The sequence below is a fragment of the Staurois parvus genome, unplaced genomic scaffold, assembly GCF_062004578.1.
Source record: "Staurois parvus isolate SC_StPar_1 unplaced genomic scaffold, SC_StPar_1.0 ptg000166l, whole genome shotgun sequence".
NCBI lineage: Eukaryota > Metazoa > Chordata > Amphibia > Anura > Ranidae > Staurois > Staurois parvus.
In genome coordinates this window covers 6,560,368-6,704,182 of record NW_028317962.1, presented here as the reverse complement: position 1 = coordinate 6,704,182, position 143,815 = coordinate 6,560,368, and the positions used below count along the sequence as shown (strand labels likewise).

At 43.2% G+C, this 143,815-nt stretch overlaps 5 protein-coding genes, 1 long non-coding RNA gene and 8 other non-coding genes across 17 annotated transcripts in view; 3 read left to right on the top strand and 11 right to left on the bottom strand.

Moving 5' to 3' along the window:
• SERPINC1 (serpin family C member 1) overlaps positions 1–3,816 on the top strand; it is a 19,345-nt gene extending 15,529 nt beyond the window's left edge. For both annotated transcript variants that reach the window (XM_089676342.1, XM_089676343.1), the window contains exons 6-7: positions 857–921; positions 2,147–3,816. In XM_089676342.1, the coding sequence (XP_089532468.1) occupies positions 857–921; positions 2,147–2,323 (242 nt within the window). In that variant the 3' untranslated portion in view covers positions 2,324–3,816. The remainder of the gene's footprint in view (positions 1–856; positions 922–2,146) is intronic.
• A 24,580-nt stretch (positions 3,817–28,396) lies between these two features.
• ZBTB37 (zinc finger and BTB domain containing 37) lies at positions 28,397–61,593 on the bottom strand. Its single transcript, XM_089676341.1, has 4 exons — positions 61,523–61,593; positions 43,614–44,569; positions 35,045–35,144; positions 28,397–33,019 (listed from the first exon to the last, which is right to left on the bottom strand). Exons 2-4 carry the CDS (start codon positions 44,540–44,542, stop codon positions 32,492–32,494), a joined length of 1,557 nt encoding a protein of 518 aa, XP_089532467.1. The 5' UTR covers positions 44,543–44,569; positions 61,523–61,593; the 3' UTR covers positions 28,397–32,491.
• Positions 61,594–69,580: 7,987 nt separating this feature from the next.
• On the top strand, positions 69,581–90,997 carry DONSON (DNA replication fork stabilization factor DONSON). The gene is made up of 10 exons (XM_089676340.1): positions 69,581–69,974; positions 74,056–74,127; positions 75,254–75,454; positions 77,646–77,824; positions 79,736–79,914; positions 82,705–82,816; positions 85,077–85,175; positions 86,477–86,675; positions 87,186–87,392; positions 88,707–90,997. The coding sequence occupies exons 1-10, from the start codon at positions 69,660–69,662 to the stop codon at positions 88,842–88,844; spliced, it is 1,701 nt and encodes a 566-aa protein (XP_089532466.1). The 5' UTR covers positions 69,581–69,659; the 3' UTR covers positions 88,845–90,997.
• A 15,165-nt stretch (positions 90,998–106,162) lies between these two features.
• On the bottom strand, positions 106,163–117,460 carry LOC149462814 (uncharacterized). Of its 3 annotated transcripts, none has more exons than XR_016312577.1 (15): positions 117,386–117,460; positions 114,886–114,921; positions 113,717–113,753; positions 113,457–113,506; positions 112,114–112,149; positions 111,790–111,834; positions 111,153–111,171; positions 110,782–110,805; positions 109,855–109,893; positions 108,986–109,148; positions 108,136–108,177; positions 107,920–107,967; positions 107,231–107,277; positions 106,520–106,564; positions 106,163–106,323 (listed from the first exon to the last, which is right to left on the bottom strand). It is a non-coding gene; the product is annotated as an uncharacterized LOC149462814 (long non-coding RNA). The 3 variants fall into 3 exon arrangements; XR_016312576.1 differs by having other exon boundaries at positions 108,140–108,177; XR_016312578.1 differs by lacking the exons at positions 113,717–113,753; positions 114,886–114,921; positions 117,386–117,460 and having other exon boundaries at positions 108,140–108,177; positions 111,153–111,182; positions 113,457–113,512.
• LOC149462822 (small nucleolar RNA snR60/Z15/Z230/Z193/J17) lies at positions 108,034–108,109 on the bottom strand. The gene has a single exon (XR_016312582.1). It is a non-coding gene; the product is annotated as a small nucleolar RNA snR60/Z15/Z230/Z193/J17 (small nucleolar RNA).
• On the bottom strand, positions 108,841–108,915 carry LOC149462821 (small nucleolar RNA snR60/Z15/Z230/Z193/J17). The gene has a single exon (XR_016312584.1). It is a non-coding gene; the product is annotated as a small nucleolar RNA snR60/Z15/Z230/Z193/J17 (small nucleolar RNA).
• LOC149462820 (small nucleolar RNA SNORD75) lies at positions 109,738–109,802 on the bottom strand. The gene has a single exon (XR_016312586.1). It is a non-coding gene; the product is annotated as a small nucleolar RNA SNORD75 (small nucleolar RNA).
• LOC149462819 (small nucleolar RNA SNORD47) lies at positions 111,023–111,097 on the bottom strand. The gene has a single exon (XR_016312588.1). It is a non-coding gene; the product is annotated as a small nucleolar RNA SNORD47 (small nucleolar RNA).
• Positions 111,261–111,324, bottom strand: LOC149462818 (small nucleolar RNA SNORD78). Its single transcript, XR_016312587.1, has one exon. It is a non-coding gene; the product is annotated as a small nucleolar RNA SNORD78 (small nucleolar RNA).
• LOC149462817 (small nucleolar RNA snR60/Z15/Z230/Z193/J17) lies at positions 112,208–112,290 on the bottom strand. Its single transcript, XR_016312583.1, has one exon. It is a non-coding gene; the product is annotated as a small nucleolar RNA snR60/Z15/Z230/Z193/J17 (small nucleolar RNA).
• LOC149462816 (small nucleolar RNA SNORD79) lies at positions 113,572–113,651 on the bottom strand. The gene has a single exon (XR_016312580.1). It is a non-coding gene; the product is annotated as a small nucleolar RNA SNORD79 (small nucleolar RNA).
• On the bottom strand, positions 117,135–117,214 carry LOC149462815 (small nucleolar RNA SNORD74). The gene has a single exon (XR_016312581.1). It is a non-coding gene; the product is annotated as a small nucleolar RNA SNORD74 (small nucleolar RNA).
• Positions 117,461–123,692: 6,232 nt separating the features above from the next.
• MRPS14 (mitochondrial ribosomal protein S14) lies at positions 123,693–129,645 on the bottom strand. The gene is made up of 3 exons (XM_089676339.1): positions 129,488–129,645; positions 126,888–127,055; positions 123,693–124,026 (listed from the first exon to the last, which is right to left on the bottom strand). The coding sequence occupies exons 1-3, from the start codon at positions 129,530–129,532 to the stop codon at positions 123,844–123,846; spliced, it is 396 nt and encodes a 131-aa protein (XP_089532465.1). The 5' UTR covers positions 129,533–129,645; the 3' UTR covers positions 123,693–123,843.
• Positions 129,646–129,795: 150 nt separating this feature from the next.
• CACYBP (calcyclin binding protein) lies at positions 129,796–142,883 on the top strand. Its single transcript, XM_089676338.1, has 6 exons — positions 129,796–129,976; positions 134,293–134,503; positions 135,755–135,851; positions 136,994–137,093; positions 137,809–137,903; positions 142,068–142,883. The coding sequence occupies exons 1-6, from the start codon at positions 129,956–129,958 to the stop codon at positions 142,222–142,224; spliced, it is 681 nt and encodes a 226-aa protein (XP_089532464.1). The 5' UTR covers positions 129,796–129,955; the 3' UTR covers positions 142,225–142,883.
• Positions 142,884–143,815: the final 932 nt, after the last annotated feature.

Sequence of the window (143,815 nt, the reverse complement as noted above, 5' to 3'; positions counted from 1 at the left end):
TTTGGTAGCCCAGTCCAGCCTTGTGTAGGTCTACATTCTTGTCCCTGACATCCTTGGACAGCTCTTTGGTCTTTGCCATGGTGGAGAGTTTGGAATCTGATTGTTTGATTGCTCCTGTTGACAGGTGTCTTTTAGACAGGTAACAAAATGAGATTAGCAGCACTCCCTTTAAGAGTCTGCTTCTAATCTCAGCTTGTTACCTGTATGAAAGACATCTGGTAGCCAGAAATCCTGCTGAATGATAAGGGATCAAATACTTATTTCCCTCATAAACATGCAAATCAGTGCATCATTTGTTAGACATGTATTTCTTTAGAATTTTCTGTTGCTATTCTGTCTCTCAATGTTACACTACACCTACAATTCGATTTTTAGACTGATTTCTTTGTGAGTGGGCAAACATTCAAAATCAGCAGGGGATCAAATACTTCTTCCCTTTACTGTATGTGGCTAATGCTGCTACATGCTACATGATATTACAGCACACACAGCAGCCATATTGTTTAGTAAAGGAAATAATTTCTTTGGATCAGCTTGACCCAAACAAACTATTTAAAGTACCTTGCAACTTGGAATTCTGCTTTCATTTTTCTAACCCAGATTCCACAGTCTTAATTTACTTTCTAGTTAATGATGGTGGGAGTTATCTTGCCATTTTCTTTTTCACATCATTTGAGTAACAAGGATTCTAATTACACAGTTTGATATGGAGTGTGAGGTATGCCCTGTATATGATAGTTCTATATGCAATATGATGGTAAAAACAAAAAAAAAACCAGAGTGACTAGCAGAAATAATTGTTAAAATTGTTAGAATGACGGGATTATAATATTTTCTTTTTATTTTACTCTGGCAGGAATTGTTGCTGGTGGAAGATCAGATTTATATGTATCAGATGCATACCATAAAGCATTTCTTGATGTAAGCGCTTATTACTTTAAACACAAAACCATATGCAAACCTTTGGGCATTTCCAAATTAAATAACAAATTGTGCTGCGCTCCAATAAACTAAATACAAATAAATACATATATATATGTCTTCAAAGTTCATATAAATCTTCCAAAAATCTACTCAAATGTCAATGTCCCGTCTGTGATCTTTGCAATAGTGTACAAGACAACTGTAACTCAGTTCACCTCTGGTGTATTTGCATGTCAATCACTCATGCACCTTCACCAGTTGTGCTCTCACCTTGTATATATGACCAAACCATTAATTGAGGTCATATAAAACTTTTGTCCCTTGTATGGACTGACTGTAGATGGGATTATTATCCTAAGGGTCTGGATTCCTTTCACTTCTCAATTGATCCATCTCCACTGGTTCAGATGCCATAAGAAATAATCAGAACATAGTGCTTTATCCTTTATAAAAGCATTTATTTATAAGCTGTATTCCACTCACATGTGGTTAGATGTTAATACGCTTCCTATAGTCAAAGTGCTTCAAGTACCGCTAGCAGTTCTTTCATGCAATCCTGCCGGTACCTCTCTCACTTTTCCCATTGAGCGTTGCAAATTCAGAGCCCCTCCCCTACGCGTTACGCCATCAGGTCACGTGGCTAACCCCATCCCCGCAATGTCCCAGAAGATTACGGGGAGGGAGGGGGTAGGAAAACTTCCGCTTCCGATTGCCTAGGTCATTGCAATGGATATGGGAGTGGGTACCTGTCAATTTTGGGTACCCGCTCCCCAAAGATGCCAATCCTTATTAGGGAGCGGGGGACCAGTCTTTAAAGAAGAACTTCCCCTTTTGGGTGGAGCTCTGCTTTAACCAGCACTGTGAACTTCCTCGATACCATTTTGGCAGGTGATAGGGATGTCCAATATTTGGCCTCATTTGCATACTGGCTATGAGGGTGTTCAGGCATAGAAAAATTTACAGTGTATGTGTGTGTGTGTGTATATATATATATATATATATATATATATATATGTAATTGTACCTGGGCATTAAAATAAATGTGGTAGAGCTATAAATTCCGTCCTCCCCCAGAAGAGCCCTTTTGCTGTGTATGTCCAACACTGTCTGCTATACTGTAAAATCTTATCATTTTAGGCCCATTCCATGTTGCTTCCATAATTTCAGGATTACCCATTACCTCTGTAGTTTTGTTTACGAAGGCATATCTTTCATTATCCAGGTCAATGAGGAAGGCAGTGAAGCGGCAGCCTCGTCAGCTGTGGTTGTAACAGGACGCTCGTTCCCACCGAAACGGATAATTTTCAAAGCCAACAGGCCCTTCTTGGTGTTCATTCGAGAAGTCGCAATCAACGCTATTATATTCATGGGTCGGGTATCTAGTCCTGACAGTAACTAACGCTGAATTACAATCATCATGGGATGCACTTGGAAATTCTGCTCTCTTGTCATTATTTAAGGCAAACTATTCATGTTTTTAATTCATGATTTGTATTAAAGGAAACCTGTCATGAAAGAAATATAAGTTGTAATTAGTGAGCGGTAAATTTGAATCTGTTTGCTTGGCTGTCATGCTGGCTCTCTGGTTTCATGACTTTCTGGGGGAGATTCACTGAGGCTAAGTTCACACTAGCCCGCACTCTGCGGGTTGGTTTCGCTTCTCTTGCAAGACATGGGGTGCCATTCATTCTCATCCTGCAGCACGATTGCGGGTGCAGGAACCACATGGTCAAAAAGACCATGTGGTTTCTGTGCGCAAGCGTTTCGCAAAAGGTGCACACACTTTTTCCTTGCATGCACAGCAGCCCATTCAAATGTCAGCAATGGCATTCCACAAATTTCTCTCATGAAAGATGAACTCCAGCAAATGTTTTCCCTTAAGTTCAGAAGGAATGGGCATTAGTTTAATCCTTTTTTTGTCTTTTTTTTTTTTTTGCTGTTGGCAGTCCAGTTGCTTAAATTTACCTTCACGTCCTTTATTAACAGGTAGGGAGCAACATGTTTGCACTAGGGACTCAAACAGCACTTTTAGTAACACAATCAATGGTTGGAACCTCTGTCGTGTTTTTTTTTTTTTTTGCTGAATTGGAGTGGTGGTGCATCGGACCCAAAGCTTGGTGGAAGTTTTGCTTAAATTTAATCGTGTGATAGTGTAGCAGCTGTCTATTGCCCAATGAAGCCCCATTAGGGTTCTTGGGAGCCTCAGCTTGAATAGACAGGATGAGCATGCCATTGGTTCAGATAGGAATCTTTATCTGTCACAATAAAATGGTCTATAAAGAGTTGACAGCTAACGCGTTTCGAGGAGTCATATACAATCTCCCTTTGCCATGGCATGGATTTATTGTACAGACACAATCTGGACAATTTATTTCAGGTACTTATATAGCACCGCCAATTTACGCAGCGCTTTACATATATATATTGTACATTCACATCAGTCCCTAACCCTCAAGGGGTGTACAATCTAAGGTCCCTAACTGACATTCATACGTACACCTAGACAGTTGGTTAATCCTGGATTTTAATTCCTTATAGACTAATTTTAAGGTTGCTCAATAACCCCTAACTTGAACCCCTGAGTTTGATGTTACAATCCTGCACAATAAACTTAAATCTGGATTAATTGGGATTTGTGTATAATCTGCAAAACACATTAGGGGGGATTTACTAAAACTGGAGAACATAGAATCTGGAGCAAATGTGCATAGTAAACTATCAGCTTCTAACCTCAGCTTGTTCAGTTAAGCTTTGGCAGTAAAACCTGGAAACTTAATTGGTTTCTATGCCGAACTGCACCAGATTTTGCACTCTCCAGTTTTAGTAAATAACCCCCATTGGCAGTTGATAGTCCCTTTTATTGTAACAAATAAAACCTAAAGTCTGAATCAATCCTTGTATCCCTTCCCCAATTTATTTTGGCAAGCGCTCCACTCTTCACTTGTAACAGTTCTCTCAATGTACTCACCATTCTATTATTGTGTTATTTCTTCATGAAATCTATCATAATGAAAATGTAGTAATTCATAGTCTGCAAACTGCGACCTGGGGGCAAAATGCGGCCCTTTGGTTGCCTTTATCTGGCCCTTTGGGCACTATTCCATCCACTGACTCCAGCAATGGGACATAATTCCTCCCAATGACCCCAACAATGGGGGACTGTTTCTCCTACTGACACTAATAATGGGGCAACATTTCTCCCAATGACACCAACTACGGGGTAATTATCCTCCCACTGACACCAATGATGGGGCACTACTACCGAAGATGGAGCCTTGTTTACTCCCACTGATGCCAATAAATCTTCTTCTCCCACTTGCCAGAGTCCGACCCCTAAAGTCTGAAGGACCGCAATCCGACCGTTTGTTTAAAAAGTTTGGAGATCCCTGATCTAGGGGCATAGCCTGGTAGTTAGAACTGAAGGATGATAAAACATCTTACGATGGATTTATGTTATATACAACCTCAGTTAAAATGTTCAAATATGTATCTGGCTTTACCAAATAAAATGTAATATTAAAAACCTCATGCTTTACCTGTGAGAATCATACACAACTGTTGGCACATATTGTGTGTGTATATAACACTTTGTGTGGGTCTAAAGTGGTACATGTATTTTAAAATTTTATGATGGGAATTTCCATTCCTGGTTTGCTTCTGTTCTGAAATCTATATCCAAGGGCCTGCTGTAGGGCTGGGTTGGGGATCACAACTGTACAGTAGTGTATGATCTGTGCTTCTTTAGCTAAAGTAGATGGCAGCGGAGACATCAGGGGTCTAATAGACCCCTGATCTCTCAATAAGGTGAACCTGTTATTACAGTGCTATTACATAGGGAGGTATTGCCCAACCTCACTATGTGATTGCAATAGAGTTGAGTGCAGAAAAATAAACAAACCCCCCACAAAAATAAATTCCCCCACCCCTATGTACAAACACATAAGAACACACATGCATTGGGCATGTGCACCGCAATAAGATTAACAGAATTTTTACTGAAAATTTGCATTTGATAAACGTGTGTGCTAATATGTGAAATTGCTGCTACCACCAGTGATCAGTGGCTTTCCGGGGTCTTTATTTTCAGAAAATATTTAATGTTTGGGAGGTTAAGTAATCTTTAGGCTTAAAATATACATTTTACCGTGTGCAAAACCTGAAAAAAAATGGACCTGGTAGCAGAGTGTTTAAGCTGTATATGTATTATGGAACTTTAAGGATTTTTACTGATGGCATCAACAACTTGTATTCTGACATCACATATTCTGGATGTGTAAAGGTTTCTTTTTTTCTTCATCTTTTACATTTAGCTTGACCTAAATACAATAGCAACACCCCAATCTGAATAGTTTCAATTTAGAAAAGTTAGTCATGTGTGACAATGGCAGTAATCTGCTGGCCAACCTTCACCTGGGAAAAAAATTACACATGTAACTGGCCTGGCACATGTCAGCCCCCTCCCCATCCTCCTTTGCCTCTTTCTACCTCTCAGGAGAAGGCCTCTTGGCTGCCAATATTTATTGTGAGTCTGTGCTAAGGAAAATACTTAGGACAGGTTGAGCGTTCTCATTAACATACAAGCCCAGCTTCTAGTTTACAACTGATACCAAGATCTGCCAGCATAGTACAGCCAGGGTTAAATATGGCGAACACAGCTCCCCAGTCCCTAATAAAAGAGAGTTAAGTAAGTGCTGAGAAGCATAGGAAATACTTACGGTATGTATTGTAACAAGAGATACAAGTAACAATTCTAGAGACTGCAAGAGGAAACTAGTAAATTCCTTCTAGTGTTCTCTAGAATTGTTACATTGTATCTATTAGTACCAGACATATGTATTTCCTATGCTCCTCAGCTTCCTCTAGTGGCCATAATGCAGTATATTATTAGTGCCCATAGTAAAAGCTTTTTTGTTCAGAAGAGAAAATAGTCTAAACATTTGTTTTTGCCCAATTTGCACATAATGAATGTACATGCAGATTCTCTGGGCCAAAGGCTATGCATTTTTTTTTATAACTAGACCCATATGTATCTCTGAGATGAAACACTTTTTCAGAAAGATCATGCTGGTATCCAGAACAGCATATTTGGGCAAATATATGTGCACAGGCTAGCTAGTATCCGCAAATGTGTGCATGTACACGTGTGAGAGAGGGTCACCTGTCACTAATGCTGGAGCCAAATGGGCTATTTAAACTGATCAGCTGCACATTACCCGTGCTTTCTTCACCACAGCATTATCTGGGACTTCCTGTTACCAAGCCAGCGTGCCTTGACCTGTTCCTGATATCCACCTGTACCAACCTGGCTTGTCTACAGACTATGCTTCTGCCAGCTCCTTCTGTCCCTGACCTGCTCATCTGTCACAGACTCCAGCTTGGACCCTGACCATGCTATGGCCTACGTTATTGTACTTTATCCGATTGCCAGTTGCTGACCAGTCTTACCTGACTTCACACCATTCCTACGTTTCTGTAACATGGTAATAATCACCAGCCTGCAATCTCCCCGACAGCACTCCTGCCCCAGGTCCCAGCACTCCTGCCTCAGGTCCCAGCACTCCTGCCCCAGGTCACAGCACTCCTGCCTCAGGTCACAGCACTCCTGCCCCAGGTCACAGCACTCCTGCCCCAGTTCACAGCACTCCTGCCTCAGGTCCCAGCACTCCTGCCCCAGGTCCCAGCACTCCTGCCCCAGGTCCCAGCACTCCTGCCCCAGGTCCCAGCACTCCTGCCCCAGTTAAAAGCACTCCTGCCCCAGTTCACAGCACTCCTGCCCCAGGTCCCAGCACTCCTGCCCCAGTTCACAGCACTCCTGCCCCAGGTCCCAGCCTACGCCCCAGGTCACAGCACTCCTGCCTCAGGTCACAGCCTACGCCCCAGGTCACAGCACTCCTGCCCCAGGTCACAGCCTACGCCCCAGGTCACAGCACTCCTGCCCCAGGTCACAGCACTCCTGCCCCAGTTCACAGCACTCCTGCCCCAGGTCCCAGCCTACGCCCCAGGTCACAGCACTCCTGCCTCAGGTCACAGCCTACGCCCCAGGTCACAGCACTCCTGCCTCAGGTCACAGCCTACGCCCCAGGTCACAGCACTCCCGTCCCAGGTCCTAGCCTATGTCCCAGGTCACAGCACTCCTGCCCCAGGTCCTAGCCTACTACCTGTCTGCTAATATTGTGGTTGGTGCTCGCTGCTGCCTGTTGTTCACTTGTCCACTTCAAGTCTGGACACTTTCACCCCTTCCTGTCCAGGCCAATTTTCAGCTTTCAGTGCTATCACTATGCAACACTGTACTCATATGATAACACTTTATTTTGGTGGTATTTATTCACCACGGGGATTTGTATTTTTTTGCTATACAAATGAAAAAGTCCAAACATTTTGAAAAAAAAGTGTTTTTCTTATAAAATTTTGCAAACAATCTTTCTTCATAAATCTTGGCCAAAATGTATTCAGCTATCTTTTTAGTAAAAAAAATAACCCAAATTAGTTCATAACCAAAAATAATTTTTTTTGTAACATACTGTCACCCTAGCAGTACAGTATCACCATAGTGACACTGTACTACTTGTGGGGGGTGATGAAGATTTTTTTTCTCTTTTTACACTGATTGCTTTTACACCCATAAAGGCTGTAAAAGCAATAATTTCTCCTCTCTGGCTGCATTCTTGCAGCCATTGAGAAATACTGTGAGAACTGTGATTGGTCACAGCTTGTCACATGGTACAAGGATGTTGTGAATGGCCTTGTACCATGTAACCTCTGTGATCATTCACAGATTTCAATAGTAAGCAATGATGTCAAGAAGTGACATCTTGTTTACTACTATTCATGTGCTCACTGATTGGCCAATCAGTGATCACATGATCGGGACCTCACACGAGTCCCATACAGTGATCGATGTTCGGACACGGTGGGCACTGGATCGCAGTGCCGCGCACTCCAAGGAAGCGTGCACAAGCAGTGAATGTGGGGACCGTTTATAAATGGCAACCCGCTTTGGCACTGCTCCCATCCTGCCATTTATGTACATGGGCCGGACGGGAGGTGGTTAAGGGTTAAAGCTCTGATATTTTTGCAAAATTGGGTATATGGGGATACGGCGGGGGTTGCAGTGCACTTGGGATGTTTTGGGTGCCCAGTTGGTTTACTTTTTTTTTTTTTATCTACAAAGTGAGGTACTGCAAAAAAAAAAGAAAAAAAGTCAGCCCTTGAGAAGACATTAGCAACAACTATCCTTAGTAGTGTTGCATACAATTTTGGGTGGCTGCTAGTAATTGATGGTGGTAATATTTGGCGCAGGCATTTTTGCTTTAACATTAGCAGGATTCCCCCATCAACACAGTCACTATCAGTCAGAATCAAGCACATTTCTTTTCTTCCAACCATGGTGGAAGGAAAAATTGCATAATCTATCCGCTGGTATAGTTTTGGGCCCAGGCTGCTACCTCTCTGATCAGCGGCTTCCCATATCCAGAAGGACGAGGTATTTCTCTTTGCTCCAGGTGGTCTAACCAGAGTGACAGATCGAGTAAAAGGAAGCTGAATATTTGGGCAGAGGACATATTTAAGGGATTCTGTTGCTTTGACCTGCATGCTAAAACACAGGATGAATTAAAATTCTCCATCAGGCCCCTTATGTCTCTTTACATGTGATACTCAATGTATATTGTTATCATTTACAAGAGTTACTATATGTGATGTAAAAACCAAACACAGCAGATAAACTTGCACTCACATATTTTTTATTAATCTTCTTGTGCCAATTTCACCCCTGTGAGACACCTGGATACAAAGTTCCAAAATAAATGATAAGGATAGTAAAGATATAGTCTTCTCCTGGTCTAAATGGATACTGAACTCGAAAAAAAACAAAACAAAAAAAAAAACAAATCTCCCCATTAAACTTGCTCAGTATCCATGATGCTTGGAGAAGATTACATGAAAGCATACATTTCACAGTTGTATAGGATTTCAGAAGTCCGATAAAAACCGTGTTCATTATAAATAAGTGATAATGTGGATGAAAGGATTCTTATAAAACATTCTCTTTTACTCAAACACAAAAGCTTCAGTCAGGCAAATAAAATATAATTTAAGCATTCTTATGCGGCGATATATATGACGTCCTGAATAAATTATTTGCATTGTCCAGACTTTTCCTTAGCATGCAATGTCAATATAAAGGAACAATAAAGGTATTTGCTATAGCCTGGTGCAGGGCGACCCTCTGTTATTGGAGCCTGTACATCAGACAGCACAGAATACAGTATGAATGCAGAGACTGATCAGGAAAATGTCCCATAAGGTCAAGCTAAAAAATCAGAGGTTTGAGTCTATGAACTGTGTAGTAGTGCCAATACTTGTTATAGATTTGGGTATCAAATTGTTGTTGAAGTAGAACTATAAAAACTTTTTTTTTCTCATTTTGGAGAGAGCATGGGAGGGTTCGCCATCTGTGACCCATTGGGGAGATTTCCTTTCAATTCCTGCCCCATAGCCAAACAGGAAGTGAGAGGAAATCCCTGCAAAGTAAGGGAATTCCTTGGGAACTAGTGTCCCCATTGGAAGATTTTGCCATTACTTTTCTGGGTACAACCAAAATTTGGGATTTTCTTCTACTTTTGTGTTCAATAATGGTAAACAGGACAAACAGAGAGGGTGAATCTCCCTAACGGGGGCACAGACAGCAACAGAAACTGACAAGCGTTTTAATCCCTCTCCACTCTATCCAAAACTGAAAAAAAAGTTTTGCCTTTAGTTATACTTTAAATAAAGCAATTTACCTCCTTATGTAATTTTAGTGTAGGATGCATCAAACCGGTGGCAGATATGGTAAGGGATTAAAGCTTCCGGAGTGCATGCACTGTTTTAAAGCTGAAGTCTGGTCAGTTTACAAAAATAACGTGGCTGACTACCTCCCCTGGAATCTATGGCCTCTAATGCTCATTTAATCTGGGGGGGGAATGCAACTGAAAGGAATAATTATCGTATTCTTTGGTTCTGTGGCAGTTGGCACTCTTTTTGTTCATTACATCACCTGCAACACTGCACAAGCTATGTGAAGAAGTCTATGGAGGGGTGACCACACGACCAGAGAAGGGGATTGACTTCACAGGACTGGTTGTCAATATCGGAACCAGCAGAAAAGAGGCCTACAGGACCAAGGAATAAGGTAAGTAATACCCCCTTGTATCAAAATAGCAAATGGGAGAGAGGGTTGTGTGATTTGTTTGTAAACTAACCAGAGTTCATCATTAAAGTAGATCTCCACCCAATCAGTAAAATTTCAAAAATGACCTTTCAAAGGTTTTTTTTTTAATTCCCAAAGCTATTTTCCAATCTGCAAGGTTCCAAAAGAGTACCTGCTCATCCTGCCATGAAGGTCCTTGTTCAGAAAATTCCTGATATGGGATGACAAATTATTCCCAATTGTACTCCTGCCTTGTCAGCATCACATGGAGACTACAGGCAGACGTGTGCACACACACTGTATGGGCATGGTCCACCTTTGTCAGCAGAAAGCCGGGCCAAGGAAATTATGTGCAACCAAAGCCAGTGATGAATGTAGACAGGCAAGCTGGAGGAGAGCAGCAGCGCTAAGATGCAGATCAGCATGAAAAGTTTTTCATTGAAAAAAAAAAAAAAAAGATCTATATATCTATACACACTATCTCTCTCTCTCTATATATATATATATATATATATATATATATACACACACACACGGGGTGTGTGTGTATATATATATATACACACACATATATATAAACACATGCATACATACACTGTGTGTGTATGTGTATATATATATATATATATTTTTTTTCACACAATATATATATGCATACATTCACAAACCAACTGTTTAGCATAGACCGCACTTTGCAAACGAAATGTCATCCAGTTAGGCTGGCCATTAATGGATTTTTTATTCTTTTTTTAGCCACTGGGCTGAACAAAAGGAATGGTTTCCTAGATCTATGAGGTGGACAAAGCAATCATCCCTGCTGAGACACTGAATTCCGACAGTGGGACTCTGACACTGAACAGTGGCTGCAGCCTCTGAGAAAAGATTTGCAACTGGGATCGGTGACACATGTATGAAAATTTGGTCAGTTCCTGCTGAATCGGCCAAACTTCAATCCATATATGGAGAGCTTTGAGGTTTCAATCTACTTTACAGCCTCCACCAGTCAGGTCATTCGCCAATCACGAGAGGAAGGTATGATAACTTCATCAGTCAACATTATACTGTATTCAATGCTAACTCATTGGCCAGTCCAATTACTTGATAAGCTTTCACCCCATCACCAGGAAAAGAAGAAACGTAATGAGAGAGCTCTGTAATTAGTATAAACTGTCCCTTGTTAAAATAAAAAAATCACACCAGTAACAGTCGGCAAGCTTGCCAGAGTTTGCGTTCTGCAATGGCACACATATATGACCAGTTTAGAGATTTTGCATACATTATAGTCAAGGAAATAAAAGAAAATGAGTAAAGGTTCAAAGCTGTTAAAACAAGTGTCATACAGATATTGCCATACTTCTATATATATATATGGCTCGATCTGGTGTTGATCCTCATCCATTCTATTCTCCCAAACAGTTATAAAATTTCACATCTTCACTGTATAGGATATGACTGGGGTGCCGGCTCTAAACTCAGTGTTTGTAAAATACTTAAACCTGAACTATATTGTGAGGAGAGGTAAAGACTGGATCCAGTGTATTCTGGCAAATGGAGTGGAGTTTTCTTCCACTCCACAATGAAATGTATCTGGATTATCACATGTCACAGTGGCTAAATTCACAGACTTCAAATGCTACAAGTTTTGATAGATGAAAAGCAACCAAGACACCCCAAGAATCCCCATAAAGTTTTCTGCTATGTCTATACCTTCACCCCTACCAGTACCTGATTACAATGCAGGGAAGATCAAATCAGATCTTGTTAAATGGGAATGTCTCAATTCACTCCCTATCGCTTCAGTCAACCAAGTGCAATTCCCTACCCTGATGCAGGCTATACACCCTTCAATCTGAATGTGCAATCTCTGATCGCCTTTAGATCCACCAACATTTTGAGGAAGCCCTACTTAAACAATTCATTCAATTTGCATCTATTCTCTGTTGGTAGATCTACAGGTTGTTTCATCACCTTGCATGGCGTAAGGCCAACTATCTCCTCTCTGTTACTGTAATGAGATCATCATATCCTTACTACAAACCAATCACAAAACAGTCAGAGAAGGGAAGACCTTTGCCAGTTTTATTAAGTAACTGATGGAAGCAAGTGACATCTGCAGATGGGTGGAGAAATTATTTAATGAAGAAAACCACCTTCTTCAGCACAAGAAAATGCTTTTATTTAAAGTGTTTAAAATGGCTGAAGACTATTTACCTTCGTGCATTCTATGTATGAAGGTAAAAAACCTTCACCATGCAGTTGCCCCCCAGTCCCCCCCTAATACTTACCTGAGTCTGATCTTGATTCAGCAATGTGCACTAGAGCAGCTGCTGTCCCAGCTCTCTGCCTCCTCAATGGCTTAGAGACAGCAGAGGGAGCCATTGGCTCACGCTGCTGTCAATCACAGCTAGTGAGGAGGGGGTGGGCCCCACTGTCTGTGTACATGGACACAGCCCATGAAGTTCAGGAGCGCTCCACGAGTACCTCCCCAAACTGCTTGCTGGGGGTGTGTTACTCGTAGGGGGAGGAGCCAGGAACGCTGGCCGGGGACCCGAGGAGGATCAGGACTGCTCTGTACAAAACTACTGCACATAGCTGGTGAGTATAACCTGTTTTTTTTTTCTAACAACAAAGATAAATTGAGCCTTTACGAAGTAGAACCTTACTAGAACATAAAGGAAGATGGCCAGCACTTTTAAACTTCTTAGAAGTAAAGTTCCAGCTAAAAACAGGAATCATTACACAGTACCTGTTAAAACTTTTGTTAGCTGGAGAAACTCTCTTCTGTGTGCAAATCTGGTTCAGTATTCACTTTGTTACTAATGATTTCATTTCCCCAACTTTGGTCCACTTATTCCTGCCTGTCCAATACGAGGCCCAGAGGCGCACTCTCGCTGGAGAAGAGGAAATGAGATTTCTGTTTTTGGCATAAGATATGCTTTAAAATGTCTGGCAAGTCAGATAAAGAACCATATATGCATTTTCAATTTTTGTGCAAAAAACAATGAGGATAGTCACAGTTAGGGATGGACCGAAATTTTGGCTGCCGAAACACATCGGCCGAAAATAGCCCTATCGGCATTTTGCCAATAGATAAAATGTAGCCGATAAAGGGGACTGTGTGTACTGCAGATGTGAGGGGTGGGAGGGCGCAGGAGAGGAGCAGTTTATACAGTGAATGTAATTACTGGCTTTTTTTCCCCTTCACTATAGTTCAGAGAATGAGCTGTCACTTTCCCTGGAGCTAAAGGAAACAAAGGGGTGGGGTCACTGGGAATTTCACTGGATGACCCCGCCCTTTGTTTCCTTTAGCCCACCAAGAATGACAGCTCCTTCTCTGAGCTATAGTGAAGAAAATAAAGCTGGCGATTGCATTTAAAAACAATGCTGTTTTTTAAATGTAATTACCGGCTTTTTTTCTTCTGCTCCTCTCCTGCCCCCCTCCTTGCACACACTGCCCCCCACCCCCTATAAAGAGGACCTGTCACTTATATGCTATTACACAGGGAACTATTGGTCCCCTATGTGATAGCAAGAAAATCATAAGTAAAAAAATAAATAAAAATATACATTAAAGTAGAAAAAAAATAAAAACAAAATTGGAGTCTCCCCACCCTAACATACACAGACATTTCTGTTTCGGTGTGGTTTTCGGCCACGTGCATTCTGAATTTTTGGTATTGGTTTCGGCACCAGAATTTTCATTTTGGTGTATCACTAGTCACAGTACAGCAAGCAACTTTCACATAGGTGATTTCTGATTGGATCCCAGGGATATTGTACACCCTCACTGCCCTTTGTGTTGCTGAATAATGCTGGCCACGCATGCCTAAAATTATATCTGCTGAATTTGCCAAAAGTCAAGCTGCTGGTGACCAACCTGCTTGGTAAACTTTGACTGAAAAATCAAAGGAGCCGGGTGCAAAACTGTCAGTCCAATTAGATGCAGTCACTGTTTGGGTGTGCAGGAAGCCATGGTTGCCAGGTCTGTCTGGCAGTGTAGATTCCTCCACCCCTACTGCTTAGTGTGGATGGGGGAATCATTGAACTTCTCTTAGTAAACACATTGGGCTGAAAGAGAGAAATCTAAACATGTATGGCTAGTAAAAACTGGAAGCTGCACAAGCCAGGAAACTGAATTCTGCAGCATCTGAGAGTCACAGGCCACCGAATCCTGATACAATGTGATGGAATGATGAAGGAGGCACTTGTCTTTGGGGACCATGTATTACTAATTATGCAGATAGTTGTGGTAACTCATTACACTTTTAAACCAAAAAAAGAACTAAAATCATCGATACAATCACTAAAGGGGTTTGGAGGCTCCTGTTATTGGATCAGAAACTATAGCAAATCACACAGCTTTTGGTGCACTTTGAACATGTGCCCCCACCCAGAAAAAAAAAAAACGCCACTCACAGCTGGTTCTGATTCAGTGTCTCCGACCATAATATTGGTTAGTGAGGCCATCCATTACTGTGATGGGCCAATAATGAGAGGAGGTGGGAGGGAGCACACTAGAGCTCATGACCATGGCTGTTCTCTGCTGGTTTCATTGCACAGTAATTTGGGTTTTGGGGGTTCCGTGGCACTTGGCGGGCATCTTTAATTGCCAGATTACTTTGTTTTGAGTCCACAGGTTTGCCTCAAAGACCAATACAAGGTGAAACTGAGCTTTAATTAAAGGGCTCTACTCTGGAGATTTCCCCTTGCTACTTGTTCAAGTGAAAACGATTTCTCCTGCGCTCTGGGACCCAGGCCGGTGGTGAGTAGGTGGAATTAGGTAGAGTTAGAATTAAAAACTCCAGAGAAGCAACCACCGGAGTATCCAAGGTCGTGCAGCTCCAAACCAAGACTGGGGAAGCCCGAACAAACTGCGAAGTGAAACAACAAGAAGCGCACCAACCTTGTGCATTACCTCAATAACCAAAATTTATTAAATGAAGGAAAGGTACTCACAAACAGCGAATAAAAACAGGCATGTAAGTCCACCCAGGGACTTCAAAGGTAAGAGGCCAGCGCGAATCCCATCATGGGTGTAGGTACTCAGTCCAGCTGACGCGTTTCGAAGGTCATGCCTTGAGCTCTGAGGAAGAAGGCATGACCTTCGAAACGCGTCAGCTGGACTGAGTACCTACACCCATGATGGGATTCGCGCTGGCCTCTTACCTTTGAAGTCCCTGGGTGGACTTACATGCCTGTTTTTATTCGCTGTTTGGGAGCTCTGAGGAAGAAGGCATGACCTTCGAAACGCGTCAGCTGGACTGAGTACCTACACCCATGATGGGATTCGCGCTGGCCTCTTACCTTTGAAGTCCCTTGGTGGACTTACATGCCTGTTTTTATTCGCTGTTTGTGAGTACCTTTCCTTCATTTAATAAATTTTGGTTATTGAGGTAATGCACAAGGTTGGTGCGCTTCTTGTTGTTTCACTTCGCAACTTGTTCAAGTGACACCCTAGGTGTCACTGGGGAAGTAAGAGGAAGAGGTTCTTGGCTTTCAACACCCATATTAACATTTAAAAATAACAAAAAAAAAAAGTTTTCTCTGGGTTAGGAATTTAGAACTGAAGCCAAAAAACAGGACATTTAGTGTGATTTTATAACTTCCTGCTCCTCAGCACTGGACCTAAAGGATTATTAAAGCGGTAGTGAACCCATTCGAAAAAAAGGGAATAACATAATGTGCTGATATGCATTTCATACTAGCGCATTATGAAGTACTTACCTTAGAATGAAGCCCTCCAGAGGCACACTGTACCCGCTGATAGGTCTTCACCCGGTCTTCTTAAATGGCTGAACCACCAATGACGTCACTTCTGTACATGAGTGCAGGCGTTTTGGGCACGGCACATAGCTCTGAAGGAATGGCATGGGTATGCCGTTCCTTCAGAACGCATGCGCTTGTGATGTCACCAGCTCTGTAGAATATCTCCTAATTGGTGAACATTTAGGAGATATTCATTTTACCTACAGCTAAGCGTTATTATAATCTTACTTGTAGGTAAAAATAGAAAACGCGCGTTTACCATCACTTTGAGCCAGATAAGTCAACATTCTAAAGAATTCACATGAAAAACATGTTTTTCCCCATTCACTCTTTAGAAATGTACATATATAACCCTGGGAAGTACCCCGAGGCTAGTTCACACTACTACAATGTGATTTTGAGCCAATTTCAGTGCAACTTTGTTGTGTTTTGGATTTGCTTTTCATACTTTTAAGGCCAAACTGTTCTGTGGATCACACCGCAGTAGTATGGAGCCTTAGCCAAAGTCGCACCACATGGAGTCGCAGCAAGGGACAGCATTGAAAACAAAGTGATTTCCCTTGTCATGTGATTCTGAAATCGCACTACTGTGAACTAGGCCTGATTCTAAACCTGCAAACCTTCTTTTTATTTTTTTGCCAGGCTTTCCTACACTTTAACTGTCTTGTTACAATGCGCTGCTGGTAGTTTCTGTACATTCCACATCCATCCTTACTAAACAGAATAATTCAGCCCTGGTTCACACTGATGCGGTGTGGAATTTGCAGCGTTTTCTGTGCGAATTCCGCACCGCATCAGAATCGCACCCCGTTCACGTTAACCTTTGCAGATGTGTATGCTAAGTTAACAACACTCTGAAAGCGGTCCGCAAAACGTAGTGTGAAGTGCAGAATCGGAACTCGCTTAGGTGTGAATACCCATGCGATCAAATTCTAGTGTGGAAGCAAAAAAGGGCCCTGCACCTATTTGGTGTGGTGCGATTAGAGCCATACAAAATGTATGGCTCCAATCGCACCGCACACAAATTGCATGTGATTTGCACAGGAATACAGTGTGGTTCCTGTGCGAATCACGTGATATACCGCACTGTATATATGTGAACACAGGCTTAAAGGGGCAGTCCACGCTTTATATAAAAAAAAAACGTAAATGCAGCATAGATCTAACGGTCAATGTGTATTTACTATTTCTTTGCAAGGGAGCCTGTGAAGCATTGAACCCACTATCCATGGCAGAATGCACCCACTATCCATGGCAGAATGCACAGGCGCTTGTAATGTTTTCCACCAGCCCCACCCTCTCCACCCATGGAGGTACATACCTGGGCTGGAGGAAGTGCGGTTGGACTACACAGGAATGAGGGAGGAGGAAATCACTGGCGATGCTCTGCACAGACATTCTGCCACAGTGGCATATGGGACTTGCAGTAATTCACTGGGAGTGATGCCAGTGAATGGATGACGTGGCTGTGCATGGCTCTGCATGAATTAAAAAACTAATGTTTCTGAAAAATGAATTCAGTGCAGGAAAAGCGTGGAAGGAGCATTTCAAGGATTATGTATGCAACCATGCTTCACGTTACACCCTAAATATGGCTGTAACATGAAACATGGTCTAAAACCTGGACTTAGCCTTTAAGGTCTTTCAGACCAGTGACACCGATGTGGCTGTATCTGTATATCTTTACCAAAAAAAGAGAAACAGGCTAGCAATAGCAGTTTCTGTACTCCTCCCCCCATGACTGGTTACCTATAAAGACATGGCTGCTTTTACCATTGGGCCATGCTCTTCTGTCAGGCTGAGTATGTGCCACAATCAACCATAAGGCTAGGTTCACATATGTCCGGGTGGTGCCTCTGCGGATCCGCACGAAAATCCGTGCAGCCGCACCACCCACACAGAGGAATGCGGACCCACGGGCGGTGCCATTCTAATAGCATGCTGCTTCCACTGGAAAACGCAACCGTATTGGGAACCGAAGTTCCCGTGCAGGTTGCGTTTTCAGAAGAAGTGCTGGGACTTCTCTGCGTATCACTGGGCACGGGAGTCCATTCAAATAAATGGGCTCTTGTGCCCGCGCAAAACGTGGCCCGCGTGGCCTCATACATGTGAGGGGTAATAAGGGACTGACAACAGGCTACCGTGTGTTTGCAGTGCTTCATGATTATGTGCAATTGATCACGTATCAGGTTATAATTCTTTTATCATCAGTAATAGGTGATCTACAGTTCTGTAGGGACCCAGTCCTCTTCCATAATTCACTCCATTGAGTACAAAACTGAAATAAACTTCTCTCCATCTTTCTAAATAAATCTTTTGAATTTTTTACACAAACTTTCTCAAGAATTCACCAATTAAAACTCAGTAAGATGTATACTGTTTAAAATGACCTACAGATAATGCTTGTAAATGAGATCCTCTCCTGTGCCTGCAAGCACATGTTTGAAAGGGATTTGGCAGTTATTAAAGAGAATCCATGTGAATTGGATGTGAACTACATGTGAAAATGTAATTCAACTGAAATAAAGCCAGCACCATTCACACTAGCGTTTTTAAAATCGTGGGTGGAATCAAGACGATTCTGCCCGCAATTTGAAAACACGCTGTAAAAGTGTGAAAACGCTAGATCAGTTACCATTCATCTCAATGGCACCTGAAAATGCAGGGTGGTTTTGCCACGAATGCAGCATGGTTTTCCACGCTGCAAACGCACCGCGAACTTGCAAACAATATTGTGGGAAGTGCAATGGGAAGAAAGGGGATTTAAAGTGTTACGAAACCCAGGACCCTGCATTCACTATATCTGGTCTCCCACAATACAGAGAACATGCAATTATTTTAGTAAATATAAACTGCTAAATACCTTTTCTCATCAGCAGTTAGAGCAGTCTTGTGACTTCTATCAGTGTCCAGCAGAGCACTGGTTACAGCTTGTAGGAGGAGTTTTCATTCTGATCTAGGAGGATGCAAAACCCCTGTCCCTTTGTCTGGACAGTGCTGACTGGCCCTGTGCTGGTCACATGCACTCTCCCAAGAAAAAAAAAAAAAAAATCTCTCTAGCAATACACACCAAACTGAGAATGTGCAGAGTATCTCCACACCATATGCTTTATCAGGAGATAAGGGGAACACTGGAAGAAAGGGAGGTTCAGAGAAGTCAGATCAAACAGCCTTTTTACACAATGCAGAGGATTAACCCCTTAGGTTCCACAGTGAGTATAACAAGCATGCTTCACTGCATATACAGACTGATTTTACTGTTGTGGGTTTAGTAACACTTTAAGTGACTTTGAACATGGCATGGTTGTTGATGCCATTGGGGCTGGTCTGAGTATTTAAAAAAATGCTGATCTACTGGAATTTTCATTCACAACCAGAGAATGGTCCAAAAAAAAGAAAATATCCAGTGAGCGGCAGTTGTGTGGATGAATATGTCTTGTTGATGTCAGAGGAGAATGGGCAGACTGGTTGCTGCAACATTCAGATGGTAGGATCAGAATTTGGCTAAAACAACATGAAAGCATGGATCCATCCTGCCTTGTATCAATGGTTCTGGCTGGTGGTGTAATGGTGTGGGGGAGATTTTCTGGGCACTAGCAAGGTGTACCTAATAAAGTAGCTGGTGAGTGTATATTGCAACTCTTTCATGTGATGGCTGTGTTAGTTTTCTCTTTTCATGATTTCTTTTCCTATATCTCACCTGATAATCCTACAAATAACACACTTCCTGTCCCTTCATGGCTACACTACTTTCTCCATTGCCGTATAGAAGGAGCCATGGTGGTCACGCAGGCTAGACTTCAAACACTCATCTCCATTACATGGTGGAATGATGGGATTAATAGTCTGCACAATAAAGATTAAGGTTCTGTGTGCTTTCATTGAATCACACCACAATATCCAAGAGCTGGGAAGCTGAAACATATTGTGATATATTAAAGCTGAACCCAGTTATGGATTTTATTGCATAGTTACATTGCAGCAGCTTGGACCACTGTAAGTATACATATACCATACCTGAGGGACCACTGTAGAAGCAAAGAATCTCTAGCATTCACTTCTGTCTTTCAGGTGCTACACCAAGGGGGTCCGCAGGGGAAGGGGGGGGGGGGTGTCAGCAGTTCAACCAGCAAGGGAGAATGTCATCAGCACACCGAGGATCACCAATATGGGGCCAAACGTTTTAATGAACGATCACATAGTTACAGCAAGGCAACGTGTCGGAGTCTCACAGGACCCCTTCACCACGCATGTGACGATGAACAGGTCCTGTGACACTCTGAAACGTTGCCTTTCTGTAACTATGTGATCGTTCATTAAATCTTTTGGCCCCATATTGGTGATTGTCGGTGTGCTGGTGACATTCTCCCTTGCTGATTCTGTTCGGTTCCAGCCGACAGTCGCTGCAGCACCCACTTATACACACAGCCTTTTTAAAGCTGGAACATGTGCGTTTGGATTGTACACTAACAGTTCAACCAGGGCACCATTCACAGAACGCCTTGCATTTTTCTCAATGAATGCAAAGCTTTCTCTGATTGGACAAGTTGGGGAGGAAGGGCTGTGATGCCACAAGCTCCACCCAATCCAATCAGAGAACACCTTGATTTTACAGAGAAAAATACAAGACAGACATTCTGCAAATGGTGCCCATACACTCCGTGGTTACAGGCTTGTGGCCGCTCGGAGACCCGGAGGACAATGGCAACCACTGTGCAGAAGTGGTGACTACTACAGTGATTGTCCACTTCCAGGTATGGAATATGTGCCAATGTAGCTATGCAATAAAATCCATACCAGAAATTCAGCGTTAAATGTTTTTTGGGGGTTTAGATGGTATTTAAATTTAAAGTACAGTAATAATAAGTGCCAAAAAGACATTTAAATCCCTGCAGTTGTAATGTTACATTACTGCAATCATCCGGAACCCATACAGAGTAACTCCTTAAAGGGAAAATATAGAATTCTAGTAAGAAAATACTTCATTTATCTCTATTGCACTGTTTACCTTATAGTCCTTTTAGATGCAATATTTGTTTTATATCCTTGCTAGTCCATATTTGTGTTATGGCCTTAAAGCCCCACTCTGGGATAAAACTAACTAATCGCTGAATAAAAAACCAAAAACGTTGTGCTTTCTAAAAGCCCTTTCTACTTAACCGTACTGGCAGTCATGTGACGATCAAGTCTTCTCCACTTTTTTCTGCTTACTTCCTGCTTTGGGTCCTTCGGGTGAGTGTCCACGTCAGTGCCTGCCTGACATGTAGACCGCTAATTGGATGGGCTGCAATGGAGTTCTCTAAGAAAATGACATCATCAGAGGGGGGCAGCAGGGGACTGGCAAACTCACGGGAAACATCGCAGGGCTGGATTAGTGGTCTACCCCACCCAGAAACAGCAACGGTGTGGGACCTGGAAGGAGGAACTAGGTGAGTATATTTTTCTTTATAAGGTAAGAGGGGAAAGAAGGCTATCAGTATGGGTAAAGGGGGGTAGGAAGGAGGGCTAGGAAAAAGTTTTTGGAGGCTTTAAATATAGAGATTTATGAAATAACAACAAAAAGGAGCTCTGTATTTGACTCAGCCTCATTTATGTTCCTGGTGAAGAAGCACTAAAATAAAAAGTCAGCTACATGGGGAGTGCATGGTTTTGAATCAGGCAGCCGACTCATAGCCTTGCATTGTGAGAAGGATCAGTAAAGCATAACTATTATGTAGTGCTACAAAGCAGGGTCTGTGCACATAATGAGCAAATCTGCCTGGCTCTCTGTACATATATATTTAAAAACTGTACACAGGAACATTTATTTTCCAATAAAACGCTGGTTGCGTTATTTACACAAAACTGGTCTTTCTTACATGTATATAGTATTTAAAAAAATTATAAATAAAGACTATGCATTCCCTTTAAGGAGACCAGCTTGGTTTTAAAGTGCTACTGAATTAAAAAAAAAAATGGTTATTTCTGTTTTACAAACCAGCATTGTTGTAAGAGAGACATAAAAAAAGTTAATTTCCGAAATGGCTACGGTGGAAAACATCTGTGCTTTCCATACTCTGCGTGAAAGATGAAAATCCCTCTAATTATGCTCAGGGGGAGGCCTTGCCCTTCACCTGTCACCAATAAGCTGGCTCAGAGCAGCTCTGACCCTGGTTCACATCTGTGAGGGTGGTGCCACTGCGGATCCGCATGAAAATCCGTGCAGCCGCACCACCCGCACAGAGAAATGCGGACCCGCAGGCGAGTGCCATTAGTTCTAATGGCACACCGCCTGCACTGGAAAATGAAACCGTACTGGGAACCGAGGTTCCTGTGCGGGCTTGTGTTCTCCAAAGAAATGCAGGGACTTCTTCCCTGCATGTCACGGGCACGGGAGTCCATTCAAATGAATGGGCTCTCGTGCCCATGCAAAAAGCGGCCCGCACGGCCGAAAAATGTGAACCACGGGTGAAGAAAATGAAACTCAATTTTAATAAGTTCCCTATAAAAAACATCAGGCCGCTTAAAGTGCTTTACTAATTCAGATCTTCTGCACAGCAAATGTTTGGCTGGTGTCTACAGGTGAAACTCGAAAAATTAGAATATCGTGCAAAAGTTCACTTATTTCAGTAATGCAACTTAAAAGGTGAAACTAATATATGAGATAGACTCATTACATGCAAAGCAAGATAGTTCAAGCCGTGATTTGTCATAATTGTGATGATTATGGCTTACAGCTCATGAAAACCCCAAATCCACAATCTCCGAAAATTAGAATGTTACATGCAATCAATAAAACAAGGATTGTACATAGAACAATATCGGACCTCTGAAAAGTATAAGCATGCATATGTACTCAGTACTTGGTTTGGGCCCCTTTTGCAGCAATTACTGCCTCAATGCAGCGTGGCATGGAAGCTATCACCCTGTGGCACTGCTGAGGTGTTATGGAAGACTAGGATGCTTCAATAGCGGCCTTCAGCTCTTCTGCATTGTTCGGTCTCATGTCTCTCATCTTTCTCTTGGCAATGCCCCATAGATTCTCCCATAGGTTCAGGTCAGGAGAGTTTGCTGGGCATTCAAGCACAGTAATCCCACGGTCATTGAACCAGGTTTTGGTGCTTTTGGCAGTGTGGGCAGGTGCCAAGTCCTGCTGGAAAATGAAGTCAGCATCCCCATAAAGCTTGTCTGTGGAAGGAAGCATAAAGTGCTCCAAAATCTCCTGGTAGATGGCTGCGTTGACCCTGGACTTAATGAAGCACAGTGGACCAACACCAGCAGATGACATGGCTCCCCAAATCAACACAGACTGTGGAAACTTCACACTAGACTTCAAGCATCTTGCAGTGTGTGCCTCTCCATTCTTCCTCCATACTCGGGGTCCTTGGTTTCCAAATGAGATGCAAAAGTTGCTCTCATCAGAAAAGAGGACTTTGGACCACTGAGCAACAGACCAGGTCTGTTTTTCTTTAGCACAGGTAAGACGCTTCTGACGTTGTTTGTTGTTCAGGAGCGGCTTGACAAGAGGAATACGACATTTGAAGCCCATGTCCAGGATCCGTCTGTGTGTGGTGGCTCTTGATGCACTGACTCCAGCCTCAGTCCACTCCTTGTGAAAGTCCCCAACACTTTTGAATGGCCTTTTCCTGACAATCCTCTCCAGGCTGCGGTCATCCCTGCTGCTTGTGCACCTTTTTCTTCCACACTTTTCCCTTCCACATAACTTTCTATTAATGTGCTTTGATACAGCACTTTGGGAACATCCAACTTCTTACCTTTTGAGGCTTTCCTTCCTTATGGAGGGTGTCAATGATGGTTTTCTGCACAACTGTCAGGTCAGCAGTCTTTCCCATGATTGTGATTCCTACTGAATCAGACTGAGAGACCATTTAAAGGCTCAGGAACCCTTTGCAGGTGTTATGGCTTAATTAGCTGATTAGAGTGGGACACTTTGAGCCGAGAATATTGCACCTTTTCACAATATTCTAATTTTCGGAGATTGTGGATTTGGGGTTTTCATGAGCTGTAAGCCATAATCATCACAATTATGACAAATCAGGGCTTGAACTATCTTGCTTTGCATGTAATGAGTCTATATCATATATTAGTTTCACCTTTTAAGTGCATTACTGAAATAAATGAACTTTTGCACGATATTCTAATTTTTTGAGTTTTACCTGTAGTAGTGACAACCACCAATGCATGATGCTTTTCACTTCATAGAGCAGCTGCTTTTGTCTGCGTCAGCTTGTTCAGGTTCTGCTTGTAGCACTAGTGCATATTCTACCTGATAAAATCAAAAGTGGATTGTAGTGAGCGCTCTTATATAAATACAGCAGCTAGAACACCTAAGGCAACCACAATGCCTTTAAATGCAAAATATAAACGTAAGTAGTATGGTGCAGCGCTTAGAACAAAATAGAACCAAATATGATAATACAGTAAAAAACAGCAAGGTGGCCGCAAATAAGTCAATAAAATATCCGTAGTGCTCTCTAAAGCGATGAAATAATCAGAGCTTGTCTGCCTCAAATGATAGAAGTGCGCACTCACCAGAAACGCATGGGTTATGCGCATTTAGGAATAATCATCCTAGATGTTAGATCCAAGACCAGGTGGTAGGCATCCTTTTCATAGTGGGTCATCCAGAGCTCCAATCCATGTCCAGTGATCCCTTTAAGGTCAGCCAGGTGGTCCTCTATGGTGGTAATGGTCCCTCCTCTAGATGGTACAGGCACCTTCTCTGTGGAGGTAATAGCTCCACACAGGAGCCCCAAAAAGAGGTGCCAAAGATAGTGTAGTATGTTCCCAAAAAAGTATTTATTGATAGAGTAAAAACAGGGTAGTATGCATATCACAGAAAACTGAGTAGCAGTGAGAATAGCAATACTGACCCTAACAAAGATGGCCGCCTGTACAGCCTCCCCTCTGATGATGTGCCTATAGCACGAAAGGCCTAAGGAGGAGCTGTGCAGAGCGTGACGTCATCTCACCGCCGGAGCCACGAGGAGGCCCGGCGGCCATCTTTGTTAGGGTCAGTATTGCTATTCTCACTGCTACTCAGTTTTCTGTGATATGCATACTACCCTGTTTTTACTCTATCAATAAATACTTTTTTGGGAACATACTACACTATCTTTGGCACCTCTTTTTGGGGCTCCTGTGTGGAGCTATTACCTCCACAGAGAAGGTGCCTGTACCATCTAGAGGAGGGACCATTACCACCATAGAGGACCACCTGGCTGACCTTAAAGGGATCACTGGACCTGGATTGGAGCTCTGGATGACCCACTATGAAAAGGATGCCTACCACCTGGTCTTGGATCTAACATCTAGGATGATTATTCCTAAATGCGCATAACCCATGCGTTTCTGGTGAGTGCGCACTTCTATCATTTGAGGCAGACAAGCTCTGATTATTTCATCGCTTTAGAGAGCACTACGGATATTTTATTGACTTTTATTTGCGGCCACCTTGCTGTTTTTTACTGTATTATCATATTTGGTTCTATTTTGTTCTAAGCGCTGCACCATACTACTTACGTTTATATTTTGCATATTCTACCTGATACCCTCCAAGCATTGCAAATGGTAAATGGAACTTGGTGCAAACAAGACAAAAGCTAGCCATAGAAGGCTCAAATTTTGAGCAGTGGGTGGCCCTGCAAGCATCACCTGACTTGACAAAAGTCCAGGTGGAAAATTGTGGACTGAAAAATGACTGCGTGCTATCAGATGCGGCCCCTGTTCAGGTATTCGAGCAACCACAAGTATCAAGGCTGCTGAACACAATAGCCAGAGGTGGAAATTCCTCTATCCACACTGTTAGCATGGATGGGGGGATTGATTGATTTTCTCTCGCTCAGCCTGTGTATGGCGAGCTTAAAGATGCACAAAAAACATACTTGTACACATTTCCTAAATTACATTATCAGATGTATTCTCATCAAATGCCATTATCGTCCAAAAAAGACCACAAACAACCCCCCTGCAATCTAAACATACCTTCATGCTCTTAGACCCCGCAATGGGTAGATATGCTTCTTAGGTGAAGAAATCGAAAGACGCACACAGACTCCATATATACCCCTCCACAAGCACCTCTTTAACAAGTTGCTCATTTCACAAAAACAAAACCTAGTTAGGTCATGAATCATTAAAGTGGAATTTCATCCTAACACTAATTATGTTAAAAATGTGTCCTTCCCCTCCTGCAACCTATTCTGCCTACACGGTTCAAAAAAGATCTGTATACTTACCTTTATTTAGTCCGGTCATGTGATGTCCTGTGTCAGTGACCGGCAGCTGCAGGGTACAGGAGGGAGCGCTAGACAATGGCTGGGAATTCAAAGGGGTTGTGATGTCACTCATAGGCTTCCATATCCCAGCTGTTGTTGGCGCTCCCTCTTCTCCCCTGCAGCCAGCACTCAGTAACACAAGAGCTGGCCATCTCAGTGGATTGCTTCAAAAGGGGCCTGGATTCTTTCTCAGATACACAGACTATAACTGGATATAACATTTATAGGTAAAGTTGATCCAGGGAATATCCGACTGCCTCTCGGGGGATCAGGGAGGCATTCTTTTCCCTGCAGGAGCAAATTGGATCATGTTTTGCTGGGTTTTTTATGCCTTCCTCTGGACCAACTGTGGGTTTATGATTTTAACTGTTTTTTTTTTTTAATGGTTAAACTGGATGAACTTTTGACTTTTTTCAGCCAGACTATGTAACTATATTTCAGTGATTGTGCATCAAATAATAGGATTATTTGCTTACTGTAAAAAAAAAAAAAAAAAAAAAAAAAAAAAAATTCTTGGAGTACAATAAGGGACATAGGATGTATTAATGTGGGTACATCGGGTTATACTGCTGCCTTTAGGAGACTGAACATTATAAAAAAATTTTTTTTTTTAATGGTTGAACTGGATGGACTTTTTTCAGCCAGACTAACTATGTAACATGACCGAACTAGACATATATCTTTTTAACACAGGATAGGGGAGGGAACATTTTTATGCACAGCTAATGCTAGGCTGGAAATCTACTTTAACCCTATGTTGTACTGTGACTAGGGTCATTTTCTTTTTTTGGAATTGTCAATACAAGCTCTCCACATTTTAGCAATATTATCCGCCCTTGTGTTTTGACTGTTAAGCATCAAGCAGACAAAAAAATGAGATGGCATGCCTTAATGTGGAGGAAAACAAGAGCTTGATGGTAAGTTTCCTTTAGAAGAGAAACATTCCTTTAAGTTAAAGTCCAGTCCAATACTATTTAAACTTAAACCGGCTCTCAGCACCATTTTAAGCCTACCCTTAAAGGAAAGATGTCAATACTTACCTATTCTGAGGATGGTACAGTCACATGATTGGCTCCCAGCGCCAGATTCAGTAAAGAGGAGGGGCAACCGACAACACAAGCCCCATAGTACGCCTATAGGTGATGTCGGCTTCTCTCCTCTTCACAAAAGCCAGCCGCTGGGGCGATCATGTGACTGGACTGGAATGCTTTTAGTATAGGTAATTATAAGCATCTTTTTCTTTACTGGGTATTTAGCATAGGGCTTAGAATGGGGGTGGGAGCAGGTTTAAGCTCAGAATTTGATTGGATTTCTACTTTAAGTAGATAAATATTGTACAGAACTCAAGAGTGTCTGTCACCTAAACCCAACAGAGACGACCGCGATAGCACAGCTTGTTTAAAGGTTTTCTGCTCCATCTGCAGATCTGTCTTGCTTCCTCTCTCTTGAAAGAAGGCTAAGTCCCTCTTATCAACCATGTTCATAGTATTGCACTCAGTTTCCTTTGCCACAGGGTGACCACAGCCAAGCTAAATGCTGGATGGGTTCGGTGAAGCTACAGGGAGCAGATCTGATCCATCTCCCTTGAACACCAATAGATGCACTCTATGAAGACTTCACCGAACCTAAAGAGCAGGCATGGGTGTGTATTAAAGCCCAACTCCAGGCACAAAAAAAAGAATACTGCAATGGCATTTTTCTATGTTGTGCCATAGCTGGGCTTGAAAGGAACCCTGTAGTCAGTTGTAAGAATATGCAAGAGCAGTTCCCCGTAAAAGAAGATTTATATGTATTCCTTTAGCACTCTCTTGAAGAGCTTCGGGGGGACCCTTCCACCAAACACTTCTGTATGTGTTGTATGGCCTGTTCCCTGCTGGATGCTGTGGTTCCTGCCAACCCCTATGTCACTGGTGTTCTAGGTGGTCAGCAGGAGGAACCCCGGCACCCAGCAGGGGCACACTATCCAACAAATCTGGACTTTTATATCTCTTTGCTGTATATTCTTAAACCTGATCACAGGGTTGCCTTAAGATGAGGGAGGGTTTTGACAGCTATTGTCAAGAGATGACTTACATATATTTCAACAGACACCTTAGCTGCTGACAAAAACTAACCTAGATATGAAGGGCAGAACCCTTTAAATGAGCAACAGAAATATGTTCAACAGTGAAAAAATATATGCAGAAAATGCATAATGAATATTTAAATTAACACAATTTTCTTTGATAAGTGTAAACAGTTAACCTCCAAGGAAACCATTTTAATGACAATAAAAACTCAGGTGAGGAGTCCTTCAAAATCATTTTAGTATTTTAAAGAACTGCTTGAAGATTGTATCTGTGGAGTGGGTGCAAGTATGGACTGTAAGTTTCACCTATCTCCATATTGCCATGTGGCTTTGACAATCCCTGCATTTCCTTTGACTAGGTGCTGGCACATGGGAAACCCATGGGGGGCAACCAAATGAGCTTCGTTAGTCTGAGGTGAAGGTCCTGGAAGTTTTTCAGGTCTTTCAAACATCTAATTGGTGATAATGGTATGGAAGCGAGTGTCCTTTACATATCACACTCAACTTTCCCAGCACCATCATTACAGACATAGTGAACCAGCCCTTTAAGTTCTGTCAAAGGGCCAATACGTTTTTCATATACTGTATATACTAAAAGCCCTTTAGAATACAAAACCAACTCCCATTTTCATTCCTCTGAAAAAGAAAAACAATAGTAATAAAATAATTAAAACAAAATGGTGCTCTATAACATACGGAAAACTACATGTTGCTGGTAGAAAAAAAAAAAAAAAATAAATAAATATAAGAAATACTGTTGTATGGCCCTCATATGCCAGGAAACCTCCTGCGTGTGCCCCTGGCAGATAAGAAGCTCACTGAAAATAACGTATCATGAACTTCAGGTGTGTTAAAGCATATTCTCTAGTCAGTTTGCAAACTTGTGTTGCAATAAGGTAGATAAAGTGAAGCAGATCTCCCTTGTTCATGAAAACAAAAGGTGCGGAAGAAGCAAAGGGGAGACTTTTAGCTGTAGTCTCTTATAAATAACAATTAATATATATAAAAAAAAAAAAAATCAGGCTATTTAAACACGAGAATAATTAAAGGATCCATCCCGTGTTACTGGGAAAGCCTCTGAAATATGTATGAGAGCTAGCTTAGTGCGTCCTAACTTATAGCAAGCAACTCTCTCTTTAGAAATTCACAAAGCAGGCAGCTGGCAAACAACACCAAGAAAAAAAAAAATAACCTTTCTTATGTAAGAAATACGCAGGTATGTACAGGGGCATCTTCAAGGAAATCTTAGCCGAAAATTATTTAATTTTGGGTGGACTCCTGCAAGTTTCATCATCCTGCTGATGTGCTGAAATTCCTGGGAACCCTGGGAAGAAGAAAAACCCAGGAAGGTGACAAACATGGCAATAGGGTGGAACCAGAAGCTCAGGGTTTGGGGTCCCTGAGAGTTTTAAGCAGCAGCTCCATGCAAATAGAAAAATGAGTGAATCTCTAATGCTAAAAGTGAAAAAACTCACTCAAAGTCATGTTAAAAAAGATTTCCGGGCAGTTTTTGTTTTCTGTTGCACTGCATGGGTTAACTGCTCGTTTTGTCCAGGGGCACAAGGAAAAGCTATAATTACCCAATCCTTCGATTCTCCGGAAAGCAGCGCTCCCCCATGTCCAACGGTGGACTGTTCCTGCAGTCCTCACATCCAGAGCCAGTCTATGGGCATGACATTAGTCCATGCACAAGACCGCTAGCATGTAGCGGGGGGTGGTATGTGTTGGAGCAACGGGGACCGGTCTTGTGCTCAGAGGATTGGCGGATTAGGTTATGTGCTGGCGCAACGGGGACCGGTCTTGCGCTCAGAGGATTGGCGGATTAGGTTATGTGTTGGAGCAACGGGGACCGGTCTTGTGCTCAGAGGATTGGCGGATTAGGTTATGTGTTGGAGCAACGGGGACCGGTCTTGCGCTCAGAGGATTGGTGGATTAGGTAATGTGTTGGAGCAACGGGGACCGGTCTTACTCTCAGAGGATTGGTGGATTAGGTTATGTGTTGGAGCAACGGGGACCGGTCTTGCGCTCAGAGGATTGGCGAATTAGGTTATGTGTTGGAGCAACGGGGACCGGTCTTACTCTCAGAGGATTGGTGGATTAGGTTATGTGTTGGAGCAACGGGGACCGGTCTTGCGCTCAGAGGATTGCTGGATTAGGTTATGTGTTGGAGCAACGGGGACCGGTCTTACTCTCAGAGGATTGGTGGATTAGGTTATGTGTTGGAGCAACGGGGACCGGTCTTGCGCTCAGAGGATTGCTGGATTAGGTTATGTGTTGGAGCAACGGGGACCGGTCTTGTGCTCAGAGGATTGCTGGATTAGGTTATGTGTTGGAGCAACGGGGACCGGTCTTGTGCTCAGAGGATTGCTGGATTAGGTTATGTGTTGGAGCAACGGGGACCGGTCTTGCGCTCAGAGGATTGGCGGATTAGGTTATGTGTTGGAGCAACGGGGACCGGTCTTGCGCTCAGAGGATTGGCGGATTAGGTTATGTGTTGGAGCAATGGGGACCGGTCTTGCGCTCAGAGGATTGCTGGATTAGGTAAGTATTTCTCCGCTCTCCTCACCCCTAGACAAAAACAAGAAGTTAACCCATGAAGTGCGAGGCCCACTGTGTGGGAAAATATATATTTTGCCTGGAGCTCTTCTTTCATTTATCATCAATCTGGGTGCTTGCAGCCAGACTAAGCATGATTTTCACACTGCTTTTACTTGGGCCCACAGTCTCTAGACACATGATTCTGAGTTTGTGCATCTTCCCTCTCATGCTTCAATATGTGGGTTCAAATTTAAAGTAGTGCTGGAACCACAACAAACACACTTGTCTACATTTTCTTAGGCTCATTCAAGGCCATTAGAAAAATAAGGATATTGCCAACCATGAAAATTTAGTCAAAAGGGCAACAATCAGCAGATGATTCTAGGGTGAATATTAGTAATAATCTGCAGGAATTGTGTCCCATGCCTGTTTTTAGATTTGAATGGAGTGTACCTTTAAAGTGTTACTAAACTCAGGACCCTGCATTCATCTCCCACAGTACACACAACAGGGAAGTGCAATTATTTTAGTAAATATAAACTGCAAAATACCTTTTCTCATCAGCAGTTAGAGCAGTTTTGTGACTTCAGCAGAGCACTGGTTAAAGCTTGTAGGAGGAGTTTTCTTTCTGCTCTAGGAAGATGCAAAACCCCTCACCCTCTGTCTGGACGGTGCTAATTGGCCCTGTGCTGATCACATGCACACTCCCAAGAAGAAAAAAAACTTCTCTAGCAATAAACACTAAACTGAGCATGTGCATGTGGCTCCGGGTTCAGTCTGTCTTATCAGGTGGACATTTGAACAAGAGGAGGGGCAGAGAAAACAGCATCAAATGGCCTTTGTACACAATGCAGAGGATTAACCCCTTAAGTTCCACAGTGAGTATAACAAGCATGCTTTACTGCATATACAGAACGATTTTACTGCTGTGGGTTTAGTAACACTTTAAGAAGCAAGAAAGATGATCTAACTCTTCCAAGTCCACCTAAAATTCCATAATAAATCACACAAGGAGTTGTTTTTTAAGCCTCAGAGATGCCCCTAATTCACTGTTTGAACAATGACAGGAACAACTGTGATGTCTAAAAGGTTACTTATTGCAGTGCCGCCCCATTCAATCAAATAAAAATGTAAAATATACCTTTCATACAGGTATGGAAGAGACCCTGACTCTGCTACAGAAGTATCTTTGAGCACCCTATTAACACACCTATGACAGCACCATCAAACTTCTATGCAGGCCAAGACCAAAAATACACTGTCTGCCAAAAACATTTCAAAAGAAAGTTTCAAAGATTCTGCAACACCTATGGCAGCTCCTGGAGAACCCCATTGCACTGTAACTGAATACACAGCTTTCTGTATTACTGTATATGCTCAGAGGTCCATCAGATTCTAAGTGTACTTGAAAAAGATTAAAAGGATATATTCACGTTAAAAAACAAAAAAAAAAACAGTAGCTCTTTTTCTTCATACAGTTGCTGTTGCTTTTTGAAGTCAAGAGAAAAGATGAACATAGGAAGCTAACACATGGTTATTTTTCTGGATTTTGGCAATAAAAATCTCAAACTTCCCATCATTCCATTTGCTCTGATTCGGCATTCTGAGTGCCCAACCTTGACTTGGAGAAAAGTAGAAGGGAAGGAAAACATGGTTAAAATCTGTTGAGGTAAAAGGGGAGGATATTAGTCTCTTTGCGTCCTCCTGTAATATATATTTTCTGGTGTTTTAGTCTGGCCCGGTGGTGGACACTGAACCATGGGCAGTTTCCCCGCCATACGTCATGTCAGATGTTGCTGAGGGCCCTACTCCACCAGCTTCATCGTGAGGGGGTGATTCCTCACCAGCTGGACCTCGCGAAGTGACAACAGTGGTGGTCTCAGGAGAAATACTGTGAGGACCCTCGAGAGGAATACAGCCAGGGTGGTTCTTCCGAAAGTGCTGATTGAGGATGGCCTGGAAAGGGAAACTTTTCCCACACACATGGCAGTGAAAGGGCTTGTTGCCTGTATGTTTGCGAATATGGTACTCCAGCTGATCCTTGCGGGTATACTTCTTCCCACACATCCGACACACGAATGGAGTGATTCCCATGTGGAGTCGCATGTGCCGATCTAGGCTGCCCTTTTGATTGAAAGATTTGGCGCAATAGATGCAGGTTAGTCGTGGGTTATAACGGAACCATCGCTCTGACACCTCCTGTTCACGAAGATATTCTACGTAACCACTCACCCCAATAACACCTGTTTCTTCCCCCTTAATTAAAAAAAAAAAGAAAAGAAAAGATAAGTTCAAAACACTACTTGCAAGAACCTGAAAACATGTCCCTTTGAGTACATTTGAGCTTAATAGATAACAAATTGCAAAGATCAGTGTTGCACATACAACGCTAGCAATGCTGATCATTTGTCAATTGCTACGGTGTACTTCACATACCGGCTCAATATTATTAAAGCCCAACAGAACATCAGCTAAATACATTCCAGGTGCATCAAAATGAAAAGTCTATCAGACTTATGCAGGCCATAGACGGTTCATTAATCGGCCGATTTTCGCACTGTTAGTGGGGCAATGGCATCGGCCGATTTTCGTGGTTCCTCCTCATTTCTTTTATCGGTCATGATGGAAAATTTGCGAAAAACGGCCGATTTTCGCAATCATTGGTGGCAACAGAACGACCGATGTTTCGTTTTTCGGACGAAGAATCGGCCGATAAACGAACCGTCTATGGCTTGCGTTAGCATCCAATGGTTTACAGTAGAATCGGTCTGATTTGCAGCACTGCCTTCTAGGACTGCCAGTTTGAGTTCAGATTCGCAGGGGACTACATGAAGCTAAAATGAAATCTCAAGACATCTAAACTAGTTTAGTAAAACTTTAATTTAATTATTCTAGATTAACACTAGGGATGCACTGAAATATCGGTGGCTGAAACGTTTTGGCAGAAAACACACCTTTCGGCAGTCAGCCAACATGAAAAAAAAAAGAACCGATACAGGTGCTGAAAAAAAACCCCACCCATTGCCGCTGCCGCCTGCTGCTCGGTAATTCTCAGCCTTACCTGAGAAACCATCGAACGATCCCAGCGCTAGGCATAGAGATGAGTGAAGGAAAGATGGCCTCCACTCATCTCTATGCCCTTGGAAGCCCGGAGCGATGTCACTTCCGGTTCCGGCCATTTTTTTTTTCCTTAAAGCACTAGATCAATGCTTTTTTTTCCTGATCCAATGCTTTACATTGCAGAGGAGAGATATGGGGTCTTATCTTATTGACCCCATATCTCTCCATAAAGAGGACCTGTAACTAATTATTTCTATCACAAGGGATGCATACATTTCTTGTGATAAGAATAAAAGTGATTACATTTTTAAAAAAAAAAAGAAGAAGTTTAAAGTGCCCCTGTCCATCCGTGCTCACACGTAGTGGTGAACACATACGTAGGCCATGTCCACATATGTAAATGGTGTTCAAACCACACATGTGAGGTATCGCCACAAACAAAAAATATATATTCATTTTTAAAAACTACGCATTTCGGTTTTCAGCCAAGTGCATTTTGAATTTTGATTTGACCAGAACTTTCATTTCGGTGCACCACTAATTAATACAATACTGAATTAAACAGTGGTGTCAGTTCTGTAAAGGCAGCTGCTTGCTCTATAGAGGACAACTACCCCAGGAGTATAAGTAAGCCTAAGTTGGCAAGCTTTTTGAAAAACGTAAGCTGGCCAAAAACGATTTGAATCTCACGCCAGTTCAGCGGGGACAATCAACTTAAGTACAATCAGCCTGTCAAATTTTACATGTGATTACTGCTAGTGGCTATTATAGCCGCTATAAGTGATCACTGCTTTAGTCTCCCGACGGGATAACACAATGGCTCCGCGGGAAGGATTCCCCCATTAACAATGACTTTGGATAGGGGAATCGAGCGATTTTCTGTCCTGCAACCCTTGGCTGCAGGAAAAATAATCACTCCGTGTATGGGCGGCTTTTGTAGTGCAAATGTTTATGTAAATTTCATCTCTTGCCATAATTTCAGATAAAGAATCACGGCTTTGCTTCATGTCTCTACCACAATCTATTTCAGCTTCTGAAGACTTCAGAAAGATGAAAAAACTGAGACTAGCATGCAAACACTCAGCATATGGGTTTTTATAACCCTTTATGCATGACAGATCCTGAGAGGGAACCAGCGTGAATGCTGTGTGGGTGAGATGGAAATGTGAAACAAAACAAAATTACATCATTTTAGCATGTGATTTTTAGCCTATCACTAACCTGGGAGCTGTGCTGCTTTGGTTCCTCCAACCGCCGAGGAGACTCACTCTTTGCTCTGTGCCTCTCTGGCATGGCACCCACGCTGCCAGATGGACTGAATCTTGTCAAAAAAGGGAAATCAACAGCATTGGATAGGGTCATGAGGAAACATTTAACTTGAACATATCTAAAACATTTCCTTCCAAGATACACACACATGCCCTACACTGTTTAAGGCTTCGTTTAGACTTGCGGTTCAGACACGCATTTTTTCCACCTGTCAACTGCCCCCCCTTTAGCTGCGGATAGGGGTGTTTGCATGCTGCAGCTGCAAAGCTTCTCTTTGCGCCCATGGCAAAGCTCCCCCACCATGTAAAGATTGGCGGGCGGCAAAACCAACCGAACGGTACACAGTCAAGCAAATAGAGAAGCACCGCAAACGTGTTTGTCAGCAAAAATGGGGTTACAACAGGTGGTGAGGAGGGATCACATTGCTTCCTCACTGCCTGTCTGTATCCTCTAAAGCAGTGTATCTCAACCTTTTTCCATTCAAGGCACCCTTTGAAATCATGTACAATCTCAAGGCACCCCATTCTAAAATAATAAATGAATAATTTTACACAATGCAGTGTCATCAACATACGCAGGACACCCGAAATTAGCGACTTATTCTTACAAAGCAAATACACCTTTACAAGCTAGTATTGACTAGTAATCCAGTGTTTCTCCTTTCCCCCTTAGTTTCTCCCCCTCAATCAGCCAATGTGACCTCAATTCTGACAGGCAAACAAGGACATCCTCAGATGTCTGAGGTCCTCCTTATAAACCTATAACATCACAGGTTTTTAGGAAGCCAGCAGCTCGCCCACACAGTGCCCCTGGTTGTAACACTGCACAATTAAAACCCATTGCTTTGTGTAACAAAAAAAAGGCAGGCTCAATCCACTTTTTTTTGGGCAAAATTTTGGCATTTTGCCAAGGCACCCCTGAAGAACCCAGAAGGCACCCTAGTTGAAAAAGGCTGCTCCAAAGCACAATCTGAACACAATTTGGGCTTCAGAGGAAAGGGAGATTAGTTGCACATCCAAATGTACCCTAATGGTATGGAAAATTCTATAATGATTATCCAGTATAGGATTGTATTGAAGGAAACACCCCCAAACATTAACATTATAATGACCCAAGATTATTAAATATGTTAATAAATGTATTCACACAACTTTTACCCAGGACCCACACACTCTTCGGGATGAATTCTATTATAAAAATGCTTGAACATTTACAAACAGAGCCCTTAGTGTTTAAGCCGGAACATGTGAATTAGGAACTAGTTAGGATAATTGTAGCTGTATTAGTACACTTAGAACACACACGGACATACATACATACATATATATACATACACACATATATATATATATATATATATATATATATATATATTCACACACAGACAGTGCTCAGCATACATGAGTACACCCCTTTTAAAAAGTAGGATTTTAATCAATATCTCAGTGAGCACAAGAACAATTTCCAAAATTTTGATAAAACTGAGTTTTATAGAACATTCACTACATGAAGGAAAGGTTAATAACTTAGATTACAAATCATCAGTTTTACTCAAACTAGTTGATGAAAAAATGAATACACCCCACAACACAAACTACTCCATCTAGTATTTTGTATGACCTCCATGATTTGTAAGGACAGCACCAAGTCTTCTAGGCATGGAATGTTCAAGTTGGCGACATATAGATTGTAAGCTCTAATGAGCAGGGCCCCCTGTTTCCTGTTGTACTTAATTGTATTGTAACTGTAATATCTACCTTCATTTTGTAAAGCGCTGCACAAACTGTTGGCGCTATATAAATTCTGAATAATAATATCTTTTTCCACTCTTCAAGGACAACCTCTTTTAGATGCTGGATGGAGAGTGGTGCTCAATTTGTCTCTTCAGAATTCCCCATAGGTGTTCAATTTGGTTCAGATCAGGAGACATACTTGGCCACTGAATTACTTTCACTCTATTCTTTTTCAGAAATGCAACAGTGGCCTTGTGTGTGTTTTGGATCATTGTCATGTTGGAAAAGTGCACGACGACCAAGGGCACAAAGTAATGGTAGCATCTTCTCTTTCAATATTGTAATGGCAACACTGGGTGCAATAACTAAAAGCAAGTACCATACACACACACAATTGACAGGTAGTCACACACAGGTACTTTGAACCAGCATTTACACCATTACATATTCTACGCATGTGAAAGACTACTCTACCCAATGAACACCTGCCCTGGCACATCATAGCATTCACCCGACACGCCAAGAAATAACAGAATCCAACTGCAATATTCTTGTACTGTCAAAACCTCCACTTTTTTTATCACACGACACACAGGAGGATATATCTTATAGTCATCACAATCTGCAGAATAACACACACCAGTAAGAGTGTGAGCATTACAGCATGAAATAGACACATTATTTGACAGAGTCACAGCATAGAATTAATACATTACCAAAGCTATGTGAAGGCAGGAAGGAACAGATCCCATCGGAACCATACTGCACAGGGGGTCATGGGGAAGCCGTAAATGCGACCAATCAATGAGCCCATATAGCCATAGCAAGAGCCCCAGCATCAGAGCGTCCCGTCACTAGGAGGCTCCCAATCGATCCCTTTTAAACTCCCGGCTTTTAAACCATTTTCCTGGCAGCTTTCCCGAAGTGGGCGGGTGCCACACCCACTCTGGGAAGAGCTAGCAGAAAGATTCCGTGAAGATAACAGAGTCACGCCCAGCCACCATATTGAATCATCGTTATCTAAAAAGTCACACTTTTGCTTCAGATCAGCTTCTTATCTACCCTAAACTTAAAGATTTCTAACTTCTCAAGCAAGTAGACATCTTTAAACAGGTTCTTATCATCTAATGTGACATTACTAAATGTCATAAACACGTTCAATCTCACAAACAAGTTTTCATCTTGCTATAAGCAGTCTAATGTCTTGTGACTCTGTTCCTTTAGCTTAGAGAAATGACATCAGTCATTTTTCAAGTTCCTGGCATTTGAGCAACAATGCTTTATTGTAAAATTACCCAAGAAACAAAGGGTTCAAGGCCTACACATTTCACAGGCATTACAAATATAGAGCAGTAAATCTGTGAATTCATGATACCATCAATGAAATTCAGCTCCCCGACATCAGCACTCATGCAGCCCCACCGAAGGACATTGCCACAGCCACGTTTAACTGTAGGGACCATGCATTTTTCTTTGTACTCCTCACCTTTGCGATGCCATACAGTTTTGAAGCAGCCATCAGTTCCAAAAACATTTATCTTGGTTTTATCACTTCAGAGTACAGAGTCCCAGTAGTCGTCTTCTTTTTTCAGCATGGGCCCTGGCAAATTCTAGGATGGCTTTTTTGTGCATGGGTTTTAGGAGAGGTTTCCTTCCTGGACAACACCCATGCATGCCATTCCTCTGCAAAGTACGCCGTATTGTGTCACAGGAAACAGTCACCCCAGTTTGGCTATCTACTTCTTTAGCTAACTGCAGTGAACTTGCATGGCGAATTTCTTCAACCCTTCTCATCACAAGACGCTCCTGTCGAGATGTTAACTTCCGTGGATGGCCTGGACGTCTCTGTGAGATGGTTTCAGTTTCATCTTTATTACAATTTTATATAACTTTTGCTACAGTATTCTGACTGATATGTAAATCTTTGCTAATCTTCTTGTAGCCTTTATCTTTCTTGTGTAAAGAAATAATTTTCTCTTTCTCCAGGCCTTGTGACATTTCTCTTCCATGTGGTGCCATTGCTGACAGCATGAAATGGGAAGGGGTTTTCTTTGTTAAGTAACGCACTTTTATAGTCAACTGGCTGCTGGGCACCTGTTTAATGAATAATTATACTCACCTGTAGCGGAATTCTTGTTAATTATGCTTTTTTCTAAAATTTAGCTTTGCTTCTAAGACCTTCATTGGGGTGTATTCATTCTTGCAACAAGGTCTTGAATGAATGTATTAGGAAAAATATACTTTTTTGTGTGTGCAAATTAACAAAACTTGCTGGCAATCTATGTCATTTGTGGGAGTATGTTGTAGTCTAGTGTCCCATGGAAAATGTTGATTCTGAATTGAAAGTAAAGATTTTCTGGTAAATCTGTTGGGGCGTACTCATTTATGCTGAACACTGTGTATATATATATATATATGTGTATATATATATATATATATATATATATATTCACCACATGGTCGGTAACAACCCATTTACTGAGAAAAATGGTGATGTGTTCAATACTTACAGTGGATATAAAAAGTTTACACACCCCTGTTAAAATGTCAGGTTTCTGTGATGTAAAAAAATGAGACAAAAGATAAATTAGTTCAGAACTTTTTCTATCTATAATGTGACCTATAAACTGTACAACTCAGTTGAACAACAAACTGAAATCTTTTAGGTGGAGGGAAGTAAAATAAACTAAAATAATATGGTTGCATAAGTGTGCACACCCTTAAACTAATACTTTGTTGAAGCACCTTTTGATTTTATTACAGCACTCAGTCTTTTTGGGTATGAGTCTATCAGCATGGCACATTTGCCCACTCTTCCTTGAAAAAACACTCCAAATCTGTCAGATTCCGAGGGCATCTCCTGTGCGCAGCCCTCTTCAGAACACCCCACAGATTTTCGATCAGATTCGGGTCTGGGCTCTGGCTAGGCCATTCCAAAACTCTAATCTTCTTCTGGTGAAGCCATTCCTTTGTTGATTTGGATGTATGCTTTGGGTCGTTGTCATGCTGAAAGATTCATGTTCAGCTTTCTAGCAGAAGCCTGAGGGTTTTGTGCCAATATTGGAACTGTTCATATTTCTCTCTACCTTGACTAAGGCCCCAGTTCCAGCTGAAGAAAAACAGCCCCAAAGCATGATGCTGCCACCACCATGCTTCACTGTGGGTATGGTGTTCTTTTGGTGATGTGCAGTGTTGTTTTTGCGCCAAACATATCTTTTGGAATTATGGCCAAAAAGTTCAACCTTGGTTTCATCAGACCATAACACATTTTCCCACATGCTTTTGGGAGACTTCAGATGTGTTTCTGCAAAATTTAGCCAGACTTGGATGTTTTTCTTCATAAGAAAAGGCTTCTGTCTTGCCACTCTACCCCATAGCCCAGACATATGAAGAATACAGGAGATTGTTGTCAGATGTGCCACACAGCCAGTCACAATGTTGCTGTAGGCCTCTTGGCAGCCTCCCAGAACAGTTTTCTTCTCATCTTTTCATCAATTTTGGAGGGATGTCCAGTTCTTGGTAATGTCATTGTGACTGTCTTCACTGTGTTCCATGGTATATCTAATGCCTTGGAAATTCTTTTGTACCCTTCTCCTGACTGATACCTTTTAAAATTGAGATACCTCTGATGCTTTGGAAGCTCTCTGCGGACTATGGCTTTTGCTGTAGGATGCGACTAAGAAAATGTCAGGAAAGACCTACTAGAACAGTTGAACTTTATTTGGGGTTAATCAGAGGCACTTTAAATGATGGCAGGAGTGTACTGACTCCTATTTAACATGATTTTGAATGTGATTGCTTAATTCTGAACACAGCTACATCCCCAGTTATAAAAGGGTGTGCACACTTATGCAACCACGGTTTTATGTTTCTCCCCCCCCCCCCAAAAAAAGATTTCAGTTTGTTTTTCAATTGAGTTGTACAGTTTATAGGTTACATTAAAGGTGGAAATGTTCTGAAATTATTTATCTTTGTCTCATTTTTTTACATCACAGAAACCTGACATTTTAAAAGGGGTGTGTAGACATTTTATATCCTCTGTATTTTACCCACTGTGTGTGTATACAGTTAATTTTTCAGTAGAAGCTATATGGGGTCTACCCCATTATTCTCAGTCTAAGCAATCACTGACATAAAGCATCTCCTCAGCCAATCGTTTATTGGCGTATGTAAGCAGGGAGTGTATTTTAATGCTGTTCAGTAACTAAGCTATGATTAAGATTGCTTAGGCTGAAACGTGAAAGTCATTTTTATTGTTTGGACAAGATGAGTTTTCAATAAAACATTGGCGGAGGAGACACTCTGTGCTGGTGATTACTCTGCTATTATTGAAGTCCTGTGAAGGAGGATCTGGATTGCGTAAAGCAATAGAAGAGTGTGTGGGTGAGGTGCAGCGGTATGTCAGTGATCTAGTACTTCTACACAAAGGTTTTAAGAAATAAATCTGCAATAGAGATTGTTGTCTTGCATATTTTTTATTACCTATTTGCTAAACCTTTGTGTATCTTTAGTGATTGGACTAAGACGAACAGGGTAGACCTCCAAAAGCTTCTCCTGAAAAATTAACTGTTAAGAGCAAATAATAAAAGAATCTCAGACAGTATTTAACTGCATTATCACCTGGCAAATCTTACACACATATCTTATCAAATCCTGTCATTCACATTTATCCACAATTAAAGTTTGAGCAAAATATGATAAAAAAACAGAACATGTACAGTAATACAAATCAAAAGTGGCGACATACAACCACGGTGCCTTTGAACAGTCTCAGTCATTTAGGTCATTGCGTAGCTAGCAGCAGTTAAGCATTAGACTGGATATGTTCTGTAATTTTGAAGACACTTTATAGCTTATATAAACCATTTCTTTAAGTCTGAGTGTCAGGATGTGTGTTACTGGCCGGATCACCAGGTGAAAAAGGAAAAAAACTTTAATAAAAGAAAACACAGACCCCACATTTAAAGACTGATGAGCTGCAACATATAGGCTTTACATACACTGAACATTTTTACAATCTCTCCTAGACACCTTTCCTCCTGACAGCATTGTTTTGGAAGAAAAAACAATTGGTGCTTGTAAATGCGTTTAATGTGTTTAGGCAGGTCAAGCGGTTGGGCATCAATTCAGTAATAATTTATCATGATAAAATATATAACTGAAATGTGCGCTGCCAAAAATTATATATAGCCAAAATTGTGTCACGCTGCTGCAAACACCAAATGTGTGTTCCTCACATCAACCAAAGTAAATAAAGGTGTTGCACTTCTAAATTATACAACAAATAAACTCTATAAACAAATAAACAAATTAAATAGATGAGATTCTTATATCAATTATTGTGCAAATTATAATCCCCTTGTTTTTTTAAAGCATATATACAATTCTTGTGCAAATTGTAAACCACAATCCCTTTTAAGTATATGAGCAATAAAGTCTTTCAACCACACATAAACAGTTCCAAAAAATCTCAAATGTTCTTGATATAGATTTAAGTGTACTCCTGTTGGTAAATGACTCCCACAATCCAGTGTGCACCACCAATAGTGAGGAATAGGTTGAGGTGGACATTCACATTGATGCCTTGACCTACAAACTACAATAGATCAAGGTGCACGTTTGTTACTCTCTCTCCCTGGGTAGGTTCAGGTTCTTTCCCTAGTGACCTAGTGACGATACGCGTAGGGAGGAGCCAGATGACAGGAGTCAGCAGTGAGACTGGCTGCTGAATACGAGCTGTGAGCTGTACCTCATGTGAGTGCAATTCTAATAAATATCTTGATTTTAAATTGCTACACTATGGTGGCCTTTCTATGATTCCATATGTAGATCGGAGCAGTGCCATAGCGGTACTGAACTGTAGGAACCCAGGTTGGATTCGGAAAGGGATGGAACCTGAACCTACCCAGGGAGAAAGAGTAACAAACGTGCACTTTGACTTATAATTTGTAGGTCAAGGCATCAAGGTGAGAGTCCACATAGTCCTCACTTGTGATGGTGTACACTGGATTGGAAGCAGCACTGGGATTGCGGGAGTAATTCACCCACAGGAGTGCACTTAAATCTATATCAAGAAGATCTGAGATTTTTTGGAACTGTTTATATGTGTGTTTGAAAGACTTATAAAGGCTCATATATTTAAAAGGGATTGTGGTTTACAATTTTTTAATATATGTTTTAAAAGGAAAGGGGGATTATAATTTGCACAAGAATTGATATAAGAATCTCATCTATTTAATTAGTTTATAGAGTTTATTTGTTGTATAATTTAGCAGCGCAACACCTTTAATTATTTATTCTGGCCAGTGAATGCACCTAGCATTAACACGCATTTAGACGCATTAATATGGGTCAACAGTTTTTTTCTTGTTGCCAAAACATCACTGCTCCTGGATATGCTGGCAGTGTTTTTTTTTTTCCTGCCTCTTAACGCCCTTGCTTCTAAACGCCAATGTGTGCATGGACACATAGGCTAAAATGCAGGGGTGTGTATAGCCAGAAGAAAAACAAAAACTGCCAGACGCCATTAAGAGCAGCGTCAAAAAAGTCCTGTGTGCATAAGGCCAAAAATAGTTTTTGGGTTAAATACTACTTTAAGGTGATTGTGCTGCCTATGTGGATATAACTGTTGGGGTGTCTTCATGATGCTCATTAGAACTGATGAAGTGGCTTGGTGATGATGTTCAGTTGAACATGACAGACCACTACTATGGTTATTCATATACAAACACAGTAGATTTTCGCTTACATATTATTTATTGCTTTGAGGTCAAGTGATCACCACTTACCTGTCTACTTCACTGCTGGTTGGCCTAGATACTTTGGAACCAGAGGAAGCCAAACTGAAGCTCTCCTGTCCGGTAGCACTGTGCCCTGTCGTATCGATGACCATTGCAGTGACTTCCTCTGCACTGCTTCCATCCTCGCCCGATGGCTGGTTCTCTGGACCCAACCACTCATCCAAGTTCTCCGTCTTGATACGAAGGGCTCCCATCACCCTGACATCATCATCACTCCGTTCTCCTCGGTCTGCTGACCCTGTTTCCACATACCATTGTCCTGCTCTGTTAATTCGAAGAATGGGCTCCCTGCTCTCCACATCTGATCCTTGCTCCACCATCTGAGGACTTGTGGACTCCTCAGCTGGGCTCAGCTCTCTAATGTCTAGTACAGTGCTTACCTGGCCCCTCCTGTTCCCTGAGGACCTTGGAGTGCTGTGCCGCGGACTCAAGGATCGAGTCAAACTCTGGCTGACACGGTGTGAATCCTGCACCCTCTCTTGATGTTTAGGCCTGGTCTGACTTAGTTCTTCCTCTGATTCAGGTGAACTGATCTTTAAGTGGATGCCTTCAAGGATTTGTGTGCACTTGTCGATAATATGCTGCATTTGCAAGAAGCTGGCGGCTGTCAGATAGCTGATGATGTCAGCAAGCTGTAGGCAAATACGTCCTGTATAGCAGAAGGAGAGAAGCTGCTCGAAGACCCCGGGATTTTTGATAACCGATAAAGACACCGCGCTCATCTCGTTCAGGGACATGTGATCTCGAAAATAAGGTGAACTTGCAGCTAGCACCACTTTGTGTGCCCGAAACGACTGGCCCTGCACATTGACCACAATGTCACACAGGCGGCCTTGCATCCGTAGCTGGTTGAGGTGACTCAAGACAGAGTTGCTGAACTCTGGGATCTCCAGCTGAATGTTGCCTCCTTTGTCCATGGCTGCCCCTTGCGTAGACACTCAACCCTGCAAAGAGCAGCAAAATGGTTCTTCAATAAAACATCACTTGACACATTCTAAATTATATTGTGCAGTTATTACTTCTTCAAACAATATTTAGGCCCCATACACAGGATGTTTTCCTAAGCTTTTCCCCCTGGCAGCAGTGTTTTGACAGAAAAAATGCCCGACGCTTGTAAAAGTGGGTAACACGTTTAGCTGTTACATAGTTAGTCTGGCTGAAAAAAGACAAAAGTCCATCCAGTTGAACCATTAAAAAAAAAAAAGTTATAATCCTATACCCACAGTTGATCCAGAGGAAGGCAAAAAAACCCAGCAAAGCATGATCCAATTTGCTCCTGCAGAGGAAAAAAATCCTTCCTGATCCCGAGAGGCAATCGGATGTTCCCTGGATCAACTTACCTATAGATGTTAGTATCCAGTTATATTCTGTGTATCTAAGAAACAATCCAGGCCTTTTTTAAAGCAATCCCCTGAGCTGGCCACAACCAACTCTTGAGGGAGTCTATTCCACATTTTCACAGCTCTCACTGTGAAGAAACCTTTCTGTGTTTGGAGATTAAATTTCTTTTCTTCCAGACATAAAGGGGTTTATTTACTAAAGCTGGAGAGTCCAAAATCAGACTCCCTTCTGCATAGAAACCAATCAGCTTCCAGGTTTCATTGCCAAATCTTCATTGAACAAGCTGAGGTTAGAAGCTGATTGGTTTCTATGCAGAAGGGAGTCTGATTTTGGACTCTCCAGCTTTAGTAAATAAACCCCAAAGAGTGCCCCCTTGTCCTCTGTGATGACCTCAGGGTGAATAACTCTACACCGAGTTCACTATATGAACCACTGATGTATTTATACATGGAGATCATATCCCCCCTTATGTATTATACATGGAGATCATATCCACCCTTATGTATTATACATGGAGATCATATCCCCCCTTAATCTCCTCTTCTCAAGAGAGAATAAATTCAGTTCCTCTAATCTTTCCTCATAGCTGATCTCCTCCATGCCTCTTATCAGTTTGGTTGCCCTTCTCCAGTTCCCCAACGTTCTTTTTGTGAATTGGTGCCCAAAACTGAACTGCATATTCCAGATGAGGTCTTACTATTCCAGATGAGGTCTTACTAATGATTTGTACCGGGGTAATATGATATCTCTCTCTCTGGAGTCTATACCTCTTTTAATACAAGATTTTGCTCTCTTTAGAAACCGCAGCTTGGCATTGCATGCCATTATTAAGCTTGTGATCTACCAGAACTCCCAGATCCTTCTCCACCATTGATTCCCCCAGTTGTACCCCCCCCCCTAGTATGAATGACGCATGCAAGATTTTGGGCCTTAATTCAGTTTATTGGCCAGAATAAATAACTCATTCTGGTTATTGAAATGAATTAATGCTCAAGTGCTAAATGCGCATAGCATTAAAGCGTGTTTAGAAGTGTTAAGCATTTTTTCTGCCAAAACTCTGGAAGCACTGGCAGTGGGTTTTTTTTCCCTGCTTCTAAACTCCTCTAAATGTTTGTGTGCATGGACCCACATGCGAATGTACATGGTTTCACTGGCCATCTTCTCTCCCTGGTCCGCCAGCATCTTCAGAGTGGGCACCCAGCTGTGACAGCTTGCGGCTTCACAGCCGGGTGCCCACTGCGCATGCACGAGAAGCGCTGCGCTTTGTGAATGGTCCCGTAGTCTTCTGGGACCTGTCCCGTGTCCCAGAAGATTACGGGGGGGGGGTGTCGGGGAGGACAACTTCTGCTTACGTTTGGAAGTTGTCCTCCCCCTCCCACAGTGCTATTGTGTTCTGCCAGCAGGGTGCTTTCCCTGCCGACTGAACACAATGATTACCACTAGTGGCTATAGCCGCCAGCAGTAATAGCCTGCAAAAAATCCAACAGGTTGGTTTTACTGAAGTCAATCGATGGATTGATTGGTCGGCCCAGAATGATGTCACTCCCACTCGTGCTCGAGTGCAATCATCCTGGCACAGTAACAGTGTGTTGGAAAGTAAACTGAGCTGCACATGCGCCAAGGGTTGCAAATAGGCAGGCAAGTATACTTTATTACAAAAGGGATATTGCATGTCTCTTCTCCAACAATAAGCCTGCCTGTTCACAATTTTTAACATTTTTGCATTTGTTCTGCCTTAAAGTGGAACTAAAGTGATTGATTTAACAGTTTCTTAACTACTTGATGACCGGCATCTTAAACTGCTTTCCTGTTCAGCCCATTGTTTCAGTTTTCAGCACTGTAATTCTTTGGATGACAATTTGTCATTCAACACCATACCCAGTTACATTCAAAGTGTGCTGTGAATGGTAAATGTTCTCTCAACCAAACTGTCAAGCCATCAAATGACTGGTGTCAAAGCTGATCACATGTGCAGCACTATGGCAGCTTCCTTGGCTGTAAAGGATAGGAGGGTTTAGTATTGCTTTTAAAGTGGCGCTCCACCCAGAAGGGGAAGTTCCGCTTTAAGCCTTCGTCCCCCGCTCCCCATTAAGGATTGGCACCGTTGGGGAGCGGGTACATGAATTTGACAGGAACCCCCTCCCACTTCCGCTGCGATCACCTAGATCAGGGGTAGGCAACCTGTGGCTCTCTAGCTGTTGTGGAACTACATTTCCCATGAGGCATTGCAAAGATTACAAAACTGACAATTACAGCTATGACTTGCAGAGGCATGATGGAATTTGTAGTCCTGCGGCTCTCAGGTTGCCTACCCCTGGCCTCCCCGTAGTCTGGGACATGTGGCAGGTCCCAGAAGACTATGGGGCCATTCACAAAGTGCAGCGCTACTCATGCATGCGCAGTGGGCACCCGGGAGTGAAGCCGCAAGCTGTCACAGCCGGGTGCCCACATTGAAGATGCCGCCACCAGGGAGAGAAGACAGCCGGTGAAACCAGCTGTGGTGAGGACAACACTGCACCGAGGGACAGGTGTCTGTATTTTAAAAGTCAGCAGCTAGTTTTTGTAGCTGCTGACTTTTTTTTTTTTCAGGTGGAATTCCGCTTTAACAAAAAATGGCCGCTTGGACGCTTAACGACCAATCAGAAAACTAGATGACAGAACTACAGTAAAGTGATATGGGATAGGTTGGTATAGCATGTTTCCCTCTGTGCAGCATCATTACCTTCTGCATTTTTGTACTGATTAATGCCTCATACACACGTTTAGAATATTGGAGGAATGTTTGTACGTTTTTTTGCATGCTAGTCTCATATCGAATGTAAAGAGATTACTAATATTACAAAAATTCTTGTACGACAGAAAGAAAATTCGGAAGTCAAGTGTAGCATTTTCGAATGAAAACTGTACTGATTAACCGAAAATCGTACGAGAAAACTTTTTGTGCTTTTCCCTTCACATTTAGATTCAGATTATCATACGATTGCTTCAAAAGTGGCATTTTTCGTACGATTTTCTGATCGTGTGTGCGGGGCTTTAGACTGCTAATGTTACCGATATACCATGTAAAACAATTTCAATCCATTAACCATGAGGAACTCCAGTTACTGATCTCTTATCTCTCGAGATAATTGCATGCATAGAATTACCAAACCAAACAGGATCAGCAGTCAGAAATTAAAGGCACTGAAAAAAGGCAATGAACCAGCTCTGAATACTTTCATTGCAAAAGATGTCAAGTCAGCCAAAATGTCGGCTCATGCAGATTGCCGTCAAAGACAATAATGCATATAAATAGGATTTCCCAAAGTGCAACTGTGCTTCACGCCTTTAATACTGTGAAGATGAAAGTAATTTACAGAAAGATGTTCGCTATTTGCATAGGACGGTTTTTTTGGTTATACGGTTTTATGCTTTTACAGCAAATCTGCAAATGAATGTAAATGTTCAGCTGTTTCTCTCTACAAAAATCGTATAGATAAATCTAAGCTGGATTGAGTATAGTAAGCAGTACAAAAGTGCAGATGGCCATGTATGATGTGACATGAGATAAAATGAATAAAGGGGCCATTGATAATACTAGGACAAGCAAAGATGGAAATTTCTGTGCCATGCATTTGTTTTCACAAAAAGCGTTCTATAGTACAAAACACCTTTGGAGCCCTCTCAGAATTAAAAGAGAAGAACGGCCAAAGCTCTTTTGGCTTTTTTTTCTTGTGGGTCATAGGAGTGCACTTGGAGTGTTACTAAACCCAGGACCCTGCTTTCTCTATACCTGATCTCCCACAGTGCACGGAAATGCAATTATTTTAGTAAATATAAACTGCTAAATACCTTTTCTCATCTGCAGTTAGAGCAGTCTTGTGACTTCTCTCAGTGTCCAGCAGAGCACTGGTTAAAGCTTGTAGGAGGAGTTTGCATTTTGCTCTAGGAGGATGCAGAATCCCTGATCCTCTGTCTGTCTGCACAGAGCCGATTGGCCCTGTGCTGATCACATGCACTCTCCCAAGAAAAAAAAAAACTCTCTAGCAATACATACCAATCTGAACATGTGCAGTGACTCCACATGATATGTCTTATCAGGAGATAAGAGGGGGACACTGGAAGAAGGGGAGGATCAGAGAAATCAGGATCAAACATCCTTTTTACATAATGCGGATAATTAACCCCTTAGGTTCCACAGGGAGTAGAACAAGCATGCTTTACTGCATATACTATTATTATTATACAGGATTTATATAGCGCCAACAGTTTGCTCAGCGCTTTACAATATAACGGGAGACAATACAGTTCAATACAAGAGGGTTAGGAGGGCCCTGCTCCTTGGAGCTTACAATCTAAGAGGAAAGCATATACAGACTGATTTTACTGTTGTGGGTTTAGTAACACTTTAATTTTTTCCTCCTGTGACCTAGGGGGTAATGCCCCCTATCAGCTGGCATCGCAAAGCTGCACCAGGCTATTGAAGGATCACAACAATATTGTCAGGATCTACCAGGCTGCCTGATTGACAGCTGGCATCACCTAGCTCAGAGCCAACTGCATCTGTCCCCTCCTCAGCCCAGTGCAGCAGAAGCAGAGTGGAGAGCAGTGACAGACAGTCACTGCTCTCTGCTCAGAGCGGACCAAGAACTGCACAATCAGCAGTCATGCAATCACTTAGTTCTTGGTCTTAGAGCTGATGTGGGACTGATGCTGCAGCATGGAAGTACAGTACTGTGCAAAAGTTTTAGGCAGGTGTGAAGAAATGCTGTAAAATAAAAATGCTTTCAAAAATATATATTTTAATTCTGTGGTAGGCAACCTTAAAGAGGTGGAGATCTACATACCTGAACAACATGGGAGAAGTCAAAGATCACTAGGCACAGTTTTCTAATTCCCATACTACCGTGTTGCAGTTGTGTGCATTGCATGGCAATCATGTGTTTGAATCAGGTGGTGAGGAGGGAACATATTGCCACCTCACCACTTGTCAAACACACTCGGATCGCTTTTCAGAGAAGCAGAAGTGCCTGCCGCTCTTGTGAATGAGCCCTTAGTTGCATTGGGCATCGGCACCCTTAGGGCCCGTTCACATGTAAAGTTGTGGGGTGGTAAAACCCTGCGGTTGCTGCCCTCAATTCCTACCTTCTTTAGCTGCTGAGGCATCAGCCAAAGGTGTACACATGCCACAGCAGGAATTAAACCCCCTGCTGCTTTTGGTGGGTGCTACCACCTGCCAGTCGTGACCCTTTCAAGTAAATGGGGCCACTCTGCAAGCGCCCCACAACTGCATTCTTCTGCAGGGTCCAAGGGGTTAAAGCGGGTGATGAGGAAGCAACACAATGCTGTCTGCTTTAACACCTTGATTGCTGAACTGCACAAGGTTGCAGGGCACTTGTATAGTGGCCTCTTTCACTTGAATGGGTCATGCTTAGCAGATGCTATACCCACCAACCATGACAGGGCGTATAAAGCCTTTCCTGTGGGTTTGCTGCACTTAGCCATAGACTTCTATTATATCCTGCAGATGTGGCGCATTTGCTGAAAGCGCACAAAAACTCCTGCATTCAGAAGTTTTTGTGAGCTGTCAGAAAGTGCACCAAACCCACAGGATATAATAGAAGTCTACGGCTAAGTGCAGCAAACCCACAGGAAAGCTGCAGGTACACTGCACTGAACCCGTGGTGTGGGTAAACCGCAGCAGATCAGTGTGAAAGCAGCCGTATACTACTATGCCCAGTGTATTGCTTCACACTGACCTGAATATCTCTTCTTTCCTGCTCCTGGCAGCGCCCTGGAGTCCGCTAGCTGGGATAAGAGGTGGAGTGCAGTTGGTGTCACTCAGCGTAGGACAGGACCCGGCACTACAGAGGAGGCATTGACTTATTCAGCTCTTGCTCCATAGTCCCTCTGCATTGCACCTCTGTTTGATGCTCTAGGATGGTCAGCAAGCCCAAACCGTGATCTACCAGTCTCTTGGCCGCAATCTACAGGTTTCTGACCCGTTTTAATTAATATTTATTTTATTTACAAAGTGCAAAGTAAGCAAACAGAAGTAAAATCTAAATTAAACCAAATCAGTATTTGGTGTGACTACCCTTAAGCCCCGTACACACAATGAGAATATCGGACAAACGATCGCCCGTTTTTTTTCGCCTGCTAGTCTGACATCGAAAGTGAAAAGGTTAAAGATATGAAAATTCTATGAAAGAACAGAATTTCGAAAATGATGTCATGTATTGTATTGTATTTTCAGACGACTACTGTACTGATTAAACAAAAATCATACGATCTGGTATCATATGAGAACATTTTTTGTGCTTGTCCCTTCGGATATTGTCACACATATTGTCGTGATCAGCTCTCGAAAGCAGCGTACTAATGATCCGATTATCGAACGATCGGTTCTCCTACGAAAATTTTCATACAATATTCTTATAGTGTGTACGGGGCATTAGGCTTTGGACAGCATTTGGATCACCCTTCAGACCACATTGGACAGGTGCTGAGGAGACGTATTGCCTCCTTACTGCCACCTTTAACCCCGCACTATCACGCCACAACCATGTGCACTGCATGCGGTTGCAGAGCAGCAATATTAACTTGAATGGGTCTTGTTCAATGGAAGTATCATTTCTGCCATAGCTCAGAAGCACAGCATTGCGGATCTGGCATTATTGAAAAAATATTGGATATTTTTGGAAGGGGGGGCTGTCAGGTAGGCTGTACGGGGCCCCTTGATTTCTAAGAGCAGCCCTGCCACCCACCATACTATGGTTGTATGTGATTCCCCCGGTACAATTAGCCGTTTGCTTGCAGTTCAGCTTTCAGAGTGCATAATGGAAGTAAACAATATGATCAGGGTGGTTTCCCCTGTTGTTGTTTACAAGGCTGTAAAGAGGCCTCTGAGTCGGTAGATTTTAAACACTCCTGGAAACCCCCCTTGAAATGTACCTAAAATACACAAAAATATACGTGTTAGCCACGTAAGCAGCGCCAACATCAGCCATACGTACATACATACAAAGCTCTGATTACATCTGTTCCCCTAATACGATTGGATGATTCACAATCTTCGATGCCGCCTCGCTGAAAGGGTTTTTCTACCTCTCTTCAAAATTCTGTCTTTCTAGTGATCACAGCAGCTAATGAAATCTGTAGTAAAGTCCCAGGAAAGTACCTGAATTTTTATCATTTGCTATATGTAAATATTTGCAATGGTGAACAAAGCAGCCCCCCATCAAGGGTTAACAGCACATTAAGTCTAAGGCACGGGTGTCAAACTGGCGGCCCTCCAGCTGTTGCCAAACTACAAGTCCCATGAGGCATTGCAAGATTGACAGTTACAAGCATGTCTCCCAAAGGTAGAGGCATGATGGGAGTTGTAGTTTCACAACAGCTGGAGGGTCGCCAGTTTGACACCCCTGGTCTAGGGGTAGAGGAATAAGCTGCAAGGGCTCATGTACACTGCAGCTAATAAACTCACATTTAGGAGCTTTTCTGCATTTTTTTTCAGCAGCCCCTGAACTCTCCTAATGTTTTCCTATGTGTCCATGTACACTATGTCGTTTATAGGCAGTTGAGTTTACAGTCTTTTTTTGAACGCAGAAAACTTGCGTTCAAGGAGTAGATTTTATCAGCGATAAAACCAAACGCTTGTACGTTTATAAGCATTTGTGCTTGAAACTCTTCCATTTCCAGATGCTGTCCAGAGCCTTTTTTCTTCATGAAAAATGCATGCAAAGCATTTTCCCGGTACTCAAATGGACCCGGTACACCATACTTTGAGGTTTCGCATGAAAGAAAATCTGTTAGACACTGCTGCAATCATTTCTGCACAGAAATGAGCCGGAACACATCCAAACACCACAAAAAAAAAAAAGAAGAAGACAGCTAATCTCAACACATACTGCTCTCTCTCTGCTTCTGCTCTCTATTTCTCTCAAAATATCTGAAATAGTGAATTTTTTACTGTTTTTCAGTTCATTCTGGGCATTTTGGAAGGTCTCCTGAGGTTATCTTTAAAAAACGCTTCTAAACGAAAACGCACATAAATGCGGTATGCAAACAAGACTAAACAGACTTTTTTTTAACCTACCGTATTTTCCGGCGTATAAGACGACTTTTTGAAAATCTTCTCAAAAGTCGGGGGTCGTCTTATACGCCGGTATACGGCATACTGACACTTTTTAGTGGGGCGGCGCGGTGCCGCGGCCCCCCCCCCTTCCAACGGAAGGGACACTAAGTACAGGGGTGGGCAGGGGCTGTTTCTTAAAACATATAAATAAGCGAGCGCCTTCCAAATAGCAGCAGCTGTACACCAAAGGCACCATATAAGACCTTCCAATACACAGTAATATACAAAAAGGTGCAGCGCTAAAACACAAATAGACAAACGTGTATGTACATGTACAAACTCATGCAAAGATATAAAGTGACACTGTGCATTCGGATATATGCCACTGTATTGTGGCTAATGGGACGTGAGGAAGAATTGTTATATCCAAAGGTAAGTCCAACGTGAAGATGTGAACAAGATCTCAGCCGATCTATGGCTTTCCAAACGACACAGACTGTGTGCACGGTGAAACAATGAGGGTACAGATTACGCACTCACCAGATGCGCAACCTTTGTGCGCTTTTATATAACATGGAGACTTCCAATATCTCATCAGAGGTCTGGTCAAATCTGGTCAGGTCCCCTTCTTTATCCCACGCCTTGCACTCGGCCTTCTCCTTAGGTGGTCACCACTCTACAAATGTACCTGGCTCCCACAGGAGCTCAGAAAAAACAGAGGAGGCCAGTAGTGCAATATGTTTTAGGATATGTTTATTCCCACACACAGACAGATACTGATTAGGTACAATGTATGGAATAAATAGAAGTTGAAGTACTGACCCGATGTAAAAGTTGCCGCCGGGACCCCTCGTGGTGCCGGCGGTGTTAGCGTCAAACGGCTGCAGCCTGACCCTGCCTCCGGTCCCACGACGATCCAGTCCAGGAAGCGCGGCTGCTGCTTCAGTTCGGCCACTGGATGTTCGCGCGGCTGCTCGGCTCCGCCTCCTCACCGGTGATTGGCCGCCAGAACTGTAGCTCAGGAAAGGCACACAGGCGGCCAATCACCGGCGAGGGGGCGGAGCCGAGCGGCCCCGCGAAAATCGAGTGCGGGAGCAGCAGGTAAGTGTTCAGTGTAGAGGTGCTGCTGCAACCACATATGCTGGCTGCAGCAGCACCATACTAGAACAGGGTCAGCAAGTGTAATTGGTGTCAGTGGGAGGAATAGTGCCCCATCATTGGTGTCACTGACACCAATGATGGAGCACTATTCCTCCCACTGACACCAATGATGGGGCACTATTCCTCCCACTGACACCAACGATGGAGCACTATTCCTCCCCCCCCACTGACACCAACAATGGGGCACTATCCCCCCCCCCCCACTGACACCAATGATGGGGCACTATTCCACCCCCCACTGACACCAATGATGGGGCACTATTCCACCCCCCACTGACACCAATGATGGGACACCATTCCTCCCACTGACACCAATGATGGGGCACTATTCCCCCCACTGATATTAATGATGGGGCACTTTTCCCGCCACTGATATCAATGATGGGGCACTATTCCTCCCACTGATATCAATGATGGGGCACTTTTCCCGCCACTGATATCAATGATGGGGCACTATTCCTCCCACTGATATCAATGATGGGGCACTATTCCTCCCACTGATACCAATGATGGGCACTATTCCTGCCACTGATACCAATGATGGGGCACTATTCCCCCCACTAATACCAATGATGGGGCACTATTCCCCCCACTAATACCAATGATGGGGCACTATTCCCCCCACTAATACCAATGATGGGGCACTATTATTCCCACTGACACCGATGATGGGGCACTATTCCTCCCACTGGTGTGCATTGGAAGAGGGGTAGTCTTATACGGCGAGTATAGCCCAAACACTACATTTTAGCAGGAAAAGTAGGGGGTCGTCTTATACGCCGGCAAATACAGTACATTTTCCAGCAGTTTCCATCATTCAGAAGTGTCCCGTGTATATGCAGCCTAATACTTCCCTTTCTCCTCACTCCAGCGCTCTCCTCTTCTCTCCGATGCTTGGACTGCAGGCAGGTCTTCATTGTCCTGTACTGTACATGATGATGACAGTATGAGATTGCTGGCTTCAAGGAGCTAGTCGCAGGGCAGCATAAGCCGGAGCGAGGCATAAGGAGAGTATTACAGCTTCTACCCCTAGACCTAAGAAGAATTACACTCTTGCTGTACGGGGGGGGGGGGGGGGGGGGGGGGGGGGGGGAGATGGGTGTCCCACCACAAGGGTGGTAAAAATCCCAGTTCAGCTTTAACCACTTGCCTATCAGGCCAGTTCTGACATTTCTCTCCTACGTGTAAAAATCATCATTTTTGTTGCTAGAAAATTATTTAGAACCCCCAAACATTATATATTTATTAAATCAGAGGCCACGGAGAATAAAATGGTAGGTGTTGCAATTTTGTATGTCACAGTGCTTTTTTTCTTTAATGCAAATTTTTTTGGAAGAATTACACTTTGATGAATTTTAGTGCACACAAGCACAATATAATACCCAATTTTTTTGTAAAGTATAAAATATCATGTTACGCAGAGTAAATAAATACAGAATATGTCACACTTTAAAATTGCGTATGCCTTGGCAATTGCGCCAAATTACAGCACCTAAAAATCAAGACGCTTTAAAAGCCATTAAAGGTTACCAGTTTAGATACATTTGAGCTCTGATGCCAGAATTATTGCTCTTGCTCTGATGTTTGTGATGACACCTCACATGTAGGGTGCAGACACCATTTACATGTGCAAGCAGGACTTGCATATGTGTTTACATTTGAGGGTCAGTGGCAGGAAGGAGGGGGGGGGGGCTTATATTAAGAAAAAATTATAATAATTATTTTTTTTGTACATGGTCTCTTTAATTTTGTTTTTTGATCACTTTTACTGCTATCACCAGAGATGGACAACATCCCTGGTGATAGCTGGAGCTGGAGCAGTGACAGGTCCCAGACCTCAGATCTCTCCTCTGCCTGTAATCTGATCAAACCAAGATCTTACTCAAGCCAGTAATGACTTGTTTACATCCTGGCGAAATCGGAAGTGACAAAATACTTGTCGCTTGCAGTTTCTTACACCATAGAGATGACCGGGGGTGTTCGATCCTAGCTCATCTCTTTGCATGAAAAAGCGATCCAGTGGCAATATAGCCGCTAGGATCACTTTTACATTCGCATCTTGCGAAAAAAAAAAAACATACTGGAATGAGGTCTGTAGCTGCAGGCATCATTCCAGTAATATCACTGAAAGTCCACAACATCGTACGATGTCCTACGGGCAGAAAGTGGTTAAGTAAGGAAATGCCAAACCCCTGACAACTTTTTATTTATTGTTTTTCTCGCTGTTGCAGATTTTCACTTCCTGTCTGGTAAAATATTCCCTCCAATACAGAAAGTAAGGGGAAATCTCTCTAATGGAGCTCTGGACAGCAGGAAAACCTATCAGAAGTTTTAACCCTTCCTTATTATATCCAACACTAAAGAAAAAAGCTTAGGCATATAGATACACATTAATTAGCAAAACATGCTATATCTAACCTGTACCAGCAACCATAAAGAACTACAAGGTTCAGCACTCAGAGACGTCTTCAATGGTGGAAGGGTAAAAGGGTGTCCTACTGCATTCCATGACATAGATCACACAGCGAGACAATGGGTTGCTGAATCACAGCAGTCTGTGTGCTATGACCATACTAAACCCTTGTGTATAAAGTGGGAGCCCGTGATCCCAGCAAGGCTCAGGGCCCATGTTCCCTTGCAATGCTCAGAAAAGATGAGACACATATGAGCCATCACTTGCATCGAATAGACTGTATTGGGCTTACCAGAATATCAGTAACAGCTACCCAAAAATCAACAATAGTTGTACGGCTAATGACTATACCCCTGCTGCACAGCATCCTTGGCTGCTAGAATGCAAATGGCTATCTGTACCATAAAAACCAATGAAGTTGTGCAACAGGGGTTGCCTATGTCCTAGCAACAAAGGACACTTTGCTGCAGGAGCCACCTGTGTCCTAGCAACAAAGGATGTTCTGCTGCAGGGGCCACCTGTATCCTAGCAACAAAGGTCACTCTGCTGCAGGAGCCACCTGTGTCCTAGCAACAAAGGATGTTCTGCTGCAGGGGCCACCTGTGTCCTAGCAACAAAGGATGTTCTGCTGCAGGGGCCACCTGTGTCCTAGCAACAAAGGATGTTCTGCTGCAGGGGCCACCTGTACCTGTATCCTAGCAAAAAAGGAAGCTCTGCTGCAGGGGCCACCTGTGTCCTAGCAGCAAAGGATGTTCTGCCGCAGGGGCCACCTGTGTCCTAGCAAAAAAGGAAGCTCTGCTGCAGGGGCCACCTGTATCCTAGCAGCAAAGGATGTTCTGCCGCAGGGGCCACCTGTGTCCTAGCAACAAAGGATGTTCTGCTGCAGAGGCCACCTGTGTCCTAGCAACAAAGGACGTGCTGCTGCAGGGGTCACCTCTGTCCTAGCAACAAAGGATGCACTGCTGCAGGGGTCACCTCTGTCCTAGTAACAAAGGATGTGCTGGGAGGCACAGGGGTTGGAGCATGGAATCATAGTGCGGCACAAGGGCTGGAGGATGGATCCATAGTGCACACTGAAAGGCACAGGGGTTGGAGGATGGAACCATTGTGTGTACTGGGAGGCACAGGGGTTGGAGGATGGAACCATAGTGAGCATTGGCAGGCACAGGAGTTGGGAGGATGGAACCATGGTGCGGCACAAGGGCTGGAGGATGGAACCATAGTGCACACTGGGAGGCACAGGGGTTGGAGGATGGAACCATAGTGCACACTGGGAGACACAGGGGTTGAAGGATGGAACCATTGTGTGCACTGGGAGGCACAGGGGAGGGAGGATGGAATGAGCATTGGGAGGCACAGGGGTTGGAGGATAGAACCATAGTGTGCACTGGGAGGCACAGGGGTTGGAGGATGGAACCATAGTGAGCATTGGGAGGCACAGGGTTTGGAGGATGGAATGAACATTGGGAGGCACAGGGGTTGGAGGATGGAACCATAGTGCACACTGGGAGGCACAGGAGTTGGAGGATGGAACCATAGTGAGCATTGGGAGGCACAGGGTTTGGAGGATGGAATGAGCATTGGGAGGCACAGGGGTTGGAGGATGGAACCATAGTGAGCATTGGGAGGCACAGGGGTTGGAGGATGGAACCATAGTGCGCACTGGGAGGCATAGGGGTTGGAGGATGGAACCATAGTGCGCACTGGGAGGCGCAGCGGTTGGAGGATGGAACCATAGTGCGTACTGGGAGGCACAGGTGTTGGAGGATGGAATGAGCATTGGGAGGCACAGGGGTAGGAGGATGGAACCATAGTGAGCATTGGGGGACACAGGGGTTGGAGGATGGAACCATGGTGCGCACTGGGAGGCACAGGGGTTGAAGGATAGAATCATAGTTCGCATTGGGGGGCACAGGGGTTGGAGGATGGAACCATAGTGAGCATTGGGGGACACAGGGGTTGGAGGATGGAACCATGGTGCGCACTGGGAGGCACAGGGGTTGAAGGATAGAATCATAGTGCGCATTGGGGGGCATAGGGGTTGGAGGATGGAACCATATTGCACATTGGGAGGCACAGGGGTTGGTGGATGGAACCATAGTGCGCACTGGGAGGCACAGGTGTTGGAGGATGGAACCATAGTGCTCACTGGGAGGCACAGGGGTTGGAGGATGGAACCATAGTACAAACTGGGAGGCACAGGGTTTGGAGGAAGGAACCATAGTGCGCACTGGGAGGCACAGGTGTTGGAGGATGGAATGAGCATTGGGAGGCACAGGAGTAGGAGGATGGAACCATAGTGAGCATTGAGGGACACAGGGGTTGGAGGATTGAACCATGGTGCGCACTGGGAGGCACAGGGGTTGGATGATGGAACCATAGTGTGCACTGGGAGGCACGGGTGTTGAAGGATAGAATCATAGTGCGCATTGGGGGGCACAGGGGTTGGAAGATGGAACCATATTGCACATTGGGAGGCACAGGGGTTGGTGGATGGAACCATAGTGCGCACTGGGAGGCACAGGTGTTGGAGGATGGAACCATAGTGCGCACTGGGAGGCAAAGGGGTTGGAGGATGGAACCATAGTGCGCACTGGGAGGCACAGGGGTTGGAGGATGGAACCATAGTGTGCACTGGGAGGCACAGGGGTTGGAGGATGGAACCATAGTGAGCATTGGGAGGCACAGGGGTTGGAGGATGGAACCATAGTGTGCACTGGGAGGCACAGGGGTTGGAGGATGGAACCATTGTGAGCATTGGGAGGCACAGGGGTTGGAGGATGGAACCATAGTGTGCACTGGGAGGCACGGGGGCTGAAGGAGGGAACCAAAGTCCACATGACATATTGCCTCCTCACCGCCTATTGAACACCTCTGAAAAGCAGTCGGAGTGTGGATAGCTTTTTAGAGCAGTGGCAACGTCTTCCTTACTTGTGAACGTGCCTTTAGGGTTCTTTTAGACGGATGTTACGCTTACCACCCTCTACAAGCCAGGTTCACTTTTCAGAGGGAGGTATAGCAGTATCTGACAGGTGTTCAGGAGGTGCTACTATCACCTCCTGCCACTTGTTGCCTTTTTTTTTTTTTCACTTGCCGAATGGCAATTTTACATTGCAGAACCGACACAACTGCCAGCTGAGTATTTGGTTCATGGTTGCAGTGACAGTGCGTGAGGAGAACAGAGCCGGTAAGGGGCATTTCCCAGAGGTGGACATCTACACTGGTAATCAGGGCAATGATCATCAGTGCTACCCCATCAGTGATGCCTGTCAATGCCCATCAGTGCCGCCTTTCAGTGCCCATCAGTGCCGCCTTTCAGCGCCCATCAGTGATGCCTGTCAATGCCCATCAGTGCCGCCTTTCAGCGCCCATCAGTGATGCCTGTCAATGCCCATCAGTGCCGCCTTTCAGTGCCCATCAGTGATGCCTGTCAATGCCACCTATCAGTGCCGCCTCATCAGCGTACATCAGTGAAGGAGACAAAATTACTTATTTCACAATTTTATAACAGAAACTAAAAAAAACTTTTTTTTTCAAAAACTTTTTTTTTTCATTTGTTTAGCAAGAAATAAAAATACCCGGTAGTGATTAAATACCACCAAAAGGAAAGCTCTATGTGTCTCAAAAAATGACAAAGATGTTGTTTGGGTACAGTGTTGCATGACCGCGCAATAGTCATTCAAAGTGCAACAGCGCTGAAAGCTGAAACTTGGCCTGGGCAGGAAGGGGGTGAAAGTGCCCGGCAGGCAAGTGGTTAAAGAGGAACTTTAGGCCAAAATGTAAAAATGGGCGGATGGGCTGGAGACATGCTTTGCGCCTTCTGCACCCGTCACTCACCTGCCTGGCGGCCCCAGTGCAGGGGGTTGCACACGCACAACTCACTTAATACTAAACCCGACTGAATTCCCGCACATGCATGGGAGTGACATCATCCCTGCCCGGTGATCCAGACCTGGAAGCCGCCCCCCCTGACAATGTCAGAGGCTGGACAGAGATCTGGGACGTCGCATCACTTTGATTGGGGGGGGGAGGGGGTATAGTTCCACTTTAAGCTGAACTCCAATGAGCTGCAGGCCATGTCATTCCCCCCTCACTGGTCACATGATCCATGGGGGGCAGAAAATGACGCGGCACACTGGAGTAAAATAAGCGCCGGCGAGTTCAGCAGGGGACTAGTTTGTAGTCCGCCTGAGTTCCTGTCTACTTATCACACTGTTTACTTTTTTATTTTAACTTTATTGAATCCTTACAAAACCACCCTGTATACAGATCCATGCAGGCGACGCATGGCTGGGGAGCTGCGCCGTGTATGAATACATCCTGTCCCCATATTTATACAGTGCTGCGTTATGATATGAAAAGAACAGAATAGATCACCATTGGTTTCTAGGTTCCCTGGTGGTGATGTACAGAGACAGGGTGTGAATGGGCCCTTCCAGTGTCGCTGTCACCCTCCAATCCCAGCCACCTCCCCTACTCTCATGCAGATGAGAAGGGAGGTGATTGTAGTCCAGATCAGCCTATGGTGACAACATTGCTCCTCCATACACACAGTGCTGTGAGTGTTGTCACCCCCAAACCGGAAGTGTTTGACTGGCAGGATCAACAGGGTAATGAAAACAAACACAGCCCCCTTATCGATGGGCTGGAGATCTGCACATGTCCTGCCCCCCCCATGTCAGTCCATCACAGCCATGTCCCCCCTCCCCGGACACAGCACCTTCCATGTCCCCCGGGGCTCTGCACTCTCTGATCTCAGGTGACCCCGGAGGGAGGGGGGTGTTTTCGGGCCAGTGAAGGTGGCAGTGGGCGGGCTGATAGCTAGTTGGCCCCACCCACTGTCGGGAGAACAGGGCTGTGCGCCGCCAAGCCGCGCCCCACCCCCCACCTATTATCCCCTCCTCCCCCACAGAGAATTGCACCTACCTCCGGGGGCGCGGACGGGCCGGGACGGGGCCGCCGCCGGAACACAGCGCTCCGGAAGTGCTATGTCAAAATACCTTCACTCTCCTGCCTCGGTCACCCGGAAGTGATCCGCCCCCTTCCCTGGCATGCGGGGGGCGGAGCCGGGGCGCCATCTTGGGTGGGGAAGGCCGGGTTGGGGTGAGGTGGTCGGTGTAATGCGAGATATAACGTTTGCTGTTGGATCTCTGGGGCCCCTGGACTGGCCCTTGTGATACAAAGAGCGTTCTGTAATGACGTCCATTGCTCACTGACAGGAGCCCAGAGCCTCATTCACACCTGCGTGTGGTGGGAACGCTTCTTTGTGTGTTTGGCCCCGTTCACACGCGAGCATTTTGTAGTTCAAAGCTCAAAAAGGCTTAACAAGCAAAAACCTATTTTCACTCGTCCTTGTCCGAGCGTCCTGCCCTCAAAAATCACTTTAATGCAGAATTCATTTTTGTCCCATTAGACTTCGATGGAAACGCCTGAAAATCGCAACACCATCTTTTTTCACGCGTCTTGTGTGTTTTCTGCTCAGACAGATCTCCGACCATTTTTCGGCAGCACTGCACACCTTTTAGTTGAAAAACGCATGAAAAAATTACAAAAAAAAACCAAAACGTGCGATTCTCCAAAAAACATTTGGAAAAAACCTCTTGAAAATGTGACGCTTAGATGTGAGTGGAATCTTGGGCCTCGCGGACGCTGAATTAACCACTTGTCCTCCAGAGGATTTCCCCCCTTCCTGACCGGGCCATTCTTTGTGATGCGGCGCTGCAGTACTTTAACTGACAATTGCGCGGTCATGCAACGCTGCACCCAAATGAAATTTATGTCCTTTCTTTCCCACGAATAGAGATTTCTTTCTTTGGTATTTGATCACCTGTGCGTGTTTTAATTTTTTTGCGCTATAAAAAAAAAAACCAGACACTAGAGAAAAAAAACTATTTTTTACTTTTTGCTATTAAACGTCCAGTAAAAAAAAATCTAAATTTCCTCATAAATTTAGACCAAAATGTATTCTGCTCCATGTCTTTGCTAAAAAAAAATCTCAATACGTGTAAATTAATTGGTTTACGTGAAAGTTATAGCGTTTCCAAATGGCGGTGTAGATACTGGAATTTTCTTTTCTTGTAATGGCGGCGATCAGCGACTTATAGCGGGACTGCAGCGGGCATTCTGACTCTGGGGGGAACTGACTTGGTGTCACTGACATCCCCAGTGACACCAATACAGTGATGAGTGCTAATATAAAGCACTGACACTGGACTAATGGCACTGGGCATGAAGGGGTTAACATCGGGGATGATCAAAGGGCTAACTGTGTGCTGTTTCACTACTTGGGCTGTGTGCGTTTCACTGTAAGCACACTTTGTATGGCTGTGCTATGCAGAACCATACAAAGCAGTGTGCAGGAGCTGACGGGAGAGATCTGTCCTGTTTACATGCATGTCTCTCCCCCATTGGTAATACTTGGCGATCACCAGCTGGAGCCTGGTGATTGACAGCCGAGGCCGCGAATGGCGGCACAGGTAGGGTGTGCGCACCCCCTACCCAGAAATGCGAAATCACGTATCCATACATGATTTTACACACCCGTGCTGCCCTGTAGCAGTATTTCTGCTTTAGGGCATCAGGAAAGTGTTTAAATAAACGCTCCTAGAGGAGTCTAGTGTTTTGTCTGTGGAAGCAACTAATGTTATCCTATGTGTCCATGCACATTAGGTTGTTTAAAGGCGTTATTTAACCACTTGCCCTCCAGGGAAATTACCCCCTGTGACGGGCACGGCGTCAGACCCCAGACCTTCTCACCAAACTCGTGACCGAAGGGCTAGCCAATCTAAAACTGCGCTGTCACGTGTGTAACAATGCCACACCCAGCTTCACCCTGCACACCGATGTTCCAGCTAATCGGACCATGGATCGATGTACCGGCAGCCTGAATGCGATTGTTACTGGGTCAGGTTAATTACGCAATTAACCCTTCACACTGCCACTACCTCCTTTTTATACAGAGAAAGAGGAAACTCAGCAATACACTAAGATGATTGGTTAACCGTCAGTATCCCGCTATCTCTACAGACCGGTTATACAGAGGGTTAAATACTCATAGTAGCGTTCTTCAGCGGCAGGGACTCGTAAGTTACATTCAGGAGCTATAGAAACAGTTCAACACTTTTAGAAAGTAAGATTTATTACCAAAAGGTCGAAAGGGTGCAGTAAAAATATTTACAGAAAGAAGATTAACATATATATATATATATATATACAGAGCACAGCAAACAGATAACAGAAAGAAGCTTAGGTAAATAAGTACTGGCCAAATAAATGCCAGGGGTTAAGCAGTTTCAAGTCTGATGAGCTAAAAAAGGGATTTCTGGTCTGGCACTGGGTTTCGTTGTTGCCGCGAGATTCTCCTTTGCTTTCTGTCTGATAGATGTTATATTGAGGACGGTCCTCACTTCTCTGACTACACACAAAAACTAACAGCTTCTTTTTCTACACATCAACTAGTATCTTCACTACTTTATTTGGCAGAGGAATTGTTAGGCAGGGCTCAGCATCATACGCTGCTTGCATTCCTGAGGGAGGGGGAATGAGGAGATACATGAAGCCTTCTTAATACAGTGAGAGCCCGTGCCTGGCTCTTGTATGCACGATACCCACCTCCCCCCCCCTCAGGTGATGGCATATGAGTTTAAGAGCAATACCAAAATGTATAAGTTTGGGGCAAAATGGAGAACCGTACCTCTCCCTGTGGGCATGATTGTGACACCCCCCTTCCTGACCAGGCCATTTTTTGCGATACAGCTCTGCGTTACCTTAACTGACAATTGTGCGGTCATGCAACGCTGCACCCAAATAAAATTTATGTCCTTATGTTCCCAAAAATAGAGATTTATTTGGGTTTTTTTTGATAACCTGTGCGTTTTTTTTTAATTTTTGCGCTATAAACAAAAAAAGACCAACAATTTTTAAAAAAAAATCTATATAATTTTACTTTTCCCTATAAAACATATCCAATAAAAATTTTTAACTAATTTCTTCATGAGTGCAAACTCCAGTGCTTTAACACCCCATCAAATTGCACACTCACCAAAAGCTGGTGAATTACCAGCATATCTTTGTTTATCCAACACTCCACAGCTTAGCTCCAGTTTATAGATATCCAAAGCACTCCATATAGTACATATAGGTAGAAAAAATACTCCCCATAGTGCAATAACGTTTATAAAAATGTATTCACATAAACCCCCCCATAAAACCGCACTCACATTGAGTCAAAAAATTCAAGCATTTGTTAACATAAGAACATCCAGTTCTATCCACAGCGTCCCACCAGCCTGCCTGCAAGCAAGATGGCGTTGTTGCGATCATGTGGTCTGGACACGTGGGTTGGCCACGCTTCATTTACTGAGGATCATATGCAATATTGATGTGTGGACTTTACTGAACGGACTCTATGAGGATTCTTTATCTTTATTTTTTATTTATTAATGCACATATTTGGTGGTGGATTTATTTATTTATTGAGGGTAGCGCTATTACTTGTGGTTAAAATTTATATTTAATGTTTAATTTTATCACATTTTGGATTATAATTTACAGTGGGTTAATAGTAGCAGCTCCCATCTCAATATATTATGGTATCTTGTATGATCAGATAGGTGCAATGATTTGAATCTTGTGGTATCTGAGAGGAAGCAAAACAGACACCTTTCAGGATTTATATATATTTAAATAATTTCTTCATGAATTTAGGCCACAATGTATTCTGCAACGTGTCTTTGCTAAAAAAAAAAAAATCTGAATATGTGTAAATTAATTGGTTTACATGAACGTTATAGCATCTCCGCCCGAATCACACACCTACTGAGCGACATATCAGACTGGATGTCGCTCCACTTCCTTAAACTGAACCTCTCCAAAACCGAGTTTCTTGTCTTCCCCCCAGCCCGGACACCACCCCCCATTGACATCTCCATCACATCCAACAATCCCACCATCAAACCCGCCCTGCAGGCCAGAGTACTTGGTGTCATTCTGGACTCCAACCTATCCTTCCAGCCCCAAGTCCAATCTTTAACAAACTCGTGCAGACTCCACCTCCGCAACATCACCAAAATACGCACGTTCCTAACCCCAGAAACCACTAAACAGCTCATCCACTCCCTCATCATATCACGACTCGACTACTGCAGCTCCCTCCTCACTGGCCTGCCTCGCCGCTGGCTATCCCCGCTTCAGTCGATCCTGAATACGGCTGCCAGACTCATTCACCTTTCCAACCGCTCCATCTCCGACACCCCCCTCTGCCAATCCCTCCACTGGCTTCCGATTGCGCAACGGATCAAATTCAAAATCCTAACACTGACGTACAAAGCCATCCACCATACTGCCCCGTACTACATCACTGACCTAATATCCAAGTACCGCCCAGCACACACACTCCGCTCCTCACAAAACCTCCTTCTCTCTAGTTCCCTGGTCTCCTCCTCCCATGCCCGCCTCCAGGACTTCTCCAGGGTGTCACCCATCCTTTGGAACTCCCTGCCCCAACTCATCAGATTATCACCTACTCTCCTCTCCTTTAGGCGCACCCTGAAAACCCACCTCTTCAGGGAAGCCTACCCTACCCCCTGCTAACTTGCCAACCTCCTCCACTCTTCCTACCACTCCATCCCCCACAGCTATCTCCTGTGCTACCATCCCCTCCCTCCTAGATTGTAAGCTCGAAAGAGCAGGGCCCTCGATCCCCTCATGTTTTGCATTGTATTGTTGTTCTGTCACATGTTCTACCCCCCTTTGTAATGTACAGCGCTGAGCGAACTATTGGTGCTTTATAAATACTGTATAATAATAATAATCTACAAATGGCGGTATATATACTGGGATTTTTTTTTTATACTAGTAATGGCGGCGATCAGTGACTTATAGCGGGACTGCGGCGGGCATTCTGACACTGGGGGGGAACTGACCAAATGCCACCGACATCTACAGTGACACTCATATAGTGATCAGTGCTAATAAAAAGCACTGAAACTGTACTAATGACACTGGGCAGGAAGGGGTTAACACCTGGGGCGATCAAAGGGTTAACTGTGTGCTGTGTGTGTTTTACTCCGGAGACATGCTGTGCAGAGAGATACAAAGCAGCATTTCCATGCTGACAGGAGAGAGACCTGTGTTGTTTACATACAGACCGCTCCCCTATCAGCTTTCCCTGATGAGTGCTGGACGGAAATCGCCAGCCGGGACTCAGAGATTGACACCTCTAGCTGCCAATAGCAACGTGGGTACGGCGGCCCATGGGAACCCTCTACCCAGAAATGCAAATCACGTGTATATATACACATGATTTTGCGCAGTCCTGCTGCCCTGTAGCAGTACTTTGCTATATGGCAAGCGGTTAAACTCAGTGTTTATAGGCAGAAAAAACCTGTTTTGCATCTTTGAGAGCAGTTTTCTGGCAGTAAAAATGCTGTTCACTAGTAAAAAAATACTCAAAATTAGCTTTTTTTTCTGCCAAAAGCACTGGTGTTTTTTGAAGCCAGGGAGCCTTAGGCTGGCCATACATTATACAACTTTCCTGAGATTTTTGCTTTAGATTTACCAAAAACCATATAATATGAGGTCAAACCTAAGCAACACTTTCAATTGTATCCAATTAGGCAGGCTCTTGCACTACATAGTTTAAGGTAAATCTAAAGAAAATTGGGCAGAAATTGGTCAGAAAACTTTAAGAAAATTGTATAGTGTATGGCCAGCCTTAGGCCCATTTCACACGGTCACATCACATGTGATGCACATAGGAACTGCACCACATTCCTGTGCAAATCACATGCGATTCTGTGCAGTGCAATTTGAGCCCATCATTTTATATTTTATTATTATTATACAGGATTTATATAGCCCGGAGGAAGTCACGAGGTTGGTGATGTAACGCATAGGTACGCCGTGACGCAGCTTCCGGTGCGCGGTGACGCACTTCCGGTGTTGGACGCCATTTTAAGGAACCGGAAAGTCCCCTGAAAGGAGCAGATACCAGCCCTGCTGATGGGTTAAGGACCTTCTATGGCCCTGCCCAGCTGCCCTAGAGTAACTGCCTGTCTCCTGGAATCTCCTCCATGCTCTTGAGACTGTGCTGGGAGACACAGCAAACCTTCTGGCAATGAAACGTATTGGTGTGCCATCCTGGAGGAGTTGGACTGCCTGTGCAACCTCTGTAGGGTCCAGGTATCGCCTCATGCTACCAGTAATGACACTGACCCTAGCCAAGTGCAAAACTAGTGAAAAACAGAAAAGATGAGTAGAGAAAAAATGTTTGTGGTCTTTGCTTGTAAAACCATTCCTGTTTTGGGGGTCATCTCATTGTTGTCCATCTAGTGCACCTGTTGTTAATTTCATTAACACCAAAGCAGCTGAAACTGATTAACAACCCCCTCTGCTACTTACCTGACCAGATCAATATCCCTGGAGTTTTATTGACTTGATACTAGACTTTGATTAAAAAGTGTTCCTTTCATTTTTGTATGCAGTATATATTTAAATAAATGTTTGAAGGTTCTAAGTGACTTTCAAAATCTAAAACCTGCTGATTTTTACATGTAGGGGAGAAATGCCAGTATTGGCCAGGTAGGCAAGTGATTACAAATTTCAAGTGAGATGAAAATGTAGTAAACAAATGCAGTTCTGAGCAAAATCCCTTGTATACAAGTCCTTTCTTAAAGTGAATCGTATGTGAAAAATCGGTGGATCTTGGTAAAGCATTCATGGATCCTTTATTACTCCCACTTACTTTGACATGTTCAGTGAAGGTACACAGCAATTCAGTGCCTACTATATACTGCAGAACAGCGACTTCTAGAGGTGACTTGTGGTACAGCTTCTACGTGATGAACATGTGCGGCCTCCAGTGGTGACTTGTGGTACCGCTTCTATGTGATAGAACATGTGCGACCTCCAGCGGTGAGTTGTGGTACCGCTTCTATGTGATGAACATGTGCGGCCTCCAGCGGTGACTTGTGGTACCGCTTCTATGTGATAGAACATGTGCGACCTCCAGCGGTGACTTGTGGTACCGCTTCTATGTGATGAACATGTGCGGCCTCCAGCGGTGACTTATGGTACCGCTTCTGTGATAGAACATATGCGACCTCCAGCGGTGACTTGTGGTACCGCTTCTATGTGATAGAACATGTGCGACCTCCAGCGGTGACTTGTGGTACCGCTTCTATGTGATGAACATGTGCGGCCTCCAGCGGTGACTTGTGGTACCGCTTCTGTGATAGAACATATGCGACCTCCAGCGGTGACTTGTGGTACCGCTTCTATGTGATAGAACACGTGCGACCTCCAGCGGTGACTTGTGGTACCGCTTCTATGTGATGAACATGTGCGGCCTCCAGCGGTGACTTGTGGTACCGCTTCTGTGATAGAACATATGCGACCTCCAGCGGTGACTTGTGGTACCGCTTCTATGTGATAGAACATGTGCGACCTCCAGCGGTGACTTGTAGTACCGCTTCTATGCGATGAACATGTGCAGCCTCCAGCGGTGACTTGTGGTACCGGCACAGCTAACCTATGCCGCCTCTAATAGTGGCTAGTGACATATACGACACGGGCGGCCTCTAGCAGTGACTGCTGGTATTGGCACTGTAGACATATAATTGATGACTGGAGGTCTAGCTGAGAAGCCGTGAACGGGGTAAGGGCGGCCTCTTTCCGTGACTGCTGGTACTGTCACAGCTGACAGCCAGTGAGCGGTACTTGGGCGGCCTCCACTGGTGACTGCTAGTATTGTAGCAGCTGACAAATCGTCGGCGGGACCTCAGCGGCTTCTAGCAGAGACTGATATTACTTTCACAGCGGCCTCTATTGGCGATCACTGGTACTGGCACCGCTGATAGACAGCGGGAGGTACTTGGGCGGCCTCTTTCGGTGACTGCTGGTACTGTCACAGCTATCAGGCGGTGGGCGGGACTCGGGCGGCCTCTAGCAGTGACTGATTGTGAATGGAGAAGGGGCGGTCCCGTAGGCAGAGCCGGGGAAAGCGCGGGACATTCGGAAGTCCCTGTAGTCAGTCGGTGTGTAGAAGGTTCGGTCGGTGTCCACCATGTCTGAGCTGCTCCCCGGTTACTCCCCCAGCTTCAAGAAGCCGGCCGAGATCCTGCGGCTGAGCCGGCGGAGGAGCCGCAGCGAGGCGGCCCCGCGGACGGCGCTGTTTTCCCCGGGGGAGTTGGCCAGACGGGTGCCCGGAGTCCGGCCGTTCTCCCCGGGGACACAGAGGAGCGGGGGGACGGCGGTGAAGAGGAGGAACCCGTTCGCCAGTCTGGAGAACACTGTGGAGGCGAAGAGGAGAGCGGCCAGCCTGGCGGAGTGTGACTTCATCGTGCCGGCGGCGGAGAAGGAGAACCCGGAGCCCGTCCAGGTCAGTCCGGGGACAGGAAGGGTTAATGGGCACTTTATACTTCCCGGCAAAAATCAGCCAATGGCAGGGCGCCACGTCATTATTGTGCTTGTTACAGCGGAGGAGCAGATGGTTCCCTGGGGATCACGTGACAGCTGTGTGTACATGGCCACGGTCTATGTCCCCGCTCTACCTCTGATTGGCAGCTGCTGTGTGTACGGGATCGGCGCGGGCTGTGCACACCTGGAGGAGGATAGTGGGAGAACAGAGCACTGCCCAGCATCTCCTCCAATGACACAACTCCTCGTATGAGAGGGTGAAACCCCATTGCTCTTGAGACTGTGCTGGGAGATACAGCAAACTTGCTGGCAATGGCACGTATAGATGAGCCATCCTGGAGGAGCTGGACTGCCTGTGCAACCTCTGTAGGGTCCAGGTATTGCCTCATGCTACCAGTAGTGACACTGACCCTAGCCAAATACAGTGGTGGACCTGCCAATTCTGGTGTTCAATGGCAAATGCCAATCAAGCTCTATGGTGTCGGGCAGTGAGTACAGGGCCCACTAGAGGACGTCGGGCCCTCAGGCCACCCTCAAAGTCTGTTTCTGATTGTTTGGTCAGAGACATTCATATCAGTGGCCTGCTGGAGGTCATTTTGTAGGACTCTGGCAGTGCTCATCCTGTTCCTCCTTGCACAAAGGAGCAGATACTGGTCCTGCTGATGGGTTAAGGACCTTCTACGACCCTGTCCAGCTCTCCTAGAGTAACTGCCTGTCTCCTGGAATCTCCTCCATGCTCTTGAGACTGTGCTGGGAGACACAGGAAACCTTTTGGCAATGAGACGTATTGATGTGCCATCCTGGAGGAGTTGGAATGCCTGTACAACCTATGTAGGGTCCAGGTATCGCCTCATGCTACCATTAGTGACACTGACCCTAGCCAAATGCAAAACTAGTGAAAAACAGTCATAAAAGATGAGTAGGGGGAAAAAAATGTCAGTGACCTCCACCTGTAAAACCATACCTGGTTTGGGGGTCGTCTCGTTGCCCATGTAGTGCACCTGTCAATTTCATTAACACCAGAGCAGGTGAAACTGATTAACAACCCCCTCTGCTACTTAACTGACCAGATCAATATCCCAGGAGTTTCATTGACTTGATGCTATACGCTAAAAAGTGTTCCTTTTAATTTTTTTTCGAGCAGTGTATATCAGCACTTATTGATTGAGTTGATAGTGCACTTTTTGATCATTTGTTATATGTTGTATTTATGTATATTCATTTTTTTTTTTTCTATCTGATAGCGCACTGATTCTAGTATATGTTTAGAATGTCTTTTGTATTCAGATCAGGGTGGATTTGATTTAAATCAAACTGATTTAAATCACTAGTCAGTAAGGCTTGATTTAAATCCTAGTTTTCTACATAGACTAATTCTTGCTGGTATAACTTTAATATGCAAGTAGATGAAGATTTTTAGAATAACAACTTTTCATATTAGTTTTTTTATCCCCAGTTTAATAGGTTAATCATTCATATTTGGACAACTTTTCTGTTGTACTTAGGAAGGAGAAAAATAATCATTACCTTAATAATAACAATTTAAATAGATTTATTCAACTGAAACAATAACATTCCAGCATATGTTATTTGCGTAAACAAACATCCATGTTTGTTAACTAATTTGGCTAAACAAAATATATATATTTTAAGAAACTTAGACTGTCAGCCCCTTCCTCCTCACACTTCGTTTCACTTTCTTCTTGTGCAGATCTATTCCACTCCAAACAATCAGAAAAATATTGTTTCTATTCTATTCACTGAACTTCTTGAAACTTAGCACTGAAGGGGTTGGTTCTGTATTCATAGGTTTGTAGAAGTTAGGATTAAGGTCTTTTTCCTAACTCTGTTCATGTTATAACATTTTTGCTGTGAAGAAGAGGCATGTGATCTCCGCTGAGTCAAATTCAGTTTTGAGAACTGCAAAAGTAAACCGAGCATCTGTGATAATATCTTGTAGGCAGAGAAACTGCCCAATAATCTTACAAAAACCTCTGGAAGAGCATGACATTGTGAATGGATTCATGGAATTTATTTACCAAAAAAATTAAACACATACAGCCTTATTCTACATAATTAAAAAACTAATCTTTATTTCATGATGGAATAACCTTTGGATGGTAATATATTTTCCTCAAATAGCATTTTATTTAAAAACTCCGATTTTAAATAAAAAAACTCCGATTTTAAATAAAAAAACTCCGATTTTAAATAAAAAAAATCCGATTTAAATAAAAAAAATCAGATTTTTTTTTTTTGATTTATAAAAAAAAATCATTGATTTTTATCCACCCTGATTCAGATGTTTAATTGGTACAGCTCTGGATATACAGTGGGGTTAATAATTATCCCCTGCAGATTTTGTATGTTTGCCCACTCACAAAATAAGACCATGTATTGTAAAGTCATGTTTTGCTTGGGGATCAAATTCTTTTTTTACACAATGAACTGCAACTCCATTTATAACATTTATATCATGGGTTTTTTTTCTGGATTTTTGTTTGATACTCTATTATTTAAAATACACCTATGATAAAAATTATAGATCCTTCATGTCTTTGTAAGTGGGCAAACTTACACAATTTACAGGAGATGAAGTAATAATTTTTGCCACTGTAGGGTGTTACACTGAGCGCATAAGAACTTTTTTTTTCATTTAAATATTAGGTTGACTCATTTCTTGTGCTGTCACGTGGGGGTAGGGAGGGAGTCCTTTGTCCTGTGTAAGCTCCAAGTCATGACCTGAAATAAAGGGATTGTTTTATTCGCTTGTAATACTGGTGCTCTGAGATGCTCCGGAATTCTACTTCATGATCATTAGTGATTCTATAAGTCTGTTCGCACAAGTCATAACTTTATGTATTTTTAGAAAAGTCAGATTATAAAGCAGAAGCTACAATTTTTACAGCAGATGGCAGTATTCCAGACCTAGGATAATCCTCATTAGAGGATTTAATTTGATCTGTGCTGTGCACCAAAACATTTCTTTCCAGGAGTCCTGTTTTAAAGTACCCCCTACATGTAAAAAAAACAAAACAAACACTTTATAAACAATCCATTAGAGTTTTAAATAACCCTGAATATTTTTGCATTGTGATTATGGGGCTTCTAATATTCATCTTGATCTGGTCACGTCTGTGTATAACTAAAAGGAACCTGAAATAAGGGAAGTGCCATTGCTTATTTGTCTTTAAAGATGTATGTTCCAGGGTTACGATTTCTGTCATTCCTTTATTACCTGGTAAATCACCAACCTGGAACATACCTGTGCATATCCAATGTCTGAAATACTTTCTCAGTAACAAACCTGGAACATCCATGTAGAACATAAGATTGGTACCGCTGATGACTGCTTACAGAGGATTAAAATGATGGCTGAGCACCCAGCAGTCTCACATGGAGCTCATTTTATCAATGGTAGCCACAGAACCTCCCTAGTGTCAGGTTTGATTCAAAGTGTTTGAAATGTTCTATTAAGAAAGATTCTGCTGTCCGTTAATGGAACAAATATTTATACTATATCTCTAGAAAAGCACTGTAGCTAAGATTATCACTTGCACTAGGGTTGTCAGTTAGAATCCCAACCACAGCACTACCTACTTGGAGTTTCAATGTTCTCTGTGTGCCAGCGTGGGTTTCCTCCCAATTCAATTTCCTCCCACACTCCAAAGACATGCTGGTAGGTTTACTGGCTCATGTCTAAATTGGCCCTAGTATGTGTATGTATTATTTTGAGATAGGGACCCTAGATTGTACGCTCCTTGAGGGCAGGGACTGATGTGAATGTACAATCTATATATATATATATATATATATATATGTGTATATATATATATATATATATATATATATATATATATATATATATATATGTATATATATATGTATGCGTGTATGTATATGTAAAGTGCTGCGTAAATTGCTGGCGCTATATAAGTACCTGTAATAAATAAAAAGCACAAAAGCTATATGGCCTTTTATGGACAAAATATTTTTACATGTCTTGCTTTCAAAGAAATTAATCAGTGTTTTGTGTTTTTCAGTTTCATTCGGTAGAAGAAGTACTTTGGGAAGACAGCCTTGCGACTGAACCTGCTAATACCACAAAGAGTGAAGTAAATATCACAAATTTATGAAGCTTCTCAGTAACAATTGTACCCTTTTTTTTTTTTTTTTTTTTTTTGAGAGGCTCCTTTTTTAAATACTAATACTATACTTTTGAATAAATAAGACTCCTTTCAGTAGTTTATTTGCCATACTTGTCCTGTTAGAGAGATTTCCCTTTACTTCCTGTCTTGTAGGCACAACGGGGTGAAAGGTGATCCTCCAAAGTCAGGAGATATATACCCACTTATACAGCTGTCACTGAAACATTGTCCCTGTTAAAGATTTCCCTTCTATTCCTGCTCCACTGAACATTCAGTTTATTTTTAATCTTGGTGATATTGATTCCCTGGAAAAACAGACTGAATCTGTGTAGCAAGGACTTGGAGAAATGTAAACCTGACAGATTTTCCAATCCTTCCCACTCTGTCCAAAACAAACAGAAAACGGTTTGGCTTTAGATACACTTAGATCTAAGGCAATCCATATTATGTTTATATTGTAATATCTAAGCTTTCAATATATAGGTGTGCATTAGATGCAGATAATATAGGTCTTACCCCTGTCACTGATGTCCCCAAGTGCTTTCACTTTATTTTACCTAATCACTTGAAGGTGGATATTTTTTAGTCAAATGCCGATCTTGCATTGTAACTCTTTGTCTTAAGCAGGCCATTGATGATACGATTTTCTTTCCTTCCACTCATGGCTGGAAGGAAAGAAGATCACTCAGTTCCCCTATTAATACAGTGTTAATGGGTGAGTGCCTCTTACAAAGCTATTGTGCTCTGTCTGCAGGAAGCCTTCCCTGCCAGCAGAACACGATGATCACTGCTAGAAGCTACAGCCACCGGCAGTAATTGCATACAAAAAACCTGATGTGCTGGTTGTACTGAAGTTGATCGTTGGGTCAACTTCAGTACATCAACCTGCGCACAGATGGATTGAGTCTTGGCCATTTCAGCAGGGATCCATCCATCAATCCATCTTTGGCCAGCTTTAGTCTACTTTATTTAATATATTTAATTCAACTAAGAATGTATCTACACCTTTTGATTACTATTCCAAAAATAGTTACATGTGTCATGGTAATACTTTTCTAATTTTTGTTTTTTTTCCTCTTCTCACCTGTATCAGTCTCCAGAGAAGCCGCTCACAACCACTGAGCCAGCAAAGGGGTCGGTGACTTATCCAGCAGACTGGAGTCTAAAGACACGTCTTTTATTTACCTCTCCCCACCCGTTTTCCTGGACCGATCACTTAAAAGCTCAGGAAGAAGCTCAGGGCCTAGTTCTACATTGTCGGGCCACGCCAGTCAGCCTGCCTCAAGCAATAGCTGTAATTATTATTTCTTCTTCTTCTCACGTGTTCTATCCAGCAACTGTGGCCATCAAATCTCCCCAAACTGTTGAACTGTAGGGAAGTCTCTTCAGTAGCTCTCTTAACTTAGGACTAAACCCCATGATCACCATAGAATATGGATTCAGTGCGTGAGCTGTTGAATATGAATACATTTGATTTTCCACCTGGTTTGTTGCTACCGTGCTTTCTTTTTATGTCATGGCTGATTACCTGATTGACCCAAACAATAAAGCTCCTATTATGCATTTTAGGCTTTCAACACGGTTTTGGGTAAGCTGTTCCGGCTATTATGTGGCAGAATGAGTTGCTATTAGCTGAGTGACTGTGCCTGTAGAGAGAGGATCTTAACCTCCCTGGCGGTATGATTATTTCAGATTTTTGGTGCTGAAAGCGGTATCATTATTTTGCATGGAAATCTGGGGTTTTTATATTGTAGGCCTGTTGGTTCCTGCCAACCCCTATGTCACTGGTGTTCTAGGTGGTCAGCAGGAGGAACCCCGTCACCCAACAGGGGCACACTATCCAACAAATCTGGACTTTTATATCTCTTTGCTGTATATTCTTAAACCTGATCACAGGGTTGCCTTAAGATGAGGGAGGGTTTTGACAGCTATTGTCAAGAGATGACTTACATATATTTCAACAGACACCTTAGCTGCTGACAAAAACTAACCTAGATATGAAGGGCAGAACCCTTTAAATGAGCAACAGAAATATGTTCAACAGTGAAAAAATATATGCAGAAAATGCATAATGAATATTTAAATTAACACAATTTTCTTTGATAAGTGTAAACAGTTAACCTCCAAGGAAACCATTTTAGTGACCATAAAAACTCAGATGAGGAGTCCTTCAAAATCATGCCTCTGGAGGACATAAATGAATCAGACCCAGACTGAATATTTACTGTAATGATGCCATAGACCAGGGGTGTCCAAACTTTTTTCAAAGAGGGCCAGATTGGATGAAGTGAACATGGTGGAGGGCCGAACATTTTTCCGAACATTCTTTGAACCATTACAATTAAATGCAAATAAATTATTTTATGCCAAGTTAATTGCAAACGACATACTTTTCATTTCATAACATTAAGATCAATTGACAGCTGAGTTTTCACAATGTATTGAAAATAAATTAAAAAAAAACTTACCTGCACTAATGTGAAGGGTGAAAAAGGTAGCTGGAGCTGAAGTCTCTGCTCGGCAGCCGGGAGGGGAAGAGAAACACACTTCACGCTGGAAGCCCGGCCCTGACGTCACCGCCCTCTGTCGCTCCCAGCGCGGTGCAGTCACGCATGCGCACTGCTCTCAAGCAGAAGATTGTCTGCCACAGAAGGGAGGGCCGTGCGACAGCCGCATTTACACAGACCAGGGAGAACGCGCCGCAGTCAGGCATGCGCACTGCCCTCTGCTTTCAAGCAGAAGACTGTCTGCCATAGAAGGGAGGGCCACATTACACAGAGCAGGGAGGGCTGTTGGAGGGCCGTATTAAACCGACCCCCGGGCCGGACTTTGGACATGCCTGCCATAGACGATTTACATTACGGCACTACCTGCTTATGCCTGTTACTTATAAGGGAAACTCTGGGTAGAAATATGCATTTGATATTACTAACTTTTAAAGGTGCATTTAATTTCTTTTAGACTGCTCAGTACACTTTCCGGTGACCACATATTTCAACCCACATTTTTCTGTATCCAGTTTATTAGATGTTGCTTTGATTGTATGCATGGCTTGCCTTTAATGAACATTCTCAAATAGGTCTAAAATTGCTTAATATGTGATAAATATTGATTTGTCAAAGATAGCAATTTCATAGTTCAGACCTGTTAATGTGTCTTTTGTACTTATGAAAGCTGCTTCATGTATACAGGAAACTACAGAGTATATGTAGAAACGATAATTTTAATACACGAAACATGTGCATGATTTACTTTATATTGATCTTTCACATGTACATACATTAGGAATACTACTATTCCCCTTTTAATATATTAAGGTATTTGGACAGCAGCTACTTAGCACACTTTTATGTTTACGCTTATCCCCATATCACCTACAGTAAAATCAACCCAGTAAAACTTCAACCCTTTGAGTTTATTAACCAAATAGTTTAAACTAGATTTGACATGTTGCACCTGTAAATTATTTGTGTTTTCTTCTTTAGGAGCCAAAGCAGTGCACTGAACTCCGGTGTGCTTTTCAGCAATCTCTGGTGTACTGGCTTCATCCCTCCTTACCCTGGCTACCTCTCTTCCCCAGAATAGGAGCCGATCGCAAAATGACTGGGAAGAACAGTCCTTGGTCTCAAGATGAATCTCTGCAGCAGGTGTTAATGAGCGAATGGTACACCTAATACCTTCATGTTTGAGTATTTAAACTTGTAGTGATAACTGCGCTCACTAGTTTCTTCCTTTATTTTTACAAAGAGGGTCAGAATGCACTCAAAGGCAGGATTTGCATTAAATGCTCATTCCCTATGCTACAATATCATAGCTTCCAGGTTGATGTGGCTTTGCAAGCATATTGTGTAAGCCTAGCATCAAGCATTCTCCTTGTATTGCTTGTTACAGTGGTAATTGAATTTTGAAAGCCCTACAAGGAGTGTGAAATACCTGTTGATATCGACAGTTTCTTCCTCTTCCTGCAACTACACTACCTACAGACTCTACCTGCTGAATGTAGTCACACATCTGAGCAGAAGTAAACTGGGGTTATACATGGTGTGCTCTACTGTGTGGCTAAGCCGTGCCTGTCACAACCTGTGGCAGTTCTTGTTGAATGATTGACAATGGCAACATACTTCTAAACATTCGATGTTGTGACAGGAACTGTCAGTCTGCATACTGCCCCCCTCTAGCATTCAGAATAGATGTGCTGTGCGTAATATTCCTGATGGTGTCCCAAACACATATGACTCAATGTAAATATGCTGTTTGGCTGATTTTTCCATTTCATGGCTTAATTAAATGTTTGAAGCATACCTAAAGTCAAAAACAAGAATTTAATACATTTCTGTTTATCAATGTGGTTGCTGCTGTGGTTTTTCTTTTATTTGGCTTTTTTCCTTTTTCGCTTGGTAGGCCTGCTAATACCACACTTTCTGTCCTTAGGAAGCTATACTTCTCAGTTGTGTCTGGAGGGAGCTATGGCTGTCACCTTAGGCTGCTCTTCTATATTTTGGATAGATCACAAATGGGTCTTTTGCTATTTATCTTCATTACATGGGGGAATACAAATTGGTAGTATTGCTTGAAGGCAGATAACATTACTGGCAAGATCACCAAGTATTTTCTGTACTTAATAAAATGTGTAGCTGCTGATGGAAACAGCCAAGCGCTGTGAAAAAGAAAGCACAGAGCTGGTACTTATAATTGTACAGAATTTGGAATAAATACAAATAATTGCAAATAATAAAGGTCCACTTCCACTAGACTGGAAGTGATGTACTCAGGGGAAAGGAAGCTCCTGAGGCTTTGCAAATGATGAAACGCGTAGGAGGGGACTTGCAGTCTACGGAATGCATGCTGGGAAACCAGTGGCACTTCCTGGTTTGTTACTGAGACTACCTGGTGGCATCGAACACATTGTAAGTGCATTTTATTTTGGTTTATGATGTAATAAAACTTTATTACACTATTAGAGGCTTCTCCTTTCTTCCTCAATGGCCCTGCTGTATATATCCAGTGGTTCTGGGAGAACTTAAGAGGCAAAGCAGAAGCAGTGAAAACTGCATCTTTGGCAACGTCTCTTATTAACCACATATTTTGCCTGGTTTCCATCTTTGGTCCCGAGGTGCATATTGGAACAAAAATAGTTTTTTGTCTTGTGTATACAGAGGGTTAATTCAGTCTGGTGAGTGTGGTATATGTTGATTAGCACTTGGTGGTGTGGAGCACATATCTTGTGGCACACGGGGGAAGTTTGGAATACTGAATACAAGTTCTGTTTTGGGACTCACTTGGACTTTTATTATTTGCATCTGTTCACAATTTAGTATAATTGTAAGTACCAGCACTGTTTATTCTTTTTCACACCGTCACTTTTACATGAGCAGGAGTCTGTTCATTTAGAATTTTGACTACTTTTATACCTGTCTTTTTAATGTTTTTCTTTTTTTTTAATATGATGAGGAGAAAATGGTGCTGGATATTTGGGTATGCAGGCACAAGGTTCTAAATGTTGGGTAAGACTACTTTTCACTAAAGGTACATTTATTTGTTTTTTTTTTTTTTGTTTTGTTTTTACCCTTTGCAGGTCTCTTAGCTTCACATCTTTGTACAATTTGGTTAAGGCAAAGCTGTGCCCATACTTCTATGTGTGTACGTATCAGTTCACAGTGCTGTTCAGGGCAGCCGGTATTGCAGGAAGTGATGTCATTACAGCGGTCATGTCTCCAACCACACGAGGCTTAAGAGAAGCAATGAAGAATGAAGGTAAATTTAAATATTGATTTACTCCAGGCAGTTACAAAAGGCAAAAATTAATAGTTTTGTACTCAATACAAGATTAAATGTATTTTTCTTTAACCCCTTGGTGCTGGCGCCTCTCGGCCCTTTAAGGGTTTCAGAAGCCGGGAGGCGATGCAGGGTTTTAGGGTCATGTGACCGCTGTGATTCGCTGTCACGGCGGTCACATGTTCGATAAAGGTCCTAATCGAAAGAGGAGATCGGGACCTTTCCATGAGTACCGGACGTGTGCTGTCAGCACATATGTTTTTCTTAATTGTACGCAAATGTGCGGCCGCTCGGCGTCTAGGCCCAGATGACGGGAGGCCGCACCCAGGCTGCAGCCGGTGTCGAGAGGTTAATGTAGGAAATGCATGTGTGTATTTACTTGGTATCTGATGGAAACTGACATGCAGATTTCACTTGTAGAGACATCAGTTTTGATGCCTGCTTCAATGAGTTTTATACGTTGTAGATTTCTGCACAGAAAAAATCTGCATGTGATACCAGTATTGTGGTGTGAACAGGGCACATGGGGAACAACTGATTTTGTTGTGCCCTTGCAGAACGCGTGCAATAAAACTGACATGTCTGCATCATGGTGTGAATGAGCCCTAAAGTGTTGCTTAAGTGCACTAAAGAAAAATCCGCTTTCTTGCCCTGTCATACCAAGTTGTATAAATCTGTGTAGATGTACAAAAAATGTAATTCTTTTGCAGGTAAAACTGTTCATATGCATGCTTTTCATCTGTGTTTTTGTTTGAATGGAGTTTTAGTAAAGAACCTTGTATGGATACATTCTAGAATATTTCATTGAGAGAAATTTGGTGATGTTGCTAGTATCCTAGTTGTACAGTCATGGCTAAAAATATTGGCACCCCTGCATTTCTGTCAGATAATGCACCACTTCACACAGAAAATAGTTTCAATTACAAATGTTTAGGCATTCTCATGTCTTTCTTTTGTTTGTATTGGTGTGACACAAAAAAGTGGAGAAGCAAGAAGCCAAATCTGACACATCCCATGCAAAACCCCAAAATTGGATTGGACACAATTATTGGCACCTCAATTTAATATTTGGTCGCACACCCCTTGGAAAAAATAACTGAAATCAATCGCTTCTTGTAACCATCAATTAATTTCTTACACCTCTCTACTGGAATTTTGGACCACTCTTCTCTCGCCGACTTTGCCAGGTCTCTCTGATTGGAAGGGTTCCTTTTCCCAACTGCTGTTTTGAGATCTCTCCACAGGTGCTGTATGGCATTGAGATCTTTGTCTAAAACCATTTCTGGGTGCTTTTTTCATGTGTGCTTTAGGACCCACGACCTTTGACTGAGACCCAACTTTCTGACACTGAGTTCTACATTGCACCCCAGAATTCTTTGGTAGTTTTTCAGATTTCATAATGCCATGCACATGGTCAAGACATCCAGTGCCTGAAGCTACAAAACATCAGTGAACCTCCACCATGTTTGATTGTAGAGACTGTTTTCTTTAAAGGCCTCATTGCTTTCTCTGAACAGTAGAATGATGGACTTTACCAAAAAGCTGTAATTTTGTTGCGTCTGTCCACAGCACATTCTCCCAAAAGGATTTTGGAAAACTCCAATCAGGCTTTTTTTATGTTTGTGTCAGTAGTGGGGTCCTCCTGGATCTCCTACCATAGCCTCCCTTTTCATTCAGGTGGCGAGGTATAGTACAAGCTAACAGTTGTACTCTGTGTCTGAAGGTCAGTGTTCGTTGCAATCTTTGATCAATTTTTCTTTTTACCATGTCCAGGGAGATTAGCTACAGTGCCATGGGCACTTCTTGACAATGTTGTGCACAGTGGACACAGGAACACTTAAGATCTCTGGAGATTGACTTGTAACCTTGAGATTGTCCATGCTTTTCCACAATTTATGTTCTCAAATCTTCAGACAATTATTTACTTCTTTCTCTTCTACATGCTCCATGTGGCACACAGACACACAACAGAAAGGTTCAGTCAAATTTTCACAAGTTGGAACTGGTTGTCAGTGTGTGATTTTCTATGTTGTCAGCACCCGTTAATTGATACAGGCGAGTTTAATTACAAATTACAGGAGCATCACAAATTCAAAATGCAATTGTTTCTTACAATTTGAGAAGGTGCCACTAATTTTGTCCAGTCCATTTTTGGGTTTGTGTGTGGAATGTTGGATTTGGCTTTTGTTTCACCACTTTTTTGTGTCATACCAATACAAACAAAAGAAATAAACATGAGAATGTCTAAACATTTGTAATTGTTACAATTTTCTGGGTGAAGTGGTGCATTATTTCACAAATACAGGAGTGCCAATATTTTTGGCCATGACTGTATACCAGTCTCTCTGCTTCAGCATTTCCCAAGTCATTTGACTGTGCACATATCAGGGAAATTTTCCCCAGAAAATAATGGTGAAGCTCTACTGACTTTCATCATCCAATCATGTGGAAGGAAAAAATGCTGTTCCTTTTATTTTCCTTGCACATGATTGGGTATTCTTTGTCATGTGAAATTTCACTACATTCATTAAGTTATAGGGAAAGTTAATCTGCATAGTGCAACTTCTCTTGCAAAGCAACTCCAGTAGTGGTGAAGTTGGAGGATCAGGGGAAGGGCCCAGAGAGATGGCATTTTCAGAAGGCCCAGCAGTAGCCCTCACAATGTTTTGTCCTAAGTTTGCATTTTTTAAGAAACCATGCAAAAGATGGAGATAGCTGACTCTTGGCTTTTTTTTTTTTTTTTTTAATCTGTGCTAAATTTTGTTTTAGGAATTGAATTTTCTCTCCCACTGGTGGAGAATGAGCCGAACAGAAAGCAGAAGACTTGTGAAACCTCCCAGTCCGAGGACAAGGAAATTGGAAACACGAGTGAAGGAGAGGAGTAAGTGCAAAACCCCTCTGTTTTATGTCCATATTCAATGAAAATGCGCTGGAGATATTTCTATAGAAATAGTGAAACCTCTTCTCATGACTGTTGAAATCATTCAAAGAGTCCTATTTTGTATGTAAGATCAAACCGCGCAAATCCCCAATCAACTGAAGTCACAAAGCTGTAAAAAAAAGAGGATATTGTCTCTTCTAGGTGAACCCTTAAAACTTTGAGCAATATGGAAACATTCACACCTCCTGGAAAAATGATCAAAAATTGAAACTAAAACACTGTAATAGTTAAACTAAATAAGTGCATACATATGCCCTATGAAGACCCTCTCCCCTCTGAAGGGCGATTAAAAAAAAAAAAATTATTGAATAAATGGAGTACAATAATCATAAATATGTGTAAGAAACCGTGAGGTGTGGTCAAATTAACCTAAATATCATACATTATCTATGAGCCCTATGAAGACCCTCACACCTCCTGAAGAGTGATCGAGGTTGAGGATAGGTCAAATCTCCAATATGCAAAAAAATTCACCTCAAATATACATAAAGGTAAGTAGAAAAAAAAAAAAAAAACCTCAAAAATTCCATATAGACATAAACCATAGTCCATAAGTATGAGAAGAAAATTCCACAATCAATGGTATTATAGTAGACAATGCTGTAAGTGCAAATGTAGATAAACTTGCTTCAACTGGTCACCAGAATACACACCACCATAGCAACGAATGGAGGCTTATTAGAAATGGAGACCCCCTTAATTACAGGGGGTCCCAACCAGCTTTATAATGTAGAGCACTGGCAGGCTTACCGTATCACGCCCCAAAACATGGAACTTCCCAGACTCCAACTTGAATGAAAACTCAGTGTAGTGCCAGATAAGGTTATGAAAAAGAAAACATGCCTCTCATAGTGCAATACGTATCAAAAACGTCTTTATTTGCGCAAATAGGATCCTACTTACAAGCTGTAGAACAATTAAAAGCATTCACATGAACCATATCCAAAATGGCCCACAGCACGATAACCCCAGAGGGAGGCTCTGCCTGACATGTTTCGTCATCACAAGACGTCCTCTAGGGGCTACAAAGCCACCCTCTTCCATCGCGCTTTAAATAAGAAACATCCAAGCCTCGATTTGGAGCACAACCAGCAGAAACCGATCACCGGAAGTGGAACCATGCCTCGGTTTCACAATTCCAATCTCTGTTTGGCCATTGTCAAAAGGAGTCAACTTGCTTCACATAACTATTTCTGGTTTGGGAATCAATATTTGCAACAGAGAGGTGTTGCTATGGGAGCTAAATACGGTACTAGCCTGGCCAATCTGTTCTTGGCCAGATGGGAGGAGGACGTCGTCGGTATTACACAGCCTTCGCAGCTCATTTTGTGGGCCAGGTATATCGACGATGTCGTCCTCCTGTGGGTTGGCACCTTTGCGTCGCTACAAGCATTTATGACCTCTTTAAATCAAAATGATTTAATCCATGTTCATACCGTGGGGTTCATAACATTTGACATTGTATATCCATTTGGTTTCTAATCTAGAAATTTCCTTTTTGATGGCGCTACCCAGCCAATGTGGAATGTAAACAAAACCGTTCTCCTCCCTGTCAGCTCGTGCACACTGCTTTGCACAGGAACATGAACCACAGAAGAAGTACAACCAAAAGAGCTTTGACTGTACTTCTCCTTTTTAAGCTGGTAAATATTAAGGTGGTGCTCGCCTTCCAAACTGGAATCCTATACCCAGCAATAATCTCAAAGAATCATCAATACCAAAATATAAACAAGCCCATGTTTGTTAGTTTGGCTTTTCCTGCAAAATTCCTCAACTTTTGGGGACCGTGGCTAGAAGGGGGAGCTACAGGTATGAATGCATGCATGAACATCAATTTTCATGTTCTAAATGGAAAAGCAAAAATAATACCCTACAAAGAAGCTTGAAGTGGTTTGAAAATGACTATGCAAGTTGAAGGTGGTCCACCTCCTAACTAGATTGTATAGAAATGGTAAACTCTTAAACTATTTGTACATAGGACAATGGCTTACTAATATCTCCTGTGTTGTAATGTTGCTTTCCACTGTTTTTTTTAATTTTCATGAAGCAATACAGGCATTGATTTGGAATGTAGGCACTGTTGAGCCGTCCTTGTATTAAGAAATGTGCATTTTTTTTTTTGGAATTGTATATTCCAGATCATCACCATAATGGTTTGGGGTTTTTTTTAAGCCAATTATGTTTTGTTTAATGTATTCAGGCCTCCTCTAGACAGTGATGACGATGAAAGCTTCTCATGGTTGGAAGAAATGGGAGTAGAAGACAAGATTAAAAAGCCAGATGCCATATCAATCAAGCTGTATCCTTTCTTGACCTGTCCTATTGTTGTAGCTGAGCAAAGAATAAAAAGTTTTCTTACAGTGCATTCATAAAGTATTCAGAGACCCATCACTTTTTCTCAATTTTTTTTTTTATGTTACAGCCCAATAATACAATTATTTAAATTATTTTTTTTCTAATTAATCTACTCTGTACCTCAGAAATGTATGAAAAGGAAAAATGTAAATATCACATTGGCATAAGTATTCAAAGCCTTTGCAACAACACTTGATTTTAAGCTCAAGTGACTTCCATTTATCTTTATCATTGCTGAGATGATTCTACACCTTGACTGGAGTCCACCTGTGGTAAATGAAATTGATTGGACATGATTTGGAAAGGCACACATCACTTATAAAAGGCCTTACAGCTGACAATGCATACTGAACTGGAGCAAAAGCCATGAGGTCGAAGAAACTGCCTGCAGAGCTCAGAGACAGGATTATAGCAAGGCACAGATTTGGGGAAGGCTACAAAAACTTTCTACTGCACTGAAGGTTCTCAAGAGCACAGTGGCCTTCGTCATTCTCAAAAGGAAGTTTGGTACAACCAGGACACTTCCAAGAGCTGGTCACCCAGCCAAACCTTAGCCCTTCATAAGAAAGGTGACCAAGAACCTGATGGTCATACTAACTGAGCTTCAGAGATTCTATGTGGAGATGAGATAAAGTTCCAGAAGGACAGCCATCACTGCAGCCCTCCACTGATCTGGGCTTTATGGCAGAGTGGCTAGGTGGGAAGCTGTCTTCAATACTAAACACAGGAAAGCCCGCTTGGAGTTTGCAAAAAAAACACCTGAAGGACTCAGATTGTGAGGAATGTTGTGATGAAACCAAGATTGAACTGTTTTTTGGCCTCAATTCTAAACATTATGTATGAAGGAAACCAGACACTGTTCCCCTGCCCAATACTATCCCAACAGTGAAGCATGGTAGTTGCAGCTTCAGCCCTTACTGAATAGTGTAAAAATCAGCACAGTGATGCGCTTAACTTTGTTACTCTCTTCCTATCAGCATGCTCTTTGTTAGCACGTGAGCTGACTGGCTCCTTGCACTGCTTCTTCCTCACACTTCAGCTCTACTGTACAATAATTGCCAGAGACTGAAGCCAAGTCAAATTTAGGTACTTGCACTGCTTGCATTTATAAAATTACAGGAAGATATAAATTCTTCTTGATTTAAATTTTTGGCTGAATGAGATTTTGCGTGTGTTTGTGTGTTGGTTTTTTTTTTTTTTTTAAGCCCATATTCTTATGTTCCTTGACCCTGCATCAAACTACAGCCGTAAAGAAAAGCATGAAGTAAAACTGGATCATAGACCAGAATCTGTTGTCCTGGTGAAAGGTGCAAACACTTTCACATTACTCAACTTCCTGATCAACTGCAAGAGCATAGTAGCTGCTGCTGGGTCTCAAGCAGGACTCCCGCCAACACTGTTGTCGCCTGTCACTTTCAGGGGAGCCACTATGCAGACTCTAAAGGTACCTTGAAGGAGAAGGGACTTGAGGACTTTGTGCTATCTGCTCTGCATTACCTTCTGAATTTCCACAGTCTACCTTTTCTGCTTGTTGTTATAAAGTAGCCATTATGAAATGGGCATGTCTTTTGGTTTGCTTGCAGAGTTCTTAAGTGATGCCAGTGACAGACCTTCCAGTACTGATTTCTTCTTACAGAGATCACCGTATTTCCCTGACATTACCATCTGTGTTTCTTTTAAGAACAGAGCCATCTTTGTTTAGGCATCATCAAGGGTCATTACAGGGAGAGAGGAGGAAATGCTGTCTTCTGCCTGCAGCAGGCTGTTTTAATCTCAGCCTAAGCTGAGCTGCTAAAGCTCAGTCCCTGGAGCACAAGGATAGGTGTTTTATATTTTTTTTTTCCTTCTGTAAAATGCAGCACATCATGGTTATAATGTTGTGGCAAGGATTCATCTTTTTGAGCTACAAATTTTCATTTAACTGTCTGTCTTTTATTATTTCTGCATTCTCTAGGCCCGGAGTGTAAGTGTGAAAACTCAGGTTCAGTCCGGCTACAAAGATCAGTTCAGCCTGGAGATTAGCGGCCCGATTATGCCACACGCTGTACATTCCCTAGCACTTTTACTCACAGCAGCACAGAGGGGGAGCTTCTCAACTTCACTCTATACACATGAGCCAACTACAGTGTTCAACACATCTATTCATGACCGGTACTGCAAGGTGAGTTCTGGGTTAGAGGTACAGCCCCTAGAACTAGTGTCAAAGGCAGGCGTATGCTGTTTTGTTCTAGAGCTGCCACTTAATGTCTTATCCGGTGTCTGTAATCTGTGCTGCATAGGAGTTCTCTTTTTGTGAATACATACTGGCCAGCAGAATGGGTGGGGAGAACTATTAGTGTTCACAGCAGATGTAACATCAAGGCATATACAACACTTGGAGATGTCTTTTCTACAGGATAATTTGCAGTAGGTTTGTTTCTGAAGAATATTTGTACCATAATATGGGGAGTGTCATAAGTGACCTCTACTTTTTAAAATGCTAGTTGTTTGGTTGTCATGCTGATACAATGCCTTAAAGTGGAACTGCACCACAAACCAAAAATGCTATATAATTAATTTTTAATATTCAAAACAAACTAATTCATCCATCTGTCTCCTTGCTTTATTTTTGCTGAGATCATTTTGAAAAACACTTTCTGGCAGTGGCCATCTTGAGTAAGGGCAGATGATTCATGTAGCAGTTACTTCCTGGAATCCCCCCCCCCCCCCCCCCCATTTTAAAAGTGAGCAGTTAGTTTTTGTAGCTGCTGACTTTTTTTTTTTCCAACTGGAACTCCGCTTTAAGTATTGACCAGCAACAAGTATGCAGTTTAGGTGTTTTGGTTTTGTAGGTCAGCAATTTAAGCAACTGATGCCAAAGATGGCCAGGTAGCATTTCAAGGAGGTCAGCAATTGCAGCTCAGGGATCTCTTTTCCAATACTCAAGTTTGCTGTCACATTTATACAGGTTTTTATTCACATGATTTGCTTATAGTGGTTGTAAACCCTTACCTATACCCAGTGAAGTAACTGGCCTCAGGTGATACACAGAAACAAATTCTCCTACGTAAGTCGAACCTGATTATCTGCAGTTTTTTCTTCGCTACATCTGTTCAAAGTACTAAAATTATAAAGCTTGTCTAATAGTTCAGAAAAAAAGGGGGTGGAGAGCTGAAAGAACATTCTGCAGAGCTCAGTGAGGAGAGCTGATTGGAGGGAAGAGACACAACCCCTCCACATAGGAACAGAGCTGAGGCTGGAGGTCCTTGCCCTGTCACCATTTTTCTGTTGGTGTCAGGAAAACCTGTCAGAAGTGATTCATGCTGATAGAGGAAGAAAGCAGCAGACAGAAATCACACCTGGTTCTCTTTATTGAGACAAGTATATACTGTAGAGGGATATGCTTTGTTCATAGTTCATGTCTGAGGTTTACAACCACTTTAAGGTGTGTGTGTATATGTACATATAATATATTTTTTTTTTTACACACCCCCAGGAGAAGGACAGCACTGAGCTTGAAAACTGTGGACTTCACCCTCTTTCTTTAGAACAGTTCAGTCAGTTATCAATACTTGGAAAGACCTCATTACGCCAGCTGGAACTGAGCGACTACAAGTACACATGGAAATGCTGAACGCTTTCATAGCACTATGAAGCTGACCACTATGTGATGTCCTCCAGGCAGTTCCACATACCATGTGCAATGACACAGGATCTCCACTGCCAGGAACTGCCTGTGCGAATCTGTGGTTTACAAGTTTCATGGTTTTATTTTTTTACTTCAGTGACATGAACAGATAGTTTGTTTGGTTAGTCACATTATCAATATTTAATAACATTAAGTTATAATTTAATCAGCTGTGAGCCAATGCAGTTTACTCTGAGTATTTGATATGGTATTTATATAAGGAAACAGGATCTTATTAGACCTGTTCTCTGCTTCATGATGTTTTGGTGCTGAATATTGGAGAACCATATTTGCTTTGGCAAGTATATAAAGTGCAGCGCATACAAAAAGTCCACCGATTAGGCACAGTGTCAAAGGTATATGTGCAAATTGGTGCAATCAATGAAATAATACATAGACAAGTAAATAGAACAAAAACAATGTAAGCAATTAAACCAACAAATAGAGTCCTTCCAGAAACAGATCTGTGTGTCAGTGATGCTGGAGAGCACAAACGTGTCCAATTCCACACAGTGCTTAAAAGATCCGGTGAATGTTCCGCCACCACTGTGCACTCACCAGAATGCTACTCAGGCACTCAGGAGGCTCCGACAGGAGCCCTAATGCTGGGAATCGTGGGGATGACGAGCAGAAATGGTTTGTTGCAGACATGGCTTGCATTTCTCCTAGGAGGTCATCGATCCTGTGGACTTTGGGGAGCGGTTTGCATTGATCTTTTGCTACTGTACAAGTCGCATTCTGGTGAGTGCATAGTGGTGGCACCACACACACACACCGCGCTCGTCTTTTATATATTTCATATTTGCTTTAAAGTTGACACTTTTTGCTTGATATGTTAATCTCCCTCTATTGAGCTACCCACATATTAGGGATGATTTACTACAGCAGTGAATACAGTTTTTTTTTATTGGGCTAAGTTGAAGATAAAACAAAACTAAACAATTTAGTAAATCATCCCCATTATGCCGAGGGATAGAACAAGAGGATTTTTTTCACGACAGCAGTCCCTAGAGCAGAGACCAATAGACTTCAGTTTATTTGAAAAGTGGCTTCTGATTGGTTCATGTGGGTTACTGCACCCTCTTTTCTAAAACAATGCCAGCCAATGATGTCCTCTATGCCTAGTAAAAACAGTATGCCATATCCAGATTTAAAGGAAAACTATAGACAAAACCTTCCCCCCCCCCCATTTGGGATAACACAAGGTAGAGTTATAGCCCCTGTTGGGTTATATGTTGGGTTTTCCAATCTGTGTCCCATTTGGGAGATTTACCTTCACTTACTATTCCATGGCTAAAACTAAAAAAAAGGAAATCCCTGCAAATTAAGCCCCCTCCCCTCCTTCCAGCTCGCCAGAACTACTGTCCCCATGAAAGGTGTTTCTCCCCCCCCCCCCACTAAAAACCTAAAAGGTGTTCTAATCCCTCTCCACTCTGTCCAAGACTTTAAAAAAAAAAAAAAAAAAAAAAAAAAAAAAAGGTTTTGTCATTAGTTGTACTTTCACAGACCCACACTGTCCTAATGTTAAAGCCTGGTGTGTCTTAAGGGATTTTTTTTGTTTTTTTATATGAAAATCTGTTTTGGGCACAAAATGGATACTTATTCTTGGCCTGCTTCTGTTTGTCATCTGCCAGTCTGACTTCACTACCTAAATCGCTCACCAAAACAAGCATGTGACAAAAGTCAGACTAATGTCACACACTTATTGTGCATACTTTTGTTGGCTTAGTGATCCAGAGCAGCAGTTTCCAACCTTTTTGGCACCAGGGGGGGGAAAGCAAAGGTGAGATATGGCCTGCCTGCCACCAGCTAGCTGATTTACTGAAGGTGGCACACAATGCCGAATCGCATGGCAATGTACAGTAGCGCATTACATTGTACATTGCCATGAATGAAGTGTGCGTTCTGTACATTTCAAAAAAAGTTGTACATTAAAAAGGGAGCCATGTGATGCGCTGAATTGCGCCCCACACTGTCCCCTTCGCAACCGAAGCAGTAAAGCACTCCGGCAGATCTCCTTCCCTCACCTCCATTTTAATGCGTTTTAAATAAGATTGTGTATGATTGTGCATGAGTGCTATTAAAAATGTAAATCCCCACTGATGTCATGTCATTGATTGAACAAGTGTTTAAAGGGTAACTCCATTTTTGTGGGGGAGGAACAAAATAAATGATTAAAAAAAAACATACATTTGTGTTCAAAATAATAGCAGTGTGTTGAAAAAAGTGAATAAAGCTCAAAATCCTTCTAATAGCTTTTATTTCCATACACACAAATGCATTGGGAACACCACACATTCTATTCCAAATCAAAACATGAAGAAAAATATATCAAATTTGTGTTCCTCTAAAAAAAAAAATGGAAGAAAAGTGAATATTAGACTGTAAAGAAGAATACAAACACTGCTATTTTTTTTTTAACAAACTCAAACATTCACTATATAAACTGAAAAATGTTTGAAGATTTTGCTTTCCTTTGAATCACTTAATGAATATTTGGTTGTATAAGCACTGTTTCTGAGAACTGCTGTACATCTGTGTTGCATGGAGTCAACCAACTTCTGGCACCTGTGAACAGGTATTCCAGCCCAGGATGATTGGACTACATTCCACAGTTCTTCTCTATTTCTTGGTTTTGCCTCATAAACTGCATTTTTTTATGTCACCCCACAAGTTTTCTATTGGATTAAGATCCGGGGATTGGGCTGGCCACTCCATAACGTCAACCTTGTTGGTCTGGAACCAAGATGTTGCACGTTTACTGGTGTGTTTGGGGTCGTTGTCTTGTTGGAACACCCATTTCAAGGGCATTTCCTCTTCAGCATAAGGCAGCATGACCTCTTCAAGTATTCTGATGTATTCAAACTGATCCATGATCCCTGGTATGTGATAAATAGGCCCAACACCGTAGTATGAGAAACATCCCCATATCATGATGCTTGCGCAACCATGTTTCACTCTTCACAGTGTACTGTGGCTTGAATTCAGTGTTTGGGGGTCGTCTGACAAACTGTCTCCGGCCACTAGACCCAAAAAGAACAATCTTACTTTCATCAGTCCACAAAATGTTGCGCCATTTCTCTTTAGGCCAGTCAATGTGCTCTTTGGCAAATTGTAACCTCTTCAGCACGTCTTTTTTTTCAACAGTGGGACTTTGCGGGGGCTTCTTGCAGATAGCTTGGCTTCACATAGGCGTCTTCTAATTGTAACAGTACTCACAGGTAACCTTAGACCTTCTTTGATCTTCCTGGAGCTGATTGTTGGCTGAGTCCTTGCCATTTTGGCTATTCTATCCATTCGAATGGTAGTTTTTAGCTTTCTTCCACGTCTTTCAGGTTTTGGTTGCCATTTTAAAGCATTTGGAATCATTTTTAGCTGAGCAGCCTATCATTTTCTGCACTTCTTTATATGTTTTCCCCTCTCCAATCAACTTTTTAATTCAGGTACGCTGTTCTTCTGAACAATGTCTGGAACGACCCATTTTCTTCAGAATTTCAGAGAGAAATGCACTGTAACCAGCATGTACAACATTTGCTGCCGTCCTTCCTTAACCACTAGCCTACAGGGCACTTATACCCCCTTCCTGCCCAGGCCAATTTCCAGCTTTCAGCGTTGACGCACTTTGACAATTGCGCGGTCATGCAACACTACCCAAATGAAATTTTTATCATTTTTTTGAGACCGCTTTCTTTTGGTGGTATTTAATCACCTCTGGGATTTTTATTTTTTCTTAAACCAAAAACCACTGAAAATCTTGAAAAAAAAATATTTTTTCTTAGTTTTTGTTATACAAGTTTGTAAACGAAATGATTTTTCTAATTCACTGATGTGCGCTAATGAGGCTGCAGTGATAGGTGGCACTGATGGGCATTGACAGGCATCACTGATGGGCACTGATAGGCAACACTGACTGGCATTGATAGGTGGCACTGACTGGCACTGATGAGTATGAGTGACATTGAAAGGCAGCACAGATGGGCCCTGATATGTGGCATTGATGTGCACTGGTATGCACTATGTGGCATTGATGTGGCACTGATGGGCACTGACAGGTGGCACTGATGGGGCCACACTGATCATCAGGGCACACTGATCATCAGTGCCCTGATGATCAGTGTACATGTCTCCTCCGCGGAAAGCTGATTACCGGCTCTCCTCTCGAGCTGTCAGCGTAACCGCTCAAGAGGACAGAAATGCCGATAACTGGCATTTCCGTGTTTACATGTGATCAGCTGTGATTGGAGACAGCTGATCACATGACCGAGCTGACATCTTCGGCTCTTTCCGTGATCTGCTGTGTCCTAGGGACACAGCGCACCGGCGATCGCCGCACTGTGCACTCCCTGAGCCGCGCATGCGCGGTGAGAATGGAAGGACGTCATATGACATCCTATCAGAACGAGAGAACCACCTTGCGCCCGTCATTGTACTATGGTGGAAGGTGGATAAATAAGGGCAATAATTGCCACCTGTTTTTCAAAGAATGAATGACCTCACTAATAGAACTCCACACTGCTATTATTTTGAACATGCCCCTTTCAATTAGTGATTCAATTACACAGAATCAGCAGCATCCATGCCATGACTGTTGGGTCTGTTGGATTTCTATTACTCTACTACACCTACTAGTAAATTATTTGCCATGTAGAAATATCATTTCTACCAAAAACAGTGAATATTAATAAAAATGACATTTCCTTTTCAATTTGTAGTAATGTTCTGTAAAATGCAATATGGCTACCTGGAGGTGTTTTGTATACAGAATGTGTACAGAACACCACCCAGAAACATTACCTGCTTGTGTGATTAGCTCATTCAGACATCTGCACTAAGATACAAATCAGATTTCAGGTATCCCCTGCGTAAAAATAGGAAATCACATCTAAAGGGATGCAGACCCTGATATTTTCCTCATTCAAACCATGCAAGTGCAGCAGCTGAGAGAATTATGAAACCACTCCCATTAGATCCACATGGATACAAACAGCTCTTTCTTCAGAATAACAAAACGTAGGACTCTGCAACAAAGTTTAAAATACTTGCAATGTACATCGATCACCCAGCGGGGAATGTTTTTTTTTTTTTTTTTTCCCCCTCAAGAAAAGTTTAGTTACTCTATATTTGTATTCTCCAAAAAAATCCTTTTCTTGGAATCTGCTGAGGGGTATGGGTCATATGCGCTTATATTCTCTGGACTGCTTGCCACAGTTTAGCAGGTGTGAGAGGTTTTAGTCTTAACCACTTTAATACTGGGCACTTTTACCCCCTTCCTGCCCAGGCCAATTTTCAGGTTTCAGCACTCTCATACTTTGAATGACAATTGTGCGGTCATGCAACACTGTACCCAAATTAAAATTTTTATCATTTTGTTCACACAACTAGAGCTTTCTTTTGGTGGTATTTATCACCGCTGGGGTTTTTATTTTTTGCTAAATTAAAAAAAAACAAAGTTTGATTAAAAAAAAAAGGTTTTTTTTGTTATAAAAGTTTGCAAATAAATAATTGGCCTTCATAAATTTAGGCCAAGATGTATTCTGCTACATTTCTTTGGTGAAAATAACCCAAATCAGTGTTTATTATTTATTCTGTAGGAAAGTTATAGAGTTCACAAACTATGGGATATATCTGAAAATTGATCAATCCTGAAGTACTGACAGCCAATCTAATTTCTTGAGGCCTAAAAATATCAGAACAATACAGATATCCCCCAAATTACCCTTTTTTGCAAAATAGACAGTCCGACGTATTTCATAAAAGGCATGGTGAGTTTTTTGAAGTTGTCATTTTTTGGAAAATGAAATTATAAAAATTTCCACAATTTTTTTTGTTACATACTGTCACCAGTGCAGTACAGCACCCTCATATAACTGGTGTGGTGATCCGAGACACTGACTGGTGACAGTACGAAAACACTTTTTGATTTTTGTTATTACTTTTTTTTTCTCTTAAGATTTTTTTTTCATATTACACTATGATCAAAGTAGTATAATGTTACCATAGTAACATTGTACTACTTTTGGGAAGTGATCAGTATTTTTTGTTTACACAATTTAATTGCTTATAGCAAATACATTATTTGCTATAAGCAAGCATTTAACTGAATGAAATCTATGCATTCAGGTTTTTTGCTGTGATTGGCCCAACCTGTGCATGTGATCACTGACTATTCACAGCTAGACACACTTGTATACAATGGATTGCCTGAAAGGAAGCCATCCATTGTATACAACTGTCATGTGACCTGCTGTGATCGGTCACAGCAGGTCACATGGTACTGGCAACGGGACCGGTACACAGATCGCGATCCAGAAAGGATGTCATATGATGCCCTACCCGAGGGATAAGAGGCTCACCCAGCTGTCATTTTACTATAGGCTGGTTGGGAAGTAATTAATGGCTGGAATTTAGTTTCTAAAGGTGTTTAAGGTGAGTACAAAAATAGACTAAGTTCCATATAGTGCAGTGCAGGACACAAGATGGTTATTCATTCATAGGTTATAGGCTGCTACCTTCAGGTGATTGAAGATATGGACTGCAGATTAGGCAGTATTCTTACAAAGTTGGGCAACAGAAGCTTGATGTCAGCCCAGGAATCTCCAAGCAGTCTGGTGGAGCATGTAGTAGGGGGTACCTTTATCCTTGTGTGCAAGTCCTCTCGATGCCTTGGCTTATCTGTGATAGTCTGTTTTTCATATTGGGGATGTTGCTGATAACTGACCATGTCCAGACAATGGAGAGCATTTTTGGGGGGATGCTTTGGAGCAGGACACAGAAGGAAGAACAATGATGTAATTAACACCTTTGGTGCCGGGGGGGTTTATACACAATCCAGTGGCTGCAGCTACTGGGATTGTGTATAAACCTGACAGGCAGACTCCTGCACTGCAGCTGCCAATCGCTTTCACTGCCATGCACTCTCGCCATGTAAATGGGCTCCACTTGCCCATCTGTGGGCCCAAACGTCCTCTTCCCTCACCTTCTTTGTGTCAACTGGAAGGCGACATCCATGACAATGTGGTTTGCATTGCAATACATCTAATGAAGCCCAGAGGAGACAGCAGGGTGACCTATAGGGGCACACAAATTTAACGTTTGGCATGCTGGGCATCTATTTACTTGGTAAAAATGTGGGTAATTTATTGCATTTGTTTGCGCTAAAATTCACTTTAGTCTGATTTTTTTTTACTGAAATTGTGTTTCCCAGACCTTTCCAATTTTTCATGTCTCACATTATTATTATTATACAGGATTTATATAGCACCAATAGTTTGCTCAGCACTTTACAATATAAAGGGAGACAATACAGTTCAATACAAGAGGCATAGGATACCCCTGCTCCTTGGAGCTTACAAGCTAGGAGGGTTATTATTGCAACTACCACTATTTTATTCTCTAGGGTGTCTGCTTTCAGAAAATGTTTTGGGGGTTTTATGTAATCTTCAGGCATGAAATAATTTTTTTTTTTATACGGGTGCAGAGAAAAAAAAATGCAAAAACTAGCTCTGGGAGTGAAAGGGTTACAGAGATAGTTTACCTTCACCAAAGAACTGCCTATGCAGGTAAGAGACGTCTAGATTAAAACAAATTGTGTGTCTCTGAATAAAGTAGAATAATGTTCTTGCTATAGGTGTAGGCCATTTACGTACCTCATGAAGTCTGACTGGAATACGCCCTAGGACAGTGATGGCGAACCTATGGCACGCGTGCCAGAGCTGGCACGCAGAGCCATCTCAGTGGGCACGCCAGGAAGAAGAGGATGATGAGCGCACACGGACCGGCCATCCAGATCTCGTCCACACTGGACCCCCATCAAACTACATTTCCCACATGTCTCTGGGGCCAGGGTGGGCGTGGACGAGAGGAAACGGCTCCAATGCGGCTCTGGCACCAGGGGTGATGTACCCGGGGATGGGCACGGAAGAGGCTCCCACACTGCTCCGGGGCCAGGGGCAACGTGTTCAGCCTGAATGGGAATGAGCTGCTGCGTTGGAAGCCACACCGACGCTGCCAGAGGTGAGATTAACTGCTTGCAGTGTCATCCATCAGTGCCCAGCAGTGTTGCCTGTCAGTGCCCAGCAGTGTCGCCCATCAGTGCTGCCCATCAGTGCCACCCATCAGTGCCCAGCAGTGTCGCCTGTCAGTGCTGCCCAGCAGTGCCACCTGTCAGTGCCCAGCAGTGTCGCCCATCAGTGCCACCCATCAATGATGCCCAGCAGTGCCACCGATCAGTGCCGTCTGTCAGTGCGTCCAGGTAGGCAAGTGGTTAATTGCAGTGTTGGCACTTTGAAATAAAAAAGTTGGTTTGTGTTGCAGTTTTGGGCACTCGGGCTCAAAAAGGTTCGCCATCACTGCCCTAGGATGTTGCTAAGTGAGGCCCAGTCATTACTGCTCACCCCTTCCATCACAGAAGTGAGCTTTTTCTCTGATTCAGACCTCTTCACATGCTTCCTCTCCCGATGTAGCTCTGAGCTCAGCGTCTGAGAGCTCACTCCTGTGATGGTGGAGGTGAGAAGTAATGCCTAGGACTCACTTAGCAACATCCTGGGAGTATTCCAGTCAGGCTTCATGAGGTATGTAAATGGTCTACACCTGTAGCAAAGGCATTATTCAACTTTAGTCAGAGCTGTAGTTTTTTTTTTTAAATTTATCTCCAGCCACCCCTTATCTGCATAGGAAGTTTTTTTGGTAAAGGTGAACTAACCCTTTAAGGTGGGGGACTGAAACCACCATTGGTAGAAAGGAGGATCCTAGATGCAAAACAATTTTATCTTTGTGGAGAATCCGAAAAGGCTCTTTGCATTGCATGATGGAGCCTCCCAACTCTAACAGATGTGATAGACACTTTACAGGAGCAGTCGCCTAAAGGGAGTTCCCTAATGGGTTCAAAGGGTGGGTTTTGGAGTACAGGGAGATCCCAGGAAAGCACATGACGCTGTTATGTCTAATATGTGAGACATCGTGGATAAAGGTTCTAACGTGGGGAAGCTTGAGGCTTCTGGATTTACACCCCGGTCACATCGGGTGAGATTTGCTTGCCAAGTTGCACCCTGTTGTCCGCTATCAGAGCGGTTATATTGGTGTGGTTCTGACTTGGTCAGAGCCACACCAATTTCTAAAGTAGTGCATGCACTACTTTTGTTACAATTTGCATAGACATCTGTGTCAGATGTTTTGCAAATCACAACTGAAAGCGGCAGGTCACCTGATTTTGAAATCGTGCAACTTCACTGTAAGTCGCACAATTTCAAAATCGGCTTTGATGCAACTGGGAGCAAACACTAAAACCTGTCCTTTAAGAGCACTTAAGGCCAAATTCTGCTCAAGTCTTGACTGTAGGAAGACTACAATGCAAGGTACAGAGTTATCTTAGGGGTTGAAGAGCCTATGTACACACCAAGTGAAATATTTCCAGGCCCCGTAGTATATTTTCCCTTCTTCGTCTTTCAGGACAGCACCTTGAGAGACCTTGGCTCCTCCCCACCTGAGGAAACCCCTCCACCCAAAACAAAAGGCCTGCCTCTCCCCTCACTTTCGGTGTTTCCTCCAGAGGGAGACATACTGTGGAGGCCAGTCCAGGTGCGGTTAGAGGACTGGGTGAGCCTGGTACTCAAGAGAGGAGAATGGCAGTGGAGGTGTGTGTGCCTGGTGGTTACCCCCCACAGCCTTCTTTGACAGGCGAACCCCCTCTGTAGGGAGACAGGTGGGGGGTTTGCTTACCTGTCATGTTTCGTCCCGGCCCCCACTGAGGGAAGGCTGGGGGCCTTTGTTTCCTGTGTCCAGAGGGACTGGGGGAGAAGTCCCATGTTGTGCTGGCATTGGAGCTTGGGGTGGGCCAGATGATGGGCAACGTCACTTCTGGGGGAAGAGGAGGGACTTCTCCCAGGACATGGCTTCTGGCTGCGTCCTAGGCAACAAGGGGGAGCTCCTTTCGGCAGTGTGAGTGCAGCATCCTGAAGAGGCAGGCGATCACCTTCTGAGGATGGCTGGAGCACAGGCACTGGGACCAGCACCAGCCAGCTGCAGGTAGGCGGCTCAGAGGTGCCTTTTACCCCTAGCTGTGGTCCCCCAGCCCTCTGGTGGTCGGAGGTGCCAGGGGTTGGGAGGGAGGGAGAGTCTCAGGTTGTAGTCTCCCACTCCCTGCCGGAGGAGAGGGGGGGGGGGGGGGCGGTCAGCAGGCATTCCTTAGGTAATGGGTCCCCTGGATTTCCTCTTCATCTTTCAGGTAAAAGGCCAGTGAGAAGCTCAAGATGCACCAGGGGTCTAGAAGGAAGTGCCCTTCATGTAAAGTGACCCTCAAGGAGTTTTGGAAGAAGGTGCTGTGTAAGTCCTGTATCGAAGGGCTGGTTAGGGAGGAGATTTCTTCTCGGGGACCTGGTTAAGGCAGTTAGAGAGCTGAGACTACCTTTGATTCCTTTAGTCTCTTGTCGAGAAGATAGGCTTGCCTCAGACGTGGACCGCACCCCTTCCCCTCCAACAGCCTGAGTTGGTCATTTCTACTAGTAGAGGGACGGGAGGCCAGAGGAGCGAGGCGGTGGAGGGCAACCCATCCCTGGGCTCGAATTCAGAGGATTCAGATGGGGAGGTCCCCTCAGATGAGCCTAGAGGCTCCTCTAGCTACAAGTTGTCCCTGGAGGAGGTTGACGACTTGCTAGGAGCTATTTATGCCACCTTGGACATTGAGGATAAGAAGCCCCTGACGTTACATGATCAAATGCATCAGGGTATGAAGGAGCAAAGACAGTTTCCACCGTCCATGAGGTGTTGGTGGAGACTATTAAGAGGGAATGGCAGGACCCCAAAAGGAAGTCTTTCTTTGCCAAATACCTCAGACGCAGGTTCCCAGTCGACGAGGACCCTTCTGTGTTATGGAATAAGAGCCCCAAGTTGGACGCTGCTTTTTCTCAGGTAGCCAGGAGGATGGATCTGGCTTTGAGGATATGGGGGTCTTGTCAGACACCATGGACAGGTGGCAGATTCCCTTAAGAAATCCTGGGACTCCACACTGTACAACTTAAAGCCTGCCATGCCCACCACCGCATGGAACATGGAGTAGCGGCAAAAAAGTTTTGTCACCAAAAGAAAATTCAGGCCCTTAGGCCTGGGGGCAGAAAGTTAGGTGCAAAGGAGGAGCGATTTTCCATCCTCCTGAGCAGCCCCAGAAATCGCAATGACTTTGTTCCACCAAAGGGAAGGTTGGGGGTCTTCCTCCCACAGTGGGAAGCAGAGCTCTCCAATCCCTTCATCCTGGATATAGTGAGGAGAAGGTACCGCCTGGAATTTCGGAGGTGACGAACCTGCCAAGGTGCGCAAAAAAAAAAAAAAGCAGTAGCCTTACTCTCTTCTATACAGGAATTGGAGGAACAGAACGTCGTTGTCAGAATCCCCATCACAGAGATCGGCAAGGGATTCTATTCGCACATCTTTGTCATCCAAAAGGCATCGGGATCATACAGGCTGATTCTAAATCAGAAGCCCTTGAACGAGGCCATCAAGTACAAGAGGTTCCGGATGGATTGGGGAGGTCTACCAAGCCATCAAAAGGGAGTGGGGGGGGGTCTCCATCCGTAGACCTGTTTGCATCAAGCCAAAACACCAAGGTTCTGGTTTTCTTCTCCCTAAACTGGTGGGACGGGGCGTTGGCAGTGGATGCTCTAGCACAGCAGTGGGATTTTCCCGTGTTATGCTTTTCCCCCAGTCCCTTTGTTGCCAGCAGTACAGAGGAAGTTCAGATCCGAGCAGACCTCCCTGATCCTAATAGCCTCGACGAGCATGGTTTTTGACGCTGGTGGCCCCAGTGACCCACCCTCCTTGGATTTTGCCTTTCCTGGAAGGACCAGTCCTGTGTCCCAGGGTAGACAGATGGAACCTATCAGCCTAGTTTCTGAGTAACAGCTCTTGTTGAGCAAGGGGTTCTCAGGTTAGTTTCCACACTCCTAAATAGGAAAAAAAGAGACCCGGGCTATCTGAAGGTCTGGAAGTGCTTTAATAAATAGTGTATCCAAGCTTCCGGGGAGACTTATAGCTTAGTTTCAGTCCTGGAATTTTTGCAGGCAGGGGCTGACAAGCCTAGCCGTTAGTACACTAAAGAGCCAAGTATCAGCTCTGAGTGTTTTTATGCAGTCTCCTTTAGCCAAGGAGGTGCTGGTAGCAAGATTCTTTAGGTCCTTGACCAGAGACCCGCAGAGGATAGACCCTTTCCCAAATGGAATCTGATGACGGTACTTAATGTGCTGACAGGCTCCCCCTTTGAACCTCTGGATTCAAGGTCCCCGACTCTCAAGATGGCCTTCCTTGTAACAATTACAACTGCAAGGAAAGTGAGTGAATTAGAAGCTCTGTCAATTAGAGCCCCCTTATTTCAGGTATTTGTGGATAGGGTTACATTTAGGACGAACCCAGGCTTTGTCCCCAAGGTGGGCTTGAGATTTCATCGAGGTCAGAATATTACTTTACCTTCTTTTTGTTCTAACCCCTTGTGTGACCAGGAAAGGAAGTTTCACATGCTGGACGTGAGAAGATGTGTTCTTTATTTAGAGAAAACTAAAAAGAGATCCGGTAGTCAGATTTGTGTTTTCTTTTTCAGACAAGGAAGGGCTGTAAGGCCTCCAGATACACTTTAGCTAGGTGGCGAAGACCAGCAATCGGACAGGCGTATCTGGCTGAGGGCCTCATGGCACACTACCTGTGACATGGCAGCCACACATGCTGAGCTGGCTGGTGCTTCCCCGGGACAGATCTGTAGAGCTGCGACTTGGTCCAGTTATGGCACCTTTGTCAAGCATTACATACCCGACCTGGTCTCAGTGCAGGAGCAGGCCTTCAGACGCAAGGTTCTACAAGCATACAAGCAGTGGTCCCACCCTAGGGGTGAGTGCTTGCTTATCCTCTCGAGGTGCTGTCCTGAAAGACGAAGAAGGGAAAAAGCAAAGTTACTTACGGTAACACCTTTTACAGGAGTCTCAGGACAGCATCAGTTACCCACCCTCTGTTGCATGGGTTCATAAGATATGGTTTGCTATGCTTTTTGTCTCCCCAGGTGACCGGAGGTGCTAGATCATGAACTGAGGTCATGAGGGGAGAGACAGGCCTTTTGGTTTTTGGGGGGGGGGGTTCCTCAGGTGGAGGAGCCAAGGTCTCAAGGTGTTGTCCTGAAAAACTCCTAGAAAAGGAGTTACCGTAAGTAACTGCTTTTTTTGTGAAGGGGGCTGTCTCTTGGTAAGGTGGGAATGACAGTCATATACCTCTGTCCTGCAAGACCTGGATTTCAATTTATTTTTTTTAAATTGCCATGCTTTTAAATCCAGTGATTGAGAAACAGACTTGAGCAGGGGCCCTTGAGACAGCAGGCCTAATCAGAAGAATCCTATTGTTTCCCAGAAGTTTGAATACCAGGTTCCTCTGGGGCAGTTTGATGCAATGACAATCAGCTTTTTTTTTTTTTTCTATTTTTTGGAAGGAAGATTCAGCATTGGAGGAAAAGGCATATATTAGCTGGAATGCAAGTCTAGGGCATTAACAGGGCACCTGAGGCCAGTGCTACTTTTATTGCTCTGATCTCCAGGATGTTCCTGGTGTGCCTGGGAAGAAGCATAGGAAGATCTAGAGAGGGCATTGGTTTCAGGCCAAAAGAATGTTGCACTGAAGTAGCCTTGAATGGAACTGGGCAAAAGGACTGTGTCTTTCAAAAGGCCCAGGATCCTTAAGCCGTGTACACATGAACATATTGGACGAATGATGGTCTTTTTGCATGGTAGTCTCATATCTAAAGTGATAAGGTTACAAAAATTCTTGCATGACAATAAAAATATCAAAGTGATGTATTTTGATGAAAACCACTGATTAAACCTGATCTGGTATGAGAAATTTTTGTGCTTGTCCCTTTGAAAGGATTTCAAATCAGAGCTGTATACTAACAATCAGATTTATTGTATGATTGTACAGAAAATACTGCTTTCAAAGCAATTTTCTTATCCTGTTTACTAGGCTTTGAGAATTTGTTTATATAGGCTGCTTTAGAGAGGCAAGCTTGTTTGTTGGAAGGAAAACCTGAGTGGGCCATGTATAGAGTAAGGCTTAGGCATTCTACATGAGGTTGGAGCATGATGTTTTCGAAAGTCAATTACCCATGTGAAGACCTGAGGAATCTGGCTAGTCCTTTTGGATATTTCTTTGCAGATTTTGTTTTTCTTTTTAATGATTCCTTCAGATGAAAGTTGTCTAAGCACCCTGTGACATGAATGGCCCAAGTTCTTAGAAGAGCCAGTAGGGGTGCAAACAACCTTGGGAGCCAAGGATAGGGTGAATGGCAGTGTAAAAAAAAAAAAAAAAAAATTGAAATGTTAATCTGCTGCAAAGCAGATAAGTGCTGATGAGGTGGGTAAATGGGAATGTGCAGGTAAGCATTTTAAATGTCTGATGCAAGATGCTCCCCTTGCCTTAGAAGCAATTACTGACCTTGTGGATCTATCCACAATGTTGGAACATGCTGGGACCTTGTTTGGAAGTTTTAAGTTCAAGATGACAACTGCCCCTTCTGGGTTTTGCTGCCATGAACAAGTTTGGAAAGAATACTTTAAAGCTGCCCTCTAGTGGGACTGGAATAATGGCTGTCTGGGTCAAGAGATGGTTCAGGGCAGTCTCAACATCTGTCTGTGAATGTAGGCTGGTTTTAGAGGAACACACAAAAATGAGGGGGTGGAGTTTGAAACCAATTTGAATCCATAGATCTAGGATATCTGATCAAGCAAGATGGAAACTGACGAGTGTCCAGACATTGTGGATCAAGGTTGTGGCTCAGACTTTGTGGATTTTGTTTTCCAAGTCTTGCGCTGAAAGGAATGGCTGATTTTTGTCTTTGAAGATGAAACTGGGGGAGAGTGATGGGAGGTAGATGCTCCATTCTATTGTGGAAGCAATGGTCTTTCCTCATGAACAGCTTCAGTTGGCAAGGCCTTTAGTAAAATTCTGCACAGACAGAAATCAATCACTTAAACTTGTCATGACTTGTTCTACTGCATAGAAGATTGGTTGACTATCAAAAAAAAATCTAGACTCTCCCCCAACCCATCAAGCTGGAAACTAGTTGTCCACACCTTTCAAGAAGTGAAAAGGTACTTTCTCCCTCTTTAGCACCCACAAAAGACATCTGCCAGTACAGAGACAGAAGGGGGGGAGGTTTAAGGACTCTGGGGTGTCTTTAAAAAAAAAAAAAAAAAAGAGTCCTCCTGCCCCACATCATACATTCTGCTGCAGAGGTCTGGAATAAACAGAAAAGTCATCAGTTCCCCTTTGCACAAGGATCCTGATGCAGTGACCATTCAAGGGATTTCTTAGCATTCTGAGAGTAGGCACCCGATTCCTCATAGCAAGGCATTTTTGTGGTGGGATAATCATTCTTGCCTGGACAGTATCTAGGATCAAGTCCAGCAACTCCAACTGGTGGCCTGGAAGCAATACAGATTTCTGGCTTCATGTACACTAGCAACTCCTAAAAAAACTTAAGTTGGAGCTTTTGGCAATTTTTTTGCCAAAGCTTCTAAACTCAACTCCATCAAATCCTGTGTCCATGTACCCATAGGCTTTTAGCAGTTTTTGAACTGCTGCGTTTAAATGAGGTTACACCTCCCCCCCAAAAAAAAAACAAAAAAAAAAAGTGGTACCATGAGTTTGCCTTTTGAGTGGTCAGGCTAGGCTAGTTTACATGTAGCCTTAGGATTGAGCCAAACCTCCACAAATTCATATTGCAAGAGACATTGTGCTCCTGAGCCGATAACTCCCTCAACAGCAGATCCAGGTACTCCAGGATTGGCATACCCTAAATCCACAGCAGGCCCAGAATTGAAACCAGGATTGACTCTGGGGCCGTAGACAGGCCCACAAATTGAAAGGGACAATCCACTGGAAATGATAGAATGGTCAGGTGATAGGGATGTAGGTAAGCATCCTTTATCTGCACTGGAACCGTAAAGATTTATGAACAGAATCCATGGAACTGCTCTTCTTCTGAAAAACTGAAATCATCAAGAGCTTGCAAAAGAGCCAATTTTTTGCAAATGCAAAGGAAACATTTGAAATTATGAAGAATGGAGGGAGAGAATCTCCAACATTCCAGCTGGTAGCTGTGAGCTACTGTACAGTGTGGATCCACTTGTCTGGTTTTTGTCCCTACCAAATCTGTCATGGCCTGCAAATGTCAGCACATTTCAGTGAAGGCATTTGATCACAGGTAAAACAAAAAAAAAAACAAAAAAAAAACCAAAAAAAACACAAACACCCCAAAAGTGAACCAGGCAAAAACACTACAGACTATCCATGTGCAAGCTGTGCACCATCAGTCCCTGAATCACTGGCCAAGCATGTAACCAATAGCACAGTTAAACAGCCCTAAACCCATATACATTTAGTGTATGAAATAACAGCTCTATACATTTCTATGACAAAAGCCACCCCTTAAGTACCCGAGAGCTCTGAAAGGTTTTACCCCCTTCATGACTAGGGCATTTTCCCCCTTTTTGCACTGCTACTTAAACTGATGATTGTGTGGTCATGAACAAATTTGCTATAAAACAATCCAATAAATACTCTTAAATTTATCAAGAAATTTGATCTTGCTACTTTATAAAAAAATAAATGAAGTGTATATCAGTTTGTGGTAACATTATGTTTCCAAAAATTATATATGCTGGAATTTGTTTTCATTTACACTAGTTGCAGTAATCAGCAACCTATAATGGCACTGAGTGCAGGAAGCAATCTGACACAGATATCTCTAGTGATCAGTGCCAATATACACTCATTGTACTAAATATATGGATTACTAGGTTAACCCTTTGGCTTGGAATAGGTTAACTGCCTAGTGTTCATTGCGTGCAGATTTTACCAAGCAATGAGCAGTTTTACTCCCAGCTTTGCAGAAAACACTGCTGTCTGTTGAGAACCCTGTGTGGGGTTGTCATTTGTTTAGGCCATCAGTGGATTGCAGCTATAAAAATAATGGGCCAGGACCTGGTTATTGCCTTATGCTGCAGCAAATTGCAGCGCATGCCCCCTTACCTGGAAATATTAAGGTCACATATGCATTTTGGTGCAGGGGGCTGTCCTGTTGCAGTAAAAGTGTGGTCCTGAACATTGTCTAGCACCAAACTCCGGCCTACCATAAGCAACATTTCCAATTTACATAGACCTTACAGAGTTCCTTCCCCATGAATTGTGGTACACAAGCAAGAGTACACAATTGTTATCCAATCATAAAAAACAGGAAACAGTTTTCTAATTTAGTCTGCAAATTTTATTGCCATTTAGCATGACATTCAGTATACAGTATGTCCTGCAGAGATGTGAAGCCAACACATCAGAACTTTAACCACTGTAGAACCAAGTGCAGAAATGTAGAGATGTGCCTTTAGGCTGTTTTCCACCATGAAATCTGTAAAATTAGAAACAAATTTATTGTAGTTTAACAAAAAAAAAGAAGAAAAAAAAAAAAAAAAAAAAAGTACTCAATAGTCAGTCACAGGGAAGTCAGTACTTTTACTTTCATCTTTAGTCAGTGAGAGAGTTCAAAGTATTTGTCATCATATATCCCCATAAAAAAAACGCAACAATTTACATATTACACTTACCAGACAAATCTTGACATCCAGCTTTGTGTGCTTATACATTGATAGCTGGAAAAAAAAAAAAAAAAAAAAAAAAACCCAAGTGTTAATTCCTTTGTGGTTAAAGCAGATCTGCGTTCTTCATTAGGGTGTTGGGGGAATAACTTTCTGCACAGCACGCACACTTGCTTAAATGAAAAGTATATCCCAGGAGGTGGAAATCCATGGATGCCCAACTTCCAGAACCTGCTGACTGCTTGGTGCCAGATAAAACCACAGCATATATTCAAAGGTCTACTGGAGTCCAAGCCTTGATGGGCCGGGGCTGTTCTGGTGTCAAAAAGGAGGACCTATTCTTATGTGGGCAATGTTACGGCTGACCTGTGTTCATGCCGAGTCACATGCTCACCTACACCTGAGTACTGGGTCTTCACTTTGCTCATGGGGGCTGAACAGAGCTGAAGCATCGAAAAGGGAAAGCATAGGTTGCAGGAGTGGAATTTTAAATAACCTTGTTTGTCTTGCATGGCAAAGGAAAGTACTACCAAGCTATATGCAATATGGTGTTAGCAGAACACAAGGGACAGTTACAATGTATTACTATGTAGGCCAATGTAACCTCAGAAATAAGTGAACAGTAAGGTTGAAATCAGGTTTCATATGGCAGAATAGTTTTCTTCACTAGTTACAGTAAAATGAGAAATTGTGCATTCAACCTGAACATGCTTCACGTACCATAGTTCCAGCTTGATCATTACTCCTGGTGACTCCTGAAAGGAAACCTGGAAAAAACAAAAAAAAAAAAAAAAAAACACTGTTTAGGGGGAACAATTTAAATTCATTGATAAGATTTGACCTAGTCTTTGTCTGCATCAGTGGGTCACAATGTCCTCAAAGTAATCAGAGACCTGATTCATAAAGTCATCATTTACAGACCATTGAAAATGAAAAGCATATCAGCTGCGCTAAGATGCAGCCATTGGGGGCTATTCTGACAGTTCTAGGGCAAGTCTAAGCAACTTAGCAAGTCACCTTAGAATAAGACTTGGTCCAAACCAGGCAACACCTCTAATACTGTCATTATGCCACCACTCACAAAACAGGCAAGCAACACAAGTGTACCAATTGAAGAATGAACCTAGTTAGCTGGCATGGGTCAAAAAGTAGAATTTCTAAGAATGCCCAAGTCTTAAAAAAAAAAAAAAAAAAAAAAAAAAAAGGGAATCTCCCCACTCTTAGCTATCCTACCCAAAGGGGGGGGGGTTGCAACTAAACACTTGTTACACAGGTGTGGCAGAATAGGTAACTGGAGGGTCAGTGTTAGGGAGGTCACTTAAAGCCAGATACTTTGCTTCAATGCATGGGGGGGACAAAACAAACCCCACACACTAGTTCAGCACAATGACTAGAGCAAATCCACTTACCACCTTTAAAAGCGTCCTCCCGACAGGGCATTCAAGCTGTAGCCAGGCCTACAAAAGAAACATACCAATGAGCTCAATACTGTGCCTGTGCCCAAGTAAGGGATAAAGATTCTAAGGATGTATCAGATAGGAGCGAAAGACTGTTCTTCACAGTAAATCAGCTGAACTATGTTATCATCATATACAATAATGCTATACAATGGAGGAAATGCTTACCCACCCCTTCAAGTCTTAAGGTGGCATGCGAACTAGCCAGGCCTATAAAAGAAGCAGAGAACAGGTTGATATAGTAGAGCACAATAGTGCAGTGTCTATAGATCAGCAGAATTTAGAGGGAAACTGCTTATGCCCTAAAGTCAGTCAGTTTTTTCATGTTGAAGTTATATTGTTGCTTCCATGTCAATGCCCTAGGTCTACAAACCATGGACCTCCAGCAGTTGAAGTACTACAAGTCCCATCATGCCTCTGGGAGTCTTGCAAGGCCTCATGGGGACTTTCAGTTCAACACCTGGAGGGCCATAATTTGGAGACCCCTGCCCTAGCATACAGCTTGAAAGTACTGCTTCCAGCAGACATTACAGAGGTTTCTGCCTTTGACATGTGGCCACATTTCCTACACTACAATCTAATCACCTTACATGGTAAACCTCTGCCATGCCTTTTAGCTGTAATGCTGAAACTGGAGCTGAGAGAACAATTAAAAAAAACATGACTGCAATGCCATCACCATCTTGGCTTAAGTGGTAGCTTTAAACTCCCATTAGCTTGGGCAGGATATGTGCAAGTGCTAAGCCTAAACAAAGCAAACAGTTGTCCAGGGTGCAGGTGCCAAGCTTACAACACTGCCAATGGTTAGGCACAGCTAAAATTTGTATCCAAGGGGCCAGTGTACCCAGAAAAAATATACTCAAAGCTTGACATAGGTTCAATCAGATAGGAGCGAAAGATGTTCACCACTGTCAGTCTGATGAACTATAAAATCATCATGTTAAACCTGCATACAAGCCATTTAGATTCTCACATCCCCTCCAAAAAAAAAAAAAAAAAAAAAAAAAAAAAAGCTTACCTTCACATAGTATGCTCTTGAAGTTTCAACTCCTGAACTTCCATCTTCAAGCAGCTAGTTACAGCTAAACAGTAGAAACCGCATCGCATACATCAGAAGTAGGTTTTTCATTCTTATTCAGAGAGATTTCCATTGATAAAAAGTAGCAAAATCATCATGGTATCTGTAAAATACAAACATGTTTTTAGAAGCAGTCACATTGATGTTGGCTGGCTTTGTACTACAGAATCTAAGATCAAAAATGTGTTTATGTAAATAAAATTGAAGATAAAAATATACCACTCAAGCACACAGCATCTTGTTCAGCATCTTAACACATGTAAAATTAAATCCACATACAGACCAAACAACTGACTGCACCGTGTTAAATGACAAAGTACAAAACTAGGTGGTTGACAGGTTTTGCACGAGTTCAGGTCACAACTACAAAGTTTTTCCAACAGAGCAATCTTAACTGCAGGCAAGTTCATCCCCACATAGGTAGAAAGTCCTGTAAACAGTTTCACAAAGGACAAACTTGTGGCCATATAAAAAAATTACAAAGCATTTTGAGCCCAAGTTATGCCAAGACATTACATGGTCCCAACTAAAGGGCCTGACTTTACCAAGTGAATGCCATGTAAGCAAAACTATAGAGCGGTTTGGTTAGAAGCTGTGCAATTAAGCATTTCCTTTAACATTCAGTTTCCACAAAACCACAAGAGTTTGACAACTGCACTTGACACGATATGCAGTAGTGTATGATCTGGTTAAGCCTCAGTGTTTTCAAAGATGTCAGAAATCACTTCTGTCCACTACTCTTACAGCATCATTGGCTTATTTCTGAAAGTTACATTTTGAAATCCAAGATAGTGTCAGGCAATTCTTACCCATTTAGCCACAGTGTTTGTTTGATAAATTGGCATGAACTGTAAAGGGGGGAAAAAAGAAAAAAAGAAAAAAAAAAGTAAGGTTAGTTTGCTTTCATCTGCCTTGCAGATATTTTATCCATAACAGTACATTAAAAGTCCTTCCTTGCAGGCAGGGCATTATTGCATGCGTATTAATCTCAGTAAGGCAGCCCATACATATTAAACAGGTTGCCAACACCCCCCCCCCCCCCCCCCATGCCCTGAAACCCCAAATATGACTAATTTGAGAATGCCATGAACCACAATGCTTGTCTACTGCAGTGCCAATCTGGATGGCACCAAAAAGGAAAAGCAATCCTAGTCCCATCACAGCAAGTGAACAGATTGTATATAGAGGCAATCACCGGACTAAGATTGCCAGCACTAAACACAGGAATCAAATTGTTAACCGATGCATGTGGATCTGCTTAATGCATTTAGAAAAAGCATGGCAGTCTTACTCTGTGGTGTTCAGAGGAATGACACCTGCAGCACCTTAAGGCTGAACTACACGGCTTTTCAGCAGCACAGCTCAGAGGCCGTTTCATTTTTCAAATGAAAGTCACCCATCTATCCATGCTTTTTGTAGAGAAAATTATCCCTAACATTTCAAGCCGTGGCCATCTGAAGAGATGTGCAGCATTAAATTCCAGGAATCCATTTGCCTGTTGCTCAGGCAGGATGGTAAGCCTAGCTTCAAAAACCTCCTGGGGATATAGGGTATCATTTGCCTAGGCCTGGAAATCTGGAGTAGCAACAGGGGCTCTTGGCCAGTTAAGAAAGGTTTCTAAAGATCCATCAAAAGGCAGGTGCTTGCTTTGCATCTGTAGGTCATATTGAAGCACAGTTCCTTTCCGCATGTGATGACAAGCATCAATAACCAAGAAGCCCTCATTGACAACTCACCTCTTCAGGCACACATGTGGATACCTGCAGAGAGATTTGAGACACGTTAGCCAGAATAAAAACAGCTTTACATTACCATAATCTTTAAAGGAATTCTTTAATAGACCGAGACAACTGCAAGCACAACATTTTAGGGGACAGCAGCAGATTAGAGATTCTAAAGGCTGCAACTTGTGGCTGTTTTAGGGATCATTTTTCTTGCTTTCAAATCATTAAGGATTCCCTATAAAATTCTGGTAGTTACCTCAGAAAAAAGTGGAACGGTTAATGGTATAATCAGCCTTATCATATGGCAGAATCAGTTTCATCATTGGTAACCGACACAAAAAAAATAAAAAAAAAAAATTGTTAAGAGTTATGCAGGTACTCACCAAAAACTTGAAGTTCCACCTATGATGCGCCTAGAAAAAAAACAAACAAAAAGCTAGTTAGTACCCCTAAAGCAGGTCATCAGTACATGCACAATACAATTGTGGGTTTATGTCAGAAGTAACACAAGTCCACATACATATTTCAGGTCAGACATTTGGAACATCATTTGAAACCCAAAAAAAGGAGCACAATACTTTAAACATGACAGCTGCAGAATATGAACATAATTTGCCCAGTCAGAATTACAAGCCTGAAGCACCCCAATCAGAAAAGGCAGCCTTTAAAAAAGGGGCATAGGAATCACCATACTGGCTCACTTTACCCACATTATACAAACTGCCCTTCAAGTCCTATATCACCACATGCCAACACTGCAACCTATGACTGGGGTTGTTCAAACAGACTTACACACTGTAGTGGGGGATAAGACCCCCCCCCGCGCCCCCCCCCCCCCCCCAAAAGTAAGGGCATCTTGCTGCCTGAGTGAACCAAGAAAATAAGTGTTTGAGACTTACAGCACACAAGCCAACCAAGCAACAAGTATGCAGTACCAAGCACACAATTACAAGGCCTATAGAGTATAAAGTTTTGCTCAACTAGATCATAAATGGAGCTGCTGCAATATCAGTATCTTACCTTGAAGCCCAATGAGAAGTCTTATGCAGAAAGGGCCAATACCATCTGTAATCAAAAGAAATGACTATTTAGTAGGTGGCAAGTTACAGCTCAGCTACAAAGTCTAAAGCAATGGAGTCAGATAGAGCTAATAAACAGACCTCCATGGGGTTGTCAAGTCTGTTAAAGAATCATCATTTCAGCAAACCAATAATCTCAGGCAGTGTATGCATCAATGAAGGTGTGACAGGCAGTGATCCAGGAGATGGCATATACCCAAGATGTAACAGTTTGTAACCCAGCAAATCTATAAACTCTCCCCCACCTCAAATGCAGTATACTTACCGATTAGGTCATCCTGTAGATTTCTGTCCACACAACCTGCAGAGAAACACCGATTAGCTGAGTTTTTCAACATTTTGTTCTGCCCTTCCCAGGAGACAGACATCAGATAGGAGCGAAAGACAAGCTAAATTCATCACTGATCATCTGCTGAACTATGGGCTCATCATGGTGTCTGACATTTGATTACTTCTCCAGAAGTAGAGTCCTCTTAAAACCTTGCTTAACAGCTCTACAGCAAGCAGTGTGAATCTACAATGGTTACATCAGTATGTTCTGCATATGCCATTTGCACAGTCCTAATGTACAAAGACACCCACACGTGTGAATGCTAAACTATTGTTCTAGCCACTGTATGCCATTAGCAATGGACAGGCAGACCTGGCATGGCTCACATGGACCTGAAGTGATCACAAAGATGGAAATAAGGTTTCTAAGAAACACTGTCTGCAGCACACATTAAGACTGAGGCTAAAGCACATCACGTCTATCAAGTATAACTAAACTATTGCTTTAGTTTTGATAGAATGGAGTGTGATTAGAACATCTGTTTTGTACTGCTGTCTGACAACATTAGGAAGACTCACCCTACCTATTTTCTCATGTTACCTGTATAGCTAAGTGAAGTGAAATGGGTAGCACTGTGGCCAAGTGGTCAGCATTTCAGTTTAAAAGCACTGGGGTTGACTTTTAATCCCAGCCAGAACACTATCTGCATGGGTTTCCTTTGGGAAGGTGGGAGGAAACCAGAGTACCCAAAGACAAGCTGGTAGAATTGGCTCCTGTCTAAATTGGACCCAATACATGTATGTGTATGAATGTTAAATGGGACCTTAGACTAAGCTCCTTGAGGGCAGGGACTGATGTGAATGTACAACACATAAAGGATTGCTTAAATTGATGGTGCCATACAAGCACCTGTAAGAAAAACCCAAATTTCGGGTTATCACTAGAACAGGGCTAGAGGTTACATATGCCCATGGTGACCCCATCTTATTTTCAGCTATAGGACAGGAAGTGAAGGCAAAGAGCAAAAACCTTGCAGGGATTATAACCCTTTAACTACATTAAAAACTGAATAAAAATAGTTTTGCCTTTAGTTCTACTTAAGTTAGACTGTCAGATTGTCACAGCATTAGAACAAATCTTGTGCTTTGCAGCTAAATTTTTTTTTTTTGGGGGGGGGGGGAAGAAATGCTAGACATGGGCCAAATTTTGCACTCCAACTTTAATAAATAAAGCAATACGTTTAGTAGCCAGATACAGCTGATACTACAACATTCCATAATTCCCTATTGGCAGTGCATGAGGGCTCTACATATCAATTATGAAATCAAATTACAAACCTTGTGTCCCTCCATGTCTATAGATCATGTTGGCATGGAACATCTTTGATCTAAAATAAAGAAAAACAACTTGAAGGGAAAATGTACAGATGGAAAGAAGCTTCCCCATTTTCTACACTGCATCAGAACACAAGATTTCCCTCAGTCTTATTCAGAGAGATTCCCATTGATTATTTCAAGTCATCATGTACAGCATAAGCTCTCATATCAGGCAGAAAAAAAAAAAAAGCCACACACGCAACACAAAAACACCAACTTACCCAAGTGTTCTGCAGCATGATAGACTGGGCTCCACATCTAAAAAGAAAAAATGCTCATTAGGGGAAGCATAGACATTAGTGGGCCATTTCATGCTTTTCTTTGCAATGCCTCAGAACATAGGTGGTAAGCTCTCTCGTCATTCTGGCAGTCAAGAGTAGCAAATAGAGTCATCACAGTAGCATTACACAACCCACTGTATAGTTAGGCCCTGAGCATCTCATTCTGTTCGAGACCCTGGAGAGAATTTACTATAGGCAAAGACCGTTTTCACTTTGCAAGGGAATGCTCCCTTAGCATGGCAAGATGTGATTCTCTGCTGACTTCCATCATCTCATGTGCATGAAAATGCTCTCTTCTTGCAGGTGATTATTTTTCAAAGAAAATTCACCAAGCTCCAGAAATATTCCCTTGAAAACTGAGCAGCCACTAACTTTCCTTTAGCAAGTCAACACCTGCCTGGGGGGTTCCTGTGCACCTTTACCCAAGTTTTATCAGTAGCCTTAATTTCTACCAAAAAAAGCAATTCACTACTTATATTTAAGAATATTGGGAACTGAAGGTCATTTGACTAACAGTGGTGCAAACAAGAACACCTGCATGTACACAAGGATAAACCGGCACCCCCATTACCCCTGCTGTTCTGGATAAGCAGACACCTGTTGTCTCATTCCCCCCCACCACTGTGATCACCCTCCCTTGTCCACATTGGGTGGACTCAGCTGCCTGAGCTCCCCTGCTGGTCTGGGCTCCATACAGAGACTGGGGGTACCCCTTTTCCACAACCCTGGGTGGGAGTGCCACCTCAACTTTGGAAACCAAGGTCATAACTTGCATAATTAGCACATCTTTAAAACGACCAAATGATTTAGGCAATAGGCACCCATCTGGTAAAAAGGACAGATTAACTCACTGGGGCCAATTTACTAAAACTGGAAAGTGCATAATCTGGTATAGCTGTGCATGGGAGCCAATCAGCTACTAACTTCAGCTTGTTCAGTTAGGCTTTGACAATAAAACCTGAAAGCCGATTGGTTTCTATGCAGAGCTGCACCAGATTCTGAACTTCCCAGTTTTAGTAAATCAACCCCATTGTGTACTTCTATAAGAGACTAAAGTTACGTTTTTAAAGACTGGTCAAATACATACAGCAAAGTCACATTGAACTTACATGCATGCTAAACCGCGAGGGAATCCAAGTGATGACCTGTAACAAATCAAATTCAAAAAGATAAATATCTTACAGTGAATGATTACAGCTTACAAGAAAGATATACCAAAAATCTGAACCTGGGCTGACAGGGCAAGATGGCCATAGCCGACCTCAGTGACAGTGGCTCAAAAAAAACACAAAAAAAAAAAAAAAAAAAACACAACGCAGAATTTTAATTCAATGCATCAAGGTAACAATGACTGGGATTTCTCACATTAATCCAGTGATGTGCATGAGAGCAGTGGCTCCTCCAGGTCCTCTCAATAGCTCACAAAACAGGAGACATTTGCTCCTGCTGTCAATCACAACCAGTGAGCCAATAAGGAGAGAGGACAAGCCATGTTCTGTATGAACACACTTTGCCAGAATGACCAACTCCTGTGCATATATACAGAAGATGTCATCCATCAATGACCACGAGGTCACAAATCCAGCTGCTAGGGAGGGGATGAGAGCAGTCAGTGAAGGCTGCCACTGGAAAAGGAGCATAGCAGGGAGTTTATTTCTACTCTGACCACATATTACCAACCCCCAACTGCAAGTGTTGAGTCCTGGAAGCACAGGCAGGCAAGTTGCAATAATCACTTGTGGACCACCCCCATTGTACTTTTACTGTTACAGGGTGGCTGCTCTGCACTGGATGACATACATGAGCCAGCATGTGCAGGTAGGGGGCCCACTGCACAATCCTTATAGGGTTTTTTTTTGTTTTTTTTAACCAAAAGACAGAATACATTCTGGCCTAAAGTATGATTTTTGATTTTAAAATTATATAATAAAAAACCTCAGTGGTGATCAAATACCATCAAAAGAAAACCATTTGTGAAAAAAAACCCAAAAATATATAAATTTAATTTGGGTACAGTGTTGCATGACCATGCAATTACCAGTTAAAGTAGCACATTGCTGAATAGTATAAAAATGGCCTGGTTATGAAGGGGGTAAAACCCTGCAAATCTCAAGTGGTTATACTGCCTCTTCCATAGCAGAGGGTCAGCAACCAGTAGATTAGGACCTGGCCTTGCTGACCCGCCACCCCAGAGCATTGGAGTGCAATGCAGAGGGACTACTTGTCAGTCTGGAGCTGAGCCCTATAAGCCGATTCCTCCTCTGTAGTGCCGGCTCCTGTCCCATGCGGAGGGATACCAACTGCACTCTACCTCTGATCCCAGCTAGCGCTCTCAGTGTTGCCAGCAGCAGGAAGGTAGATCTTCAGGTCAGTGTGAAGCAATGCATTGGGCACAGTATAGGGCTGATGTCACACTGATGCACTTTGGTTTCCCCACCCCGTGAGTGCAGTGTCCCGGCAGCTTTCCTGGTGATTGCTGCGCCTAGTGCTAGACCATTATATCCTGCGAGGTTGATGCACTTCCTGAAAGCACCAAAACCCTGAATGCAGAAAAGTGCATCACACCCGCAGGACATAGAAGTCTGAGAGCGCAGACAACCCAGGAATGTGACAGATGCACTGAGCCGCACCCACGATGCAAGAAAACTGCAGGGCATCAGTGTGAAAGCAGCCCTATAGGGGCTCAGAACAGAAAGGGTTCATTTACATTTGCAGGGGGGGGGTGTAAAACCCCATAGTTAAGGCATGTTTTTACCACTCTGGCCCCAACCAGACCTCCTCTGGTTGCAGTGGCCAGGGGTGTACACATCACAGCAGCATGAGTTACACGCCATGTCATGGTTGGTGGGGAAAGTGAATGAGGCCGCTCTGCAACCTGGTGCAGCACAGCATTGTATGGCTCTCACCATCTGCTTTAACCCCTTGGACCCCACAGAAGCATGCAGGTAAGGGGGGCTGGCAGACTGGCCTCATTTACTTGAATGGGTCTCCATGGACAGACAGTAGCACCCACCAATAGGAACAGGGGGTGTTATTCCTGCTGCATGTGCACACCCCTGGCTACGCCTCTGAAAAGCGATCCAAGTGTTCTGACAAGTGATGAGGCGATAGGTCACCTCCTCACCACCTCATTTAACCCCATAACGGCCCTGCAATGCACATGACTGCCACACGGGAGTACAACTGCGAGGGATGTAAAGGAGGTGAGGAGGCGACACCGGACCGGCGATCCAACATGTCTCCCAGGAAGACCTCCACCGCCCTAAGCTCGCCCAGCCGGATCTATAGGCGGAGGAAAGGTTCTCCACAAACAGGGCAGAACAGGCGGTGGGTGTGCAGGCCGCAGGAGTGGTGGGGGAGGCGCCGCTCAGAAATGTTGGTACGCATCATGGTCTCTCAGATGTCCCTACCAACATAGATATCATCATGTCAGCACCCCGCCCACCACATCATGTGACCGACCCCACTACTACACTCCGCACCATCCACCTCCATCCTCCCTCTACACCGCTCACAGCCGCTCCCGACACAGCCCAGGTACACAGCGGGGCAGGAGCGGAGACATGCGGCAACTATTGCGAGAAACCGAGCCGGAGTCACCCCACTCACCATCTCCCGACACGGCCTGGGACAAAGAGAACTCAATGGAGCTTCCGACCGATAATATATACCGGAGTTCCCCGGATGTGAGGTCACCGGGCTCTGAATGGAGGATCGGACTGGGCGTGAAGGTCCCGCCTCCAGACACCCCCCCCCCGGGGCGGGGCCAAATAAAAACTGAGCGACGGGAAGGTGTTCGTGTGCCGAGGACTTTCCGCTAACATATTATTGCGCTCTCCTCCCTGTACTCTGCGCCCACCTACCTCTACACTGTGCACACCTACCTCTACCTCCTACCTCTACACTGTGCACATCTACCTCTACCCCCTCCCTGTACTCTGCGCTCACGTACCTCTACTCTGCTCCCACCTACCTCTACCCTGTGCACACCTACCTCTACCCCTTCCCTGTACTCTACGCCCACCTACCTCTACACTGTGCACACCTACATCTACACTGTGCACACCTACCTCTACCCCTTCCCTGTACTCTGCTCCCACCTACCTGTATACTGTGCACACCTACCTCTACCCCCTCCCTGTACTCTGCGCCCACCTACCTCTACATTGTGCACACCTACCTCTACCCCCTCTCTGTACTCTGCACCCACCTACCTCTACACTGCACACCTACCTCTACCTCCTCCTGTACTTTGCGCCCACCTACCTCTACACTGTGCATACCTACCTCTACCTCCTCCCTGTACTCTGCACCACCTACCTCTACTCCATCCCTGTACACTGTGCCCACCTACCTCTACACTGTGCTCACCCACATCTACTCTCTCCCTGTACACTGTGCTCACCTACCTCTATACTGGGCCCACCTACCTCTACTCCCCTCCCTATACATTGTGCCCACCTACCTCTACAATGTGCCCACCTACCTCTACTCCCCCTCCCTGTACACTGCACCCATCTACCTCTACCCCCTCCCTGTACACTGTGCCCACCTACCTCTACTCCCCCTCCCTGTACACTGCGCCCACCTACCTCTACCCTCTCCCTGTACACTTCGCCCCCTACCTTTACACTGTGCCCACTTACCTCCACCCCCTCCCCTCCTCTCCTGGGCATACTTTCCACTGACCACCAATTTAAAGAACATTCTTCCCACACTGACCACCAGTGTAAGGGACATCTTACCCACTGACCACCAACGGAAGGGGCAGTCTTCTCACAGACAAATAATACAAGGGGAATTCTTCCCACTGACCATTAATGTAAGGAACATGAGCCAACAATGTAGGAAGTATTCTTCTTGTGGGCCTCCAATGTAAGGAGCATTGCTCCTTCTGACCATCAATGTAATGGGCCCCTTCTTCCCGCTGACACCATTGAAAGGTGCATTTTCACTTTTGTACCACACTCCAAAGACATGCTGGTAGGTGAATTGGATCCTGTATAAATTGGCCCTAGTATGTGTATGTATGAATGTAAGTTAGGGGCCTTAGATTGTACACCCCTTGAGGGTTAGGGACTGATGTGAATGTATGGGGCCCCATGAGATGCCCCTAGTACTTTTCATAGGCTTTTTTGGGAGTGGTTTGAGTGTGAGTGAGAACACAGGGGCCCTATGATCCCCTATTGTCTGGGGGCCCCATGAGTTGTCATTCAGCCCCTGATTCAGAATGAATGGTAGCTCTGCGCATCTGGTAATAGCACTGCGATTCAGTTGCGGGTGTGGAAACAGATGCAATTCTGGCACCTACAACCAGCCTGTATTCACTTGGAGGTCAATGTCATTACTACCTCATATACAGGTATGTACTGTACATATACTTGTGCAGCAGTGTTTTGACCAGGGGCAGACTGACAACTCATGGGGCCCCTGGGCAATAGGGGATCATGGGGCCCCTGTGTCCTTGCCCAAACTCAAAAAAGCCTATGAAAAAGGTACCAGGGGCATCTCATGGGGCCCCCTACTGACCCCGGGCCCTCGGGCAGTGCCCGGGTTTCCAAATGGTCAGGCCCTGGTTTTGACTATACTATGTCCCCATACCCATGAGGGCTCTCTACAGGAAAGGGAAACAGATACATCTTGGGGAGCCAGTCTTCATTTTGAGGACTCCCAGGTAAAAGAATCCAGCCACCATACCTGGGCATGTGTTGAATCTGGAGGAACTTTTCATTCCATAGTGGCAGCATTGCTGCCAAGGACTGAACCTACTGGTACTGAGCACCTGCCAAGCACTACACACTAGTGGTAGGGGACATTTTTTTTTAAAGCGGGGGTGTCCAACCTTTTGACCTTCCAGAGCTACACTGGAAGAAGAGGAATAGTCTTGGGCCGCGCATAAAATACACTAACAATAAGGATAGCTGATAAGTAGAAAACTTTGGGTAGATCACATATGTAACATCTCCTCAATGCACTTTTTAAATGGGCAACTATGTGGCAAATGAGGTTTAATGTTGATAAATGTAAGGTTATGCACTTGGGGGCTACGAATATGCATGCATCATACATACTGGGGGAGTACAACTGGGGGAATCAATGGTGGAGAAGGATCTGGGGGTTCTGGTAGATCACAAGCTTAATAATGATATGCAATGCCAAGCTGCGGTTTCTAAAGCGAGAAAAATCATCTCTTGTATTAATATGTTATAGACTCCAGAGAGGGAGATATCATATTACCCCGATACAAATCATTAGTAACACCTCATCTGGAATATGCAGTTCAGTTTTGGGCACCAATTCACAAAAAGAAAATTGGGGAACTGGAGAAAGAACAGAGAAGGGCAGCCAAACTGATAAGAGGCATGGAGGAGCTCAGCTATGAGGAAAGATTAGAGGAACTGAATTTATTCTCTCTTGAGAAGAGGAGATTAAGGGGGGATATGATCAACATGTATAATACATCAGTGGTTCATACAGTGAACTCGGTGTAGAGCTATTCACCTTGAGGTCATCACAGAGGACAAGGGGGCACTCTTTACGTCTGGAGGAAAAGAAATTTAATCTCCAAATACGGAAAGGTTTCTTCACAGTGAGAGCTGTGAAAATGTGGAATAGACTCCCTCAAGAGTTGGTTCTGGCCAGCTCAGTGGATTGTTTAAAAAAGGCCTGGATTCTTTCCTGGATACACAGAATATAACTGGATATTAACATTTATAGGTAAAGTTGATCCAGGGAATATCTGATTGCCTCTGGGGAGATTAGGAAGGAAGTTTAATTGCTGCAGGAGCAAATCAGATCATGCTTTGCTGGGTTTTTTGCCTTCCTCTGGATCAGTTGTGGGTATAGGATTATAACTTTTTTTTTTAATGGTTGAACTGGATGGACTTTTTTCTTTTTTCAGCCAGACTAACTATGTAACATCACAAGTTAATGATCACAGATATAGATAATGTATGTAATAAAACTAAATTTTAATTGTAATATTTTTTATTATAAAAGTAAAAGAGGGCAACATACAGCTGCATGGCCGTATCTATGAAGGTTCTGGGGTGGGCTCCTCTCCCCATATGCTATGTGGAGAGGTTGTGGGTGGGGCCCCAACTGAAATTTGGGGGTAGGGAGGTATAGCCCTCCCCAGCACCCCCCTAGATACAGCCATGCAGCATTTACTTTCCTGGCGCTATCGGGAGACCCTGTATTCACTGTTGCCAGTGCTATTAGAAAAATGGCAGCCCTGGCACCCCCCCCCCCCAGCTGTGACTGTGCCTGGATTATCAGTGCTGGCTACTGCAGCTGCTATGCTTGCACGGCCTCCCTCTATATGTGCTTGTGCCTAGTTTATTCCTGCTGGCCGCCATGGCTTTTATGCTTGCACAGGGTCCCTCCTGACATGTCCAGACCGATGAACTCTTGGGCCGCTGGGAGGACACCCCTGTTTTAAAGGCTTAGTTCATCTTTGTGACTGTGTTTCATGTTACACTCCTATTTAGGATGTGTCATTAAACATTGTTGGATTCCCACCTCCACACCTTAGGATAACTCTACTTTCACAGTACACACTTTCTGAAGGCACTGGTCACCTGGCTGTCACTGGGTTCAGTACGTTGACTATGTACTAGTTTTGGGTCACTGCCTCCAAAGTAAATATAGTGATTCAAATTCATTATTCAAGCTTTTGATCTTAAGGATTGGCTTCCATCCTTTCCTGTCAAATGACACAGTACTATATCTGTGAGTGCATCTTGTGTTTTTCAGCATCAGGCTATTGTTTCCCAGATTTGCAAGTCTTCTGTTCACATGTTCTCAAAGTTTTACTAGGTGGATATTCATGGCTCATCTGCCAGCTTCATGTGTACAGTCCATCAGGTGGATCTCTGAGCTGCATGTAGTCCCCAGTTCTGTGGTTTGCTTGTGGGCTTTAGTGTCCTTCCTTTTTTTCTTGCTCCAGACTTCCCCCTTCTGGGATTGGTTTTCCTGGGTGACATCCCCCAGGTAGATCACTCTCTGGTGGAAGTAAATCCCTGTGATCAGGTGGAAACTATTGCTTTGTCCTGGGGTGTATTGCCTGTGGCATCTACAGATTCCTGGACTTAGCAGTGGCTCCTCTCTTACCGTTCTCTTTGCATGGGTGTGTGTCTGGCGCTGCTCATGCTGCTGGCCATGTTCCAGAATGGCTCAGTGCAAGGCAATAATGTAATTTCCCTCATCCCACTGTCACAAGATTCCTATTGGTAGAGACTATCTGCATGGTTATGTAGCAACTGTACACCACTTTGGGGGGTAAAGTAGATGGGGGATGAGTCAAGTTAGGCCAATTTGTATTTGAATTTCCTGTTGCATACTTACCTGCTAAGGATCAAGCCATTTCTCCAAACAGGCATCCTGTAGATTGATCTCCTCATGGACTGTCATAACCATACAGATTGCCTACTCTGTTGAAAGTCTCTCTCCACCTCGTAAGATGAAGGACATTGGACTAGGGTGGTGGTAACATCCTGGCCCAGATAATCTAAAGTATTGGCAGAGGTTGTTTGTAGAGCAGTAAGCTGTAGCTCTTACAACATGTTTATATGCCACTAAAAGCTAGATGGGACCTTGGGTCCTAGGAATATCATGAGCATCTTCATCCTCATTGCCGCTGTGGCACAATATTAAAAACGAATGCAGCAGCAATTTTTTGTGTTTGGTGTCATTCATTTTCCTTTCCCTCTCGTTAGGCCAATGCTAGTTAGACGCTGTTATGCCGTGATGTAACGCTGAGCACAAGACTTTTTGTTTCATGAGTCTAATCATGGAACACTGGCTAAAGGAGAATCATTTCAATTCACCAGTCTAGATAGTGGTTGCCCTATAGGGTATAGGGGGTGGAGTGCAGATGTGCTGCAGAGCCAGGAAGGGAAAATTACTACAAGTATCAATTACTACAGTTCAAATTTCTTGGAGTTCATTGAGAATAAAAAGTCCCACCCCCCCTATAATGCAACATTATGCATTTTAGCGCAATGCAACAGATGTCAACGCAACGCATAAGCTATCCTGTGAAAACGAAGTACGCTTTAACGTGCCCTAAAATGCATGTCAACTGATGTCAAAATGTATTTCAACAGACGTCAGTGCTCAGCAAAAATGGATGGAAATGTACATCCATTTTCCATACATTTTAGAGCAAATCAGTCTGAATTGGCCCTTATGCAGGACATAGACGGGTCGTTTATCGGCCGAATTTTCATCCGCGCGAAATATCGGCTGATAATCAAGCCGTTAGTGTGGCCAGCCCGTCGGCCGGTTTTCGCGGATCTCTTCATTTATTTTTATCGGTCATGCTGGAAAAGCCGACATGGGTGGCAGCATCGGCAACTGGGCCGAACGATTTTTCGTTTATCGGCCGAAAATTTGGCTGATCAACGGCCCGTCTATGGCCTGCCTTAGAGAGTCTGTTTGAATGTAAGGAGACAAAATAGTAACAAAGTTACAGATGTTGCAAAAGACACTAAAACATTGCCAGTTCACACTGACCTGTGCTAAAAATGTATGGAAAATGCATGTACATTTCCATCCACTGACATACATTTTGACACCCGTTGACATGCATTTTAGTGTGTTAAAGTGTACTTCATTTTTACAGGATATCCTGTACATTGCATTGACTTCCGTTAACATACATTGCGTTAAAATGCACACCTGTTGCATTTTAGTGCAACGCAGCATTACAGTGTGAATAGGGCACATTGGATATTGTTTTTCAGATGTCCTTCCATTATTCTGCATTTTACAGCTGTGCTAAAATGCAGATCAGCGGTGTGAATTGGCCCTAAAAAAAATGCAATTGTTTTGTAAATATCATCATATCATTATGATTATATAACTAAAAGGTAGATGCATTTATTTCAAATAACAAAAGCAGCTTGATTGAAAATACTGAACAACAATAATAATATTTTATTAGGTGATCATATAAAAAAAAAAAAAAACACATGCTGTACAGCACACCATGTCACAAGAATGTGAAAAGTGCAATGTCCAAATTTAGGGTAGTTATCATTGCTGTAGCCTCCTTAATCTAGTTGTTACCACATGGCCCTCTGCACACCAGAAATCATATTGTGGTCTGCAAAGTGGCGGAATACTATTCTGCTCATTCGCCAACGCCTCTTAACACCACGAGCACGTGAGGTGAAAACGCAGCGGTTCCGAATTCTCACTGGACAGCTATCCCTGGGCAGTGTGGCAATCTCCTTATCTGCTATATCCTGCAAAAAAAAAAAAAAAAGTAACCACATCTGTTATAAGGACACTAGTTAATGAAACTAAATACATGTACAGCTAAAACTTTTCTTTTTCATTTTAGGTAGAATTATTCGTATGATTATTATTATACAGGATTTATATAGCGCCATCGGTTTGCTCAGCGCTTTACATTATAGTGGGAGACAATACAGTAACAATACAGTTCAATACAAGAGGGAATTGAGGGCCTGATCCTTGGAGCTTACAATCTAGGAGGGAGGGGTGAGTGGCACAATAGGTAAAAACTGTGGGGGTTGGAAGAGTAGAGGATTCCAGTATTAGCAGAGGGTGGGATAGGCTTCCCTGAAGAGGTAGGTTTTCAATGATCGCCTAAAGGTAAGTAGAGTAGGTGATAGTCTGATAGATTGGGGTAGGGAGTTCCAGAAGATGGGTGACGCCCTGGAGAAGTCTTGGAAACGAGTGTGGGAAGAGGAGATAAGGGAGCTAGAGAGTAGGAGGTCTTGTGAGGAGCGGAGAGTACGGTTTGGGTGATATTTAGAGATAAGATCGGTTATGTAAGTTGGGGCAGTGTTGTGGATGGCTTTATATGTCATTGTTAGTGCTTTGAATTTTATCCGTTGGGCAACTGAGAGCCAGTGGAGGGATTGGCAGAGAGGGGTGGCAGATACAGAGCGGTTAGTGAGGTGGATGAGCCTGGCAGCAGCGTTCATGATAGACTGAAGGGGGGATAGCCTGCGATGAGGTAGGCCAATAAGGAGGGAGTTACAATAGTCAAGGCGTAATATAACAAGGGAGTGAATAAGTTGCTTAGTGGTTTCCGAGGTTAGGAACGGTCGTATCTTGGAGATGTTGCAGAGGTGAAGTCTACATGATTTTGTCAGCGATTGGATCTGGGGCTGGAAGGACAGATGGGAGTCTAGGATTACACCTAGTACCCTGGCGTGAGGGGATGGGCTGATGATTGTGTTATTGATCTTGATGGAGAATTCAAGGGAGGGGGCACGGGCTGGGGGGAATACTAGGAGCTCAGTTTTGGAAAGATTGAGTTTGAGGGAGTGGAGTGACATCCAAGCCGAAATGTCACTTAGTAGGCTAGCGATGCGGGTGGAGACTGAAGGGGTGAGGTGAGGAGTAGACAAGATAGATTTGTGTATCATCAGCATAGATATGGTACTTAAAGCCGTGGGAGTTTATCAAGTGACCGAGGGAGGAGGCGTAGATGGTGAAGAGAAGGGGTCCAAGGACAGAACCTTGAGGGACCCCTACAGAGAGAGAGAGAGTGAAGGGGAGGTGGTAGCGTTATAGGTAACACTGAAGGAGTGCTGCGATAGGTAGGAGGAGAACCAGGAGAGAGCGGAGTCTCTGAGGCCAAGAGAGTGGAGTTTTGAGGAGGGGATGGTCCACCTCCTAGAATGAGATAGTCTGTCTGTGTTAAGAGGGGTTTTCATCACTGTCTCTAAGAAACAACAGAAAGCGAGAGGGAATCTACACAATGGGAGGGCAATTCCTTTGTTTGATAACTGTCACCAATGAAAGATTTCCCCTCACTTTCCGGTATAGAAAGAGCGACTATCCATAATGGGGACACAAACAGCAAAGAAAACCTGACATGTTCTAACCTCTTTTACTATACTATCAAAACGGAAAAAAAAATATATACACCTATAAATACACTTGAAATGATACAGATGCAAGCAATATTTCACTTATGAGATTTCCCTGCAAATGAAAGACGACATCCTCCTCCCCCAAGTACTACAGACGGAAGCTGGGAGAAAGGTAAGTGCACTAGTTGACATTTCCCTCTGCAGGTCTTTTTTTTAAAGCTTTTATGCAGTGTTTCAGTAAGGCAAAGCACACTTAAATAGCAGACCTTGCACTTTAGCTGCAAGGTCCGCTTTAGGCTGGTTCTTGTCTTGGCTAGCAGGTACGCATATTCACAATCTTTACAGAGCTCCGCAGTAGCCTGAGATCCTAGAGTGCTCCACACAGGAATCTGCCATCAAAGTTTGCATGATTGCCGTATAACCCTTCCCCCTTTGCTGCCCATACTTCTTTTTGGTTATAAAATGTTATGATTGACCTCACTGGCCAACATACTACTCTTCCAAACTGCCTGCAAAAATGAAGGCCTCTTGTACACGGATGCACATGGATGCATTAGTTTACTGGTATTTACACACAGGACCTTGCTGGCAGAAAGATCCGTAGGTTCTCAGTTTAAAGGAACAAGCATTCCAGCATATTGATCAGTAAATAGAACCTTACAATTATTATGCATTGAAAAACAGATCTTTTTCTCAATTGTATGCATGCATAGGCATGTCCTCAGATGCAGATTTTTGGTTCCGGATATAAATGCAGTGTATAGGTATACGCACCTGTGTGAATGTTTTTGTCTGCATTGAAAACATTGGAACTGAATGCAGATCCGTAAATAAAAAATATTTGTTACTGCGATTTTCTTTTTTTTTTTACAGCCATGTGTATGGAGGCCTTAGTAAAAACCAAAAATAAAACAAAAGAAAGAAAACTGAAGGTTGCAGGTGCATAAAAACATAAGTAAAATTCTTCATTCTCTTCTAGCTGCCAATGTTTCAATTTACACGCTACTTGCGTATATGTGAATAAATTACTGCACTCCAGATTTTCTATTTGTTTATTCCTCTGAACAGATGCATTGTAGATTTTTGCTCAGCTGTGTGCATTGTCCCATTGAAAACAATGCATCTATGTTCAGAGCTGTCAAAAAAAACAAACAAAAATGCTACATTGTTACAAACATGCTACAAAGTGGATTTCTTTGTCTCAGAAAAAAAACTAATATTTTTCTTTCAAATGCAATCAACAAACTGCAAAGTACCTGAAGATCCTTGGGCAAGATCTGGTTTTTCCTCAAAGCATTGATCCTTAATCTTTCATCGGCATATTCATACATGACATTCCTCCTCTTCACATCTCTCCACATTCGCCAGTCTACATGATTACTTCTCACTTGGTTTGTGAATGTTGGAGAGAGCCAAGGAAGCAGCTGTGGAGAGAAATTTACACATTCGGGATTATTTATTTATTACAGGTACTTATATAGCGCCATCAATTTACGCAGTACTTTACATATATATTGTACATTCACATCAGTCCCTAACCCTCAAGGGGTGTACAATCTAAAGGCCCTACCTTACATTCATACGTACACATACCAGGGACAATTTAGACACGATCCAATTCACCTACCAGCATGTCTTTGCAGTGTGCAAGGAAACCGGACTAAAACCACGCAGGTACAGGGAGAACATGCAAACTCCAAGCAGGTGGTACCATGGTTGGGATTTATACCAACGATCCTAGTACTGCCAGGCAGATGTGCTAACCATTTAGACACTGATTTACTAAAACTGGAGCACTCAGAATTATTATTATTATTATACAGGACTTATATAGCGCTGACAGTTTGCTCTGGTGCAGCTGTGGATAGCAGCCAATCAGCTTCTAATTTCCGCATGTCCAATTAAGCTTTGACAATTAAAACCTGGAAACTGATTGGTTTCTATGCAGATGTGCACCATGTTTTGCACTCTCCAGCTTAAGTAAATAATCCCCAGGGCCAGTTCACACCACAAAAACGCACTCTGGGTGCATTCCAGATATGTTTTTGCTTACAGTTCACACCACAGTTCCGGTGCAGTTTTATGATCAATCTAGAGTTTACTGAAGTGCTATAAAATCTAAACAGAAAAAAAGGGCAAAAATAGGTTACATAAACATTAACAATAGTAGAATAGAAAACAGAAAAATACAGGGTTGGGGGAGAGGAAGGAAAAAAAAAAAAGGGGGGGGGGCAAATCTAGGCCCCCAAGGGGGTAAAGGTAGCAGAAGCCAGGAGAGCACCATACACAACAATAGAGACCAGCCCGGGGTGAAAGAAGGTGGAGGGGGTACTCCAGGTCTGGCAGCAGCATTTGTGAGTGCCCAATACATTCTGCATTGCAATACATTAAATGGAGCCCAGAGGAAACATGAAGAACAACACAGCCGGGGTGGTGGGCACGCACATGCATGTCCCCTACCTGGAAATGCTGGATTACATACGAAGTGGTTCTAAAAAGTTTTGTAACACACCAACAGATGGCAGCGGCAGCACAAAGCTGCACGCACAGTCGCATGGAGCACCAACCTTCATAAGTCAGCGTGCTAAAAGACATCATCCTGTGTACATCAGGAGCTGTGCTACTGGTGCAATTCTGACCACGTGTGTTACCACAACTGCCACTTCATCATGGATAGCAAGTTAGAACAAACGTGAAATTCTGCATGAAACCTGTACTCCCAGGTTTTGTCACCGGTAATGATCCTCGACATGAAGGATGGGTCATCCAATGACAGAGTTGCTGGCAGACTTTGATGCACTGTTCCTTCTGCTCTTGGGTCAGCAGCCTGGGGATGAACGTGGCAGCACCACGGGTAAAAGTTCCAAGCTCACGTGAGGATTGCCTGGACTGTTCCGGATGACACACCGACAATGGCAGCAATGCTGTGGATTGTTCTCCGACGACCGTCATGTGCAAGTTGCTGAACGGTTTAGACATTTTCAGAGCTTGAACACGTTGAAGGTCTTCCTGATCTCTCATTGTCTTCCAGTGATGTTCGTCCACTATTGAAGTGCGGCATCACTGTAAACTTGCCAAATCATGTCAAACGTCTGTGTGGCAGATTTGCCCAGTTTCACATTTGCCCTTTGTTCTGATTTTCTGCCCATGATGAAATAGCAGACGCGGTGACACACGTAGTCATGGACTGTTTGATACACCCTCGTACATCTACATGATCCAGCACAGAGGACCCGCACTGTAGCAGTATATGTACAGTCCACATGTGGTTAATAATGGCACTATAATACAACGTGTATTGTACATGTACCACCACCTGATCATTCATCTGGCACTAAAACATTGTTGCAAAGCTTTGGCTGGAGTGGAGAGGGATTAGAACCCCTGTCAGGTATTTATTGCTGCCTGTGGCCCTGTTAGGGAGATTCACCCTATTTGTCCTGTTTACCATTATCAGTGAAAGTGAAAGGAAACCCCACATTTTGGGTTGTCCCCTGAACAGGAAGTGAGGGGAAATCTTCCAATGGGGACACCAGTTGTAGCGACACTCTGGGCTTCCCTCTCACTTCCTGTTGTGGCCATGGGACAGGAAGTGAAGGGAAATCGCCCCAATGGGACACAGATGGCAAAAAAACTGACAGAATTCTCCCTTGCTCTTTAAAAAAAAAAAAGTTCTACCTATAATAATCCATCATCTGCTGAGGATCAGCCCTGACATGCGCTCTAGCATTAGAAGTATCTGGGATCTCAGGCTGGGTCATATTATATGAACTCTCCCTGTGTCTCCATACACATGCCCCCCGGCCCATTGTGTATATAACCTCTCCTCCAGCCCTCGTCCCGTCCTTGCACTCACCTGCCGGGCACTACGAAACACAGAACCCAGCAAGGACGCCGCCATCTTGCCCGGACTGTCAACTCAAGGGCTTCCAACTTTATTGTTCTGAACAGTGTGCGCTCATTGCGGTGAGGGGCATGCTGAGGAAGTTGCCGACGGTCACTATGCTAATTAGAAACCCAGGCTCGTGCAATTTGATGTTCAATAATCATACACTATGCATTCATAGTTTTATAACTATCAGCTGGTTGAAAGATATTTTTCTATAGCGGCTATACTGTCTGCGTATAGTGGACTCCGAAAAAATGGCCGCCGCAGCCTCCAGGCTTGTACTGTAAAGAGTCTAGTACTTTCTAGAACCCGTCACCTGAGGGAAACCCTGATAGGGGGCGGGGCGAGGAGGGCGTGTGAGGTGACGTGAGTGGCAGGGGCAGAGGCGGAAGATTCCAGAGTGCGGCTGTGTGTTCGTTTTAGTCATCCTCCGCCATGGACTCTGCTGTACTGGAGGTAAGAGGAGACGATGGAAGACAGACCGGGCTGGTGTCCATTCATTGAGAGGATACGGGGAGGGTCACCATGTGTGCCATCTTCTTGTCCTCGCGGTGTTCTCTATGACCGGGGACAGGCAGGAGATTCGGGGGGCAGGAATTGGATCTCCCAGAATTCTATTCCAGCTGTTCTGGACCTCTGGTGCTGCTGATCCCATTCATTGCTGAGCCCATTGACTACTGAGCCCATTGACTACTGAGCCCATTGACTACTGAGCCCATTGATTACTGAGCCCATTGATTACTAAGCCTGTACTGAATCCCACTGACTACTGAGCCCACTGACTACTGAGCCTGTACTGAGCCCATTGATTACTGAGCCTGTACTGAATCCCATTGATGACTGAGCCCACTGACTACTGAGCCTGTACTGAGCCCATTGATTACTGAGCCCATTGATTACTGAGCCCATTGATTACTGAGCCCATTGATTACTGAGCCCATTGATTACTGAGCCTGTACTGAGCCCATTGATTACTGAGCCTGTACTGAGCCCATTGATTACTGAGCCTGTACTGAGCCCACTGATTACTGAGCCCATTGATTACTGAGCCTGTACTGAGCCCATTGATTACTGAGCCTGTACTGAGCCCATTGATTACTGAGCCCATTGATTACTGAGCCCATTGATTACTGAGCCCATTGATTACTGAGCCTGTACTGAATCCCACTGACTACTGAGCCCACTGACTACTGAGCCCACTGACTACTGAGCCCACTGACTACTGAGCCCACTGATTACTGAGCCCACTGATTACTGAGCCTGTACTGAGCCCACTGATTACTGAGCCTGTACTGAGCCCACTGATTACTGAGCCCACTGATTACTGAGCCCATTGATTACTGAGCCTGTACTGAGCCCATTGATTACTGAGCCTGTACTGAGCCCACTGATTACTGAGCCCACTGACTACTGAGCCTGCACTGAGCCCACTGACTACTGAGCCCACTGACTACTGAGCCTGTACTGAGCCCATTGACTACTGAGCCTGTACTGAGACTACTGAGCCTGTACTGAGCCCATTGGTTACTGAGCCTGTACTGAAGCCCACTGACTACTGAAGCCCATTGATTACTGAGCCCATTGATTACTGAGCCCACTGACTACTGAGCCTGTACTGAATCCCATTGATTACTGAGCCCACTGACTACTGAGCCCACTGATTACCTGCCTCCCACCCACACCAATTCTGACACACCTCTCTCCTATATGCAAATATATTTTTTTAAAATAGAAAATGAGTCAGAACACCCACACACTATATATTTGTAAGCAGAAGCCCTAGAGAATAAAATGGTGGGCGGTGCAATTTTTTTCCTTATGTCACATGGTATTTATGTAGCAATTTTTTTTCAAACACAATTTTTGCAAAAAAAAAAAAATGTATATATAACCCAGTTTTTTGTAAGATATAAAAGATAATGTAATGCTGAGTAATACCTAATGATACCTAATTGCGCACGCTTGTGGAATGGACGCCAAGCTATGGTATTTACAAATCTCCATAGGCAACTCTTTAACCACTTTCCCTCCTGAGAATTTACCCCCCTTCCTGACCAGGGCATTTTTTTTTTTTTGGTGTTAAGGCGCTGCACTACTTTGACAATTACGCAGTCATGCAACGCTGCACACAAATTAAATTTACTTCCTTTTTTTCTTACAAATAGAGCTTTCTTTCGGTGCTGACTTTTACATTTTTGTTTACAGGGTGAAGTTCCGTTTTACTGGCCCTGTAACATGTTTTTCATGAAATAATTTATGACTGTTTTTCTGCCTCCTTTGTACCCTCCTGCATGAGCTCCCAAACCGTTTAGTTCTGCTTTAATGGCATGCCTCTGGTGAAAACTGTCACATTTGCCAGTGTGCTTATGTCAGCTCCCAGCCTTCCATGCCCTCCAGTTCGTATCATACCTGAATATATGTACAGCAGCTAACACAAGCAGACCAGCAGCTGAAACATTCATCTTGAAGGCATGCCCTAAATTGAACTGTTTTAAGAAACCATTAAAGCAGATCTAAACCTATCAATCCAACTGTTTCCTGACACGTGCCTGGAATGCAACTGTCACTTTTGCTTGTGCTCTCAACCAAACTGTCAAACCATTAAATGTCTGGTGTCAAAACTGATCACAAGTGCAGCACCATGGCAGTTGCAGATCAAACAGCGACTAAGATGGCAGTGCCCTTAGCTGTAAAGGATAGGGGGGTTAAGTTCCACTTTAAAGTGGGTTTAGTTCTGCATTAGAAAGTTATAACAACAGTTTTTTTTTATTTTTGGGATAAAGATTTTACATGAATAAATAAAAGCTGATCATTGTTAGCACCCCTGTCAGTAGTAAATAGTTTGTCTCTACCCACGTAATGCTACTTTTGCTGGACTGCTTGGTCTTTTAAAATACATTGAAAATTGACAGACTTGCTGGCAGGATCACCAGGTGAAAATAAAGGAAACTAAATAAAAGCTAATGCAGCCATCACATATAAGGATTGGTAAGGTGCAATGGAAATTTTTTGTCTTTAGGTTTAATACTGCTTTAAAGTTGAACTCCCGTTTTCCCCTCCCTATATTAATCTGCTGTCATTGAAGGGAGACATTGGATTCCGAACCTGAATTTGAGCTTAAAGCAGCCTACAGATTATGCAGTTTTCTTTCCTTGAAAAAAAGAAAATTGCTTGTTCTCCCCATCAACCTAGTCGGTGTTGATAGGGAGATCCCTCCTGCAGTGCCCTACCAGTGGGATGTCTTCCTCACCAACAGAACACAATGATCACAGCTGACTGCTATAGCTACCAGCAGTGACCGCTTGAAAAAAATCTGGCAGGCTGGTTTGACTGCAGTACAACCAGCCTGCGCATACATGGATCGAATCTTGTCTGGTCTCTGCTGAATCAACCAAGATTCAATCCATCTATTGCCGGGTTAAAGATGACCATACACTTTACAATCACCTTTACAGCTGCCATCAACTAGGTAGTGTGAGGGCCTGCCTGATTTGATACAAATCGGTTTGTTTAGTGTATGGCCATTTTTAAAGAGACTATCCAGCCCACCCCTGAGCAATTTACTCACCTTCCCAGCCTTCCCTCACCATTCCATTGCTCCCGGGGTCTAACCCAGCCCTTCTCAACCAGGGTGCCTTGAGGTTTCTTCAGGGGTGCCTTGACAAAATGTCTAAAAAATGCCCAAAACCTGTATACAAGCCCGCGGGTGGCACAAACCTGCCTTTTAGTTTTCATTGTGCACCATTACGATCTTCTAGCCGCTGGCATTCTGACAACCAATGACATCAGTTGATAAGGAGGAAGTTGGTGGCCTGCACAGCATCCAAGTTTGACCCTCCCCCGGCCCTCTCCATCAGTGCTGGGGTCACCTTAGCTCAGTGATGGAGAAAAACTGATGGAGAAGAGAAACATTGGAATAATAGTCAGTACCAGTGTGCTAAAGTGTATTTGGTTTGGAGAAATAAATCACCTCTAATGTTGGGTGTCCTACGTGTGTGGATGTTGCCGCGTTATATAAAACTAGTAGAATAGTTTTTCACATTTTAGAATGGAGTGCCTTATCCATAATTTTAAAGGGTGCCTTGACTGAAAAAAGTTTGAGAAACACTGGTCTAACCCATGTAAGTTCCACATCAGAACTACTGCAGGGTTCATGATTTCATCCTCCTGCTCAGGTGGCAGTGTCCCCAACACTGCCACCTGAGCAGGAGGATGAAATCATGAACCCTGCAGTAGTTCTGATGTGGAACTTACATGGGTTAGACCAGTGTTTCTCAAACTTTTTTCAGTCAAGGCACCCTTTAAAATTATGGATAAGGCACTCCATTCTAAAATGTGAAAAAAGCATGTGCGCTCAGAACCAAGAGGCCCAAAAGCCAATCCCCAATTGGCTTTTGGGCCTCTTGGTTCTGAGCGCACATGCTCCCCTATACCTACAAACACTTAGAACTTGCGATGGTGGCAACAGACCGGTGGGGAGTGCAGAAAAGGTGAGTATAAATGGGTCCGAGTAATCTGGTAAAGCAATGTGACAATTTTCCCTGTATGGACAAAGTAACAAAGTCTCTTTAAAATAAACACCTGAGGATTTGTGAAGAAAGAGTCATTATGCAGAAGAGAAAAGTGATTTCAATGCTAAGCTAAAGATCTTCACCTTACATTAAGGACTCTTCCATGATTCTCAAACAGTAATCTGGCAAGGCGAGCTTTTCTTGCTATATTCCATATTATTGGCATTTTTAGGCACTGAAATGTTTTTTTTTTCCACCCAGCTTCAGAATGACCTGGAAGAAGTAAAGCAGTTTTTGGAAAAGGCGACAAGAAAACGAGTGCGAGATGTGCTGTTCGTGGAGCAACGCAAACTGGAGACTGAGATCGCTAACAAACAGCAACAACAAACAGGAGAGTCTATGGAAGTTTCAAAGCCATCTGCCATTGTCCCTCCCATGTCCAGCATGTATACAGTGAAAATTAGCAACTATGGTAAGCAGAAAACACACGTTCATGAAAATACACCCGATCCCTTTCCTTCATGCATAGACAGACTGCAGTTCTCAGAACTGTACAAGCATGGCATGGGTATGAACCCATAGATGTAACCCTAGGGGGTCTGTATACTCTGTACACATTAGAGATTTTAGAATGCGTTACACTAAAGGGAATCATTTTGCTAATGGCAAAAAGCTAAAATAGGTATTCTAGTATATATTGCATATTTTCACTTTCATGTACAATTCCTATATTATCAGAAGCCTCCTGGTAATCATATCCACACACAGTTTCTGAAAATATTTGCATATAGCTAGCTATACTCCACATAACCGCTTTCAGACCTGGCAATTTTCAGTTAAGGCAGCAATCACTGCTTTCTAGAATGTAGCTGGCATGTACACCTGTGCCCCAGGAAGCTTTACAGAAGACTACCATAAAGGATCGGGTGGTATTCTAAGAAAGAAAAGAAAATCGTCTTCCAGCTGTTTAAAAAAGCTCTGGCTGCAGTACTAGCCTCCTCTTTGAGGCTGTCTCTTTCAGTACTTCTTTTTCATCACAATATGTCCTGCTTGAGCATCATTAAACTCTGAAGACTGAGAACTTACTGTGAGTGCAGGGTGCCATGGGCCCACCCTCTGAGGGGGTGTTACCACAGTCCCCTTCATTCACATTGTAATGATGCAAAGTTCACACTCTGCATCATCAAAGACCACCCTACACCAGAGAAGAGGCAAAGATGTAAAGGACCCAGTTGACATGTCACAGGCCTGAAGATTTCTGGAAAAGGTAAGTAATACAATATATGTCTGTTTACAAATACTGCCAGGAGAGACTTTGTGGGCTTTAATGGTGCTAGCCATAAGCTGGCCATAGATGATTTTTTTTTTTTTGTTTAGCCAGTTCATTCGGAATTCCGCAACGATTGACTTCTGTTGAACAGAATCAAAATACACATGAATCAAAATTCAGGAGACTGTTTGGGCTTTAATGATGCCTGTTTTACAGAGCTAGTCTTAAGATGGCCATGGAATTTAAGCTGAACCAGCCGAATTTCAATCCATCTATGGCCAGCTTTACTTTGCCTTTTTTATGACATTAAAATGGATTTACTTGAAAGTAATGTTGGGGTTGATATCCTGTAGTGCACTTTAGGTTAGAACTAAGGTTAGCCTTAAAATAAAGAGGAATTTATAAATTGTGTACTAGTACTGATAATTTATGCACTGTGCCTTTTTTTTCCAGGATGGGATCAATCTGACAAGTTTGTTAAAATCTATATTACTTTGAAGGACATTCAGAATATTCCAGCTGATAATGTGCAAGTCCAATTCACAGAAAGGTAAGGTAAAGGTGTTTTGATGGTGCCCATGAACTAGAAGTAATTGGAGAGATGATATAGTAGCATGGATGGGATGCAGGTGTTTGACCAACCTGGACAACACAGTGAAAGTGGGAAGTGGTCATTCAGAGATGAGTAATTCTCTTTTAAGGGCATGCTGGTGATCTCTAGGCTATATGCTTTCTGATGACTAAAACATCAAAAGAGATTGTACAGTCTATTGGATCCCTTGTGGTGCTGACTTTAGACTCCTGATAGAATGCAGTATTAATTAATGCAATAAAAAAAATTATATATAGGTATATGATCCTATCATATACATATGTGACTGATACTACTACCATCCATCCTACCCATCCATTCTTGCAGCAGATATTTTTGCTTTGAATAATGAGCAATCTTCCTTTTTTTTTTTTTTTTTTTTTTTTATAGTAAAAGCATAAAATTATAGAAATTACCCAGAGTATGCATAAATTTGCAGACATTTTCAGTATTTGGCATTCTCTTTATCATGCTTACACATATCTCCAATAACTTCCCAGAAAGAGAGGCTTTAGAAAGACCTGACACCATCCAGTGCTCCAGCTTACATATATTAAGTGATTTGATTTGTATAGCATTTCTAATTAAGGCGGAACTTCAGTCAGCCTCTCGGGTGGCTCCGCAACCCCCCCCTTCCTTTTCCTTCAGCAATGCCAGTTTGGCACATGTACAGATGTACCATCATGCTCTGCTGGTCTTCGGGTCCTGGCAGAACCCATCAGCACATCTGCAAATGCGTAGGTGATATTCTGTCCAAGTGCAAAGATGGGGAGGCGTTGTGACTTCCCTGGTAGTAGTCTTAGCGCATGTGTGGTAAAGCTCATGCGTATTCAGAAGGTTGAGGAAACCGGCGTATGCTTGGCTGTACCACAAGACTCTTTCCAATTGTAAGAGGGAGGGGTAGGAGGCAGGGCACCATGACATGACCTCTAGGCTGAAGGTCTGCTTTAAATCCCAGATTCATGTTGCTGAATATGATCACATTATGAAATAAAACTGTAACCTTAATTTTAAATAGAAAAGTAAAGCGTACCTTTTGTTATCATTTTAGATATATGCTTTGGTGATTCTTGACTTTTTTTGTCTTTTGTTTTACACAGGTCCTTTGAATTATTGGTGAAGGATCTAAATGGGAAGAATCATACCATGACTGTAAATAATCTTCTGAAGCCAATTGCACCTGAAAACAGTTCCAGAAAAGTGAGTTTAATTTTCATTTTTGTCTGTACTGCTACTTATTAAAAAATAGGTTTGTGTAAATGATTGTTTCCAGCCAACATCACTTTCTGGAAGGAATTCTGGACTCTGGATGGCATTAGGTGCTGCATGCTCTTCTACTGTGTCTTCTGCTAATGTTAGCAGATACAAACATACAAGGAACTAGCTGGAATCTTGGAACAGCGCGATGTCTGTGATAGAAGTACTGAGGACTCCTTTCTGATCTATGGAAACTCATAAATATGGCACCCATATGTACTTGGCATTTTTATAACAAGAATAAATCAAAGTAATAGATCCTGCATGGTTGTTTTGCATAACTCTTGTCCTGCAGCATCAGAGCTTGAATTTGTCATCCTGCAAGAAGTTAGCATAAATTTTTCCATATAAGAGTGAAAAACAGACATCAATGCTCAAGGTTCTTGGAAACAAGGAGGCTTCTTAGCCAATCCGGCCTATATGGTGTCTCTAAAGCTAGTCATAGCCTTGCAGCCCTCGTCAGATAGGGGGAATCTGGGGACCTCTAAAGAAAATGACAAAAACAATGAGGGCGCACTAGCCTAGAGCATTATCTCAAATGGTGCTTGAGGCTAGTGCCCTCCCTTTCTTGACATTTTGCCATATAGATAGAAATTTCTTAAAATATCCTCTTCTTCTTCCTTTTTTTTTTTTTTTTTTTTTTTTTTTGTCTTGGCAGGTGAAGACAGACACTGTACTCCTAATGTTAAGGAAAAAATCTGAAAGCAAATGGGAATATTTGACTCAAGTTGAGAAACAGACAAAAGAGAAAGAGTGAGTATTACAGCAGAAATATTCAGAATTATTGGGAAAGTTTGACATAAATGCAGCAAATGTAAATGACAAACAGGGTTCTTTACAATCCATGAAATTGCCACTCAGTGCAGACAAATATTTCATTGTAAATGAGTGTAACATTGGTGAATGTGCATAAGAATTTTGGGATCGTTCAAGCCAAAACAAATATTTTTTTTATAATGATTTTATAATAATAATATATATATTTTTTAGGCTTCTTTTCTTTTATTCTCACCTGGTGATCTAGCCAGTAATGATCTCCCCCGCTGAGCTATTGTATTCTGTTTGCTGTAACTGCCTAAAAAGTGTTAGCTGGAGTTTGGCTTCAATTTATTTACGTATCTAAATCTGCTAGTACATCTAACATGCCCAGCCCCCTGATAGGAACCAGCCTATGTCTGTAGCCCATGATGTCCTTGATTATTTTCCCACCAGGCCAGGGAGAAGTAAAGCTCCAGACACCGAAGTGTGCAAGCTAAATCTCTAAAAGTTTAATGCATGACAAGAACTGTTATACAGAACTCAGTAGGTGTTGCTTAATCTTAGGATGACCAATGAAACTTCCACTCTTATCAATATAGTTGCGTGAAGAACAGAAACTGCAAATAGCTGAGGGATACCATATAAGGTGGTTCCGTTTACAGTGAAATAGAAACTATTCTCAGAAACAAGAGAGGAGTTGCAAAAATGACTGTTCGCACATCTGGAAATGGAGGCATTATACAATAATGGATGCCAGTTAATAAGACATATTTCCTTACAGTTCCTCTGTTTTGTCACATAGTGACAACACATCAAATTTTACAGTTTTGTTTTAAAAATATGAATCCTGGTTCTTTAAAAACGTGTTACAAACGCACATGCAAAGTTTATCAACAATATAAATATGAGTAAAAAACATAACAAAATCAGCATGCCTACTTTCTTAAACCATCCAAAGAAATCTCCAAAACTTCCCAACCCTTTTAAAAAGGTTGCAGCCATCTTTGCCTATAGATGGAGCTCAAACTTATAAAGCATTTACCTGGGCTGTATGATTCTCAATGACTTCATAGCAGTCTGGGATCTCCGCAGATGTGTTATGTATCCATGTACAATAGTCAGTAGACTCACATAGCCCAGTCAGTGCTGCACCCATTTGTTCTATTTTCATTTCATTCATGAGCACCTGTTTTCTCAATACATTCAAATTCAATATTCAGAAAAACACCTGTATGTATGTTTCCTATGGATTTTTTTTTAATCTATCTAGTCTTAATGATATTTACTTGTACAAAGTTACCATCCTCATGTACCTTCCCATTGACATTAAGTTTAGACTTACTACAAAATTCTTTCCTTCATTTGATTAGTTGCCTAAATGAAAACACCATTCAGGTTCCATCATAACTCCCAACACTTCACATTTAGGCCTTGTAGTAACATTTGTAAGGATGATACTCAGATTACCAATAAACATTGATGTCATATTTTTTTTTTGGTGCAGCATACAAAAGAATGTTCATGGTTTCAGGGTGGAGCATACTACAAACCCAGCAACTCTCGATTCCCGAGAGCTTGGCATACCTATACTTAAATTTCAATAGTGACATATTTTCAGTCAATTATCTTTTCTGCTCCTTTGTTATTTCAGTGTCATTCACAGTCTTACTGTTGTGGCCACAGACTGGTGTCCATTCTTTTGGGAGATAGTAGCAGTAGCTAGCCCAGTAAGCCACTGAAAACATTTTCACTGAGAGACAACCGATCAAAAGAAAGTTCTTTCAGGCTGTCTCTGGATGAAGCAGCATACTGAAGATTGGAGGGTGTTTATAGGTCTGTCTCCTTTCCTTGTTCCGTCTGTTGCTCCTGGTTCTTTGGTGGTTCCGGGATCCTCTTTACTCTAGAAGCATGTATCCAAACATTAGAATCCGCAGTCAGAATTGCGGTTCTCATCACAGCTGTCACTATGGTAGGTTCTCCGTATGGCGGATCTGTGGTCTTGTGTCTGTAAAGGTTCTTAACCACTACCCAATCTCCTTGCTTGTACTGGTGGGTTGGATCATCTGTGGGGAAAAAAGGAACAGAGAGAGAAACATCACCGTATACACCATTCGACACCCTAATCAATTCCTGCATATATCTTTCTTGGATTAATTATAAATCTCCTGGCATAACTACCAAAGGAACATTTGTCTAGGGGGTGGGGAATGGCCTGCCCATAAAAATTTCAAAAAGGAAAATGTGGTGACTTTATTAGGTGTCATCCTCATCTCAGCCAGAACAGCTGGTAGGTACAACTCCCATCCCTTAAATGTCCCACCTGCTGCTTTCCTTAGTTTTTTTTTTTTTTCTCAGGGTTCTATTTGCCCTTTCTACCTGAGCAGAACTCTGTGGATGGTAGGGTATGTGGAACTTCCAGTCAATGCTCATCAGTTTGGCTACCTTGCGTGTAACCTTTTGAGGGATTCCCATCGAGGGATGACTTCCTTTGTAAAAAATGTTTTTTCTTTATTTCATCTCTCACTACCTGCCAATGTCCTATGCCATAGAACTGTGCAATGTGACGTGGGAGTTCTGTTATACCTCCCTTTTGACATTCGACAATTTGCATCTAATGTCAACCCCTTTTTGTTGCATGTCTATTCTGGGAGTAGTGTCCTCATGTATTACCTGATTTCGGGCGGGGCAAACCTGTAATAACCTCCGCTGCCGCCGAATGCGTCCACCTGACAGGTGAGCCCTGCTGCTTTCCCGCAGCAAGGCTGAAGGATAAAAAAAAAAAAACTACCTGCCCAGCACCCGGAACTACATGCATCAGGCGATATAAATTGAACATCGCTGAGTACATATTTTTTTCACGTGTAACTCCAGCCAAAAAAATATTTTTACGTTTTAGATTGCATAGGGAAGGGTTAACTGGCCATGCAGTGATGTGGGATTGCTGACAGGTTTGCCGGACAGTAGATGGCAGCATGTGGTGAGCAGCAAAATGGCCACCGGGCAGTTTCTGAGACCAGTGTGACGTCATGCTGCCTCCGTTCTTAAGTATGAGTCGGATATAACTAGGGACTGTCTGTATATGGAAGATAGAGCAGTAAATTTGGAGCGTGGATTTCTAGTGCCTGTGTGTGCTTATGTATGACCACTGTAGCAGTGATAAGGAGAAAGCTGACCAGACCTTTCTTAGCAGAGGTTTCAGACTATTGAATAGGCAGGAGAACGAGTTGTAGCAAGGATCATGAGAGTTTGAGTCCAGATAAAAGATTTGGAGGGGTCATCCGCCGTGATGGCACAATTAAGTTTCCTCTCCCATCCTGCCATGGAATAAGGAGAGCAATGTGTTGTACAATAGAAGAAGCTTATAGAGAGTAGAAACTGGCCATGTAGGGCGTTCTTTTTGTAGGGGGGCCATGTAGGGGGGGGTGGTACCCCCTCTTTCACTCTGTTTGGTAGTAATCCCTCTAGCATCCTTCATTAACCCTTCAATTTTCACTGCAAAACTACACTTGGGCCTCACTAATGCTTGCTGACTGGCCCATATTGATACTTGCCAAATACACGGGTGCTCAGCTGGGGAATTTGTGGCTAGAAAATATATCTCTTTGTAAAGCTCCATATTTGTTAAGTGTTGGCAATATACTGGCTACTTTGCATGGTTGTGTGTTCACTAAGGCTAGGTTTACATCTGTGCGGGTGGTGCCGCTGCGGATCCGCACAAAAATCTATGAAGCCGCACCACCCACATGGAAGAATGCGGACCCGCGGGCGGGTGCCATTAATTCTAATGGCACGCCGCCCGCACTGGAAATCGCAATGGGAACTGCGGCTTCCAAAGAAGTGCAGGGACTTCTTCCCTGAGTGTCCCGGGCACGGGAGTCCATTCAAATTAATGGGCTCTCATGCCCGCGCCAAACGCGGCCCGCTTGAACGCACATATGTGAACCGGGCCTAAATACATCATATGGTCATTTCCTACCCGTGAGTTTTTAGGTTGCACTAGAGGATAAAGGCAGACACTCGGTTAATGCTGTTGGCAATCTCATTTTTTACAGCTTTGATGCTTATGTGTGAGACCCAGTGCTGACTGATGAAGTACAGAATATATAATACACATTATACTTGTCCAATCAATTATCTATTTTATTTTTTTTTGCATAGCAAACCCCCAATGGACACAGATGGAGACCCCAGTGCCGGTCTTATGAACGTTTTAAAGAAAATATATGATGACGGAGATGATGAGATGAAGAGGACGCTAAACAAAGCCTGGGTGGAATCTCGGGAAAAGCAGATGAAGGGTGACATGGATTTCTGAAGAAATTCTTCCTGTCCCTTCCGCCTTAAAATAAAATGTTCCCAGCCCAGGGATTGGCCTTGCTTTAACAACGGTAGAGTTGATCTCTACAACATCCATTGTTTACAATCGAATTGCTTCCCAGCATGCAACATTATGTTGTTGTGAAATACTCTTCTCATTGGACTATCAATTGCAACAAAAGCACTTCCAGCAGTTTGTTCTAGAACGTTTATCTGTGTATTTCTACCATTTTAGATCCTTATTTAGGCTCGTTTCACACTTGTGCGGCTCTGTGAGTTTTCGCTGGCACTGCAGCCTGTTCATTTGAATGGGCCGCTGTGCTTCCTGAAAACGCAGGGAAAAAGGTCCCTGCACCATTTTTTAAACCGGTACCCGCACATAAAAATGTGCAATGCAGTTCCCAGTGCATGGGGGTGCCATTAAGATTGATGGCACCCCCATGCATCTCCTGAGTGGCAGCATGGTTTTTCCTGTGCCAGTGGTTGCCGTTGCGGGAACAGGTGTGGTCCTGCAGCGGCAATCGCCAACACAGGTGTGAACCTAGCATTCAGGCTCACTGTTTGAGGACTGCAGAGGTTATGTCGAATTTATTTTTAAGTATTTGTAAATGTGTATGAAATGTGTTTTTTGTTTTGTAATAAACTCTGCCAAATACATGAATGGTAATTTTGTACTTTTTCTTGAACATGGTAGAGATGATATTTTATCATTAAGAGGATTGGCAGGAGTTCTAAACTAGGAAAATTGTAAGACGAGCACAGAATCGCAGCATATTTCACTAAATTTAAATAAATATAAAACTCTTTGGATGATGGTATAAGTAATATATTCTACATAATAAAAAGTTAACATAACAAGCAGGCGGACTGACAACTCGTGGGGCCCCCGGCCAATAGGGGATCATGAGGCCCCTGTGTCCTTGCCCACACTCAAAGCACACCCAAAAAAGCCTATATAACAGCGGTTCTCAACCTGGGGGTCGCGACCCCTTTGGGGGTCGAACGACCATTTCCCAGGGGTCGCCTAAGACCATCGGAAAACACATATTTCCGATGGTCTTAGGAACCGAGACACCGCTGCAGTCTCCGGCGATGTGTGGGCGGGATGATACGCTGCTGTCACCTGGCCACACCTCCGGGATCGCTCAGCAGCTCCGCCTCCTCGCCGCTGATTGGCCACCGGAACTGTAGCTCAGGAGAGGCACACAGGCGGCCAATCACCGGCGAGGAGGTGGAGCTTGGAGAGGAGGAGCCGAGCGGCAGCGCGCGTACATCAAAGAAGACCGAGGGAGCTGCCGGAGCGAGTGAAGAGGAGAGCGGCCAGAGAAGGAAGACAGCTGACAGGTAAGTGAGAGAGCGAGCCCAGGCTGGAGCAGGGGTCAGCAAAGTAAGCATCATTGGTGTCAGTGGGAGGAATAGTGCCCCATCATTTGTGTCACTAATACCAACGATGGGGCACTATTCCTCCCCCCACTGACACCAACGATGGGGCACTATTCCTCCCCCCACTGACACCAACGATGGGGCACTATTCCTCCCCCCACTGACACCAACGATGGGGCACTATTCCTCCCCCCACTGACACCAAC

What these genes read in the sequence shown, in the direction of transcription:
- ZBTB37 (XM_089676341.1), bottom strand. Translation starts at nt 44,542, where the DNA reads ATGGACAAAGGAGGCAACATTCAGCTGGAGATCCCAGAGTTCAGCAAC. An exon ending in ACCAGCAGTGAAGTAGACAG is followed by an intron (nt 35,145 to 43,613) that starts GTAAGTGGTGAT and finishes TTTTTTGACAAG; the next exon opens with ATTCAGTCCATCTGGCAGCG. An exon ending in CAAAGCAGCACAGCTCCCAG is followed by an intron (nt 33,020 to 35,044) that starts GTTAGTGATAGG and finishes TTTTTAATTAAG; the next exon opens with GGGGAAGAAACAGGTGTTAT.
- MRPS14 (XM_089676339.1), bottom strand. Translation starts at nt 129,532, where the DNA reads ATGGCGGCGTCCTTGCTGGGTTCTGTGTTTCGTAGTGCCCGGCAG. An exon ending in TGTTTCGTAGTGCCCGGCAG is followed by an intron (nt 127,056 to 129,487) that starts GTGAGTGCAAGG and finishes TTCTCTCCACAG; the next exon opens with CTGCTTCCTTGGCTCTCTCC. An exon ending in TCTTGCCCAAGGATCTTCAG is followed by an intron (nt 124,027 to 126,887) that starts GTACTTTGCAGT and finishes TTTTTTTTGCAG; the next exon opens with GATATAGCAGATAAGGAGAT.
- CACYBP (XM_089676338.1), top strand. Translation starts at nt 129,956, where the DNA reads ATGGACTCTGCTGTACTGGAG. An exon ending in TGGACTCTGCTGTACTGGAG is followed by an intron (nt 129,977 to 134,292) that starts GTAAGAGGAGAC and finishes TTTTCCACCCAG; the next exon opens with CTTCAGAATGACCTGGAAGA. An exon ending in CAAGTCCAATTCACAGAAAG is followed by an intron (nt 135,852 to 136,993) that starts GTAAGGTAAAGG and finishes TGTTTTACACAG; the next exon opens with GTCCTTTGAATTATTGGTGA.
- DONSON (XM_089676340.1), top strand. Translation starts at nt 69,660, where the DNA reads ATGTCTGAGCTGCTCCCCGGTTACTCCCCCAGCTTCAAGAAGCCGGCC. An exon ending in AGAACCCGGAGCCCGTCCAG is followed by an intron (nt 69,975 to 74,055) that starts GTCAGTCCGGGG and finishes TGTGTTTTTCAG; the next exon opens with TTTCATTCGGTAGAAGAAGT. An exon ending in CTAATACCACAAAGAGTGAA is followed by an intron (nt 74,128 to 75,253) that starts GTAAATATCACA and finishes CACCTGTATCAG; the next exon opens with TCTCCAGAGAAGCCGCTCAC.